The 143,395-nt window shown below is 36.5% G+C and overlaps 6 protein-coding genes and 8 long non-coding RNA genes across 30 annotated transcripts; 11 read left to right on the top strand and 3 right to left on the bottom strand.

The window, feature by feature from the left end:
* The first annotated feature begins 1,120 nt into the window (after positions 1 to 1,120).
* On the top strand, positions 1,121 to 2,897 carry LOC145234747 (uncharacterized). Of its 3 annotated transcripts, none has more exons than XR_013861335.1 (5): positions 1,121 to 1,580; positions 1,922 to 2,032; positions 2,151 to 2,211; positions 2,295 to 2,420; positions 2,540 to 2,897. It is a non-coding gene; the product is annotated as an uncharacterized LOC145234747 (long non-coding RNA). The 3 variants fall into 3 exon arrangements; XR_013861337.1 differs by having other exon boundaries at positions 2,151 to 2,215; XR_013861336.1 differs by lacking the exon at positions 1,121 to 1,580 and adding an exon at positions 1,587 to 1,829.
* A 19,214-nt stretch (positions 2,898 to 22,111) lies between these two features.
* On the bottom strand, positions 22,112 to 35,291 carry LOC145234573 (sodium-coupled monocarboxylate transporter 1-like). Its single transcript, XM_080099285.1, has 15 exons — positions 34,882 to 35,291; positions 27,808 to 27,854; positions 27,260 to 27,419; positions 26,626 to 26,736; positions 26,469 to 26,559; positions 26,006 to 26,123; positions 25,885 to 25,952; positions 25,673 to 25,827; positions 24,665 to 24,805; positions 24,324 to 24,453; positions 23,884 to 23,972; positions 23,479 to 23,582; positions 23,246 to 23,406; positions 22,576 to 22,882; positions 22,112 to 22,363 (listed from the first exon to the last, which is right to left on the bottom strand). Exons 1-15 carry the CDS (start codon positions 35,289 to 35,291, stop codon positions 22,158 to 22,160), a joined length of 2,298 nt encoding a protein of 765 aa, XP_079955411.1. The 3' UTR covers positions 22,112 to 22,157.
* Positions 35,292 to 36,373: 1,082 nt separating this feature from the next.
* LOC145233382 (NACHT, LRR and PYD domains-containing protein 13-like) lies at positions 36,374 to 48,703 on the top strand. 6 transcript variants are annotated; one of them, XM_080098102.1, is made up of 14 exons: positions 36,374 to 36,532; positions 36,739 to 37,063; positions 37,500 to 37,574; positions 38,935 to 38,985; positions 39,702 to 41,518; positions 42,321 to 42,506; positions 42,647 to 42,808; positions 42,978 to 43,139; positions 43,258 to 43,419; positions 46,557 to 46,718; positions 46,808 to 46,969; positions 47,101 to 47,250; positions 47,580 to 47,686; positions 47,917 to 48,703. In XM_080098102.1, exons 1-13 carry the CDS (start codon positions 36,479 to 36,481, stop codon positions 47,613 to 47,615), a joined length of 3,504 nt encoding a protein of 1,167 aa, XP_079954228.1. In that variant the 5' UTR covers positions 36,374 to 36,478; the 3' UTR covers positions 47,616 to 47,686; positions 47,917 to 48,703. The 6 variants fall into 6 exon arrangements, with proteins under 6 accessions (XP_079954228.1, XP_079954232.1, XP_079954231.1 ...); XM_080098106.1 differs by lacking the exons at positions 46,808 to 46,969; positions 47,101 to 47,250; positions 47,580 to 47,686; positions 47,917 to 48,703 and adding exons at positions 43,489 to 43,641; positions 43,714 to 43,857; positions 44,134 to 44,171; positions 44,546 to 44,655 and having other exon boundaries at positions 46,557 to 46,621; XM_080098105.1 differs by lacking the exons at positions 46,808 to 46,969; positions 47,101 to 47,250; positions 47,580 to 47,686; positions 47,917 to 48,703 and adding exons at positions 43,489 to 43,641; positions 43,714 to 43,857; positions 44,546 to 44,645 and having other exon boundaries at positions 46,557 to 46,621.
* Positions 48,704 to 49,198: 495 nt separating this feature from the next.
* On the top strand, positions 49,199 to 61,236 carry LOC145233154 (uncharacterized). Of its 6 annotated transcripts, none has more exons than XR_013861032.1 (17): positions 49,199 to 49,342; positions 49,669 to 49,797; positions 50,038 to 50,137; positions 50,409 to 50,581; positions 52,927 to 53,026; positions 53,258 to 53,389; positions 54,288 to 54,470; positions 54,887 to 54,930; positions 55,040 to 55,190; positions 56,060 to 56,164; positions 56,594 to 56,641; positions 57,252 to 59,080; positions 59,411 to 59,572; positions 59,710 to 59,871; positions 59,936 to 60,092; positions 60,157 to 60,356; positions 60,614 to 60,677. XR_013861032.1 is itself a non-coding variant. In XM_080097824.1 (16 exons), exons 1-16 carry the CDS (start codon positions 49,301 to 49,303, stop codon positions 60,653 to 60,655), a joined length of 3,558 nt encoding a protein of 1,185 aa, XP_079953950.1. In that variant the 5' UTR covers positions 49,199 to 49,300; the 3' UTR covers positions 60,656 to 61,236. The 6 variants fall into 6 exon arrangements, 1 of the variants encoding a protein (XP_079953950.1); XR_013861033.1 differs by having other exon boundaries at positions 54,884 to 54,930; positions 59,936 to 60,088; XR_013861030.1 differs by having other exon boundaries at positions 54,884 to 54,930.
* Positions 61,237 to 61,345: 109 nt separating this feature from the next.
* On the top strand, positions 61,346 to 63,258 carry LOC145233155 (uncharacterized). The gene is made up of 3 exons (XR_013861035.1): positions 61,346 to 61,587; positions 62,058 to 62,125; positions 62,511 to 63,258. It is a non-coding gene; the product is annotated as an uncharacterized LOC145233155 (long non-coding RNA).
* Positions 63,259 to 65,265: 2,007 nt separating this feature from the next.
* Positions 65,266 to 65,680, top strand: LOC145231918 (uncharacterized). Its single transcript, XR_013860791.1, has 2 exons — positions 65,266 to 65,355; positions 65,529 to 65,680. It is a non-coding gene; the product is annotated as an uncharacterized LOC145231918 (long non-coding RNA).
* Positions 65,681 to 66,997: 1,317 nt separating this feature from the next.
* Positions 66,998 to 68,132, top strand: LOC145234587 (uncharacterized). Its single transcript, XR_013861300.1, has 3 exons — positions 66,998 to 67,126; positions 67,600 to 67,667; positions 68,018 to 68,132. It is a non-coding gene; the product is annotated as an uncharacterized LOC145234587 (long non-coding RNA).
* Positions 68,133 to 68,700: 568 nt separating this feature from the next.
* LOC145233970 (uncharacterized) lies at positions 68,701 to 75,035 on the top strand. 4 transcript variants are annotated; one of them, XR_013861228.1, is made up of 7 exons: positions 68,701 to 68,859; positions 69,413 to 69,501; positions 69,797 to 71,551; positions 71,659 to 71,747; positions 72,584 to 73,207; positions 74,073 to 74,161; positions 74,339 to 75,035. It is a non-coding gene; the product is annotated as an uncharacterized LOC145233970 (long non-coding RNA). The 4 variants fall into 4 exon arrangements; XR_013861229.1 differs by lacking the exon at positions 68,701 to 68,859 and adding an exon at positions 68,879 to 69,032; XR_013861226.1 differs by lacking the exon at positions 68,701 to 68,859 and adding an exon at positions 69,039 to 69,297.
* A 1,329-nt stretch (positions 75,036 to 76,364) lies between these two features.
* On the top strand, positions 76,365 to 77,775 carry LOC145234048 (uncharacterized). Its single transcript, XR_013861258.1, has 3 exons — positions 76,365 to 76,534; positions 77,211 to 77,296; positions 77,645 to 77,775. It is a non-coding gene; the product is annotated as an uncharacterized LOC145234048 (long non-coding RNA).
* On the bottom strand, positions 77,752 to 85,641 carry LOC145234049 (uncharacterized). Its single transcript, XR_013861259.1, has 4 exons — positions 85,569 to 85,641; positions 85,333 to 85,454; positions 81,768 to 81,898; positions 77,752 to 78,485 (listed from the first exon to the last, which is right to left on the bottom strand). It is a non-coding gene; the product is annotated as an uncharacterized LOC145234049 (long non-coding RNA).
* Positions 80,125 to 81,181, top strand: LOC145234037 (uncharacterized). Its single transcript, XR_013861255.1, has 3 exons — positions 80,125 to 80,260; positions 80,623 to 80,705; positions 81,065 to 81,181. It is a non-coding gene; the product is annotated as an uncharacterized LOC145234037 (long non-coding RNA).
* A 7-nt stretch (positions 85,642 to 85,648) lies between the features above and the next one.
* On the top strand, positions 85,649 to 89,385 carry LOC145234050 (collagen alpha-6(VI) chain-like). The gene is made up of 6 exons (XM_080098820.1): positions 85,649 to 85,723; positions 86,786 to 86,898; positions 87,747 to 87,901; positions 88,140 to 88,315; positions 88,769 to 88,861; positions 88,923 to 89,385. Exons 1-6 carry the CDS (start codon positions 85,664 to 85,666, stop codon positions 89,010 to 89,012), a joined length of 687 nt encoding a protein of 228 aa, XP_079954946.1. The 5' UTR covers positions 85,649 to 85,663; the 3' UTR covers positions 89,013 to 89,385.
* Positions 89,386 to 94,932: 5,547 nt separating this feature from the next.
* On the top strand, positions 94,933 to 109,966 carry LOC145232882 (uncharacterized). Of its 2 annotated transcripts, none has more exons than XM_080097560.1 (26): positions 94,933 to 95,058; positions 95,328 to 95,420; positions 95,692 to 95,856; positions 96,110 to 96,214; positions 96,722 to 96,865; positions 97,342 to 97,435; positions 97,916 to 98,023; positions 98,586 to 98,725; positions 99,052 to 99,136; positions 99,293 to 99,394; positions 99,870 to 100,048; positions 100,434 to 100,602; positions 100,983 to 101,141; positions 101,813 to 101,946; positions 102,190 to 102,702; positions 102,918 to 103,100; positions 103,309 to 103,411; positions 103,859 to 104,017; positions 104,727 to 104,865; positions 105,371 to 105,764; positions 106,055 to 106,232; positions 106,587 to 106,736; positions 106,873 to 106,977; positions 107,446 to 107,798; positions 108,145 to 108,331; positions 109,253 to 109,966. In XM_080097560.1, exons 1-26 carry the CDS (start codon positions 95,011 to 95,013, stop codon positions 109,360 to 109,362), a joined length of 4,299 nt encoding a protein of 1,432 aa, XP_079953686.1. In that variant the 5' UTR covers positions 94,933 to 95,010; the 3' UTR covers positions 109,363 to 109,966. The 2 variants fall into 2 exon arrangements, with proteins under 2 accessions (XP_079953686.1, XP_079953685.1); XM_080097559.1 differs by having other exon boundaries at positions 94,933 to 95,067.
* A 4,663-nt stretch (positions 109,967 to 114,629) lies between these two features.
* On the bottom strand, positions 114,630 to 117,840 carry LOC145234572 (uncharacterized). The gene is made up of 5 exons (XM_080099284.1): positions 117,780 to 117,840; positions 116,993 to 117,111; positions 116,699 to 116,921; positions 116,173 to 116,265; positions 114,630 to 115,864 (listed from the first exon to the last, which is right to left on the bottom strand). Exons 1-5 carry the CDS (start codon positions 117,838 to 117,840, stop codon positions 115,341 to 115,343), a joined length of 1,020 nt encoding a protein of 339 aa, XP_079955410.1. The 3' UTR covers positions 114,630 to 115,340.
* Positions 117,841 to 143,395: the final 25,555 nt, after the last annotated feature.

Raw genomic sequence — 143,395 nt, 5'->3', positions numbered from 1 at the left:
ATTTTGAACCAACAGATCGACTAATTCTCATTTCTCTATAACTATTCATAATATAGTATAATTCTTACTCAAGTTAAAGTATTTAACACAGAGGCTCGACACTTAAGTCTCACTACAACGTAGTTATATTTGCAGTCACAACAACAACCGGAATGTGTTCGACAGACAAAACTTGCAATATGCTCTGCAACAATTTCACGTGAGTAAATTTCGTAACTTTAAAATATTTTAGTTTGTGATCGACAAAGATTATTCAAAAAAAATTGAAAAAGATTGGATGGTTTGCTAAATGAGATCACAAATTTTCTTCTGTTCAGAAATTGTGTATCGGCATGTTGCCATGATGCGGATGAGTGCAACGTTCGACCAGTTAGTGACATAAACAACATTGTGCGCTGTGGGACCGATTTCAGTTTTCATAAAATCAGCACTTGTGCTCCAGGCTATCGGTGTGGAACTTCCACAGTGGAAGAATAGAAGATGGGAACCAAAAAAGTTGGTTCTAAACTTAAACAATAAGATATAAATTAAATAACTGAAAAAACAATTAAATAATTGTTGATCGTGGTTTGTAAAAGTTGGATTGAAACGAGAAACAATGATTTGTTTGTGAGTTGTCTGAAATGAGATTGAAAGACGTTTGCTTTAAAACTAAAACTTCTTTCTGTTTCAGCAACCGAGGTTTCGTGTCAGACAGCGGCTGCCTGCGATGCTGGACTTTGTGGAAACAGAACGTAAGTTATTTTTAAGTTTAGACTGGTCAAGAACTCACAGTAGCGACCTGAAGATAATTAAATAAACTTAAACTGATGATAGCGACCAATAATTGATTTTACAAAAATATTTTTTTAGTTTAAGATATCTATAATGAGTAATATACACGTGTTTTTACAGAAACTGTGTGGCTGCCTGTTGCCAAAACGACGTTTGTAGCATCCTGAGTGTGGCTGAACTCAATGTAGGGGTAATCAGAACAGCAACAACAACTACGACATCAACTATACCACCTACAACCACAACAGCAACAACAACAATCACTACAGGAACAACACCTACAACCGCTACAGAAACAACAACACCTACAACAGCCACAACAGCAATAACTACAAAAACAACACCTACAACACTACAAAAACCAGTGTGTTGTTTCAACACGCCGGTGTGTTTCAACCACACTAACGGTGTGTTCCAAGAACACGGCAGGTGTGTTGTTACCGCGATAATCGATGTGTATTCGCTAAACGACACGCCGCACAGTACGGACAGCACACCAGGTGTGTCGTTTCAAGGTCAAGGTGATGGGTTTCAAGTCCAGAAGCACAGAACAACACGCCGCCGTGTTGTTTTGTTGCTTTCCTTCTTTCCTTTGGCTTTGGAAGTCACTCAACCGTAACGGCGGGAACGCACGAAACGGCTTTTCAGGTTCTTTTTTCTTTTGATTGACTAAAACTTAGTAACTTGATGAGTAAGAGACTCAATATCAAGGCTAATAGGAGTTATTTGAGTATTAATTGACAAGTTTCAATGTATTCAAGACTTTTGGACAATGTGAACAAGATGGTGTTGCAAATCTAATAAAGGTTGGTATATTTACAATTTTACATATATTTGTGCATGTATAAAACATATGTTTGTGCTTTGTGCATGTTGTAATGGCTTGTTGTTTTTTGTATTAGAATAGACTGTTACCAAATGACTGAGCGAAGTGGTTTTTATATCAACTTGGTATCACTGTCAAGTAGAACACATACAAAACATGCATTGAAGTGACCTCTATTTGCATTTTTTTGCCAAATTATTACAGTTCTGTTGGCAAGTGCTTGAAAGTGGTAAAGAATTTAACTTTCAACAATATCAATTCCTTTATACCCGAACTTTCTGCCTAATGATTGCGTATTTCAAGTGGTTTAATTTGTTGCAGAGTCCTGTACAAAACCTAATGATGCAACTGGCCTTACTGTGCATAACATGGATTATTGAACAACCAAGGGAATTCTATGAAGGAACCAATTTTGTTACAAGGCGACACATGGCAGGCATTAAACCCAATGTTTATGGCTGAGTTGCAAACAAGTAAACATGTTTGAGATAGTTACATTTGAGAAAATACATTACTTATACATTGCCTCATATACATTACTTGTTTTTAGACAATCAACATTAAGGGACACTCAATATCACTTGCTACCAGAAATCTTGAAGGGACATTTGGTATGTGAGTTTAAATGGCTTTTAAGTAATCGGCCTCTTTCTCCAGCATATTTTAAATATATGTGGTGTTTACTGATTTGCAGATGGTAAACGTAACTGATGTTCTCAAAAGTGCCATGGGGGAACCTTTAGATAATCATATGCTGGCTGATTGTTTGTGAAAGGAAATTGCTACAAAAAAAAGAAATGTTGTCATCTTCGAAACACAGGTATTTTGATTAGATCCATTAGTAACTCCAACAAACTTTGATTTCATGTAACCTTAACCATTACAATCACATTAACTGGCAGTAAAACCTTGTTTAATAACTGGTTATTTACTTTACAGGACCAGTTTGCAACATCGCCTGGTTATCCAAGTGTTGTTGTCAATAAGAATGAAATGAACAGGTTTTCTTCTGGTTTCGATTTTTCATTGTAATACTTGTTATTTTTATTGTAGTGATATTGAACATGCCATGACTGTGCATATGCAATATGCCTTGTTGAGCACATTATAATTATATAGCATCGGACATGCAGTTGAACTTTTGTTTTTGCGTGTATTTTTTACCTGTGTTTCCCCCACCGTTACATTCATGCCATAACTTTGTTTTGTTTGTTCTGTTAAACGTTATGTTCTGTTTCTTCGATATGTGCGCTATTTCGTTGGTACGGTACTGTTTACAATAAAATAAAAAACGGTATTGGGTGTGTCATGCTTTATAGCTCTAAGCAACACGCAACACGCGTGTTGTATGAGTGTGTTCAAACAACACACCAGGTGTGTCGCGAAACTGCAGCTTCAAACAACACGGCAGGCGTGTCGTTGAACAACACACCTCCAAACAACACACCGCCTCACAACACGGCTCGGTGTGTCGTGTGTTGTATACGGCTTCAAAATTGGCGTGTTGTTACAACACACCGGTTTTTCTAGTGAACCGCTACAGCAACAACAACACCTACAACCTCAACAGCAACAACAACACCTACAACCGCTACAGCAATAACAACACCTACAAACACAACAGCAACAACAACACCTACAACCACAACAGCAACAACAACTCCTACAATCACTACAGCAACAACAACCACATCTGGTGCTGAGCACGCAGCACAAATTAATATTTTAATGACGCTGGCTCTTGTGGTTCTCGATTGGTTCGTCGTTTAACTAATGACATTCTTGGTTGGTGTCTTTGTTGCAACTAAACTGCGCTTCCATTTGTAACTCGAACGGAGAAAAGATTAGTTTGAATTGCAACAATAATTGTAAATACTTAACCTATATAATGACGTTTTATCAAATTACAAATATTCATTGAAATTATAACTGGCAGATAGATTGTGTATATAGAATACATATTAGTGCAGTTGTTTGAACAATCACTGTTGTCACCATGAGTACAGGTTGTAAACGAAGTTTGAGTTGAATATTCAGATTTACAACACGGATGATGTATAATTATAGTTGGATTGCTTTGTGCAAGAAAAGGAGTTACCAGCAGTAAAAAGTCCAATCACAAATATACATGACTCTAGCTAAAACATAGCAATGCTTTACATGTTATTGAGAATATAATTAATTTTGTACTTCTTGTTTCAAGTGGAAGCAGAGGGGTCTTGTTCAACACAGGCTGTGTGTGACACACTTTGCCAAGGGACAGAGTAAGTACTTCCAGGCAAAAGGAAAGGGCCTCCAAACCACAGATCTGCCTTCCAATACAAAACAGCTCTGGTTTGTTGATGTTGTTTAATATTTGTGAGGAACCACAAACAATTGACACGACCAACTTCCAGCACTTCCACCGCATGATGTTCCGCAAACTTTCGGTAGGTGTCTACTTTCCTTATATCTCTAAATCCACTATAGGTTGCACTATAGGTTTGCTGCTGATATTTAGGGCCTACATTTCAGTCTAAGTCTCTCTATTCGGCTTTCACATGAAAAGATTACATTCAACATAAATGTTCTTGTATATCTGTGATGCATATTTACGTAAACTTCAAACACGTTTTTGTTTTGTTTTATGGCTTTATTAAATTCAGCAATCGTTGTTCAAATATGTTTACATTGCAGCACAGCGTACAATTAACCGCACATAAATAATTTTATTAAGTTTCCAAAATAGGTGTCACATCAGAATAAAGGCAACTTCGGTATTTTCAGTTTATCCTTTCATTCTGTCTTCTTCAATCAGTTCATCTTTGAAATCTGCAAGAAATAAAATATTTGTTTAATTCTATGCCATCGGTTTTGTAATCGTGGAGTTATGGGTTCGATTTCCTGACAAAAGTATTTAAGAGGAAATTTAATATCACTGGGAAGATTTATAGTTTGTTGTTTAAACCACAGCATTGCGGATATATTTACTTAATATGGGAAAAATTACAAACTGCAAACGCCTCAAGTGAGATCTTGTAAGCAACACTTGTTACCTCTAAGAAGATCTTCGAACATTTCAAGATCTTCGTTGTTTTCGAAATCCCAGGGAATAGAAACCCTGCGGAAAAGTTTTAAGCAAAATATTTGGATCACCTATAACATGGTTGTACATTTCCTGACAGTTGCAAGCAAATTCAATTCTTGTAATTTGTGTTTACAAACCATCTTACCCTCCATTGACGCTCACCAATATAGGGGATTTCTTCATGCTGTGTCCCGGATCAACCAACATTGCAACCAACAAACAAACGGCAAGCAACAAACTTAACTTTGTCATCTCTTCTGTCTCGCTGCTAACACTAAAAACAATGAAATACCTTTTTCATAATTTGAGCTGGTTTAGAAGTAATTTATGTGTTTAAGCTGGGGTAGCGCTGTTTTTGTTTCCTCAATGCTATTTGAAATCGGCTTACTTATTTGTCGTGGTTTAATGCAACAAGTTAGCAGGAAACCCGTTATTGGAAGCTAAAGAATTTTTTTAATACATCGTCTATTTCTCAACAAGCAACCAACTTTGTAAACAACTGTTGTTGATATTAACAACCCAACATTTGTTCACGCAGTTACACACAAGACAAGAACTAACAAACAAAATGTACTGCCTTGTAATAGAAAACAACTCTGTTTTGGTGATGTTGTTTGATACTTGGTGATTCACACCGACAACTCACTGCAATGTTGCAAACCATTTCTGCGGACTAACAGATTAAACTTGATCACTTGCTTTTCATCCCGAACCAACATATGTCACAATGTATTGTTGGAAGTTTGCACCGAAGCGAACTCAACTTATATACAGGAAGTGGTGATGTGAAATCCACATGAAAGTTTGATAAACATCCCGTTTCCAACTCATGTTTGTGTTTTCATGGGATGTGACAATGTGGACTTTGTCAAATACTGCTGTAAAGTTTTAACTGTATTACCATCTCAATCTGCGCAGTTATTTCCGTCTCGATAAAGCCACCAGATACAAACATACTTTTTTTGCGTAAGCCACATATTTTGAGCAGTCGTCGTTAGACTCGTCAGACCCATTTTCAGAATTATTTCACTCAACAACAATCTCACATTGTGCTGATTTTATTTTTTATTTTTTGGGACATTTCAAAATGCGCGCCCTTGAATCTGATTGGTCAGATAGTGACTTCACAATGCTCCTCCGGGTGTCTCTGCTTAGTTCTTTTTGATTTGGCTTCGAATGTCTGGAAAACGCGATGAAATAAAAATTATTGTGCTTAGATGTTTTGATTGATGCAACTTACTTTTGGTTCAAACGAAGATAACTTTTTGCCACATGCTAAGAATATAATTTCCAACCTTGTTGCGATTATCCAGAATGTAATATTAACCGATATGCAACTAACTGAACTCTCTTGTATTTTGGTTCAGATTTACTCAGTGACGTTTACCTCGTTTTTCTCGAGCGTCTTCTTTTTCCAGTTGATCTGAATCACCACTACAAAATACAAGTTGGTGTCAAAAGTAAATTTCATTCTGCACATCGCTACCGGAAATACACCGTTTTAATTTTCGGTTTGGGTCAGATATTTCAATCACAGATCTCCAACACTTGTACAAACAGTTTGAGACTGTGGAGTAGACGGCTGGCCCGAAAAAGTCCAAACCAAAACCCTTCCCGAATTTGAATTCATATAAGCCCGAAATTTACGAAGTTTGGCAAAGTCAAGTCAGTTTTATTTAAAATTGTCGTCTTCACAAACCCGGTCCGTCTTACAAATATGTGTGCGGGACTAAAACATTTTTGTGGTGAAATCTAATCGGTAGCATCACATGACAGAATACTCTTGATTTACCACAATAACTTATAGCTCAGACGAAATTACAACAAGTCCCATAAATCCCGAACACGAAAATGTTTAAAAATCCTTGTTTACAAACCATCTCACCCTCCGTAGCTGCTTCCCAATATAGGAGATATACCCGTGGCTTTCTTTCTGTTTTTCTTCTTGCTGTGTCCTGGATCAACCAACATTGCAACTAACAAACAAACGACAAGCAACAAACTTAACTTTGTCATCTCTTCTGTCTCGCTGCTAATATTAAAAACAATGAAATACCTTTTTCATAATTTTGAGCGGATTTGAAAGTAATCTATGTGCTTAAGGTGTTTTTTGTTTCCTCAATGCTATTTGAAATCGACTTAATTAATGTTTATCATTGTTTCCGACGAGTAAAAATTAAACAAAGACTTTTTTAACTGCAACTATTCCTTAAAACATACGGCAAACAGTTTCCCCAAACAATCACTTTATTGAAACCTTTGGAAACAATAAAAAACATTTGCGTTGACGTTTAAAGTTTTCATCGAAACTATTCGTCAGCAAAATCTAAAACAACCGCTTCAAACTGACGGGTTAAAACTAAACAAAGACTTTTTTACTGCCACTTTCCTTAAAACATACGACAGAGAGTTTTCCTCTAACAATTACTTTTTTCTAAAACTTTGGGAACAATAAAAAACATTTGCGTTGACGTGTTAAGTTTTCATCAAAACTGCTCATCAGCAAAATTTAAAACGTCCGGAATTTTTGCAAACAATGCAATTGCACATAAAGCAAGATAGAAAAGTCTACTTGTACATTTATTATACAGTTGAGTTGAATCCTGCACAATGCATAAGTTACTTGCTACAGCGGTTTTGCATCCCGTTCCTTGTTTGCTGTGCAACCCTGTTCTTAACTGTCTAGCCATAGGTTTTAAGTTGCGTTAAGAAAAAGCGTGTTTTTTTACTACCACCACACACATGTATTAGCATTTGCTGGTAAACTGATAATACTGGGCCTAAATCGATACAATGTACAAACAATATTTACATGATTCTGTATTTATTTTCGTTTAGTAAATGCAAACATTCTTGCACTTGTTACATTTAAAGAAAACGACAACAATATCCAAAATTCCACCGACAACCTTCAAAGTTTCTTTAATCCATTTGTAATCCCGTTTCATTTAGAAAATCCAAATCCAGCTCTTCGACATCTGACAAACAATTTTTATTTACTTTAAACAGGAATAACACTGGCCAACACAATTTTTGGTGTCTTTAATGTTTAAATTGATATTGACTAATTTTGGGGTGCTGATTTCAAAAATCATTACGGTTTTCTTTAACCAGGTCAACTTTTTAAGTTATTTACAAAATCTAAATTTATGACCATATTGATTTAATGACTTTTAAATCATGCTTTTATGTGCTTGTTAAAGTTTTGTTACATTAAACACATTAATTTCCTACAGTGCAGTCAGTTTCATAGCATGAATATGCGTTCTATGCTTATGCTCTGTCTAAAAATGGTTGGTGCAGGCTAGCGGTAACTTTAAACTATACATGTTTTATGGAGTGATTTTCAGACTAGTAAAGCAAGGTGGTAAAACTAAAATTAATAGTGGCTAGGTCATCTAAAGGTGTTGCATGAATTACCAAGATGGTTTATGCTACATTACTGGTGAATACCCATACAACACAACTAAAAAGAAAAAAGAGATCCGTATCAAATGTGCATATCTTGCACACTTCGATGTGGCTTTAGGGGTTTAGGACAAGCAATGGGCTCCACTTACCTAATGTTGATTGGAATATTGCAGTAATGGACAAAAACAGTAGAAAGGGACTGAAATTAATAGAAAGAGTACATAACTAAGTTGTTAAGCGGTCTGAAAAATTGAGTACGAAAATAAGTATAAAGCTACACTTCCCTTATAACGTAGGGGATATAAATGATGAGAATTAAGCTGAAAGATTCCAACAGGATATCAGTAAAACGAAACGTGTCAGGGAAGATGGAATAATGTGGTCCTAGCTAACTGCTGTTGGTCAATTAAACGGGACGATATTGCTGCCACTCAGTTTCGAAAGTTACCAAAGTACATGTGTAGGCCTATACCTAATAACTTACAAACTTGAAACATTTTTTTGTTTTTTTGTGTTGAATTTTGTTTGTTAGGAGTGTCCACCTGTTACATTTAAAATTAATTTCGAAATATTGTTCTTGAAATAATGTTAATTCTGCATCAAATCACGTGTTCAAATCACGTGGTCTCTCCGGATTAATCAGCAAACATCTGTTCTTTTCTCGAGATTGCTTTTTGTAATTTATATTTTTCCCTTTTCGTCGACCCTATTAACCTTGAGTCGATCAAGCGTAATGACTTTGGTACATTGATTTCTAATCCCCGTGTGTCCAATTTCTTATCTCTCGTATCGTATCGTCGTATCGATTCTAATCTTGATTAAGTAAAATATCGGACTTATAAATACCACGCCACAAACATTGAGATTCATTCCATTCCAATTCTGATTCTATCTTTCAACCGTTAAAATTCTGGTCAAAGTGCGAATATTATATTCTGTCTTTATTCGCTTAATGTACTAATCGCTCGTCAACTTGATGTTACGTTGAACTTGTAAAAGTAAGTTATCTGTGTTCGTCTGTTTGTTATGTTGCTTGTAATAAAACTCGTGAAGTAGATACTTAAGTCTGTGCTATGCTCAGTTATTAACCGGAGTCAGCTTTGCACACGCTGCAATTCCAAATAAAATACTCAAAACCAGTTTCACTAGTGTATACACGTTTTTCAAACGTGGATGTACCATAACAGGAAAACTAGACGTGATACAGATAAACCGATTGCATTTTTGAAATCAGGGCACTAGAATTAGTCAAAATCACTTAAAACATTACAGACACCAGTAAAAAAATATTTTTTTGTTGCCCAGTGTAATTAACATATCATTTCGAACAAATCGATTATGGCATCAATGGAGCTTTATATACTTTATTGTTTACATAAAGTTATTTGATTCATTTTTGAACTTCACAAATTCATATTTCAGGACCAAGCTGTTTTGAGTTTGTGCCAATCTCACATCTCACCTCTGGTCAACTGATCCAAGTTTTCCTCCGAAAGTTGTTCCGAATCTTCATCTCCGTCCTCATCCCAAGGTACGGAAGATCTGTGCGCAAAGTTTCTGATCAGGTTTGCAAATATGTTGGATTTGTTTTGACTTGTTTTAAACATAAGGATACAGATCATCAATAAGGAAAATGAGCAAACTGCGTAGCCTACATCAGTATGATATAAAATGTAAGCAGTATTTCAAGACAAAGTGCTAATTTTTTTAAGTAGTGACACGGCTGGAGATTTGTCACATTTTCCGTTGTTTTGTTCTCGGGTGGCAAAGTTTTGTCATACCTCATAATAAAACATCGTAATGAACCACCAAAGGTTTAAATCAACTATACCAACCCTCCATTATGCGAAGTTAATGACGAGGTATGTCCAACAATGGAAATGAACATCAAACAAAACACGAACAACAAAGTCAGCTTGTACATCTTTTATGTTTATCAGATTTAAACCTGCAAAAAGCACAATTTTTTTTATACTTTTGTAAGCTTCAAACATGCCTAATTTCCAAATTAAATTGGAGTCGTGAAGTTATCAGACAAAAAAGCTAAACCCCATCAAAAAACTTGGGCTTTTTCCCTGCCAAATACCCATCGTTGGAAATGCACAACAAACTTCTTCCTGTTTAAACAAATGCAATCTTGAAAGTTTAACTTTTAACTGAAAGTTTTTGCAGTGTAGCTGCAAGATCCGTATTGTGACATGCGCGTTTTGCACTTTATATCGTTCAAATACTACACAACTATACTGGTTTGGTGACAATTATGCCGCTGCAACTTTTTACCAACCAAAATAAACTTATCATTAGTTTGTTTAAAGTTTTCAAATCGGCAAAGTTAGTAAAACTGCCAACTGGATTAGCACCAAGCAACCGCTTCAAACTGACGAGTTAAAATTAAACAAAGACTTTTTAACTGCCACTTTTCTTAAAACATACGGCAAACAGTTTCCTCCTAACAATTACTTTTTTCGCAACCTTTGGAAACAATGAAGCAAAATTATACGTATGGTATTTTTTGCAACCAATGCAATTGCACATGAATAGAAAAGTCAACTTGTACATTTATTATACAGTTGAATCCTGTACAAGGCATAAGTTACTTAATACAGTGTATTTACATCATGTTCCTTGTTTTGCTGTGTGACCCTGTTCTTAAGCGTCTAGCCATAGGTTTCAAAGATGCGTTAAGAAAAATCGTGTTTTTGACTACCACGCCACACATGCAGAAACGTAAGCTGGTAAACTGATAATACTCGCCCTAAATCGATACAATGTGCTAAGAATATTTACACGATTCTGTATTTATTTTCCTTTAGTAAATACCAACATTCTTACACTGATTGCATTCAAAGTCATTGACAACAATATTTAAAATTCCAGCGACAAATCCATTCTTCAATCTATTTACAATCCCAATTCATTTAGAAAATCCAATTCCAGCTCTTCGACATCTGACAAATGAATTATTTTTCACTTATACCAGAAAACTAAGAAGAATTTGTTACGGATCAAACAAACATTCGTATGATTTCAATTTTAGTCGTTTAAAACGAAATTTAAACTTTGCCAATTTATAACTTATTTCAGGACTAAACTGTTGAAGTTTGCGCCTATTTTACCTCTGGTCAACTGATCCAAGCTTTCCTTCGAAAGTTGTTCCGAATTATTATCTCCGTCCTCATCCCAAGGTACGGAAGCTCTGCGCAAAGTTGCTGATCAGGTTTGCCAATATTTTTGGATTTTTTTCAACTTGCAAAATTTAGATAATCAAGAACAGTTTAACATAAAACATACACATTGTTCCAAGGCCAGCCTTTACAGCAGTAACACGAGCTATACATTTCCCATGTTATATAAAACAACTTCATCACCAAATGTTTAAATCAACTACACCAACCCTCCATTGTTTGAAGTATGCGGTCCAACAATGCAAGTGAACATCAAACAAAACACGAACAACAAAGTCAGCTTGTACATCTTTTTTGTTTATGTGATTTAAACCTGCAAAAAGCACAGACTTTTTAAAACTTTTTTATGCTTTAAATCTGACTAATTTCCAAATCAAATGCTAGTCGTAAAGTTATCAGACAAAAAGGGGAATTCCTCGCCAATAAAACTGAGGCTTTTTTTCGGCCAAATGCCCAAGTTAGAAATGTACCACAAACTTTCGCAACATATGCTTTCAAGGCAAGTTTGTGTAAAACAACGTCTATATACAAATGGGTGGAAGTCTACACAACGACTGAGGATATATAGGCTATATACAGGAAGTTGTTGGTGTAGAATAGACAGGAAAGACAAAACACCAACTAATATGATTATTTCAGTTTTCATGTGGTGTTTAATTGTGGTATTATCATCTAAGGTTTGTGAAATTGTATATACCTTCGTAGTCATTTGTGTGACAATGCACACAATGCAAAAAAGTTTATGCTTCAGTTTCTATAGGGTAATTGTGCTGTTTAACTTGATGCAACAACTAAACACTTATTTTCCAGTTTCATGAATTTGATTTTTTTCTACCCTTTCTTTAAGTGAACTCATCAAACAAGATGTTGTTCATTGTTTTATCCAGTCCGTAAAGGTTAAGACAATCAACATAACTCAAAAATTAACGAGTTGATGGAAGTAAAGAGCTAACTAGGCTTATGCGTTTCAGCAAATCTGACGTCCGCTCTTGTGTCAGCTACGACCTTTTTCTCATTTATTCGCTTCACAGGATAGAAAATAAAACGTGTAGCAATATGTATTTTATATTTTTGTGTGTTTTGTATCTTACCGTCACATCAGACACGTCAAGGCAGTTTTGTCTTTCCTTTAAAGTCTCGCGGCCTTAGATGTTGCGTTTTCTAAAACTACACGGCCTAGCACTTACGTAATCGTAAAAATGTTTGTTGTAGCTGCCTTCGTTGTGCAATAATTGTTTCTATTGTTTCGGTGCGACACGCACTTTGCCCTGAGCTACAATAACGCGTTGTCTTTAGGCTATATATTTTAGTTTGCTAATTCAAGAACTTACTTGTACTTACTTAGATACCCACTTTAGACTAAACGAAGTTATCCCCAACGTACCTGTACGTTTATTATCGTTTATATATTTTGTTTAATAAACCTTGTTTTACGTGCTAGTTAGTATTAGTCAGGTGACGTTCAGAGTTCTTTATTTTGGAGTCAGATCGCGCGTTTCCCTTTTTTTATCTAAACGTTGCATAACACCGCAGCAATCGGGCAAACACCTTTTTGTTTGTTGCAATAAACGATTTCATTGGAAGTTAGTTTGTCAAAGTGGTACGCTTTATTAAACTTGTTAAAATACCAAGTAACGATGCGCACCATTTTTTCCACACAGTGCACTGACTAGATAAAGTGCTTGACTGAAACCAGAAGAATTTCAAAACATTTTGTGTTGATTTTAGTCCAGTAAAAAGCAGCACGAAGGCGTCTGAAATCCTTTGTTTGTTACAATTAAAAAGAAAGCATGGAAAATCCATCAATTTTAGTTTTCATTCTTCAATCTATTTTACAATTAGAAACATATATTACAGATGAAACTATACTGGCTTATGACATTTAGCGGTGACTTATTTTTATGTGATGCATCACTATCATGATATTTCATCTTTATTTGAAACTTTTACTAATTCAAATTTCAGGACCAAACTGTCTGAGTTTGCGCCTAATTCACCTCTGTTCAACTGATCCAAATTTTCCTCCGAATGTTGTTCCGAATCTTCATCTCCGTCCTTATCCCAACGTTTCAAAATTGTGCGCGTAAAATTTGTCATTTCCAAAGAGGTTTACAAAATATTTGGATTTGTTTAAACGTTCAACAATTTAAACAATTGAGAACAGTTCAAAAACATAAACATAAACATTGTTTCAAGATGAGCTTTTACAGCGGTATCACGAGCTACCCATTTGCCATGTTTTGATTTTCTGTGTAATATTTTCGTCAAAACTATTAAAACAACAACTTTACTAGTAAAAGTTTGCGTAAACTAACTAACCCTCCATTGACTGAAGTGTAGCCTAAGGTCCAACAATGCAAGTGAACATCAAACAAAACACCAACAGCAAAGACAGAACCAAAACAGATTAAACTTGATCTCTTGCTTTTTATCCCGAACCAACATATGTCACAATGTATTGCTGGAAGTTTGCACCGAAGCGAACTCAACTTATACACAGGAAGTTGTGATGTGAAATCCACATGAAAGTTTTATAAACATCCCGTTTCCAACTCATGTTGGATGTTTGTGTTTTCATGGGATGTAAAATTGTCGTCTTACCAAATCCGATCCGTCTTACAACTGTGTGTGCGGGATTAAAACTATTTTTGTGGTGAAACCTAATCAGTAGCATCACATGACAGAACACTTTTGATTGACCACAATCATTTATAGCTCAGTATAAAACTGGCAGACGAAATTACAACTAAGTCCCATAAATTGAATTATTTACTTGATCGCTCTTGGTATTCCCGATTTGACGAAGAAAGTCGACCTCGCAGGGTTTGTGACGACACAAACGATGAGCAGAAGAAACAACGCATGTTTATTCATCTTTGCAGCAGATTAATATTAACTGATGATTTGACAACTTTTATTTTCATTTAAAACCTTAAGTGAAGTTGATGCGACTAAACGTAAAAATTATCACCATTTTTTTCTTGTTGTTTACACTAATGTAATCTTGTACGTTTAACTACAACTTTTTGCAGTGTAGCTTCAATGATCCATTATTGTGATCTACGCATTTTGCACTTTATGTCGTTCTAATACTACACAATTATACTGGTTTGGTGACAATTATGCCGCTACAACTTTTTACCACCTGTTCAAAGTTTTCAAATCGGCAAATTTAGTAAAACTGCCAACTGCATCAGCACCAAGCAACCGCTTTGAACTGACGAGTTAAAATTAAACAAAGACTTTTTCAACTGCAACTATCCTTAAAACATACGGCAGACAGTTTTTCCCCTGACAATCACTTTTCTGAAAACTTTGGAAACAATAAAAAAATGCGTTGACGTTTTTATCAAAACTATTCATCAGCAAAATTTAAACGCCTGGTATTTTTGCAACCAATGCAATTGCACATAAAACAAGACGCAGTGAAAAAAGTTTGGTGACCCCTGACTTAGACCAATACAAAACAGCAGTAAAATTTCGATTTGCATTTTTTACTCCGGTGAAAAGCAAACATTCTTGCACGATGTAATTAAAAAAATCCATTGCTGGTTACATTTCAACACAACGATAACAATATTCAAAATGCCACCGAAAACCTTTTATCCGTTCATCAATCTATTTACAATCCCAATTCATTTAGAAAATCCAAATCAAGCTCTTCGACATCTGACAAATAAAGGTCTTTTTCACTTTAAATAATTAACATCATCTCATTTCGATTAAACAAACTGGCTGATGACATCAATGTAGCATTACATGCTTTATTGTTCATGCAAAGATGCTTTTTAAACTTCACAAATTCATATTTCAGGACCAAACTGTTTGAGTTTGTGCACATCTCACATCTCACCTCTGGTCAACTGATCCAAGTTTTCCGCCGAAAGTTGTTCCGAATCTTCACCTCCGTCCACATCCCAAAGTACTGAAGCTCTGCGCAAAGTTTCTGATCAGGTTTGCAAATATTTTGGATTTGTTTAAACTTGCAAAATTTAGACCAGGGGTCAACAACCTTTTTTCTACTGCGGACCGGTTTTAAAACTGAAATTTTTTCGCGGACCGGCCTTCAAAAAACTAGAAATATTTAGGAATGAAGACACATAAATTAGTTTATCATTCCATGGATACATGGGCAAAACGTCTTAGAGCATTTTTTAGAGCGCATAGTACACGATAATGACCAAACATTCACTAGTTGCGCCAATGTTCGAAGTTACTGATATTTTTCTGCTTAAGTTTAACGAGAGCCCTGATTGACAATTGAATTGTACAACAATCAGTTCCTGCTCACAGTGCTTTGGGTAAAATCGCTTCCTGTACTTCTAAAATGAATACATTCATAACTGGGATCAGCCCTGAACCGTCAATGCAGTCCAGCGATCACGGCATCTCAAATTATAAATCATAATTAAAGCATAGTATACTCATATGGTAGTCCAGCTCCTATTTTCCTCTCGTTTCATTTATTATCCTGCGTATTTCGGTTACGCATGACTAAAACTGCACGTCGCCTGAAGTTGAAGTCTAAGGCAACCCCCCTGATGCCATGATGATATCATTTTCCCAATAATGTAGTGTGATCTATAGTATCAAATGCCTTTGATAGGTCCAAAAATATTTCAAGTGCCTGTTGATTGTTGTGAAAGGCATCTGTGATACTGGATATCAATAAGGAAGCAGGATGGTGTGTAGAATGACCTTTTCGAAACCCAAATTGTTTTGGATTAAAAAAATGTTTGTTGTTTAAGAACGTATAAAGTCTATTGTACACAATTTTTTCCAGAATTTTAGATAGGTTTGACAATAAACTTATAGGCCTGTAGTTACTAGCTGATTTCATATCCCCCTTTTTATGAATAGGTACTACTTTTGCTGTTTTAAATGCCTTGATAAAAACTCCATTTTCCAAACAGAGGTTAAATATATGGCTCAGGCTATTAATTATTCCTAGTGGTAAACTTTTTATGACATTTGAGGGTAATCCATGTATTCCGCAGCTTAATTTACTTTGTATTTTGTCAATAATTATCTTAATTTCACCAGGGCAAGTTGGGAAGAGAAAAATAGAGGATTTGGATGTGGGTCCTAAATACATCTGATAAGAGGTTTTGGGCTTATCCAACTGGCTAACCAACTTTTCTGCAACAGTAGAGAAATACTTATTAAAGTGATCAGCTATGTCTATTTGGTTTGTGATCAATTTTCCATCTACTTTAAGGTTTAACATGTGGTTCGTGGTCTTGTTGGCATTATTTTCCATGTTTGTTTGGCATTATTCCTGTGTTTACCAAATAGCTTTTGATAATAAATTTTCTTCTTGGAATTAATCATTCGATAATATTGGTTGCGTACTTGGTGATAATCAAGTTTTCTAGTTGTCGTTTTCTTTCTAATATATTTTTTGTATGCGTTTTGTTTAGCTTTATTGAGATCATTCAATTCTTTATCATACCATTCGTTTTTCCAATTTTACCATTACTTTTTAAAAGAGGGAAATGCTTTTTCAAAACTAGTTTGTAAATGTGCTAGTAAAATGTCAAATGCTTCATTTGGTTCTGTTTTATTAGTTATTAGGTCACAATCAAGCAGACTTAGTTGAATCCTGCACAATGCATAAGTTACTTGCTACAGCGGCTTTGCATCCCGTTCCTTGTTTGCTGTGCAACCCTGTTCTTAAGCGTCTAGCTCAGGGGTGGGCAAACTTTTCAGTGCAAGGGCCGCATTCAAAAGTTTATAAACTTATCGGGCCGCATGGTATTTCACCAACGGCCGCCAATTGCTTGCTTGTTGTTTTGTTTTAAAACAACTGATGTAAAGAATAAGGTTTGTATCATATATATACCATTTAAAGTCGCCTAAGATGCTCAGATTAACAATTTCTAACTTGTGCACAAGTTTAGCTGAACAGAGCTAACTGTTTATGACATCATAAACTGTATTGTGACGATTGCAGTGCCCGTTTTTTCGCATTGTTTGCACATAATAAGCGGATAAAAAGCCTGGCGCATATGGTTACTAGATTGGTAATCTTTTTCCAGTCCCACGAAATCTGTTTTAGCAGTTTGAAAATCAAAATATTTAGCAAAATAGATTGCGGCCGCAGGTTGTGCACCCCTGCGCAAAATTATTACATAGTATATTTTCAGCTTTATGCAAATACGTTTGTTCATGATTGTACAAACAGTGGTTGAAACGCTACAATTGTAATTGTTTTTTTTTAAAACAAGCGTTTGTTGCAACAAAGGCTGAATTTTTTAAGATGTTTAATTTCTCCAGCGGTTTCCCAAAATTTGGAAATGACTATTTTTTGGTATTTAAATGAAACACTTGCGGTCTCTTAATACTTAGCGGTCACCCAAACCAAACCTTAAAAAAAACTGATCGTGCGGGTACAGATACTGCACATGGTATTGGTATCGGCAAGTCACACCCCCGGTATTTTTAAAACTCTGCGCCTGTGCTCATAGTACTATTCAGCGTTACTCGGAAACATGAACTCCTTTGCCGGGCCGTATGCGGCCCGCGGGCCGTAGTTTGCCCACCCCTGGTCTAGCTGTAGGTTTTAAAGTTGCGTTAAGAAACAGCGTGTTTTTTTTTACTATCACCCCACACATGCATTAACTTATGCTGGTAAACTGATAATACTGAGCCTAAATCGATACAATGCACCAACAATATTTACACGATTCTGTATTTATTTTCCTTCACTAAATATCAAACATTCTTTCACCGGTTACATAAGTCATTTACAACAACGTTCAAAGCACTAAGGCGTTTGAAATCCTCCGTTTGTTACAATTAAAAACACATGCAAAATCCATTTTTTCCATTTATCAATCTATTTAAAATCCCAGCTCGTTCAGAAAAACCAAATCCAGCTCTTCGACATCTGTACAACAAATTTATTCACTGTAAACAAGAGTAATCAGAAACATATATTAGAGATGAAGCTATAACTGGCTTATTTCTGGTTGATTTCTATTTCGTGATATTTAAATCTTTGTTCGAAACTTTACAAATTTATATTTCAGGACCAAACTTTTAAAGTTTGTGGCAACCTCACCTCTGGTCAACTGATCCAAATTTTCATTTGAATGTTGTTCCAAATCTTCTTCTCCGTCCTCATCCCAAGGTACTGAAGCTCTGTGCAAAGTTTCTGAACAGGTTTTTAAACTGTTTGTTTTAACTTGCAAAATTTAGATAATTGAGAACAGTTTAACATAAAGCAGTAAGCCAACGTTAAAAACATAGACAGTGTTTTAAGACCAGCCTTTACAGCGGAAACACGAGCTAGAGGTTTGCAAAAGTTTACGTAACCTAACTAACCCTCCATTGACTGAGGTAAAAGGTCCAACAATGCAAGTGAACATCAAACAAAACACGAACAGCAAAGTTAGCTTGTACATCTTTTATGTTTATCAGATTTAAACCTGCAAAAAGAGCATAGAATGTTAGGCGTGAAGATACCTGCCAATAAAGGCTAAACGCTCAGAAATAAAACAAAGGCTTTTTCTCCGCTAAATACCGAAGTTAGAAATGCACAACAAACTTTCGCAACATATGCTTTTAACGCAACTTTGTGTTATACAACGTCTATGCAAATGGTTGGAAGTCTACACAACCGCTAACAAAATATTATCACGGGAAGTTTTCTGTCGCAGTAAGCCTGACGTTTTTATGTAATCTTCACTTCTTGTTTCAATAAGTCCCTTTACAAGATGGAAATTGTCGTAAAGATTTCTCTGGAAGTTCAGTTTATCTCTTTATTAAACTTAAACTTGTTGAAAGACCTGCAGTAATACTGAGAACCTTTTTAGACACACAATACCTTAAAACCCAAGTTAGAAATGCACAACAAACTTTCGCAACGTATGCTTGTAATGCAACTTTGTGTTACACAACATCTATACAAATGGGTGGAAGTCTATAAAACGGCTAACAAAATATCTATAACTTAAGGGAAGTAATTGATGTAAAACCTACGGGAAAGTTTGCCTCAAAACAACATGCAACCAATTTTGGTGTTCCTGTTCTCGTGTGATGTTTAAAAGCGGGAAGTTGTGGTGTGAAATCCATATGAAAGTTTTATTAACATTGTGTAAAAACGAGTATTGCTCTTCCAGCAGTTTCTATTGCAAACAATCGACGTTTCGACGTCCCATAAAAGACGCTGTCAACAGGGACGTTGAAACGTTGATTATATGTAATGAAACTGTTGGAAGCAACACTCGTTTATACATTATGCCTGGCAGCAATAGCTTATTTAAAAATCCTGTAAATTTGTTATTTGTGTTTTCATGGGATGTGACAACATTGATTTGCCCTCATAACTTTTTTAATACTGCTACTTAAGTTTTAACTGCATAAGTTCAAAATTTGCACATTATTATTGATCACTCCACATCAAAATCATAAAGTTTTTCTGATCAACAAAATATTAACGGAAATTAAAAAATGTACATTCAAAAATTTCTGGTGTACCACAAAAAGTGTTTTCATTTAATTTATTATCTGAGGAAATTCGGAAATCAATAATCGAAGGTTTCTTCAATGAGATCTGCCAAACAAATGTAAAAAAATAAATAGAATTCATGGACATAGATTTATTTGTGTTGAACCAATGCCCACCTTGTATCAATTTGTCCAGATTTTTCTCCGAAATATGTTCAAACTCCTGATGGTCTTCATCCCAAGGGATAGTGGTTCTGTGCACAAGATATTAAATCAGGTTTGCAAACACGTTTCTCTATCAATGGTTTTGACTTTTAACTTTTAACAACGGCTCATAAAGACATCAGCAGACAAAATCATGAGATGCAAGCACCGGCGCAGCACACATACAAGCGCTCCTTGACACAACAGACACAGTAACATATTATGGAATTGTGGTACGAAAAACACAGGACAGTAAAGTGATTGAGAAAAATGGTGACATGTTGATCTATCCTGTCTTAACATGCGCAGTGGCTAAAACAACGCTCGGATTTATCGTTGGAGACTCGATCGGTTAAGATCATTAAATTATCAACTAAATACAATGTTGCAAACACTTAATGAGGACAATCAGATTAAACTTGATCTCTTGCTTTTCATCCCGAACCAACATATGTCACAATGTATTGCTGGAAGTTTGCACCGAAGCGAACTCAACTTATATACAGGAAGTTGTGATGTGAAATCCACATGAAAGTTTGATAAACATCCTGTTTCCAACTCATGTTGGATGTTTGTGTTTTCATGGGATGTGACAACGTGGACTTTGTCAAATACTGCTGTAAGGTTTCAACCACATACCATCTTAATCTGCGCAGCTATTTCCTACTCGACGATTAAAATTCTAATTTTGTTTGCATTGTCACTTCATCATCACAGTTCCATTGTTGAACGGATAAGTAAACAGCAAGGACACTGAAAAAAACATAGGTTATCGAGTCAAGTGTCTTGTTATTTGTATGGTGGTTGAATTCCGTTTTCTGGATATGTGCTGCCGTAGGATCGCAACCGACCGCACGTCCGGTTGCAGGAGACTGTGGTTTGAGAACCACTGTGCTAGGCAAATGCAACCCGCCTAAACGGAAACACTAGCTCGGTTCCTCGGAGCGTTTCCTGTGATCCCGTTTTTTTTGTTCCTTTGTATGTATGTGACCAAGTTATCTAGTCAAATGGTTTATTACCAAAGGATAAAAAGAGTAAAAAAGTAAGCACACTAGATAAAACTAGAACACACACAAAGAAAACACAAAAGAAAAATAAGTGAAAACTTTGGTAATTTTGTTATGGGAGAACAAGCTGTATTATATGAATTCTGGTAGGAGCGAAGGCACGGAGGTGTTTTAGTTGTTGAGGGGTCATATTACATAGCTTTAATAAATGCAAGCGAAATTGGTTTTTGAAGTAGGACAAGCGTACTTGATTAAGCCTATTTCCACCAGATACAAACATGCGTTTTCTTGCGTAAGTCACATACTTTGAAGCAGCCGCCGTCACACAGGCTTTTTTAGAATTATTTCACTCAACAACAATCTCACATTGTGCTGATCTGATTATTATTTATTTTAGTTTTGGCGACAATTCAAAATTGGCGCCCTTGAAGCCGATTGGTCAGACAGCGGTGACTTCACCACGATGATTGGAACGTCTTGTTGATTTGGTTTTGAATGTCTGGAAAACGCGATGAAATACAAATAATTGTGCTTAGATGTTTTGATTGGTCGATCTAAATACGGTATTTTTTATGTAACAGATTTTAGGTTGAAACTAAGCAGGTTTATCATAAATCCTTTTATACCATTACCCGACTGTTAAACAAACAATTCAGCTCTTTTCGCCACCTATCGAAAATTAGCTAAATGTTTGGACTGACGTGAGTTATAGTGTAAGCAGCTCTACTGAAAATGGGCCTGGGCTGTAGTTTTTAAAACTGAAGAACAGACACATAGTGGCGCCAATGTTTGCCGTTACTGATATTTTTCTGCTTAAATTTGACGAGAACCCTGGTTGACAATTAAATGTACAACAATCAGTTGCTGCTCAAAATGCTTTGATTAAAATTGCTTCTTGTAGTTCTAAAATGAATACATTCGTACTGGGATCAGCCCTGAAGCCTTCATGTAGACCAGCGATCACGGAATACAAATTTTTAAATCATAGGTAAAGGCGTTATGCTGAATCAAGTCGGTCTCTCAAGCATTCCCATATCGCAAGGCGTAGGCTAGACAAATCTAGCATGCGGTGTTATTCGAACCTACGACTGTTCTAATGATTGCACCTTCTTAATAGATAAATCAAGTTTCTATAACACCGCGATATAATAACAAATAATTCAGCAGCCAGTTAGGATGTCTTTATTTTTCGAAGTATGTGCGTCCATCTTTCTGCTTTGGGTTTTGGCGTTTCAGTATTCGCTTGGTCGTAGATATAGGTGGTGTGACGGACGTTCAACGTCCCTCTCATCCGGTTTATGCGGCTTTTCTTTATCTTCCTGTGTCACTCCGCATCTACAAGCTTTGCGCGCACCAATAGGAAGCCAGCAAAATATCACGTGATCGAAGAAGGGGTGAATTAGTTTTGGATCTACTTTCTTTCGATTTCTGTGCCCGCCTAGCAACGAAGAACAAATGACGTCACTCATAGCAACAGTGCTTAGTATATTACAGAAATTTACAGAAATGTAAATTAGTTTAGGGGTAGAATTGTTATTAAACTAGTAGGATTCGAAAATAAAGGTTTAAGCCGATTGGAACAAGAATTTAGTCCTAAAACTCTCCAGCACCCACAACTTAATACACAACCACCTCAAATCCTCAACTCACACGTTGCAAGACTGACAATGATCCCAGCCACAACCGTCACCAACCATCCAAGCGGAGTAGAATAGAGATACGACATTGCGTACAAATCCGCCACTGGAGGACGGTCGTCAGCAGCAACAGGAAGGGGAGTGACGTCATGGGTTGTTGTGGCGACGGGTGAAGTAACAGTTGTGGTTGTGACGTTGGGGCAGAATGTCGTGGCGACCGCGAGGAGTTGATAGAATTGAGGAGGTGGAGGAAAAGATTTGGATCCGATCAGAATCCAGATGTTGATGGCGAGGCCGGTTGACGAACCTAACAATGCTCCCTGAGTGTAAAGTGGGTTATAAAGAAGCAAATACTTATGACTTAAAATCACTTAACAAGAAGTTGTTTAAATATTCTTATACAGGCATCGTCGGTCTCTAGCATCAGCAAACAGCGTAGGTTAAACATGATGTGAAACGCATTTATTTGAGTGTAAAGCAGATTATGTGTGGGCCAGTAAAAGGGGATCATGATATAAAACCACGGATTAGGTTTGCATGAGATGTAGCCACAATCTTGACCCGGGTTTCAGCTTTCTACATTTTATGGCTAAAACTTTTAGTTCGTTTGAAATGTTACCATACATTCTCTGCTTTGGGAATCATTCAGTTTACACGTAATTTTCTATTAAACTTAAACTCACCAACGAGTTTGCGAAGGGGAACAACATTCCAAGCGAGTAAATTCCCACTAGAGGGCCTCCGACAAGCCCGAGCACATTAATTACGGCTTGGAAAAGCGCGCCTAACTGTGATGTCAGATACGCGAAGAGAATACAGATTAGGCCGTAAAAGATAATGAGTCCTGAAAAGGCACAAGCATAAGGTATAGTTTGCTTTGCTAAAAACAATGACATTCTAACTGTGAAATACTAACCTTTTGATATCCAGCAATAAACCGATTCTTTCCAGTTAGACCAAGGTCTGATGTAATCTTGTACAGTGACAGTTGACAAGCCTGTGATCGCGGTTGAAACAGTGCTGGAAAACATAAATTGTTGTTGACTGGATTTTGGAAAGAAAATTAATCCACAAAACTTTTGGGGTAGGTCTGAGACCTGTTTTTTGCACAACAGAGATTGTTAAAACGTTTTCAGTAAAATGTGAAAGTACATGCAGATTTTATGGTGATAAAAAATTGCAAAAAGTGCAGGCTTTATTGCACAACCAAGGCGTTTTCAGTAAAATGTGGAAGTCATGTTTTCATGGAGATGTTTGAATCCCTACAAAGCTTAATAAACTGTTTGTTTGTTTCATTTTATCAAAAGTTTCTGATGATTACCTCAAACATCCCGAGTAAACACATGCGAGGAAAACTCCTGACATTCCTGGATTGTTCTGGAAAATGTCGAGAACCAGAAACGGGAGAAGCTGAACAAAGTTGCAGGTTTATTGCAGCATGTTTGGATGCTCTCGGTTACTTATTTAAATAGAATTTTACCGACATTATTTCTAACTTCAGTTTTAATACACGAGTGTGGGAGTAAAACCAGTTTGACACTCCACAGCTAACAAACATATTTGCACAGATTTCTAAAAGCATGTAATACAATGCGAATGAAACTTGTGTATTATCACACACCAGAGAATTTTTATCGTTTCAATAGTCCTGATTCGTTTGGCCAGCAGAGACTGTTCGCGGAATTATGAAAACGGTAATGAAACCAGTACACCGGTCAAATATTGACTGTTAGCTCGAACGACCTGCGGAAAAAAATGTACCTGATCAGGGCTCCTAACCAAACCTAGAGACAGTGGGTCACAGTTGTGGTAGTAAGCGTACATGACCATCCCGACCATGATTGCAAACCCGTTGAAGAACAATAATCCAACCATGTTTAAACCAATCGCTCTGGAAAATATGAGATTGGTTGTGCAAATAGCTGAAAATATGGGTCTTCATAAACACACTGTGTAGCACCGTTCACAGATTTACAAGACAGGTACAGATTTTTCACCAACTTTTTGGCATTGTTTACAGATTTACAAGACAGATGGAGTCTGTTTGGAAACTTTTTAGCAACATCACACATTAACAAGACAGGTACAGTTTCGATACTTACTTTTTAGCATGATTAACAGATTTACAAGACAGATATCGTTGAACTTGCCCTTGGTTGACGGCATAAAGGGAAAGTCCTAAAAACGTCACTCCAACCGATAATGACCAAACCGAATAGCGGACTCGTGGATCCGGATCAAAACTAAACGAAAATTAAAAACATAAAAAATACGACATTCAGTATAGTTTAAATTTCGAGAAACAATGAAAATATAACCGAGTGAAACTAATAAAGCTACCATGGTCTACCGAAGAAAAACCGGCGTCACTTTAAATAGAATCGCCTCCAACAAGGCAAACACCTTGAACCGGTTTTCACTTAAACTAAATCCTCCACAATAAGGTAAACAAACCAAACCGGTTCCAACATAACTTAAATCAATAAGAACAAATTAAATACTCTGAACTGGTTCTTACTTCAACCACATCAACTAAAATAAGTTAAATACTCTAACCCGGTTCCTACTTAAACCAAATCAATTAGAACAAGTTAAATACCCTGAACCGGTTCTTACTTAAACTAAATCAATTAGAACAAGTTAAATACTCTGAACCGGTTCCCACTTAAACCAAATTAATTACAAAAATTTAAATACTCTGAACCGGTTCCCTCTTAAACCATACGAATTAGAACAATTTAAATACTCTGAACCGGTTCCCACATAAACCAAATTAAGTGAAACAATTTCAATTCTCTAAACCGGTTCCAACTTAAACCAAATCAATTAAAACAACTTAAAATCGCTGAACCGGTTCCTATTGAAAATAAATCAGTTAGAACAAGTTAAACTCTTTGAACCGGTTACAACTTAAACTAAATGAATTAAAACAAGTTAACACCTCGGACCGGTCCTTACTTAAACCAAATCAAATAGAACAAGTTAAATATACTCGGACCGGTTCTTACTTGAACCAAATCAAATGGAACAAGTTAAATATAGTCGGAACCGGTTCTTACTTGAACCAAATCAAATAGAACAAGTTAAATATAGTCGGAACCGGTTCTTACTTGAACAGAATCACTCTCCCTCCTTCCTCGCATCTTCTGTAAACGTTTCCGAATCCACCTAACTTGATGCTTCCCTGTATAATGATGGAAACGAATCCGGTCAACATGAAAATCGCCTGAATCGCGTCGGTCCATATCACAGCTTTCAAACCGCCCTGGAAGGCAAAATATGTTTCGACGAATTATTGTTGCAAAATATGCTGAAGTGTTACCAGTGAGCTGTACACGATGCAGATTGCCCCGGTCGATAAAACTCCTCCCCACAAGTTGAATCCGGTCACTGCAACAGACTCTACGTCAGTTTCAAATTTTTCAACATTACGAGAAACCAACCTGCATTGAGCGCCAGTGCTGGGGCGTATATGACAATTCCGGAATAGAGAACAGTTTGTGTCAAGTAGAGCAAAGTTCCCAGGTAACGCACGGGACGGTTGAAGCGTAGTTCAAGGTACTAAACAATGCCAAAATGGAGTCTTATACCCGCCTAATTGCTTTTATGTTTAACTTTTATGATATGATATTGTTAAATGGCTAATATAAACATACACACGTAGTGGGATCAGGCCAAAAGCGTTTATGCCGACCAGCCATCACGGCATACTCATGTATAAATCACAGTACGCCAGGCCTATTTAAGGCGTTTTACCCAATCAAGCCGGTCTCCTAAGCATTCCCATGTGGCAATGGGATGGTTTTTGAAGTTAGTCCCCTTTAATTTACAAGCTTAAGTTGTAGTTTTTCCGACATCACAAAACACTCGTGGCATTGTGAAATCAAAGGCAAAGTCTAACCTCACCTCATAAACACTTGTGAGTCTCAACTTAAAAAATATCGGGATGAAAGCTTCGGCTGTGACGACCGTTGCGACGAAGAACCCGAAAATAAACCTGAAAGAATAAATGTAATAGGGTGGTAGTGGTGGGACTCGAACCCACAAGCTTTGTGTTACTCACCATGTGTACATTGTGCCGAATCTGTAGATATCCGCTGTTACTCCGATTACCAGAACTGACGACATAAAACCCACAGAAAGTGAAAACGCCACGGGATAAGGACTCATTGACCTGTAGGAAAGTATGGGAGTAATGATGAAAAATTAAGCTAAGGAAAACTATACACGGACTTAAAGGTTAATTTAATCAACAAGACAACAGAGTTGAAACGTCTGCATGATGTATTCAAGATACACTAGATCTTTCGGCAGTTATTTATAATGATGAAAAATTAGGCTGCTACGAAAAACTCCAAAAAATGTTCGCAAAAAAATTATTTCGCATACAGTTGCAATGGCAGGTCGGCAAACATTGTAAAAAACAGTAATTAAAAAACTTTAAACAACTACAACCTCGCTTAATCCGAAAAAATGTCCGGATTCGGCGAAGATCCCGATTAACCGATGTGGATTAGTTCAAACTTACCACATTACAAATCATTTGTACCTCTAGTTTTGTCCGAATATCCGGATTAACCGAATCCGGTTTAACCCAGGTTTACTGTGCCAATATTCAATCGTACACAAGCTATATATGGCGTCACAATTTTACTCCGTTATCAAACCAACAAAACTCAACAATAAAGATTTCCAACCTTCCACCAACCAAATACTCCTCGGTGTTTTGCTTCTTTCTGTCTTTGATTGCGAAATAAAACCCAACCACTGTGGATGTTGCCAACATGAGAGCGAAAATCGCATAGTCGGGTGCCGAGAAACTTTTCGGGCTTAGATCCATTGCACCACAGTACAACACTTAAATAACACAAATGTTACAAAAAAAATCTTTAATTGTACAACTAGAAAGCAAAGGACGATTTGTTTCCTGTGTGTAACGCAATTTTGGTGAGAATTCAACCACAACAAACACCTCTTTGGTCTTGGATCAATTACAACAGTGGTCGGCAACCGCCGGTCCGCGAGGAGTTCGTTTATTTTTCAGATTAAATGCTATAAAACATTTTGCCTATGTATCCCGAGGATGATAAACTATATAGTTCATTGCTAAATATTTGTAGTTTTTTTGTAAGCTGGTCCGCGATAAAATTTCAATTTCAAAAACGTTCCGCACCGCAAAAAGGGTTGCCGACCACTGCATTACAACACTTCTAAACGTAAACTGAAAAACGAAACCGCAACAAACCTTGTTTCTTCTGATAAAGTTTAACAAAGTTTGACTTTATAAACAACCTATAGGCAAAAAGTAAGCATTTATTATCTTACAAACTCTTACCGCCAACTCAATATGAGAGCGTTCTTTTTATCATGCTGTTAAACTGTTGGGCGTAAAACACTAACTATTCTAAAGTATACTAACACTACACCACCGTTTTGCGAAACTGAATCATTTCCTTTGCTTTTCTCCGGTTTATTTAGGGATTACCATCACACCTTCCACCTCGTTGTTGTTTCAACTAATTACGACCGTCAGAATTACACAACAGTATGTAAAGTCAGTGGTCGGCACAGACTTGCAAGTCGGGCCGGGCTTTTCGGGCCGGGTTCGGGTTCGGGCCGGGTTCGGGCCGGGTTCGGGCTTAGGTATTTGTGAGAAAACGGGCTTAAAACGGGCCTGACTTTGCGTTTCGTGACCGCCATTTTTTTTAAATAAAATCACTCAGGTAAGTAACAGTCTGTGGCTTTGACCTCATGCTCACCCTACTTTCAAAGGTTATGTTTACGCCATTGTCCACTATTGTTCATGGTGTTTGTTGTGTTTCCCTTATTTCTTTCTCACCCTTTGTTGCAAGGCTTTCGTGGATAGGCCTGTCAATCAAAATTTCGGGCCTAAACGGGCTTCTCAAAAACGTTTCGGGTTCGGGCCGGGTTTCGGGCTTGTGCTTTCGGGTTCGGGCCGGGTTCGGGCTCAGATTTCGGGCCCGCTTGCAACTCTGGGTCGGCAACCGCCGGTCCGCGACGAGTTCGTTACCGGGCCGTATAATTTTTCAGGTTAAATACTTTTTGAAGGCAGGTCCGCTATAAACTTTCAGTTTTTAAAACGTTCCGCAGTGCAATAAAGGTTGCCGACTCCTGCATTACAACACTTCTAAACGTAAACTGAAAAAAAAAGCAACAAAAACTTGTTTCTTCTGAAAAAAAATTCAACAAAGTTTGACTTTATAAATAACCTTTAGACAAAAAAGTAAGGATTTAATATCTTTCAAACTCCTACCGCCAACACAATCGGAGAGCGTCCTTTTTATCATGCTGTTAAACTTTTTTCGTAAAACACCAACTAACTTGATTGTAATGTAAACTAACACTAATTATCGTTTTGCGAAACTGTTTGCGTTAAAACAGGATGGTGAAATCATTTCCTTTGCTTTTCTTCTGTGTATTGAGGGTTTACCATCGAACCTTCCACTTCGTTACTGTTTCATCTAATTACGACCGCCATAATTCAGCGGATAGTATGCTCAACCATCACACTCTGTTTATATACAGACACCTGCTCAAAGACTGCAGGCCCAATCATTCGTTGTCGCGCAGTGTTTTCGCTGCGTTGTGACGTGCTTGCGTTTAATTCTTTTTCCCTTTGTTTAACGTGTACTGTACTACTCGCATTCAGTGTTATTAACCCTGATAAAGGCAACCTGCATAGGACGTCGAAACGTCGGAATAAAATTACATTTGCCAGAAGAACTCTATAACCTTGACGTTATGCCTGGCAGCAATAGCATATATATATATATATACAGTAGGCCGCCTTCATCAGTGTAAATAACACTCAAAGTCCTGATGAAGGCGCTGTATAGGACGTCGATACGTAGGAATAAAAATACATTTGCCAGAAGAGCTCTATAAACTTGATACTATGCCTGGCAGCAATAGCTTATATGAACTCTTATTATGTTTCACAAAACTTGCCATCAGAGCAGAAGAGATTTTACACACAACGTTCGTTCTATTTTCACACGTGTAAAAACTACTTAAATATATTCATGCAAATAATTACAATCAAAGGTAAATGTCAAGTCGGGTTCGTGGCTATGCAGCCAACCATAAAAGCGGTGCAAAGGACCCATAAACCCCGTGTGGTGAATGATTTGTTTTCTTTACGCCTGACTGGCACCGTTGCAGGGTAGAATAATATTCTGCGGTTAAGAAAACTTTGCATGCAAGTCACTCAACATTATAGTAGCACAAATTGTTAGTAACGGTGCAGCTGCAGCACATTTACCATCTTTCCACCAATTGTGCCTATACCTTTGTCGCGCTTCCCAACGTTGCGCAGCTATATTTCCGGCTTGGTGAATATTTAACCGAAATTGTGCTGCTACGATTTGTATTACCGGCGAAATAAACTCAACTCAACTCAATTCAAATCCACGTTTCGTCATCAAACACCTTGGTAGCGCATTTATTAAATTTTTATGCAACGTAATGACCAAAATCAACATCGGGACAAATATTTTTACGTTAAACTGAAATACCCAAGCTCGTTGGTTGGTGGATGAAGTCTATGATCAACCATTCCAAGGATAAATGACTTCTATTTCAGAAACTCGGGACCAGCATGAACTACAACCAGTTATGGGATTCCATCGGTTTGCACCGGTTCTATACAACGGTCTTACAAAATTTAATGAGAAAGAATATGTGTTCTATAGAACCGTCTCACGAAATTTTATGAGATCAGCGAACCGGTTACCATTACTGGTAACTGTCAGTAGACTTTTTGTAACAGAACCAGCTGAAAAAATATGACTTTTGTAACAGAACCAGCTGAAAAATAAGACTTTTGTGATAGAACCGGCTGACAAAAAATTGAATCCCACCACTGACTACAACTGACGCTAACTTGTACGTAGCCTTTTGAATATAGTTGGCACAACACACTTAAAGCTTTCATTTGTAGCCGCCTAAGCTTTATTGTAACACAACATATAAAAAATTCTAGGTCCGAAGCATTTACGAACTGCGAACTGTGCTCAGTTCTACGTCATCGCTACAATAACCAGTTTCCATAAACAATACAAATACAAACTCGGCATCACAGTAAGCATTGAGTTTAAAAAGATGAACATAAATAAATAACTGGGATCAGCCCTGAAGTGTCAATGCGGACCAGCGATCACGGCACACTTATATGTAAATCACGTAGCCCTTAGCCTTGGATTACAATTGTCTAAAATGCGTTTAAACATTGGCAACGTCTAACAGATTGCTCATGTACAGTGCTTTGCCGTAGAATTTTTTCGTTGTTTGGACAATATGCTTTCTTGGTATTTAGGATTAAAACAACGAACGCACACCGCACTTTTAAAAACTGTCCTTGCCGTAGGTGGTAAAATTTTCGTTGTTTGAATCTGAAACGAGGCCCACACACTTTAAACTGCCTGGAAGAAAATTTGCCTGGAAGACCGCATACCACCAAGCTATATCTTGAAGAAGAAAAAGGTAAAACTTCAGAGTCATAACATCTTGTTGGGAAAGCAAGGTCAAATCGTTTTGTCGACTTTTAAAGGGCAAGAAAGCGTTGTAAGGTGTTGGCAGATTTGGTTCACGAGATGCTTTAAAATGTGCTGACTTGGTTAATATACAGGACAAAATTGGGAAACATATTCTACCAAACACGATTTCAAGAACAAGTTTGCAAAGTTCGGGATAAAAGTTAGCGTTTGTGTAGTTTTTGGTCTTGTGACACTTATGCGCTTGATCTGTTTGTTTCTAAATCTGTTTTAAAAAGGAAAAGGTGCTCTTGTGATTCATCGGGGGGATTTGCACTAACATTTAAATGATCTTTGTCGGTATAAGTCAGTTAGTTGGTAAGTACGGATTAAAACTTAAGATAGCTCGCTAGAACTAGTGATGCACCGAACACACCGCAAAAGGTTTGGGTTGGATCAGGCCGAACTGAAAATCCACTTTCTGGTTGATATTGTCAACTGAACCTTGTGTTGTTTATGCGGATGAACTTAACGACCTGGTCCAAACCCGAATCGTTTTTGAGAAGCCCGTTTAGGCCCTACAGTTTGATTGACTGGCCTATACTGAACATTGAAGCCGCAGGAAAGACCAAGACAACAAACACAATAAACAATTGGTTTTGAACAATGCGTTTTAGGACTCTGCCACGACGTGGCTCGTATTTTGCAGATTTAACAATTGGTTAATTATGATGTTTCGGAAATTTTACTAATAATTGTACGCAATCAAACGTACAAATGGTTGAAAATTTTAGAACATTGTGAAACGGCATATTCGGCCGAAACGTTTCAGAATTTCAAACATAAATTCACGGATGCAATTATTTCTTTTTTTGCGATTTTGTGTCACAATAAGGAATTGATTACTTTAGCAAGAAAAAATTACCAGCATTGTAGAATAAAACGTAGACATTTTTTTCAGCAAACGTTTCGAAAAAACAATTGTCATCAGTAAAATGACGGACAAAAGTTGAAACAAGCGCGTTTATATGCACAGAAAAAGGAAATGAGATTTATTCTACATCGCTGGCAATTTTGCACTATTCGAGTCCGTGTCTTGTGTAGCCTACCTAGGATGATTACGTCACAATGCTTTTGAGACCAACGTATAAGTTCATGAGGTCTTTTATTTCCTAAATCTTTGACCACATCAAACACATTTGGTAATAAGTTAATCAAACTCTAGGAAAGATTAAACAACATTTTGACGACCTAAAAACAAACGTATTTGACGGCCAACGAATCACGCGTATTGATAACTTCGTAATTAAAAAATTTTACGAGTCACTTTAAGTTTTGTTAAATATGTTTTGCGATTCGGATGTGCAATCCCATAGAAAAAAGGCAAATCTCCCGAAACCAAAATTATTACCTCAGTTGTTGAATTTAAGTTTAAAAAGAAAATGAAATGGTAACAATTTTTGTTCATAAACAAACAAGCTATTGTCGACTTCCACTGTAGATTTTTACCAATTTACATGGCATCGAATCTCCTTCAACCGTACTTCGATTTTCGACACGGCTCTTACAATACAACACCCTGTTGTCAGTCATTGTCGTGGTTAGACTTGTTGTGCATCAGCTTTAACCTAAAATGCTGACAACTACAATTCTTCACTCGGTTAGTATTTACAATAAAATATTAGGCGCGTGTAGCAGCACCTGCCTCGATGACGACTTGTTAAAGGCGGCTACAATGTAAACTATGATGTTCATTGCAAATTGTTTGGTGAGTCTGATCTTTGCATCTCAATAACAGCTGACTGATTAACAGCCACACATATGTCTCTTCTTTCTTTGTATTCTTGAATAACGTTAAAGGCGAACGTTCAAATCAGCTACACATCCACATGGGATAAAACTAGAAGACTCAAAAATAGTCTAAGAATAGACCAAAAATAGACCCAGAAAAGAGCCAGAATTCACCCACGAAAGACCCCGGCGACAAAGTCGAAAATAAGCTATATATAGTAGAGCAAAATATTGGCTATTGCGTGAAACCTTTTTTCCTTTAAGTTATAGAATTCATTTTATGGCAAATGTGCAATTTATAAAGTCATAGCGCTCTCTAACCGAGCTGCTATGCTTCTTCTCAAGTACGAGCGGCTGTGTTCTACTTTAAACTTGAAACGGAAACGACACAATGATGAACAAACACCTTATGTTTGTGCAGAACATTCTAGAATAACAAAATGACTCAAAACATCTTATGACTTGCATGAGAACGGAAATACCAACACTTGCATCCAGTTAAAAAGAGGTTAAACACTTCCCCTACATGCTGTGCAACATTATATTGCAAACAACATGCTAACGTTAAACATAAACTTTGTGCACATTAATATCATGACCGCTACAAAAGCTCCCCCCCAAAAGGGTGTTAAATGTGTTTGAATGAAAAACACATTTCAAAATCCTACAAAATTTGCGTGCGACACTTTGCAAGCGGCAAAAAAAAACACTAAAAACGCTGGGTGACGATGGAATGAAACAATTACTTTGCGTTGCAATGATAAATAATGTCATAAATTCTTGTCAAATATGGGTATTGACTCTGCAATTCTTGTAGTAGATATGGTAGCATGAACGAAAACAGCAATCAATATAACCGTTAATATGTCGACAATCATAACATATGCAAATATAAACTATAGAAAAAATGGTATAATAAGTATGATGCGATATATATATATATATATTGGGTAGCGAGACAACAGGGAAAAGAATGTGATGGTTTCATGCAAACAGTTAATGACATTCAATAAGATATATATTGACTGTTCCCTAACATTTTGGAAGCTAATCTTAACAGAAACGATGTATGAAGTTAAGTGAAAGAGTATATGTGATTGAACAAGGGTAATGTCGGCGTTATAATCTATTTACGAGTAAAGGGCTGGCTAAAATGTTAACGCCGTGTGAAAAGCTCAGTTTGCTGATTGTCGGCGAATTGCTTCCCGTTGATCTTGTAGTTGTTTGACGTCTGAATTCATCTGTTTCTGTACCGTCACGTGTGTGATGACGTGGCCGGTAAAAAAGGTGGTTAATAGCACTGCAAAACTGGTCATGGATATGACGATTGCAAATAATTAAGTTGGTGCCAATTGTTGCACGTTGGTACCCACTTGAGAGAAAGTATCGTTCGCTCGTGCTGGCTCATAATTTTGTAGGCTTGTGAATAGTAGGAGCTCGTGGCTCGAAATGTCTGTTTGTAGACTTGTGAATAGTTGGAGCTCGTGGCTCGAAATGTCTGTTTGTAGACTTGTGAACAGATGGAGCTCGATGCTCAAAGTGGTATGCACCATGCAGACAAATATGGCGTAGAACGACGTCGTGTTTCGGTTAGGATGCTTGTTTTCTTGGGTTTGGGCAATTGTCCCCAGCGTAACTGAGCTCACTTGTTTTTGACAGGTTGGTCGTTTACATGTAATATTTGAGTGTGGAAAATGTGTGATCTTATTAAACAGCTCAAGCCAGGGAGTCAATACATATCATGCAGCGTGAGTAGCAAAACAAGAACGTTTCCGGCTTGACAAAACCGTTGACATGTAACGTGAAACATAAATTGACGGTGATACACACCGAAGCACACGTTTACATTTTGACACTAGCAAAAAAATATATCCATTTTTACTGAATTATAAGTTATATACACGCACACAGCTTAACATACAACATACATCGATGAATAAACATAACTAATTTATCTTGAAAAGTGTTATTAAGCGAATAAAATATATATTTTACAACACAGAAAATTGTCAAGTGCAGATTTCACACGCACTTACTTAACAGAGGAAAATATGTCAGTCGGCGCGATCGCGTGAATGCCATTTCCGTGATCTTGGTAGTCGAGTTGTTCCTCCTCTTTTGTTTCTGATTCCATTGGGATGTCGGTGGCGTTGCACATAACTAAAATGTCTGGTTGTGCTCGAAAAGTCTCTGGTAAGTTCGGTCGAGCGTCAGGGCAATCTGTGAGTAACCCTTGTCCAAATGACGACTTGTTCGAACCGTTCGGGGCATCACTTTGTACGTGCTGTCCGAACCTTGCTCGTAAGGTACCAATTTGAAGCGACATCTGCCTGCGCTGGAAGCGAGTTCGGAAGGTCTGTAGCAACTCGTGGGCACCACTTTGTGGCAATGCCTGCTTCGATGACGGCCTGTGAAGGACCGCTACGGTGTGAACTATGATTTTCATTGCAAATTGTTTGGTGAGTCTGATCTTTGCATCTCAATAACAGCTGACTGATTAACAGCCACACATATGTCTCTTCTTTCTTTGTATTCTTGAATAACGTTAAAGGCGAACGTTCAAATCAGCTACACATCCACATGGGATAAAACTAGAAGACTCAAAAATAGTCTAAGAATAGACCAAAAATAGACCCAGAAAAGAGCCAGAATTCACCCACGAAAGACCCCGGCGACAAAGTCGAAAATAAGCTATATATAGTAGAGCAAAATATTGGCTATTGCGTGAAACCTTTTTTCCTTTAAGTTATAGAATTCATTTTATGGCAAAGGTGCAATTTATAAAGTCATAGCGCTCTCTAACCGAGCTGCTATGCTTCTTCTCAAGTACGAGCGGCTGTGTTCTACTTTAAACTTGAAACGGAAACGACAGTATAAACAAGAGGAAGTATGCGTAATGATGAACAAACACCTTATGTCTGTGCAGAACATTCTAGAATAACAAAATGACTCAAAACATCTTATGACTTGCATGAGAACGGAAATACCAACACTTGCATCCAGTTAAAAAGAGGTTAAACACTTCCCCTACATGCTGTGCAACATTATATTGCAAACAACATGCTAACGTTAAACATAAACTTTGTGCACATTAATATCATGACCGCTACACGCGAAATGTTTTTTATTACCAAAATATGCTATGCATGCATTGACGTGTGAGCGAAAATGTTAACAGGCATTAATATAAGTCATTTCGTTTGGAAATTAAACATTTTTCTATTACATTTTCCTTTTTAGACATAAACTCGCTGTCAGCTAGAAACCTCAGGCTGTTCAGTGACCCGTGAAGGTCAACTTTACGCGGTTCGTGATTTCACCGCATGGGAAATCACCGGAAATTTTTCATGAAGTAACATAGGATTTCTTTTCATGATTTTAGTTCCTGTTTTTGAGATTATGCGCAAACAGTTTAGTTGTGGAGTCAGTTATCAAGTCAAATGTTTCGATTTTTTTCATTACAGAAAATCTGCACTGAAAAAAATCTTTAGTTGTCAATAACTGTTGTTTATTTTTACTTGCAGCTTAATTTCTGTCAGATTTTACTTAACTGTTCAGTTTTACCAACTTGTGACTTTTACATTGTAAAGTGGCAGTTTTGAGGCACGTGCCAAGTGGATTGTTTTGTGTACAATGGAGCGAAAAGACACAGAAAGTGGTGTTCAACATGGTGATGATCAAAACCAGGTTAAAATTTTGCATTGATTTAATCAAAAGAATATTAGTTGTTTATTTAGGTGGTGCAACCTGAAATGAAACATCTAAAACATATAATGCATTTATCTACCAAATTGTGGTACAAATTTATTTTGTTTATTTGACAGCTAAATTTTTACAAACAGCACAAACAAAATAAAATATCACTCATGTTAAACCCATCTATGTTATTTCAGATTGCTTCAACTTCAACAAGTAAACAACACTTGCCATCTACCACCAATCTCAACCAACCATTCAATCCAATCCAACAGCCAGAAACTTCATTAAACTTTCACCAACATCAAAACCCAAACATCTTTCATTATCCCAACCAAGCTGTTCCTCCACCCCAACAAACAGGTGCAAGGAATCAGTTTGATGCTGCAGCTGTGAGAGGAAATGTTTCACATTCTCAGCAATTTCAACATCAGTCATCATGGAACACTCGTCCCACCTGCTCTTATACAAACCAGCAACATTATGCTGCAGTGAATCCAGCTAATATGGGAGCACAGCAAGGTATTGGTGCCGCATTTTAGTGAAAATTAAATAAACAAGGGCCTTGTACCCGATGTACAACCAACAATGTATTGTGAAAAGTTGCACTATGACACACACAGTTATATTTTTGAATGAATAGAAAATATTTATTCTACAATCATTTGGACTTTTGATTAAAAAAAAAAATTAAAAGAACTGTTGGACTTTTAATTATCGAATGTTAGTTGTGATATTACTCTGTCTTAACAGAAAAAGTTAAAAACATAATTATATATGGTTAACAACAATAAATTTTATCTATGGGTCCCCATCTCTAAATGATACACATATTGTTTTTATTTATTTTTCCGTTTGAGATGGTTTTGTCTCACATGTTTGGTCAATGTCAACCTTAGCATGAGGATTGACTTGTAGAAATAAAACGTGTTTGTAACTATTGATTATTTTCATCCAGGGCCTTTAGTTCAGTTACAGTCCAGTGGAAATGTCTACAATCAATGCAACATTAACACAGCTGGACAGGACATTAGTAGGTTTTGTTTAAGTGTGTTTTGTTAGGGTTGGGCATTTCAAATATTTCAAAGACCGGTCAAATAAAATCTGGTCAATTGACCAGTCAAATTGTTGTCAAATAAGTCAAATATCGGTCAAATACTATTCACATTATTTTACTATTCACAATTACAATTTTAGTTAAAAGTTGGAACTTAAATCTTCTTCTAAACCATAAGTAATGGACATGAAGGTTTCAACTCATGTAAACTTGATTGTGAAATAGGAAATGTTCAGTTTATATTATATTACAGACTTTTCCTGCTACATTGCATGCTTCATTTCATCAATTGCCCCACCTGTGTGCCTGTAATTTTCATTCAGTAATCACATTTGTGAACTGGATTCTCATTATATTCCATATACATCATATTAAAGTCTAATTTTGACTGAGATTTAACTGCAAAACTCGCTTATCCTGCTTAAAATTGTAATTTATGCTGTTACGCTGTTGTCACATCTCCATTAATGACAAAAAAGGAATATACGAAAGCTTGATATGTACGTACTTTATCCCAATAAGTACTGACCTGTAATTAATCCACAAAAATTTATTCAAGGCAATTATAAGCTAAATATATAGCTACAAACAATTTTTGGATCAACTATAGAAGAAGGTCTGTAGACCTACAAGTTTACACAGATGCTATAAATTACTTAGATTTTTTATCTGTCAGTAAAAATGTGCGACAAGTCAATTCTAATGAACTAACTTCCCCTCATTGACATATCATACTCGATTTTTATTAACATAAATCAGATCTTAATTTTAAAAGAAAAATATCTCCTAATTGTTTTGGCATTTATTTCAAATGAACAGAACGCATCTATATTGGCTTGAAAAGCACTTATTAATACAAGAGTATGCCCTAAACTGTTCTATCTGAGGGTTATTAAACAATAATTTACCCTTTCCAACAATCAAAAAGCAAGTCCAAGAAAATTTACCACATTTGAATTTTAAAATTAAAAAATAGTATTTGACCGGTCAAATAAAGTGCTGTCAATTGACCGTATTTGACCGGCTTGTCAACCCTAGTTTTTGTCGTTTTTACTTCTTCTACTTATAAATCTTACTGAGTAACCAAACACCACAAAACATCGCATTTTTTCACCACATGCACATTCAATAACGTTCTTGTATCAGATCAAAAATTATGATGAGTTTAAAACACAGATAAAGATGATTATGGGATAACACATTTTTTCAAAAAAAATCTGTGTTAGTACAAACAGGATGGATTTTTTGACATTTGTTTTGGATTTGGTTTAGGTTCCATATAAATGGATTGTTTGTAGAAAGTAAATGTCATTCAATAAACATAATTTGTGTTTAGATGTGACTGGAACAACCTCACAACCTCCAACAACTGACAGATCTAACATTGGTGAGTTAAAAGTACAAATTTTTTTGGAACAACCTATTTGCAATAACTTATCATCAGTTATACTGATAACAAACTACATCAAGCAATACATGATTTGCCACCGCACTATTTCACCATTTGTTCATCCTTTTGCCATTTATTTATTGAATGAAAAGATCCTTCACATTATTTATTGAATGAAAAGATCCTTCCCAACCTTTTTACGATCTCGTACCACTTGGACGCTATGTACTGCCACGCGTACCACTTCTTGCAGAACAACTAATTTGACCGAATCAAACGCTATTTAGCTTAAGCTATAAAACAGTAAATGATATGTATCAAGAGCAATCATTTTACATAATTAACGCCCACTGTCCCACAGCGTTGTACGACTTTTCAAAGCAACTGTGTTTCTTATTGACATGACCTGTATTTTGAAGATCGCAACGATACGAAACAACAGGAATAGTTACGTAACAATGACAATAGGCCTGGAGACTGTTTTTTTTTTGTAAACAAAACCAGACAAACAAAATATAAAGTTGCAAATCCAGCTTTTTGTGAAAAAACGGAAGCTGCTCGCGTACCACCTGAAAAACCTTCGCATACCACTAGTGGTACGCGTACCACAGGTTGGGAACCCCTGCTTTACATCTATATAAACCGCATTGGTATCTAGTGTATTTTTGACATTTGCTGCAAAGTAACATTTTATTCTCTTTATCGTTTTGTAGATTTACCAGCAGTTAAGAAGTATTTGAAAACCTCAGCTAAAAATCGATGCTCATCAAAAAACTTTCTGAAGTTAACAAGACAGAAAATTAAGATTTGTCCGATGGAAATAACAGACAAACCCAGCAGAAAAATTCAACCAGCAGAATATGAGACACCTCAGAAGCAAAGAAAGCTTGCAGGGACATCAAAAAACTGGGAAGAGGAGGGACATTACAACAGAAGAAGAGATTATGAGTGGATTAATTTGAGAGAAAACAATAATGTTGAAGTTGAAAGTTTATTTCAATTAGCTGAACAGCAAGCAAGTGAAAATGGTGAACCTGAATGCCCAGGAAATGTGGTTGCCCTGATTGGACAGCCAGGAATCGGAAAAACAACACTTTCCAAAGTTATCACTGAGAATATACTGCAGGATAAGATGGAAAACATAACAAATATGGATTGGATTTTTTACATTTCTGTAAAAAAAATAGATTTTCAAAAACCTGTAACACTGGTTAATTTTTTGTTGAAGTATTCAATGGATGTTACCAAATACAACAAGTTAAATGGTGAAGGATTCTCTTCTTTACAAGAAGCAATACTTAGTGAGATTTTAGAATCTAAAAATGTGTTCATTGCCTTTGATGGCCTTGATGAAGCTTCAACAGAATGGGATATAGAGTATAAAGGTGGTTTAAACTTGCGTGAAAAAAACAACCCTTTGCTCTACATATTTGGTCTTATGAATGGTGACATACTACCTGAGGCAAAAAAGCTTGTTACATCTCGACAAAACCATTTTTTCTCTATTAATGCAAATCGTCGACCCCAATTTGTGGCTGAAGTTTTAGGTTTAAACACAGAATCTCAAGAGAGTTTGTGTAGACAGATTTGCCCTGACCATAAAGATCAAGTGTGGAAAATCATCGAAAGCAACCCAAACTTATCTTACTCATGTTATGTGCCAGCTAAATGTGTGTTTATTACATTTGCTGTTTGGAAAAGCCTTAAGGAGGATTCGAGTGAAAGATTTCACTCCCTAACTCATATTTTTGCCCAAGGATTTAAGTATTATTTTGCTGATGGATTTATAAAGGGAAAAGTAAAACATGAAAAATACATGGATAAAATTGCCAAGTTGGCATGGAATGGATTTATGAAGAACCAAACTGTTTTTAAAAAAGTAGATCTGGACAATGTGGGGATTGACATTAAAACATTTACTGACATACTTTCAGCTTTCGTAACTGAAGAAAATTGGGGAATGAAAATTCTTGACTGTGACAGAAAGAGCAACTTTTCACATTTAATTTGGCAAGAGTATTTTGCTGCTTGTTACCTCGTTTACTTCTCAAGTGTTGATGAGTTTTGTGAATTGATTCCTCAGTTTAAAAGTGGCAGATGGGAGGTGGTTACCAAGTTTGTGTTTGGTCTTTTCAACTCAAAAGTACACGAAGTTGCTGAAACTTGTTTTTTGACACCAAACAAAAACAAAGAAGAATTCCTGGCCAAAAAGGCAAAAGTATTGGAACTTGCCTGTGATGAGATGAAAGTGAGGGAAACAAAAGGAACTGTAGGTCTAGGGTCAAAGAAGCTAATACAAGTCTGCTCATGGTTGCAAGAAATTGACGACAAAGAAATTTATCAGAAAGTTGTCCCATTTTTACCACAGCTCATACAATTAAGTGGCCACATACTTTTGACGGATGTCTCAAGCATTACAGAAGTGTTGAGTCATTCCAAAACAAAGCATGACGTCATATTATGGGGAAGTAAATTTGTTAATTGCAGTTTGAAAGATTTTTTAGAAAACCTGATGGAGCGCAACATACAGGTTAGTTGTTTAGACCAGTGGTTCCCAACCTTTCGTAGACCATGGCCCCCTTAAAGTAACTTTTTGGCCTCGTGGCCCCCTTCAAGTTACCATGTAGGACCTGTGGCCCCCTTAAAATGTAGATAGCAATCTCGCGTTGGAATGCGGTATTAATTTTGGCCTTAAACAGGTCAATAAGAGTAAATGAGCATGACAAACCTCACTATAAACAAATAGTACGTGAAATAGTTGATTAAATTCGGGAATAAAGTTAAAGTGAAAATGACTTTTAGTGAGTGTTTCTTGTAAATCTACGCCTGTGGGCCCCCCGGAACACAGCTCGTGGTCCCCCTGGGGGGGCATGGGCCCTGGTTGGGAACCACTGGTTTAGACCAATAATACCAGAAATTACTGCAGGTTATAAGCAAGGGTAGCTGCCAACAATATGAAACAGGTTTGGTGTTCCTCAGAAAATCACTCATCAAATCATGTGCATTTTTAACTTGGGTTTCATACCTTAACAAGCTTTCATACAATACTGTTCAGTTATAAACTTGTTGAATAATCATTAGGTTTCATATAAGTCAGCCTAAAAGTTGTAGATGAACAAAAGGAATAAAAAATAAACTGCCTGTCTCTGAAAACCTTGTTAAGTCAATAAACACTCATTGTCACCTTGGCTCGTTGTACACTGAGTGGTTTACTGTTGATCAACTAATAGGTATTGATTTGCGAGAGAATGGAGGGATTAATTGGAAGTTCAGAAGTATTTTTCAACAATATTATTGTCACACATTTACCACATTTGTCAATTGTTTTACAGATTAAATCTTTAGCCCCTGGAACATATAGAAGGGTATCCGCTTCTTCCATGGGCCTAACTCGTGAAAGTGCATCTGCAATAGCTTCCTACATTCCTTATATTGAGGAACTATGTCTGTTAAATTGTAGACTACAAAGTGATCGGATTCATAAAATTACAGAAGCCATTTCCAAGCTTTCACAACCAGTAAGTTTAAATATGGTGCAAATGTTTCACAATCAAATTGAATGCATGAAAATTTGCCTGTTGAATAATCCTGGATGTACAATGTTTTTGAAACTTCACTATTGCTACTAATTTATGTCAATCATATTCTAAATTTACAGATCAAATTTTTGAACCTTGGTGCGAACCAAGTCACTGATGAAAGTGCATCTGCAATAGCTTCTTGTATTCATAATATTGAGAAACTGGGGCTGAAAAATTGTCAACTGACAAGTGTTGGAATTTGTAAAATCGCAGAAGCTATTTCCAACCTTTCACAACCAGTAAGTTTTTAGTGGATGATTCAAATATCTTTTTAAACTTAAACTTGATGTTTTTAACTTTGTGATCACACTTGTCTCTTTAGGTTTTTTAGAAAATTGTGTTGGTAAAGTGTTTAAAAATATGATCATTGTTACCAATTTATCACTTTTATATTATGTCTTTTTACAGATTAAATTTTTGAACCTTGGTGCGAACCAAGTCACTGATGAAAGCGCATCTGCTATAGCTTCCTGTATTCATAATATTGAGAAATTGGATCTGGAGAATTGTAAACTGACAAGTGTTGGAATTTGTAAAATCGCAGATGCCATTTCCAAACTTTCAAAACCAGTAAGTTTAAAATATGGTGATAGTCACAAAACAACTTCACGTTGAACTGAATTAATGTTTGTGAAAAAAATAATTCACCATTGTGGCAAATTGATCACTTTTATTTTATGTTTCACAGATTAAATCATTGGATCTCAGTGAAAACAAAGTCACTGATGAAAGTGCATCTGCAATAGCTTCCTGTATTTATAATATTGAGAAACTGAATCTATGGAATTGTGAACTGACAAGTGTTGGAATTTGTAAACTTGCAGAAGCTATTTCCAACCTTTCACAACCAGTAAGTATTTATTAAAACATTCAAATGTACACAAGTTGGGGCAAGGTTAAACGATTTCTTTGCATTAAGATAAAAGTATTTAACATCTTTCAAAACACACTTGATGAGAAAGCAGAAAATTGTTTGCTGGGTTGTTTGCACAACATACAAGATGAACTTTGGGTGTCAAAATCACTCACAAGTGCGGACTTTGAATCAAAATACTCAAGATTACCTGAACCTGTAAGTGAAACATTATCATAATATTTGTTTGCTATTCACATTAGTTTACATCGCAAATTTATTTTCATCCAGAAACCCAAACTGGTGTGGTTGTAAACTGCAATGGATACCAGCTTATTGCTTCAGTCAAAGGAAAAAAACATGCTGCTACAAAAGAAACCCAAACTGATAAACTTAAATAACCTTCTTGTGTGATGGATGCCTGCATTACTGAAGGTAAAACATTATGTTCTACTACAGGACAAAATAATAATTACTCCAATAATAAATATATGGAGAGGGAGGGAAATATTGCTTGCTTGTTTCTGCAACTAACTTGTTGTGTGTGAAAAAGACACAATTGCAGTCTTTAGATTTAAGTGCTGAAAACTCCTGGACCAGTAAATGATATGTAATTTATTCTGTTTCCAACTGGCAATCTCTCATTTTAGTGCTGACCACTAAATCTTTGGTTCATCACATTCTGTTTTTTTTTACAAATCCAATCTCCAGGAAAGTAAACTGAACTGCTGAATTCTTGTAATCCTTAGGTTAGTTACAATGTTTTCCTTTTTGTTCTCAGACACTTTTAGTGCCATTCAACTGCCTTTGACATTAATTACTGTCAATGCCATATTTAGTGCCTTTTGATAATTTTCACATCATCTGTATTTCTTTGTGTAGTAAAACTAGATTTACGTTTTGTCTTTGTCGTAAACCTATTGTTTTCACATATGTAATTTGCATTAAAACAAATGTATTCGACCTAAATTAGACTTTTAGAAAATGACTCTTGCAGTCTTATTATGGACATTGTTTAGACTAGAGGGTATTTTTTTGTCATTTTAAGATAGAAATTATTGTCCAGTGTAGTTTTGTAACGTAAATTTATTGTCAATGATTTTTAACAAAACTTGTTTTGCAGCTCCACTCTCCCTTACGTTGCGCACAGGAAGACGCCTTCTACATATGACTGACAATTCCTCTGTTAACTTTAGCTTGGACATTTTCGATCTCCTGGAAAGGTGAAACTTGGTAATCAACATGTTTCACCGATTTCGGTTTTGTGTAATAATAGAGTTGGTGTTATGAGCATATCATGCTTTGATTAGGTTTGATTATATTTGGACTTTCAATGGTAAATGTTACGCACCTCTGTGTATTTGTACATTAAAATATAACACAAAAAAGTGTTTACAGAACACCCTGGCATTGCAACTAAAACCTGAGTTTTGTTCTGTGGATATCCCCACACCAGTGGTTCTTTTTCTGCAATCCTTTACAAAAAAAAATAAGAGAATTAAATCTGATTACACAATGCCACTAACTACCCTAATTTTTAAAATGTTGCTGACATATAAACACTATTTAGACCATTTAAATGTATCTGATGTAATACTGCTTTTTCTGTGTGTAGCCTTACTGCAAGTTTGACCACAGGTTCTCTGTAAATAATAAATGTGGAAGCACCAAAGATAGCAAATGGGAATAATAATAATTATGGGTCCCCTTCCATGAAGGAATACATGTTGATTTTACTCAATTTGTTTGTTTTTTTGTGTGTTTTTTCTTCCCTAAAGTTTGTCCACCCCACTTTGCCATGAAATGTTTAATGGATTTCGTAACTTTCAGAGATTGTAAATGTGGTTATGTAGATGTGCCATCTACTTCGTTTGACTTAATGTTGAACCCCATCAGTTACCCTGCTAGTCCCCTAAATTGAGTGAAGTTTTTAAACAATATCTAAATTGGATGACATTTGGACAGTTTATTGCAGGGGTCACCAAACTTTTAATGCCATCTTTCTTAACTTAGTCAATTTTATAGGGGCGCCAAGATATTGTCTTTTCACAATCGCATTTAAAATCTGTGGATGCAACTGTTAAACTGTATGGCTAAGTGACAAAAGTAGACAATTGTTTATAACACTTGTGGTATGGTCTGTGACATATAACAAACTGGCTTTGAATCAATCCTGGCCGTTGTAATCATATGAAAGTAGGAAATATCAATTCCACAAATCGTGATAGGAAAACTTTCATGAGGAGTAGATTCATTTTTAAATGTTACAAAGTTATCAATTTGTCTTGGCGAACCAAAGAATGTGGTCGTATGCAAGAAGAAATGACCCTCTGGTGTAGTTTAGTGACCCTTGGTTTGTAGAATACACTAGTGATGCACCGAAGTTTCAGTTGTTTATGTGTCCGATTGTTGTGTTTTAACCCTGTAGCCTCACCATTTACCTCTTTAACCCTTAAAAGTTTATAAACAATGTTGAAATTGGATGAAATTTAAACAATTTATAGAATATGTCATTTTTAGGTGTTGGTTGTTAAGTTATGTCCTGGAGTCCCACCATTTACCTCACTGAACCCTAAAATGGCTGAATTTAGCAAACAATGGCCAGATTTAATGAGATCGAGATAGTTTGTAGCCTTCATCGTACAGAATGATTATTTAAGCAGAATATGCACTGATATGTTTTTGTCTCAGGGACACAAATATAAAATAGGTTTTGTAAATACAGTAACATTTTAAAAAAGGTTGTAGTGCAGGGTTGGGCAACCTGCGGCCCGCGGGCTGCATGCGGCCCTTCTTTAAAGGTTGTGCGGCTCACAGAGACGCTTGGATTTCAAAAGTACTGGCAAACGAGTCCAATTATTACATATTTTTGAGATGATTAATGCGCCTGATGCTAGTTTTCTGCGACCTGGAAAAGTGTGGCTAGCATCAAATACGCATTATACTTGTAGTTGAGCATATTTGGTAAGAAACAAAGTAAAATCACTTTGTGTTATACACAGGTGCGGCCCACGGTCCAACTTTGACATTTGTTATTGGCCCCACAGTAACAAAGGTTACCCACCCCTGTTATAGTGTATGTGCAAAAGCAAAATGAGCTAAACCACTATTCTAGCTTATGTTATAAATTACAGATTAAATTATTGGACCTTGGTGGGAACAAAGTCACTGATGAAAGTGCATCTGCAATAGCTTTCTGTATTCATAACATTGAGGAACTGTATCTCGGGGCTTGTCAACTGACAAGCATTGGAATTTGTAAACTAGCTGAAGCCATTTCCAACCTTACACAACCAGTAAGTTTAAAAATAAAGCAAATGTTAAAACCAATTGTGAGACAAACTTCAGTTGCGAAATTATCACATTTATTTTACGTGTTTCCTAGATTAAATTGTTGGACCTTGGTGAGACCAAAGTCAATGATGAAAGTGCATCTGCAATGGCTTCCTGTATCCATAATATTGAGCGTCTTTATCTGAGGCATTGTGAACTGACAAGTGTTGGAATTTGTAAAATTGCAGAAGCTATTTTCAACCTTTCAAAACCAGTAAGTTTTTAGCGGATCATTCAAATGTGCAAGTTGTACTCAGCAAAGTTAAATTCCATTATGGACCCTTGTATATTTATTGAAATATGCATAAGTTGTACTTAGTAAAGTTAATTATTCCTTGCATAAAGATAAAAGTACTTGACATCAGTAGAAACACACTTGATGAGGAAGCAGAAAAATGTTTATTTGGTTGTTTGCACAACATACAAGACACAATTAAAGTGAATATGTTCAATAGTGCAGAATTTAACTCAAAATACTCAAGACTACCTGAACCAGTAAGTTGAACAATTTTCATTTTCCCTGCTTTATTAAACACAAAACTGCCGGCGTTGTAGAATGAAACAGAGACATTTTAGGAAGCAAACGTTACGACAAAAGCAATGATCATTTTATGCTGCCAGTCCCCTTTTAGCAGTGTGACGGAACTGATTGGGCCTTTTCTCCTTTCCCTTTCTGTCGATACAAGCAAATTTGTTTCAAATAGTGCTTTATTTCACTGATGATGATAATTGTTTTTGTCAAAATGTCTAAGTAATAAAATATCTACACTTTATTCTACATGGCAATTTTGTTCTTGTTACATTGCAAATTCATTTTTACCTAGAAACCCAAACTGATTTATCATCAGCATTGGATTTGAGCTTGAAAATTGAAACAAATAAATGTTACATTCATCATATACCACTTCAAGAGAAAGCATCAACTGTGACAGTAAGTCAGTTGTATTGAAGCAGAAAATATGGGATAATGCCTGTTTCATAGAAGGGTTGCAGAAAAAATATCATGATATTCATGATAAACTTGTTGTGGCTGAAAACAACTTTGAATCCAAACATTATGTACTTAAACCAAGAAAGTGAAATAGAGTGTTTTTTTTGCAAGGCAATCTGTTATGGTAGTTTGTGTACTTTGTAAATTACCTATACTTTCTGTCTATTTAGGAGCATAAGGATGCCAGCTTCACTCAACTTATTGAAAACGAAAGCATCGATTGCTGCCACTTTATGTTTCCTTTTGTCTCTATACATTCTGCTCCTTTAAGTGCAGTGAAACTGTTGGCTCCTTGGCCATGGACAGTTGGAGTTGATGTCCAAACTATTACTGGATCATTTGTGATTTCTGCCTGAATAAAAAAGTGAAAAAAGTCTCATGCTTAGATGAAGAATATGTAAAAAATTTGGATGAATTTGCACTTGTTACACCCTGTTACGTGACTATTGTCTATTTCTCACACTTAATTTCTAGTGACTCATGGTTTTACTACACACAGTTTATTGATGCTTAGTAGTGGAATCTATTGTTTTTCCAGTTTGTTGGATTTTAATGAGCAGAAATTTCGCCAATGTTTGTTGATTTTGTTTTCACTGTCTGTTATATTATGTAATATGACTGTGTTTCTTTGCTTTGTGTAGTTGTACTTAATGCCCAAGCTGTGCTTTCTGTTTCCATGTGTTTTGTCATATTATGGACATTTTTATCTCCATTCATTATTTGCACTGAGCAGGCAGAAGTTGATTTTGCAGCTCTATGTTGTAATGCACTTTATACAGTATCACTGTTGTAGTTAAAACATGTTCAGTGCAACACCAATGCTGATTTAGCACTGGAATAATTTTATCGCAAAATTTATTTACCAATTGGGCAATGTTCAATCAAACATGTTTAAAATCGAAACTGGTACTGGATGCTTTTTTTAAACAAAGAAGAAATAAAATGTTTTTGACATGATCTGAATAATTTGTTTCTTTAAACTACATCATTACGAAACTTATCCGTCTGATGTCACCATCAACTCTCGTTTTATTTCCTCCCTGCGCGACAAGTTTAGGCTAAAATCTAAAGAAGATTTTCCTTATACGTATTTATCTAAAAAAAGTATTATTGTGATTACTTTGTATACGCAAAGTTTATCAAATTTGGGAAAATCTGTCGTTTGATTTTTCGTTTGGGTTTACAACAGGAAATAGGACTTGCCTGTATTGTGCATTTTTATTTGCGCGGTTTGAGATTTCACCACAAGGGGAACCACCGGAAAAATTTTCATGACGTAACACAGGATTTCTTTTCATCAGTTTGGTTCCTCTTTTCAAGATTATGCGCAAACAGTTTAGTTGTGGAGTTAGTTATCAAGTCAAATATGCGATGTTTTTCATTACAGTTCGTTTTCTATTCAGTCTGAAAAGCTACAATGAAAAAATCGTTAGTTGTCAATAAATTGTTGTTATTTTCACTTGTAGACTAATTTCTGTCAGATTTTGTTAATTGTTCAGTTTTGCCCTTTGTTCACTTCTACGTTATAAAGCGGATTGTTTTGCATACAATACAATGGAACGAAAAGACACAGAAAGTGGTGATAATAAAAACCAGGTAAAAAGTTTTTATAAATAGTTTGTACAACTTGTTGCAAAATTAGTTTATCATTTCTTGTTTCTTTATTACTTTGGTGACCAATGGCACCAGCCAGATGAGTGTACATGTGTGTAGGACCAGTTTGTTTCTGGTTGCAGAAACAATTATGTTGTTAAATGCTGTGTTTATGTTGTTAAAAGAAAAAACAATTATGTTGTTAAAAGTTCAAAATTAATTTGTATAGTTTTATGGCAACAACAGAATTTTCCACTGTCGTGTACCTGTTGCTTGGTGTGTATGGTATGTTTTCTTACAGTTTTAATGTCAGTCATATATATGTGTAGCCTGGTGGACTTGAAAAGTGGAACATCGCCCAGCCCAGCAGCACAAGCCCAAAGGAAGTTGACCAAGAGAAGCGAAAAACAATCCAGCATCACTTATACCTGCTGCTGCATGCAGACACCTGCTCAAAAGTGGGTGGCCTCCAAAACTTGTTTTGTTTCAAAACGCGTAGGTAGTGTTTAACCAAGTTTGACTCATCACGGTTTAATGGTATATAATTTGTGAAGAATTTTAATAGACCACTGCTTTGCAAAATTAGGTGCTTTTAAGGTATAAAAATTTTGGAAAGATTTGTATTTGGATATTGATAGTGTTTTGTTGATCTGAAAAACCCTATTGTTGATAGTTTTTGAAAATTATTGCTTTTTCAGTCTAGTGATGAAAATTTAGTGTGTAATGTTCCACACTGTAACACGATGAAAAATCTCCTGACACATATTCCTAGCTGCACAGAGGGAAAGCATTGCAAGGGTACAAGCAGGCTTTTTGTTTTATGATTTGGACCAAAAATGGTTTATAACTTTAATGTATGGGTCTTGCTCATGTACATTTTGCTGTTAATTTTGATTGAATTAAGCCATTTGAATAACTGTGTTTGAAAAAATGAAAGGCACATGGTTATGACAAACTGTACAATAAAATCAAAAATGATTAAATGTGCTAAACAAATGCTGTAAACAAAATAACCTTTTATGTTCTACCACTTAAATACTTAAGTTAATGTGGAATTTTATAATCTCAGTTGCTCATTGTGCTTCATCGCAACCTATCATAAACCATTGGGTACAATGCAAGTGTTGTGATTGCATTGCTTGCTATCCTCAGAGACAAAGGGAACTCATAAATTTTGAAAACTGGAAATTGATCCAGTATCAATTATACCTACTTCTTCATGCTAATAAGTGCTTGAAAGAAGTAAGTTACAATTTTTTTTTGTGATGCATGCTTTAGTTGTTGCATGTTGTAACTGTAAGGTCATAAGGCATTGGCTAAAACGTAGAAAGAGTACTACAGACGAATCCGGTTAATCGCATCATCGATTTGCCAAGGGTATTTGATGGGGTTAACCCGATTATGCGATAATCCGGTTGCTATGTAAACAGTACACGCCGTTAACAAAAGTGCTCATTTTCACTTCCCCAGCTGAAACAAAGTTGCAGTGAGGCTCAACTGTGGCAACGGAGCAGTATTTTCTCTCTTTTGTTGCAGAGAATTGAAAAAATTGCTGCTCTCAGCGCAAGAACTGTCGTGGCTATGGTGCAATCGCCTAAGTGTGTTAAAGAAACAGTAGAAACGCACACACGCTCACACTCTTAATTGGCGCACACGCCACAGTTTGCTTGATTTGTGCTTTCTCTTGCAGTCAGGTTTATTTGAAAAGATATGTTACATCGCATCGTAGCTAAGCGGCCCATCATTTAACTTTGGGAACTTCCCTATGAAGACGGTTTATGACGTTTTAGTCTTGTTTTGGGTAGTTTTCTATATAAATGTGCCAGGTCTCGCGCCTAATATACACGTAAAATGGCCTGTTGTTTCTAACCTATTTCGTTTTCTAGTTCAAACCAACGCATTAAGCGGCAAAGTGCTAGGTGCATATTTGTAAACAAGCCCAAACCCGCAAGTACACGACCGAAACCTAGTTCAACTTAAAACTTTGGCACATTCTACAGCGCAAGGGTACTAAGGCGAGCTGCATCAGTTTCTATTATAACCCATTATCCAATTGACAAAAAGAATATTTGATTTTAGCAAAACTTTAACGACTCAGATTGTGGCGCTACTTTCTAGCTTACTCAGCAAACTGCAGCTGCAAGATTAGCGTGACTGTCACGTGATCAACGTGTGATCGCTGCTTCAAAAATTTAAAGCAGCATCAAATACTACAGGAATAAATGCCTCTCTTAATCGGTGTTTTACCTGATAAGTTGCGCAAGGTCACGAACAGAAGACAAAATATGGCAATCATTGGCATGTTACCAACTACGTGAATCTAAACAACATGGTGTGATTACTTGCGATCTAACATTTTTTACAACCATTACATGTTTGGCGGTTCATGAACAATATAACAAAAAACATTTTTAAACATTTGTTTTACATTTAACCTTGTTTAAATTTCAATACATTTTAACACTTCGAATTTGGTGCAGTTCGCACTTAGTAAGAAATTACAATCAGCGTCTTTGCCGGAACACCAGTTTCGTAATTTTAACACGTTGAACTCTTTATTTAAAGGCTTGATTTAAACTATTGGCGATTACTTAGGAACACTATACACGGACTTGAAAAGTAGTTTAATCACAAACATTACTGCCAAGGTAGTGGTGTATATAGAATACATCGTTCAGACGTTTCGACAATCTCTGTTGTCATCATCAGTGCATGCGTCGAAACGTCTGAACGATGTATTCTATATACACCACTACCTTGGCAGTAATGTTTGTGATTAAACTATTGGCGATTAGATAAGTCAATAAAAAAGGATCAATGTGCACGGCTGTGAGATAACGACTCCTTGTTATCGCACAGCGGTACACTCAACGCCGATTTAATCTTCTAATAACTTTTCCAAAATATTTTATGGTCGAGACGTGTCATTTTCAACGTTAGATGCGTTATTTGGTGTGGAATGCAAAAATGCATCTACGTCTTTTTCGCGTACATTACCTCCGGAGGATTTTACTATCATATCGTCGCTTTTTATTCCAAATACTCGGGCTGTTCGACTTTCACATAGAGATCATCAATCCAGTTAATCGCATATTTCGTGGAAAATCGATGCGAATATCCGGTTTATGCGATTAACCGGACGATTTTCTTAACAAACGATGGGCGACGGTTTGGGATTTTTAATTGTGATGCAATTAAACGGATTATGCGATTAACCGGTATGCGATTAACCGGATTCGTCTGTATAGAAAATTAACAGTGTCCAATAGTTCCACAAATCATGATGAAATTTGGTGTATTTTTTATTGATGTTATTTTATTAAAATCTGAAGTTAAAATCACTGCTAAAACTGTTATCTTAAGTGGTGCGATTCAGTCCAGTCGCACTGGTTCTATAGAACTGTCTCACGAAATTTTATTCTATCAGCGAACCTGTTAGCATTACTGGTTACTGTAAACCGACTTTTTGTAACAGAATCAGCTGAAAAATATGACTTTTGTAATAGAACCGGCTGACAAAAACTTGTAATCCCACACTAGTTATCACCATGTAGGTAAGCTATGATTCTTGTTTGTAATATTTTCAGTCTAATGGAGAAAATCCATTATGTGCCGTTCCACACTGTCGCACAATGCAGATTGTCCTGAAACACATGCATAACTGCACAGAGGGAAAAAAGTGCCTGGGTAAGAAAAAAGTTCTACATTACCTGTTTTGTACAAGTTAATATGTTTTCAAAAACTAGTGTAAATGTAAATGTCACATTCTGTTTCTACTGGTGCACAAAAAGTGGGAAAATGAGTCACAGACTATCACATCTGGCTGATCTAACATGTTGGTGACAGTAACAAAAATGTGTATGATGGTGTACTTTCTTGTCTTTTTCTTTGAGGTAATATTGATTCTTTTCATTCCAGTGGATCATTGCGCTTCATCACGACAAATCATTGCACACTGGAAGCAATGCAAAAATATATTGTGCACTATCTGTATGCCCTTAAGAAAGACCAAGGCAACATCTCAATCCATTGAGCCAAAACCCACACCATGTATGTCTGACATTTTGATGTAATTTGTGCACAAGGCATGCATGTGTTCTTTGATCTAGTGAACTTTTGTTTTAGAAGGGTGTTCTTCCCTGAGGGGGACACATATTGATTTGTTGGGTAAAACTCATTGAGCAATTATTAGGTTTTAATATGTGAGACAAACTTTGGTTGATAATTCTAAAGATAAAAAGATAAATTATATTTCTCCAGAAACCTTTTTAAGTGGCCAACAAAGGTTAGTTGTCATGCGACAGTGGGTTACTGTTGGTCAACGTATCGGTACTGCAAAAACACACCTGTAAAACTGATTTGTTAAGATCATATATATTGGAGGTTTAGGAGTGTATTTTTTAAAATTTTTGTTTAGGATTGGGTGTTTAACCAGCGAAATAAATTCTGGCCAATTAACCAGTCAGCCAACTTCTTGTCAACTTTTATTACTCTGCTACCTATTAAAAATGCAATTTCAATTAAAAGTTGAAAAGGAAAAAAAACTTTCATTAAGAACCAGGGGCAATAGAAATAACAGCTTTCAATGTAAATTTGTTTTGTAAATAAGAAATGTGTGGCCTATATTATATCACAACCCTTTCCGACTGCTTTAGAGGTTTTTATTCCATTAATGGCTACCAATGTGTCTATATTTTTGTTACAATCCACCATTATAAATCAAATTTGTTACATAGTGTTCTTCATAGTCCAGACTGACATTGAGCTTTGACCACAATTTATCTGCAAAACTCAATCACAAAACGGATGTGTTGTTAAATGTAAAAATAGATTGATGTTGGTCATTATTTATTTCACAGATTGTTAACAACTTTTTAGTGTAAAAATATTCAGTTTAAACTCAACTTGCTAGACCATACACCACATATCACTGGCAATTTTTGTTCAGATTCAAGTGGACAAAGCAGCCAACAAAGCACATTCAATGAGGCTACAGACATGCCAATACATGATATTATGACCGACGATTTTTCACCATCACTGCATGACACATGGATACCACTTGACCCTGACATAGTACAGGAGGTTTTGGGCCAGATTAGCTCCTGGAAACCCATGCCAACACAAACAGGTAGACCCATATTTTAATTCCGGTCACACAAAGACCAAACAGCAAACAATAAAATAAATTAGGTTTTATACAGATGACATAAAATTGTTTAGAATATAGATAGACACATATGGTACTTAGCTTTATATAATCCAGTCTAAACTAGGTTTTGTTGTTTGGGGGAATGTTGAATTTCAATGTCTTTATCAAGTTATCAACTGCAAACGGCTAAAAAATTAATTATGTATCCCTTGTATTTGGCCATATAGTATAAATAAAATAACAACAAAATAGGAAATTATGGCAGTTAAACTATCAGAAACTGTAGTTTGTGTTTTAATTTTTACTCTAGATGTCTAAAGCCTGCCCGTATAAAGTGGTAATCATGATATTACGTATGTTGAATTAATATTATTTGCTTGCTTTATATCAAGCAGAAAAAAAAATGGAGCAGCCTAAGTCAAGCAGTGAACTTGCTGAGGTATGTACAAAAATCATTTTCAATTTTGCCAATCTTTTAAGTTTAGAGATTTTTTTTGAAGTTGGCTTTAACAGACACTTTAAACAACAGCATGTATTTTTGTTCTCAGCACAACAACGATTCCATGGCACATAAGCAGCCTCATAACCAAGCTACAACTAGTAAACATCAATATGAAATTCCACATACTCATCTTGATCAACAACCTCAAACTTGTGTTACTGTCCAGTCGACACAATCAACGCAGGATTACCAAGCAGGTAAGATCATATATGCATGAGAAACCGTGATAGACAGATAATTTATCCAGAATTTTTCATCGCTGTGTTTAATCGTGGGTACGGGCTTAGGGTTCATTAAAAAACGGGCCTGCGTCGGCCTGACTTTACACTCTGTATCGCAGACCCAATGTCAAACAGCCCCCAAAACGCCTTGTTCAATACCAATTGTTTATTGTGTTTGTTGTCTGGGTCTTTATCTGTAGGCCTATCAATCAAACGTTTGGGTCTAAACGGGATCTTAAAAACGATACGTGTTTGGGCTTGTAATTTCGGATTGAGCTTGTAATTTCGAGTACCAATTTCATGGCCGTTAACAATATTGCCGCATACCATCCAGGCTCTCCATAGTTGATTAATGCGATGGCGGCATTTAGCACAATATTCAATTCATAACTCATGTTTTAGCATTGACATTGTAAGAATTTAAAATTTAACGCATTCAATGCATTTTTGCACTTGCACTCAAGAATCCCTAGAAACAAGTTTAATGGTGAGAGCATATAATTTTTGTTACAGTTATGACGAATTAATTCAAGACAAAACATTTTGTTTACAAACAGTTACTTGTGTCCCATTTTTGCACCGATATAGCAAGTGGTACACCACCCGGTGTTTTAAGTAACAAACGTTTTATGTCACTATTAGCCATTTGTGTGCAAAATACGGAATAAATAAAAAACCTAAAGGTGTTTGTGTACCAGCAGGAATGCCGTCATGTAATCACTAGCAGTACATGTTAATTGTTAATAAACAAATACATTTGCCAGAAGAGCGCTATTAACATAAAATTAATCCTGGCAGCAATAGCTTCTATATTAAAATGTTAATTGTTAAAATTGTCAACACAGAAACAACAGTTCAGCATCAGCCACCAGAAACGAAACAGGTGACCAACATCTTCATTCAAAGCAATTTTAGCAGTTCCACTTTAAACATGTCAGGAGGTAACACAAGTAAGTTTAACTGTGGTAGTCACAAGGTTACTTCAAACTAAGGCATAGGCTGTTTAAATGAAATTAACTATTCCAATAAGAGAGAAGCTTCTTTCGTGCTAAGAGGTATTCATGTTTAACCAACCTCTGTTTTAAGACAATTTACACTTTCTGTAAGAAAGCATTTGTTCACCAAGTAATTCTTACAATACACATGACAATATGCACTCATGGCCTGGCTTCATTTACTTTTGTCCAGCTTACAACCTGCTTTAATAACAATGGTTGTAGTGATATTATGCACTAGATTTTATCCTCAAACAGAAAGGGATGAGCTCGCCTATTTTATGTTTATGAAACACAATTGTGTCTAAAGACAGCATTCTATTGTTTAGTTTCGCCACAATAATTTGGTGCAAACCATTCAAAAACAAAAATGCTTTTGTTTAGACTATGGAAATACTGATTCATTTACTAATATCAACAATTTCACCAATGGTAAGTTTGTAATTTGGAGTAATTTTTGTAGCTAAAGCAGTGGTTCCCAACCTGGGGTTTTACCGTTTTTACAATCCTATACCGTAAGTGCAAACTGTTTATGAAACCCTTGGATCAAGAAAACTTGTGATTCTTACCTCCATTGTGACATCACAACACACATTAACAATATAATTGTTTGTGTTTTGTTTTAATTATTGCACACTAGAAAATTTATCTCTTTTAGTGCATTGACAGCTACAGTACAGAACTTTATTGAGATTAAAAGACTGTGAAGGTTGATAAAACTTTTGCCCCCCCAAAACAAAGGTATAATAATGTACTGTATATATATATAATGCAGGAAACGAAAAAAGACTAAATTACGTTGGAAGTCCGAGGTCCGATAAAATTTATAAAAGCGGTCCGTGACTACAAAAAGGTTGGGAACCACTGAGCTAAAGTAAAATGAATGTTACCGCAAAGTGTGAGTTTCTTTAAATTTTCGGGCCCCAATTTTAAAATAAGTTTGTAGCTGTGTGTCCAACCTCTGTGTTTTTATAATTGTTAATTTATTTAATTTTATGCAATCTTATGATAACATTTAATTTTAATTTTATATATTTTTCAGATATGCAAACAGTTAAAGACGATTTGAAAACCTCAGCTGAAACACAATGCTTAACAAAAAACTGTTTCAAATTGACAAAACAGAAAGTTGAGATTTGTCCGATGGAAATAACAGACAAACCGGGCAAAAAAATTCAGCCAGCAGAATATGAGACACCAAGGAAACAGAGAAAACTTGTTGAATCATCAAAAAACTGGGAAGAGGAGGGACATTACAACAGAAGAAAGGATTATGAGGAAATTGATTTTAGAGAGAAAAAGAAAGTTTCAGTTGAAAGTTTATTTCAATTAGCTGAACAGCAAGCAAGTGAAAATGGTGAACCTGAATGCCAAGGAAATGTGGTTGCCCTGATTGGACAGCCAGGAATTGGAAAAACAACACTTTCAAAAGTTATTACTGATAATATACTCCAGGATAAGATGGAAAACATAACAAATATGGATTGGATTTTTTACATTTCTGTCAAGGGTATCAAATTTCAAGAATCTGCAACTTTTGTAGACTTTCTTTTAAAATATTCACTAGAAAACACCCAATACAATAAGCTTAAAAGCAGATGTAAAGGTAAAGGGTTAAAAAAAATTAAAAATGCAATGCTTGCAGAGATTTTAGAATCCAAAAATGTGTTTATTGCTTTTGATGGCCTTGACGAAGCTTCAACAGAATGGGACTTGAAGTATAAGGGTGGTTTAGACTTGCACCAAAAAAACAACCCTTTGGTATATTTATTTGGCCTTATGAAAGGAGACATACTACCTAATGCAAAAAAGCTTTTTACATCTCGACAAAACCATTTTTTCTCCATCAATTCAAATCATCGACCCCAATTTGTGGCTGAAGTTTTGGGTTTAAACACAAAATCTCAAGAGAGTTTGTGTAAACAGATTTGCCCTGACCATAAAGATGAAGTGTGGAAAATCATCGAAAGCAACCCAAACTTATCTTACTCATGTTATGTACCAGCTAAATGTGTGTTTATTACATTTGCTGTTTGGAAAAGTCTTAAAGAAGATTCCAGTGAACGATTCCATTCTCTCACTTACATTTTTGCACGTGGTTTTAAGTATTATTTTGCTGATGGATTTATAAAGGGAATGGCAAAAGATAAAAAATACATGAATAAAATTGCCAAGTTAGCATGGAATGGATTTAGGAAAAAACAGTCTGTCTTTGAGAAAGAAGATCTGGATAATGTAGGGATTGACATTAAAACATTTACTGACATACTTTCAGCTTTTGTAACAGAAGAAAATTGGGGAATGGAAATTGTTGACTGTGACAGAAAGTGCAACTTTTCACATTTAATTTGGCAAGAATATTTTGCTGCTTGTTACCTCGTTTACTTCTCAAGTGTTGATGAGTTTTGTATATTGATTCCTCAATTGAAAAGTGACAGATGGGAGGTAGTTACCAAGTTTGTGTTTGGTCTTTTCAACTCTGATGTCAGCAAAGTTGGTAAAAGTTGTTTTTCGACAAAATGTAGAAGCAACCAAAAATTATTGGTTAAAAAAGCGAAGTTGCTGGAACTTGTCGGTAACGAGATTGAATTAAGAAGTAACGGAAACAAAAGTCTAAATATACCACAGTTTGTGCGAATTTGCTCGTGGTTGCAAGAAATTAATGACAAAGAATTTTATCGACAAGTTGTCCCATTTCTGCCTCCATACATAAATTTAAGTGGCAACATACTTTTGACTGACCTTTCCAGCATTGCAGAAGTGTTGAGTCAGTCTGAAACCAAGCATGACATCAGTATTTTGAAATATTGTAAATTTCCTCAGGGCAACCTCAAAATTGTTGTACAAAGCTTAACGAAACCCAACATACAGGTCAGTTAGTAGCTTAAAACAGAATATTATGTTGTGTTTGCAAATGGCAAATTAGTAAGATTTTTATGTTTTTAAGTCAACAGAATTTTGAACAAAAAATAATCAATACAATTTTCGTTGGGGTTAGGTTTTGTGCCTATTAAAAACCCTCAACGACATGAGTCATTTTTCGGCACTACACCATTATTAGTTTTTAAACTATTACTTAAGATATGGCATAATAAGTAAAACAGCAATTGCAAAAGACACAAAAATGTAAAAGGTAATACTTCCCAAATATATAAACTTTTTGGGGGCTTGTAATGTTGTCACATTTTGTGATTGTTGCAGATTGGAACACTGCATCTAGGTTATAACAACATCACTGATGAAATTGCATCTGCAATAGCTTCGTGTGTTCAAATTAACATGAAACTTTTTCTGAATGATTGTCAAATGTCAAGTTATGGAATTTGTAAAATTGCAGAATCTATTTCCAAACTTTCACAACCAGTAAGTTGCAAAGCCTATAACTGCAAAAATGTTTAAATAACAAACCTCAAATGGTTTGCTTTCAAATTGTGACCAATAAATGTCTATGAATTTTCATCATCATTACAGATTTGCCATATTTAATATCTCTTTCATAGATGCAAGTATTTGACCTTCATTTCAACCAAGTCACTGATGAAAGTGCATCTGCAATAGCCTCCTGTATTCAGTATATCAAAATACTGGATATGGGATGGTGTCAACTGACAAGTGTTGGAATTTGTAAAATTGCAGAAGCTATTTTCAAACTTTCACAACCAGTAAGTTATTCCTGAATCATTAAAATATACATGACTTGTAGTTGCATTGATTTTTTGAATTTAGATAAATGAACTAAAAATTGTTGGAAACTCAATTGATGAGGAAGCAGAAAATAGTTTACTTGGTTGTTTGCACAACATACAAGACAGACTTTGGGTGTCAAAATCTTCCATGAGTGCAGACTTTGAATCCAAATTCTCAAAACTGTCTGGACCAGTAAGTGAGATATTGTGTGTCAATTTAACATGTCTTTGGGTATTTGCAATGCAAACATGCTTTTTTAGAAACCCATACTTATTCTGTAATGGAAGAGTTGCAAAAGGCAGCAGCTATATTACACTCCCAAACAACTTGATTTGCTGACATAAGGTTTAATGTACCTGCAAAAAGTATTGAGTTTTTGGATCTAATGCAGCTTCAAGCAGTTGCATGCCTACAGCAAGCATAAGCTACAGCATCTTCAAATTTAGCTAAATAGCTTCAGGTTTGTTTATTGTAGCCAAGCAACAACCTATTAAAACTATGGCCTGGGGCTGGAGATGCTTGATTTTGTTAATATTTTTGTCTTTTTTGCCAGGTTTATAAATGTTTAAGTAATTTATCTTGCAAGGACAAGCGTTTTAGGTTGAATAAAGGGTTAAACTGTTTATTTTAAGGGACAAACTTCAAAAGAATACTGGTGGTAATGGGCTACATAGGAATTTTTATATGACACTGATTATAAGTGGTACAACTTTACAGAATATGAATGGAAAGACTATTTCATGCACCAAGGACAAGTAAACGTGTTTACTGGACCACTCACTGTATTACTGCAACCCTATAAATCTCTGGCTGTTGTTTTGGCAGTATTTTATAGCAATACTGAGGCCAGATGCAATTATTTTACGTTTCAAAGATCAAAGTGATTTGTTGTTCATTTACAAAAAAATGTACAGGTCAATGCTGTAAGAGGATGAATTTATGCATCAGCGAATTTTTATTTAATTTTGGACATCTATTACAACTCAAATATCAAATACAAGTAATATACACTCAACTCATTTACATAGTCCAACCGGCAAAAACATGGAAGCGGTTAAGTTAATTGGCTGAACTTCCGCCAGCATAAGCATATGCCACATTCATATCATGTCACAAACTTGTACACAGTTGTTGTTGAGGATTATGGCAACCTGTTGTTTCAACTTGTAAGTTTATGCAGTTCTGTTTACATGCTGGCTGTACCGCTGTGTTTATAAGTGAAATTTGTGCCGGTGATGCACAGCTTTGTACTGCTGAAGTGTTCTTTTTGCAGTGAACCGCGTCGTTGTTTGTATTTGCATCTTCGTTGGCGGCTTTTTCAACAAGATTTGTGCAGTGAATCGTATCGCTTGTATATTGTACAGCGGTAAAGCTGCCAATAGCAGATTTTTGACAAGCTTGCTTCAAATTGTAAGTAGGACAGCTTTTAAGACAGGTTGCCACTGGCAAATTAATCACGTTTGACTTCACAAACCTGAGGAATTTTCTCTATTCCTTCGGGTTAAAGCGTTTGCTAAACAAAGAGTCAAAGAACTTAGAAGCGTTTTCTGGTCGGCAGCAGGTATTATGGCAAATCGTAGATTGTTTGTTTTTTACCTGGTCTTGAGCGGAATTCTGCAATATGGAAACTGCGACATCAAATTCCCCCCCTTGCCTTTCGGAAAACATCTGACGACCTCAGTAAACGGAGGGTGGGTGTTTCTATTTGTCGTTGGATTTCTTTGTAAAGTTTTTTAGTTAAAAAAGACTTTTGCAGAAGTCACAAACTAAAGCATCGAGCCTATACATGTTAAGCTGTAGACAATGCACACTGTTGAGACCTATAAGATCTCATCACTGCAGCTGGTGACAAGACATCGGCCGTATTGGCTAATGTAGCCCCTTGGCCCTTACGGTCCTTAAGTCTCAAAATGTCTTCGAAAATTTACAAAACATTATTGAGTCTTTGTGAAAGCATCAAGCCAGTAAATGATAAGCTACAGACAGTGCACACTGTTACCTTATTGGTCAAAACAGTGCGCACTGTCTGCTACTTATTATTGACTCTTTATTGTTAAAATACTGTTGAACAATCAAATATAACAACTCAAGCACTTCCGAAAAGACGCTGGCTTTCAGACTCTAGAACGCCTTGGTAAAACACAAAAATTTGCCATTGCAGTATCAGAATTGGATGGGATTTGTTTGTCGACGCGTTTGAAGCGCAAATGTTGAAGATACTGGCTCAAGGTTAATTTTAGTTTTGGTCACAAAAACATAAAACTACTTCTTGAAAAGAATATTAGGAATAAAACACCCTGGACCACAATCACATTGATTGTGATAACGAAAACGGACGATTTGTAGAAAAATACTCGTTTTAAAGAGATTGATTTTAAAACATTAATATAGTTATGGCCTGATCTAACACACCTGTGACCACAATAACAGCGGTTTTAAACAATTTTAAATAAAATGTAAGCAGTACATAGGTCTACATCTACAATATAACTTTAAAATTTTTCAGTAGATTCAGAACAAGCCATTACACGTTATATTTCTGTCTCTTTTCTTGTTGGTCGGAATTAGCCTCAAATCCAAAGTTCTTCCAAAAAACAAGGTTGTTATATTTTAGAAATGAGCGACCTTGGAAGCAGGAATGAGCAAGATGCGGAGGATGAAACTGGTTGATAGAAGTTTCACGTTAAATCGAATAAAAGCTTGAAAGCTCGTGTGTATTTGAGTTGTTGGTAGGAAATAGTCGCAAGGCAACGAGTTGGCTGATTTTTTCAGACTTGAGCAATGAACAGGCTAGTCCATGGTGGGATTCGAACCATCTACCTCAGACATGCTCAGTAATTGGCGAAGATTTTTATATGAATCAGGTAAAGGTTTTCAGAATGTAATTTGGCAGAGGAAAGCTGATTTGTTGTGTTTCCTTTCTACTTCTTTCACAGAAGTTTTGATTCATTATAGTCAGTAATTACAATGTAGGGTTTACTTGTTGTTTTATTCCAAAATGGCCGTGAAACGAAACATGATTTATTCTAGGATGTTTTGGTAAATACTCAAACCGTCACCAGTGATATGAGACTACATTAGTTACAACTGTCATTTTTTTGTTACGTCGAGTAAAAGAAATACTAAAAAGGTTTAAAAGCAAAACGTGACGATATTGACAAAGTTGACCCCAAAATTTAAAATTGTGAATCTTTTTCAGAATAAAATGTTGGGGCAACAGAACGAAGCTACTTGGGGAATCTTTTTGTATTGGCGCACCAGGTCGCACAATAAACATAACATGTCTTAAAACAACAAAAGACGTACCACAAGGGGTTGATAGCGGATAAACAAAGAATAGGTTAAGGAACAAAAAACATGTTCATAACGGGACGAAGAACACGATGGCAAAAATGTTGCAAATTGCTATAATATTTGTTTGTTTGTTTTTGCATTGGGCGTAAAGGTTAATGTAGACAGATTACGGCACTTCAGTTTGTTGGAAGTTAGAGGCTGAAAAGCTTGTTTTTAAACGTGTATGTATCTGTACACAGATTGAAAATCAGCAACCACAACAGAACAGGCAATACTTGAAACGTTGTGAAAACTTTTTCAGTATAGTGTGCATGTTGATCAGTTTGCGTGTGGATGAAGGCAGTGCATAATAACCACTCAGTTGCACAAATACAAGGTTTTCGGATGTTGATGTGTGAAAGAGCAAGAGGGGTAACATTAAACCCGCAAAAACTTTTTGAACATACCGAATTGGACGGCGCGGGATTTGAACCACCAACCTCAGACTTTTTAGTTCAGCGTACCACTGATTGTGTTTGTACAGTTGTAACAAAGGTGATGCTATCCAGTCGTTTTCGGTTAACCTCACACTTTATCATAGAAGTATATTTTTTTATATGGTTACTCGGTCACTGTGGTTGAAAAGTGTAAAGTTGTAACGAAACGTGGTGGTTGCGTTTTTTAGGTTTTCAAGTAAATAAAAACTTGAATAAACAAACGATGCATCAAAATTTCTGGTGAAGTTTTAAACAGAGGAAGTTGATTGTTGTGGTTTGAAGCCACAGGCGAGTTCACCGGTTGCTGGGGTTAGATCATTACTTAAAGTTTTGCCCTCTGAATTTGTTAACATGCACTGTTAGTTGTGACATTTCTGTGTGAAAACAGTTTTGTGAAATCAGTATTTCACTTTTTGCAGCTTTGCTATACTTTAGTGAGAGTTAAAGACAAACAAACAATTCGTGATGAGCAATTTAATTATCTTGGCTCTGTTGATCTCTTGTGTCGCCACAAACGTAAAAGGATTTTTGACAACCGTCAACGGGCCGTAAGTATTAGAACAAGAAAACAATAGCAGTGTTGTGATGCAATAGTTATTCGAGCTGTTTCTATATAAATGCCTAAATTTAAAGTGTATGTTGTTGTGCAAATATGTAACAGCTTTTTAAAACAGTATGAACTATATGGTAACAAAAATAGTCAGAAAGCCTTGGTTTGACCATTAATTTTGATTTAAATTTTTTGCACGATAAAAACCAACTGTTACCTTACTTTAGAATTTCTATACAATACGAATCCCAAAGAGTGAAAATAAAAGTCATGGACTTCATGGAACGTTTAATGCGAGGTAGGCGCTGGTTTATACAACTTGCCACTTTTAGTATGTTTCACAACCTCAATTTGCAGTGGGGTTCGAACCAAAAACCCCAAACAAACTGACAACCATATTTTAAATAAATCAATTGTTGAATTTCAGAAATGAGCGACGTGGAAAGGCCATTCTCCGTACGTGCTGGTTCAAGAGATGCTTGGTAGAGTTTTACAATTGATCAAATAAATTCCTTGCTAAAATATCTTGTTCGTTTGTGTTAAAAGCTATAGTGTAAGCGTACGAATATAAAATCCTCTTGAGGCCAAGTTGCTACTAAATATGTAGCATAATTACTCAGTAAAAATGAGCCTCAGATAGAAACCAAATATATGGTCACTTGTGGCAGTAGAGGACCGAACGGTCTTTTATTTGTGGTCACTTTGTGCGCTAGAGGGCAGGGCTATGTTTTTTTCGTGGGAAAATTTGCGCCAACAACTTGAGGAAGCCGCAAAAATGCGCTGCCAAAGTTCTGCAACAGTTGAACGGAAGTCGTCTATAGCTGATGTTGATGATGAAGGTACTAGTTATTGATATTACAGTACTATACAGATTAAACTGCGATGATTTTAAAGTTAGTTGGTGCATAAAATGATTCCTAATGTCATTCTGATTATTCTCGTTGTTTTGTTGATGTTTCCTGCGACCATTCTTGGCCCCACTCGTATTCGTGCGTAAGTATAAAGTGCAGAAGGTCGTGGGTTCGATTCCCACCCGTTCAAACGTTGTTTTTATATTGCAGTATGCCCCTCGTGGGATGACAAGGAATATATTGCCTACTTGGATGGTTTGACGAAACAAGCTTTCATAAACAATAAAGGTAAACCCAAGTTAATTAAATAACTGTTAGATCTGATACTGGTCAGTTGAAAACACATTTTCAGTTCAAATCAATTAAACAAGCAGAGCTGAAAAATCATTTTGCTCAGTAACTTCCCAAAACATTGACCAACATATATAGTGCCCATTTTTTCTTATTGTTGTTGTGTTCAGGTTGGGATGAGGAAGGATGAAGTTATCACAGACGAAGGCGTTTCAAGGCTGCGCCGTTCGGTTTTGTCCACTTGTCCTTATGCTTTTGCTTTGTTTTGATTCTTGTCGCGAAATAGGGCGTGATGTTTTACAATAAAATGTGCACTTCGTAAGGCATTGTTAGTCAATAAAAAACGAGCAGCAATAAAGATTTTCGTTTAAGCTGGAAGTAAAAACTTTGCATTCTCTGAAAGGTGAACAAGTGGCATCATCACTATTCCAACACTTTTGTGTAATTCTCGAGAATAAATGTGCCTAATTAGAACGAAAAGTAGAAATGGTCTCAACTTAAAATTCAGCACCAAGTATCAGTTAGCAGCCCCTAAACATTTATAACCCAATGTTACAGAGACTAAAACGTTATCAACAACAGACGCCTGTAGCGACAACAATGCAAAGGAAGCAATAGAATGTGTGCTGTAAACCATTAAGTACTGATAGCAAGATTGCAAATTGTGAAAGTGTTTGGTGATTGGTTTGACAGGCAACCAATCAAAAGCGTTAGAAGTGTCACGTGACACATAGCTCAAAATAATAGATGCAAGCCAAGTAATAGAATGTATTAATAAGTTTGCAAAAACAGCTTTAAATAAAGTTTAGGAATAGAACCAGAACCTAAAGCGTTGAGAACCTGCACAATTCAAATGTTAACAACTACAACATCGACACCTATGAACAATGTTAGTGCCTTTTCAAGAGGAAACGTACTGATAGCATATGGCAAACAGCACGTTGTAGGCAAATTACTACCGTGGCAGTTTAGCTGGCAGCTTTACGAGGGACAGGCCGGAGCTTATTGCATCGTAAACATCCTAAATTTCCTGCCAAAACACTGGAAGTAATTCTCATCCCAGAGTTAATTGACAAGTATTAAAGGGAAGAGACGACAAAAACCAAAACAAGCCTGTAAAACAAACAAACAAGCTCTGATAACAACAGGCTTAGGTAGTTTATAACAATCAGACATTTAAAGCATTAGGCAGAATTCAAGCTAGTCAAGCCTACCTCCGTCAAGATAATAAAACAACTTTTCCAGTTGAAATTGTTGTTAAAAATCACTGGATTAAAGCGCTGAAATATAAAGTTCGATTTCACAGTTCATTGTTCTAAATATTCTAAGCAAGAAGATACAAAGTAACATCTGAGTGTGAAACCTTATAACGTTTCGACGGTTTCTATTGTCATCTTTAGGTAAGAAGTAAAATGAAAGCAACAGAAGAGGCGCAAGTTGGCGCCGAACAACAAATGTTCATTGGTTGCAGCAAACCATTTATTCTGTTATTTCTGTCGGTTTTACTCAAAACCTTCGAAGGATTGAAATGTTTGAACGTGGATATTTGCCTCATATATTCCTTTAAACATTATGTACAACCGTGTTAATGTGTATTTGCATTTACAAAACCTTGTTTCTTATTTCTAACCTTAGACGTGTGTGTTGTATTTTTACATCATAATCAGCCTTATACCCCAACAATGCTTTTCGTCACAATACTGATTGTTAGCCTTATCACGTCATCAACGTGCTTTTCGGTGACCGATAAACCAGATCGAACGTTCAGGTTGGTTGGTTTATTTGATATTTGCTTGTTTTTATTTTATATTTTCCAACGAAGCGATTTTAGTGGTGTTTTCCTTGATAATATTTCTTAATGATACAGTTATCTCAAGTAAACGCGTTTCCATTTGCACCCCTCTTACTGCTGGTATAGAGAAACTTGAAATATAATTATTATTACAAGACAGTAGCTATCAACCCAAGTGTGTAGCCGTTTGACTTGGTCCTCTGTATTACAGTATTTCATTAAGCCGTTTATTTACCGCAATTACTACTAACAAGTTACTACTGGACGAACATGACGTTTCGGGCTTAAATAGAAATGTCGTGTGAAACGATTTAAATTGTGCCACAGCTTTGTCATATATTTACGCTAAATATTTAGTTTGCCACAAAACAGAATTCAGCAGCACTGGATTAGAGGTTTAGATTTCTATACTCGCTTCACAAAACACTCTTACTTGTAATTTTCTCTAGGTATACGGTTGGTTGGGATAATGACGAATTGATGGACGCCATAGAAGAAGTCGAGTTTGAATTCGCAGGTAAAAGCTGGAACTAAAAAACAAGGATGGTTTATTAATCGAGAGGTTAAGGGTTCGAACCCCGTCTCGGAATATTAAATCTGAGAGCGAAATTCGTCGAAATCCGGTGGAAGCAAATTTAAGAAAAACAAACGTCTGTAGAATCGAAATATTACAACCCAGCAGTTTGTTAAATAAACTGTAATCGCAATAAGATATTACAATGTTTTAATACATTAAACTGTGAAAGATAATAGATGTAGTAAATCTGCAACAGGGATTATACTTTTTTTTTAAAACTGTCACAAAGGTGTATTCAAGTTTTACCAAAACAACTGATTTATTTTCTGTGTATTATTTTTTTGTTGCAGGAAGCGAAGTGGATTAATGGATGAGAGCAAGACCACGGATACGGAATATTTTTTTGCAAAACAATTCAGACCAGGTCGCAAATAAACACGTATTTGTGAGGATTTTGTTTCAGAACCAGAATCTAAACGACAGAAACATTTAACCAGAATTCAAAAAAACAGTGTCAGATTAGATTGATCATGTAAACAAAAGCGCTGGGGTAAAATTGATGCCTTTCCTTTTGAAAAAAAGGTAAGCATTTCTTAATGCTTTGTTTGGTTCGAATAGCAAAGCTAAATCTACGTTAGCAACAAGAGCACTTGTCGTAAAATTTACTTGCATCGGAAATGCATTAAACGAGGTATAATCTAAAGTTACGTAGCAAAAGCATTGCGTCTACCACAAGCCAAGTTGGATAAGTTTGCTGTGTCTTAAAGGCTCGAAAAATTGTACAAAAAATCACAATTGTTTAGTTAATTTTATATCAACGAAAGTGGGTAAATTTTAAAATAGGTCAAGGTTGTACATCAATACAGTGGTTTCCAACCTATATCGACGATTCCCCCTTAACAATGTAAATCATTTCCTTTCCTATCCAATAGACTACACTATAACTACAAAGTAGATGCTAAACCATACAAAGAGCTTTTAAAATCGGGTCTTTTATCAACTTTACAGGATCATATTCCCAGAGCTTTATTGTTACATCAACCGTATCACTGCCTAAGATACTGGAAATATTTCCTTATCGAGTTTGACAAAATGTCGGCAAGTCACGGAATCGGAAGCAACGCAGGATAATAGGCGCGCTCAGCTGAGCCCACCAAGACTTTTACAACGTAAAGTCGGATACAACAACGAGGTAACAACATAAGGCTCCATTAACTTGACAAAAAAATGGTAGCTGTAAGATACACTGCCTAGGGGAGAAGGAAATATTTAGTTCGAGGTGTACGCAATATTAAACAGTTGTTATCGGATCTGGCATCAACAATAACCCAGTAACAAATTGAAAAACGCTAAAATGGTCAAAAGGTAAAAGATTCGAGTTGGCGTGTGGTTTTATGGCAAACAGTTTCATTTGGTTTCAAAAATGTTTTGATTTTTTTGACGTTACTAGATTTTTTGTGATCGCCCTTAAAAGCAATCTTTTGTTCACACTAAAAAAATACGGATCTAGGTAGTGTTAAGGGCAATCTTAATAGCTTAATATAATGAAAGGCTTAGCTTTCATTTTCTGTGTTTGTATGCTGGCAAGTTTCACAACCAGTCGTAGACTCGGATATAACAGAGTTATTTAGTAAGTTGTTTTTACTTGAATAAAAAAATGTAGTAAAAAATTAATACATTTTTTTCTGTAAATTATGTAAAAGATAAACAAGCAATTGGCCCTGAAAAAAGATATTCTGTTTCAGTAGAAAGATATTCTGGGATAGAGCTAGGAAAAGTCCTGAATACTTTGAGGAAGCGAATGATCAACTTTTCGACATGCAGTCTTCAATTGGTAAGCTTTCCGTAGCTGTTCTCAGATCGATTTAGGTTTTAGGCAAGTTGGAGTGAACTTTGTGCAGCCAACCAATAAAACAGTGTATTTTTTACCTAAAACGGACTGTTTAATCATTTTTTGTATTCGGCTGGTGGTCTATAGCCTAAACTGAGTTTAGAACCACTGTGTTAAAGCGCCTTGTGTTTTTATGTTTTACAAAGCTTCTGGATTTCGCAACAACATTGTCCATGATGGCGTCGATTTCTTACTTAAGGGTTTAATTAAATTCAAGTTAAATCTTGTTTTGTTTCAGACGCGGTGAATCTGCAGATTCATGACGACGAAGACAGGATGCACTTCAATCAATAACTCATGTGCCTCTCGTTAGATTATTCCATAGTAATGTTTGTGACGTTGAGCTGAAAACGCGTATAACAGTAAACAACACACCGGTTCATGTTGTCCTGTTAAAGTTTTACGTCTCAAGTCACGACATCGGAAGCAGAAGAGGATAATAATTGTTTAGGACGCGTCTGAGTTGAATGCAGCCACAAGTTAGCCTTCAATATAAAGTTGATACAAGTTAGGAACTCATGTAAAAAAACTGAAAACAGAAAATAAAACTTTATGCGTAAATGCGACCAAAGTATGAAGTTAATTGTCGCAAGTGTTTTCGCTACTAAAATAAAGCGAAATAAAACTTTGAGCCAAGTCGCGGTGATAAAAATGTCAACAGCACCTCAGTGTAATTCTGTCATAGCCAAATACCACAGTTTATATATCACAACGCAATCCCGCAATGCATACTCACGTCAAATGTACAAAGTTTGGGGTCAACTCATACGCAAACGTGCCAGCAATCAAAGGTGCCACCGAGCTTGTATTGTTCAGTTCACGTTAGTCCTGTAGTCGTGGGTTCGGATCCCACCGCAAACTACTTTTTCGAATTTATTTTATGAGGCAGAAAACGACTACACCAGTGGTTCCCAACAGGAGTAATTTTAAAACTTGAGGGGTGTAATTCACTTTCCCTCTTAACAATTCAAAACATTTTCATATCTCCCAAGTAGACTATACGACAACTACAAAGTAGATGCTAAACCATACAAAGAGCTTTCAAAATCGGGTCTTTTATCAACTTTACAGGATCATATTCCCAGAGCTTTAGTGTCTATTTACAAACCACACGTAAAACTAAAAGTAAATTCCTCCCCTAAGGTTAAATTTCTCTTGGAAGGCATTTCTTCCCGGTTGGGAACCACCGAGTTAGTGTATTGTTACATCAACCGTATCACTGCCTAAGATGCTGGAAATATTTCCTTATCGAGTTTGACAAAATGTCGTCAAGTCACGGAATAGGAAGCAACGCAGGATAATAGGCGCGCTCAGTTGGGTCTGCCAAGATTTTAAGACGTAGAGTTGGATACAACCACGAGATAACAGCATAAGGCTTCATTGACTCGATAAGAAAGTGGTGGCTGTAAAAAGGAAATATTTAGTTCGGTGTTCGCAATATTAAACCGTTGTTATTATTGTTCCTGGCCTTAACAATAACCCAGTAACAAATTGCAGAACGAGAAAAACGGTCAGATTGTAAATATTCGAGTTGGTTTTGTGGCAGACAGTTTCAAGTGGTTTCAAAAATGTTTTGATTTTTGGAGGTTAATAGATTTGTTGTCAGTCTCTGTAGAGATAACATAACATAAGAAATACTACAGAAGTGTCAATGACTGCCATTGGTGGGAGAATTAATAGAAGCCTATGAACTGCAATAAATCAACATGAATTATGAGTTGCAATGAAATTGCATGCCAATGCTTTTGTTAAATTATAAAATGTTTAGTTTAAAACGACATTTGGCGCTAAAAATTTGCCAATCTCTGCGATCGCCCTCACGCTTGTAACAATCTTTTGTTTAAACTAAAATAAACTGATCTTGGTAGTGTTAAGGACCACCTTAATAGCTTAGCATAATGAGAGGCTTAGCTTGCATTTTCTGTGTTTGTATGCTGGCAAGTTTCACAGCAGTGCGTGCTTTTAAGCCCGCATTAAACAGAGTCGGAGGGGGGTAAGTGAAAGTTAATTTTACCTTTAAAAAATAATAATTTTAAGTTTTACAAATTTTGCAAAACAAAAAAAATCAATTGGTCCTGAGAAAAATATATTTTGTTTCAGTACAGAGATTTACTGGGACAGAGCAAGAAAAAGTCTTAAATACTTTGAGGAACCGAATGACCAACTATTTGATATACAATCTTTGATTGGTGAGACATAACCGCTGGTATCTAATCGCTTTAGGTTTGAGCTAGTTGAAAATGAACTTTGTGCAGCCAGCTAACAAGGCTGTATTGTTTTATTTAAAAACGAAGTGGTTTAAAAAAATTGAGAGACTAGTGATCCATGGCCCTAACAGAGTCCAGAACCATTGCGATAACGAGCCTTATATATTTAGCTACAAAAATGTTTGTATTTCGTTTCACAACATTCAGTTGAGAAATAACACGCTTCATAGGTCCATCCCCTCAAATGGCGTCGGTTTCTCATACCTTAGGGCAGTGGTCCCTAACCGGGGCGAAATGCTTCCAAAGAAAAAAATGTTAAGTTGCAAATTTGATTTGTTAAGTGAGGAATTCGTCGGTAATGGTTGGGAACTACTGATCTATTTTTTTTTTTTTTTTTTTTTATTATTATTTTACGACAATCAGACGACAGTCCGGAAACTGAAAACTGTCCTTTGTCGTGTCACCATACGAGAAATAAACGTATTTTCAGATAAAGGGTAGTCGATAATAATAGTAAACAAAAGATGAAAAGCGAACGAAAGAGGTTAAAATGTCAATAAAATCGGCAGCAGAAATCAAAATCTATTACACGCATGCAGATATTTGTGAACGGCATGGAATAATGACAGTGTATGGGCGTCTGTTAAATCAGGATGACCAAATAGTATGAAACGAATAATTGCACCAGGAGAAAGATTGGAAAGAAATGAAGCGTTAAACTTAGCGTTTTCTGTCAGAATATTCGAAACAGTAGAAAACAAAATTGTGCTGATCTATTAGAGTCCAATTCAGGTTTAACTTTTTTGTGTATGTTTCAGACGCAGTGAATCTACAGATTGATGATGAAGAAGACCGGATGTACTTCAAGCCATAACTTAAAAGCCTTTCGTTTTACTATTCCATAGAGATGTTTGTGATTTTGAGGTATAAACGCGTATACAAGTAAACAACACACACTGGTTCATGTTGTCCTGTTAAAGTTTTACGTCTCAAGTCACGATTTCGGAAGCAAAACAGGATAATAATTGTTGACGACGCAGCTGAGATGAACGCAGCAACAAGTTAGCCTTCAACATAGGGTTGCCGAAAGGATATAATGGAAAAAAAATGAGGATCAAAAATAAAAACTTTATAATAAGCTGACGGAAATATAAAGGCGATGATTGTTGCAACAAATCGTTTTTGGTGAAAAAAACGAGCTGCTTAAAGTTAGATATGCAGGCCTCTGGTTAAGACGTTAAGGTAGCTTTTTGGTAAAATGGGTGTTGTTTATATTGGAAGGGTGGAGTACAAGTTTAAATCGTTTTAAGTTCACTGCAGGTTCGTCACCTTAGCATTATGAAAGGGGTAGTTTACTTCTTATGCGTCTCTATGTTGGCGAGCTTTGCGCTTACAACGGTTGATGCTGTATCATATGGATACAAGACACGTATCGGAGGAGGGTGAGTGAATGGTTCTGACCTTTTACAACCACAATAAGAAATTTGCGGATTAAATAAGTGCATTTTTTGTTTGGCCTTGCTGTACACACAAACAAACAGCACAGTAACGATTTCTCAAACCAACTTACTGATTTAAAAAAAATGTGGTCTGATAATAAAGCATAGCCTGTTAAGATTTAAACCCAGGACCTTTTCCTGTTTTGTCATTTAAGCGACACAGGTTTAGTTTCATTTTTACCGTGAACAAACTCGACTGAACGCAAGCATGTAGAAATATTTTCAAAAAAAACAAACAATTTAACAATGCGTATACTATGCCGAATTCTAGGTATTCCCTAACTCAGGGGTGCACAACCTTTTTGGAAAGACGGCCGCATCGCAGATCTTTATTTCACCAACGGCCGCCAATTACCTGCTTGTTTTTGTTTTTAAATTTATTATGTGAAAATAGGGCTTGTCCCACATACATAAACCATCTAATGGCGTCCAAAAAGCCCTGAACTTGATCCACAGATTGAGCTAAACAGTCTGAGCTGTTTATGACGTCATAATCTATATTGTGACGCAAGAGGTGACTGTTTATTTGCATTGTTTGCATACAATATGCGGATATAAAGTGTGATGCACGGGGTTTCTAGGCTGGTAATGTCTTTTTCAGTCTTACAAAATCTATTTAGTGCAGTTTGAATGTCAAAATATTTAGCAAAAGAGTTGTTTTTACGTCACGGCCGCCAGTGCATATATTTTAATAAACATGTTCACGGCCGCACAAAATCGTCTATTCGGTCGCATGCGGCCGTACGGCCGCAGGTTGTGCACCCCAGCCCTAACTTTATAATTTTCATGCAATTTTTTAATGTTTTAGAGTCAATGTTCCGTGGGACGAAGGAAAGGAAACATTGGACTTATTTGATGATCAGAATGAGCAAATATTTGACGCTAAATCGTTTTACGGTGGGTTATACTGCTATTACCAGAAGTTTAAAGACGGTTTAAAACAAGTCTTGTGCAGTCTACCGTCCAAAACAAGAGCACAGTTGGAAACAAACATAAGAGCCATAAATAGATGCGAAAAACTATTTTTTTAACTGTTGGGTTCAATTCAGGTCAACATGATTATTGTTTTTTCAGATGCAGTGAATCTACCAATAGACGATGAGGACCGAATGTATTTTATGCATCAATAACCTGTACGAGTCATAAATCTGTGTTACATTTAGTAGCCTTGAATTTTTGTGCTTGGCTATAGACACGCCAACTATTAAACAACAACGCAACGGTTCATGTTGTCGTGTTAAGTCGTGTTATTTGACACCTTGTGCTTTAGCAAATTTTGCAGACCAACTACGTTCGGGCACTGCGCAGTGCGTGATTCCCATTTTATTTGTAAAATGCACTCGTTTGCAACGAGATTTTCTACTTCTAAGCACAAAACTGGCAAGTAATAGTCACATCTGGAGAAACCAGTGTTTTATGGCAGCTGAAGTCCGGTTCAGACATGGCACTGGAGAAAAATACACCACCTCTGTACATTTAATCCCGTGTCAGTGATGCGTGACGAGAACAATGAGTCGGCCTTCCTGGTTATAGTGTTCTTTGATAATAGTTATTAAAAGCGACAAGTTGGCTGCAGCATTAAGTTGCAGTATGGTAGTGCTAGGCAACCGAGTGTTGCACAACCAGCCATTGGCCAAAGAGCAAATGGGCCGTGGAGCAAAGTAAGTCATCGACTTATCCTTTGATCAGAATTGAAAGGCTAAAAAATGCTTGATTGTCTTCAATAAGAATTTTTTGAGTAAAACAGTTCGGTGTTTTATTAATAAAAAGTTTAAACTATGTTTAACTTAGTTATTACAGCTCTGAAATCTTAAGATTATGAATAGCGTTGTTCATATTTTTTGGGTGTCTGCGTTTGCGAGTTTTGCGCTCACAACGGTTCATGCTTTTCCGCATGGTGTCCAATCGAGAAACAAGGACAAGTAAGTAAAAGACAAGTTTTCATCAAATTACTTAACACAAATAACCAAGATTCGGTTAAAGCTGGATAAACAGTAAAGCGGCGAAGGGGTCAACTTGTGGGCAATTCTAAACCCTTTTAAACTATGCTGTCGACTTTTATGTTTAGATACCCATTTATAGCCGGGGATGAAGAAAAATAAAGCGTCAACTACTTTATTGAACCTGGTGATCAACTATACGACATACAATCGTTTTTCGATGATGTATTACACTTACAGTAATATTCTGGCTCACAGAATCAGCGCCTACAAACTTTTACAAAACATTCAAATTGGTTTACAAAAAAAAAAGACCTAGTGAATCTTCAGATAGACGACGAAGACAGGATGTACCTTCAATAACTCATATCCCATAAGTACATATTGGTTGCTGACTTAAACAATAAACAAACCAACATATCCAGGAATTATTTTTGTGTATTAATGGTTCTCACTAAGGTCTGCACAGCCTAAGAAGCATGTGGGCTTTAGGTGGCGCCCAAGACGCAAAAAAACTAAAAAATCTCCAACAAAATTTATTAACAACTACAAAATAATTCTAAAATTTTTGGTTCGCACCTAATTTGCTGCCCTTGTGTTGTAATAGTCACCAAGAATCGCAAATGTATAGTTTCTGACAACAACTATAGTTTGTTACAACAACAAGTTTGACGACCACCGCGGGCCTGCTAACATAAGTTCCACGTCTCACATCACGAATTCGGAAAGACAACAGGATATTAATTGTTAAAGGAGGCAAAACTTTGGTGCAACGTGTACAACATAAGGTTTAGACGCCAGCATATCACGTTGAAAATAAACCGAAGCCAGAAAATATAGCTTTTAAGAATTAGAACCCGTTCTGTATTGAAAGTGTTACGACAAACGCCTCAAAAAACTTTAGAAGTGTAACTTGGTGAAACTATACGAGTTTTAACTCACGATAATTTCTTCGGGACTTAGTCGGTTTCAACGAATAACAGCAAACAGATATTGATAAAAAGTATATATATTGTTATTTCAAAAAGTAAAAAAGTGTAGTTTTAAGTATAAAAAAGTGAAAAAATGATATTTTATAATGATAAAAAGTAAAAAAGTATATTTTTCTGCTAAAAACTTTTTATTTTTGTGGTTTTTGATGTTATTATGTTCAAGTCATCAATTTTAAATTTTGTTATAGGTTACAACAGTTTTTACAGAAAAACATAATGAAGGTCTTAGCGCGAACGATCTGTGTTGCAGCGCTGGCGGTTTTTATGCTCACAACGGTTCGCGCGTTCAGATTAGGGGGACGAGTCAAAAAAACAAGAGTGGGTGGACATGGACACGAGTGAGTAAACGGTTTTAAACTTTTGTTACAAGTTACATATATTCATCCTAGCTGGTACGAACAATCTGGCGATCCCCTACTACGAAGCTGACATGTACAGCATACGAGGCAGGCAACGGTGCTTGTGATTCGACTTTCGGCGGATTCTCCACTGAGCCTGTGTAGCTCAGTTGGTAGAGCGCGAGTCCCGGAAAAGACTCCTGTCGTGGGTTCTAATCCCACCACAGACTAGATTTTTCTAAACTGTGCCTTGCCATATGGTGGTGCTTGGGAGACCAGTTGATTCGGTATGACGCCTTTAATAGACCTGGCGTGCTGTGATTTGTTACATTTGAAAACAAATGAGGTTTAAAACCGTTTTCTTATTGTTTGTACTGCTCGCGGTACAGATCTGGACATGAGAAAACATTACATCCATCCAATTCAGTCACCTAAACGCCATGTTATCATATGAAATACATAGACAAAATAGACTGAAGCGGTGGGATTTGAACTCCAAACCTCGGGCGTTCGGTGTTTAGCGACACAAGTTTGCTTATTATTCAGGAATTGGGAATTTATGCAAATTTGTGTCAAAACCATTTCATCACAATGGAAACTTTCGAGACGAAAAAGAAACTATTAAATGGTTATTTTTATTCTTTATAAACCTTATACACACATATTAACGTTTCAGAAACCACCGTATTTGGTGGGATGGAGCAGGAAATGATTACAACTACGAACTGGATCATCAACAGTTTGAAACAAAATCGTTTCATGGTAAGATAGTGTGTTGTTAATGGACGTTGATGCCACCAACCTTAAAGAATCTTAAATTTCGTCAAAAACAAAGCCATGTCTCCGTGTTAGTTTAAAGTTTGAACAGGACAAACATTACCGCACAGTTTTACTTCAAAACAGGAATACTAATGCAATGTTTGGCGGTAACATGCTACTATTAGATAAAAGGGTGTGGCTACACAACATCTTGCATTACTCTGATTAGAAATAAACGTGAAATCTTACTCTGAAAGTCGTTTGGAAACGAGTTTGGTAAAAGGGCGAAAGTGGCACAGTTCGTCTGCAAACCGACGTCAAATTTTTACGACTATTTTTGCTATTTTGCAGATGCGGAGAATCTAGCGATAGACGACGAAGACTTGCTGCACGATTAACATACGTAGAGTACTTAATTGTTGGTTTGGGATTCGATGTTAAGCTCGAAACGAAAATAAACAAGCAAAATATTATGATACAAACGTCTCGTGTAGAGCTGCAAAGCGTTAATGAAATGGTGGGAAAAAAACTAAAATGCAAACTTTGTTACTTTGCCGGTTGTTCAGCACAAAGTTGTAAACGGGCCTGAAATTGGAGCCTGAACCCGAAAGTAAAAGCTCGAAACCCGAACCGTTTTTGTGAAGCCCGTTTTAGGTCCGAAAGTTTGATTGACAGGCCCATACATTAAAATAATGAAAATACTAAGACAACAAATACAAGAGACAATTGGTCTTAAACAATGTGTTTTAGCCCGGCCCGACTTACAACTTTGGTTCAGCAAATACAAATAAACACTTCAGAAATATCAAAAGATTACATCAGGGCTTATTTACAACGAATTCGCATTGAGTTTTAGGTTCAAGCCCAGTAGTATACTTTACCTGGTAAAACACTAGAAAACGTAAAATCATTTTTTTTAGGTTTTACCGCATTTGATAAAAAAGTTTAAAAAAAAACAGCGTACGGCAATTTGAAACAAAAACAACACACTAGCAACTACTGAACCTGTGTTAGAAAATAATAAATCAAACAATAAAAAGTTTTAAATACTGCAACATTGACTTCTTACATGACGATGCAAATTTGCATGTTGTAGCATTTCGTGACGTCACGTTTGCAAACACGAGGTCGCATCGGATTTGACCTTCAGATGACATTCACAATCTTCCGGTCGTGATCTACACTGTAGATTCTACAGAAATAGAAAGTCGATCGCATGAGATTTGGACAAAACACAACAGACGGCTAACTGCAAGAAAATTGATTTTACAGAAAAACACATTTCCGCGAGATCACGATCAACGCATGTCTGGGCCACATGGAGTTTAAACAACTGCGTAAAAAAATTGTATTTGTTTGCGACAAGTGTCATGTAAGGAGGGAGAATTTCAAGCACAAGTATTAGCCGCATAGTTTAAAACACCAGACTGGGACATGAAAACTAGATTATTCAAAACATTAACCGAAACCGTGTATTTAGCCCATACATCTTTATTGTACACGGTTTAATATTCGCTGTTTTGCACTAAAGAAGTCAACCGAGTTTTCAAAACGTTATGCATTAAAATGTGTTCGCTTTATACATGTTATTAGATCAAGCTGTTGTTGGTATTTTGTGCAATTTCTTGCCAGAAACAATCTGTTCAAGCCACTCCTTGTTGGTAGAAAATACTTTGTGCATCTCACGGCAGCTAAGGTTTAGATTTACTTTTACTCGTAGCAGGAATTTGACTTGTAATTGTTGAAAATAAGACAAACTAAGGACTCAAATCAAAGACAAGGACTTTTTTTAGAAATAAGGACAATAAATTTTAGACATTGCCCTTTAAAATAAGGACAAATCTTACAAATAAGGACGGTGTGGCAGCCCTGGGTATTACACTAATATTCTGGCTTAGAACGAGAATCAGCACCAACAAACGCCAACTTCATAACTTTGATTTATTTAAACCTTACAAATTTATTTCTTGCAGATGCAATGAATCTTCAGATAGGCGACGAAGACGGGATGTACGTTCAATAAATTATATCCCGTATGTAAATATTGGTTTCTGATTGAAACAATAAACAAACCAATGTATCCAGGAATTATTTTTGTGCATTATTGGTTCTCACTGAAGTCCGCACAGTCCAAGTAGTGCGTGCGAGCTAGGTGGGGCTCAAGACGCAAAAAAATCAAACTCCAAAAAATCTACCAATAAACTTTATTAACAAACTATCAATCCTAACATCTTTGGTTCGCACGTAATCTGTTTAAAGCCCTTGTCTTGTAAAAGTCACCACGATTTTTACTGCAAGAATCGCAAATTTAGTTTCTGGCGAGTATAGAAAAGTTTTGTAACAACAATAAGTTTGACGACTAATGCGGGCCTGCTTACATAAGTTTCACGACTCACATCACGAATTCGGAAGCAGAACAGGATGTCAATTGTTAACGGACGCAAAGTTTCGGGCAACGTATACAACGTGAGGTTTTCAGTGGCCAGGATATCACGTTGAAAATAAACCGAAGACAGAAAATAGAGCTTTAGTGTATAAGAGATTAGAACCTGTTGAAGAGTGTTACGACAAACGCTTTAAAAAAAATTCGAAGTGTAATTAGTGAAACAATAACGAAAACGGGTTTTGACTCACGATAATTTCTTTGCAACAAAGTCGTTTTTGACGGTTAACATTAGTCAGATGTTTAAAAAAGTAAAAAAGTATATTTTTATGTTAAAATAGTAAAAAATATATTTGTCTGTTAAAAAAGTACACTTTCATGGTTTTTAATGTTAAATTTTGATGCTATTATGTTCAAGTTATAAGTTTAAAATTGTGTTATAGGTTACAACACCTTTCACAGCAAAACATTATGAAGGTTTTAGCGCGCACGATCTGTGTTGCTGCGCTAGCGTTTTTTATGCTCACAACGGTTCGCGCGTTTAGAGCAAGACGAATCTATAAAACAAGAGTGGGTGGAAACGAGTAAGTAAACGGTTCTAAGTGCCGAAAAGACTCCAGTCGTGGGTTCGAATCCCACCGCAGGCTAGATTTTTCTAGCCTCGCCATGGAAATGCTTGGGAGATCGGCTGATTCGCTACAACAAGGCCTGGCGTACTATGATTTGTTACATGTGAAAACAAATTGGTTTAAAACATGTTTTTATTCTTTGTACGGCTCGCGGTAGAGATACGCTGTGATAAAAACACTAGATCTATCCAATTCAGCCACCTAAAAATTTGTGAATCGAAACGATTTTTTTCACAATGGAAACGAGATGGAGTAGAAACTATTAAATATTTAGTCTTGTCCGTTATAAACCACAGACACGCATATTATTGTTCCAGAAACCATATTGGCTGGGATGGAAGTAAAAATAATTACAACTACGAACTGGACTATCAACTGTTTGAAACAAAATTGTTTCATGGTGAGATAGTTTGCTGCTTATAGACGTTGCAAACTTAATGCAACCAACCTTAAAGACGCTTAAACTTTGTCAAAAAGCCATGTCTTCAACTCTATGTTAATTTAAAGTTTGAACAGGACAAACATTACCGCACAGTTTTACTTCAAAACAGGAATACTAATGCAATGTTTGGCGGTAACATGCTACTATTAGTTAAAAGGGTGTGGCTACACAACATCTTGCATTACTCTGATTAGAAATAAACGTGAAATCTTACTCTAAAAGTCGTTTGGATAACGAGTTTGGTAAAAGGGCAAAAGTGGGATAGGTCGATCCGCAAAACGAGGCCAATTTTTTCGACTACTTTTGTTGTTTTGCAGATGCGGAGAATCTAGCGATCGACGACGAAGACTTGATGTACGATTAACATACGTAGAGTACTTAATTGTTGGTTTGGGATTCGATGTTAAGCTCGAAACGAAAATAAACAAGCAAAATATTATGGCAAAGCGTTAATGAAATGGTGGAAAAAAACTAAAATGCAAACTTTGGTACTTTGCCTGTTGTTCAGCACAAAGTTGTAAACGGGCCTGAAATTGGAGCCTGAACCCGAAAGTAAAAGCTCGAAACCCGAACCGTTTTTGAAAAGCCCGTTTAGGCCCGAAAGTTTGATTGACAGGCCCATACATTAAAATAAATGAAATACTGAGACAACAAATACAAGAGACAATTGGTCTTGAACAATGTGTTTTAGCCGGGCCCGACTTGCAACTCTGGTTCAGCAAATACAAATAAACACTTCGAAATAGTAAAATATTACATCAGGGCTTATTTACAACAAATTCGCATTGAGTTTTAGGTTTAAGCCCAGTAGTACTTTACCTGGTAAAAACACCAGGAAACGTAAAATCATTAGTTTAAGTAACCTAAGGTTTTACCGCATTTGATAAAAATGTTTTTTTCAAAGATGCTACCAACCAGCTAAAAAACAGCGTACTGCAATTTGAAACAAAAACAACACACTAGCAACTACCGAACCTGTGTTAGAAAATAATAAATAAAACAATAAAAAGTTTTAAATACCTCTGCAATATCAACTTCTTACATGACGATGCAAATTTGCATTTTGCAGCATTTCGTGACGTCACGTTTGCAAACACGAGGTCGCATCGGATTTGACCTTTAGATGACATTTACCATCTTCCGGTCGTGATCTACAGAAATAGAAAGTCGATCGCATGAGATTTGGAAAACACAACAGACGGCTGCGAGAAAATTGATTTTACAGAAAAACACATTTTGCGAGATCACGATCAACGCATGTCTGGGCCACATAGAGTTTAAACAACTGCGTAAAAAAGTTGTATTTGTTTGCGACAAGTGTCATGTAAGGAGGGAGAATTTCAAGCACAAGTATTAGCCGCATAGTTTAAAACACCAGACTGGGACGTAAAAACTAGATTATTCAAAACATTTACCGAAACCGTGTATTTAGCCTATTAATCGTTATTGCACACGGTTTAACATTCGCTGTTTTGCACTAAAGAAGTCAACCTCATTCTCAAAACGTTATGCAATAAAATGTGTTCGCTTTATACATGTTATTAGGTCAAGCTGTTGTTGGTATTTTGTGCAATTTTATGACAACCACTTATTGTTCTGCGCTTCTGCACTATAATAATATGGTCTTAGATTCTAAGAATATCTATTCGGCAAACACGTTTATTGGGCAAAATTTCGCCGAAATGTTTTGTGTATGCCATTACAGAGTAAAGTTATTTTCTCGCTGTTAAGTTAAACAACTATTTTCCGACCCGACTTAGTTCACCCCAAGGCTTCCGTCTCTCGATTTTATCAAACCACCTTCTCTCCTTGTTATCGCGTTTTTACGTCAATCGTGACATTCGTGGACGTTTATAGCCACATCGGTTCACGACTGGTGCAAAATTCCTCGTTTAAATCCGCAATTCACGTCTGAAACGTCGAGAAGAAAAAAACGTACCAAAAGAAAGCGTTTTTCGCGTTAAATTTAAAGAAAAACTCATTTCAACCTTTGACGGTCTACATTCTAACAATAGGAAGTCTGTGTATCAAAGCAACGTTAATGTTAACTTTTAAACTGATTAGAATTTAGTTAAGGCGAGCCTTTAAAGTGTGAAACAAAAAGGTATTAGGCATATGTAAGTTAAATTTTATTGCGATGTGTGCCGTTAATTGGCCATTACGTGGTAGTTCATCGAATTTGCATAGAACGGTTTGAAACGACAAAATTAAAACTTTGATGAGGTAAATTCACGATCAAAAATGGCTTTGTAGGTTTTCGTGATACGCCACTGGTAGCTGATCGTGTTGAAAATTGAAAGTTCGTAGCATGCTGGAGCTAATTTGTTTATTGCAGAAATGTTACAGCGTCGTGCACAACTATTAGCGCAGAGTTTTGCACAACTATTAGCGCAGACAACAAACAATTTCTTGAAAATTATATTTGACACAAAAAATCTACGTTCTCAATGCGTTTAGTTAGATTTGTCAGTTTTTGTAGAGATTTACGAAAAAGATTTGAAACAGTGGTTCTCAACTCAAGCCATGGACCACCAGCAGCAGTATATTGGTCAGTAAGGACAAGAAAGTATCCACAAATAACATATTGGTCCATGGACCACCAGTTGAGAACCACTGATTTAAACTTTAGCGAATCTCGACTGACAAAAGCATCACAATGATTTCAGCGTTGTTTTAACTGTTAAGAGGAATAAAAAATGTCTGCGCGCAACTTCGTGAAAGTTAAGCCCATTTTATCGCCCGCATAACTTCCTTTTTTCCGGGAAAATAAATAACCACAATCCAGAAATTCGCAATTTGCCCGCAACATTGATTCGTGCCCTGGCAAATCACCCAATTACACATGGATTTTACCGTTTTTGTTTGTTTAAATGTTCTTTATGCTAGATTCTGGCAAATCAGACTAAGTCAGTTCAAAAGCAAATTTGCATCCGCAATTATGACGCAACTGCAAGCGATTATAATCCTTCTACTCATTGGGCTTTGTTACGTCACAGTGAAAGGTAAGAAGCATGTTGGTGTAGCTGAGTGCTTGCGGTGAGATAAGGATCTAGAAATAAACTTGGTTAACATTGAGAAGAGCCTGAAGGTAAAAACAATCAGGTTTTTGATAAGGCGCCTAATGTTGATCTTATAAACGGGATGGGCCCTGCTTGTGTTTGCATAAACTACTGCATGCCATTTAGTAATAAGGTTGTTCCCAATTTAGAATGAAAACAATAAGTGTATATAAAGTGGTAAAACGTTTTTTTTTTTTGCTTGAAATCAGCAAATCTACGAGGCATTAAAGTTGTCGTTTAAAAGTTCAAAACGCTTTAGGTTGCGCAAGTATTTCAGGCTTAATGATTATCTAGAGCAGGGGTCACCAAACTACGGCCCGCGACCACATTTTTTGGTTTGCCAAATCGTATTGATAACTTTGCAACATTTAAAAATTAATCTACTTCTTACGAAAGTTTTCCTGTCGCGATATGTAGAATTGATATTGCCTTGTTTTATGGGATTATAACGCCCGGGATTGACCCAAATCCAGTTTGTTACGTCACAAACAAGACTACAAGTGTTAATTGTGCGCAAACAATTGCTTTCTTTGGTCACTTGTGACGTAATATTCAAGCATTGCTTGTAAGATGAGACTAACTTTTGAATTTAACAGTCGCACCACCAGATTTTTAATGGGATTATAGAAAGACCATATCCTGGCGCCCCTATCAAAATCGCCTTGCGGGCTAAGTTCGGAAAGACGGCGCTAGGGCATGTAAACTATCCGGCCCGCGCGAATTATTATTAAACTTATCCGGCCCGCAATGAAAAAAGTTTGGTGACCCCTGATCTAGAGCAATCATGTCGCTATGTTTCTTTTACCAATTAAAATAAACTCTCAAATCAACCTAGTGCTATAAGGTTGCAAAAATATGCCCAAAAATTAAAATGGTTTACCTCAGAAAACTTTTCCGGTTTGCAAACAAACTTTTCCCGCGGGGAAACTAAACTTCGTTTTCCGCACATTTTAGGACTGACTTGTTACGAATGCGTGAACGCAGCTTCCAACGAAGAATGCCAGAGAGTTGGAAGTTTGAGAAGATGCCAAGAAAACGAGGTGAAAATTTATCTCGAAAATGTGCTTGTGTTTGCAATTACTCTCTACATGAGGTTTTAATAGATTCCACAGTATTAAAACAAATACTTATTAACTTGATAAATACTTGTCTGTGTGTGCCGAGCGATTTTAAGTTTAACTGGCAACAATCCCGCATTAATTTTTATTTTAAATCCCAACTTTAAATCATTTTAATACTTCAACTGTTCTAAAAAAAACTCGAGTGCTTTCTGTTCCAAAAAAACAAAATTATTCAAATGTTTCAATTAACTATTCAATTATTGGGTTATAATAGCTTTAGCTTTTTGTGAATACAATGAGAAACTTTGCATTACTTAAAACTTTAACACTCAGAAACTTTGCATCACTGAGATACGGAAACAAGTAGGAACAACGAAAACTAAAATCACGAAACGATGCAAGCAGGCGAAGGCTTGTATGAACCTTTACCGGCAGAACTCAATAGGTCGATACCCTGGTACTTACCGTCAGTGTGCATGGGAGCAGGGAAGCAACTATTCAAGCACTGTGTGTCGCTGTTGCTGCGCAAGTAATCAATGCAATTCTGGTCTCTACGACGCGTGCCGAGGTAGGTGGGGGAAAGTGTCCTGGAAAAAGGGTTCATGCACTACAGTCCAGTTCTTCTTTAGGTCATGTAGTAAACGTAATGGTTTACGTTCACTTTTCTGCCCAAATACAAAACTGGGAAATAAACCACCAACCTTTTTTCTTCAGCCGAAACGAGAGCGCTTGCCCCAGAAGAGAACGAGGTCCGGTGCTTTCCCATCACGGGATTCCCCGTCAACGGCAAGCAGAAATGCAGCAGAAAAAATTTGCCCAGTTCACATTGTCACTTCACTTGCGACGAAAATTACATCTTGCACGGAGAAAAAGACATCAGTTGTCAGAAAAGATCAGCAGAGATAGCTCTGTGGAGCGGCGAAGTCCCTTGTTGCGCGAGTAAGTTGCACCGCTGATGGGGTTTTAATTCTAGCATAAAATTTTTGTGGTGTAAAACTTTTTTGTACAACTAGACAAATGGTAGAGCTACTAACATAAGAAATCACAACTGCAAAGTATGCTACCAATCGGTGGTGTAAAACGCACAATTATTTAATTAACAGCGAGACTGGCATAGAGATGCCAGTTGCAAGTCGTATTATTGTTTACTTTTGCAGTTTGGTTTTAATTTACAACAGCTAAATAACATTTGTTGTCTGTCTTATTGAAAAGAATTATCCTTTCTCTTTTCTCAAATTGCACCCATTCTCTATTAATTGTATTATTCTGATTAGCAATTTATTTAAAGCAGGGGTGTGCAACCCGCGGCCCGCGGGCCACAATCCGGCCCGCCAAGCCATTTGGTGTGGCCCTCAACAACACTCTGATTAGTTTTCGGTAAAACTCCTAATTTGCTATACGTAACAAGAATAAGCTAAACCAGCGCATGGAACTTAATTCACCCAGACCTATGGTCTTCTATTCGCACTAGGTGCTTGTTGCGTACTATACCGAATGTGACGTAATATACCTCTATGTCTAGTAAACAATTACTTTGTTGTGAAAGACAGTGTTGCGACGATACTTACTTGCACCCAACATTTTAAAGTTGATTTTAAAAGCAAAATAAAACAAAACGCAGGGGTGTGGAAATAATATCGACCTGATATTATAATGCAAGCCGCACAAACAGTAGTGAAAAAAAGTGTAAATACGGTACATGAAAAAAAATGTGTGGCCCTCGCTTGATGTCCGAAATTGGTTATATGGCCCACCGCCGAAAAAGGTTGCACACCCCTGATTTAAAGCATATATTCAATTAATAATCATTAATCACCCTCAAAAGGTGCAACACAACCAACACTTGACTGTAAAGCTTACTATGTTATGGAGCATTGCATAAAAATGACTTAGTGCAAGTTAAAAACCATCTTACTTACCAGGTGTTTGTCCTCCGTATGAAACAATTGACCTGATTATTGCAATCCAATCTTCTGGTTATGCAGAGGAAGAATATTCAATTGTCAAAACATTTCTTGTTGACCTTATCAAGTAAGTGATAAACATAAATCCGCAAATATATGTATGCAATGATAATGGATTAGCATTGAGCATGTTATTCGATTTTGATTCAAACACCATTGGTACCCAGTCTGCAGTACATGGCAGTTCCCGCCGAGATCTCGTGCGTGCAGGAACCACAAATCCTGCGTGCGCGCGTGCACGACCCGTAAGTTCGCGTGCAACGCCAATTTCAGCGAGTAAAAGAGGTCAAGGCAGTACAATTAAATGGCTTTCGTGCGAAATTTCCGCGTGCAACCCCCCCAAATGGGCGTGCAAATTTAAAAAAAATAATCACGCTTGCAGCTGCCAGACTTTGCCGACTGGATTGGTACAACCAAAATTATTAAAAAACGTACATACACAGTCTTCAAATAATTGTGGGTTAGGTTGAAACTAGAAATGTCAAGCTTTAAATAAATTGATGTTTTGTGCAAACTTTTTTCTTTAAAAAAACTGTACCAGCTTCACTGCTTACCACCTGTTGCTTCAAGTTGAGCAGTTTTAATAAAAAAACAGACACCTGAAATACTTTTTGTCTCATTCAAAAATAATGCGTTTAGAGCTCTCTCCCAAACAAACATAAATACCAAAACAAAAGTACCTAAATCAGCAGTGCATTCATCTACAATGCAAGAAAAACAATCGGAAAACAACTACTTTAAATAAACCTTCTGCGGCACAACAAGCAATAATGTTCTGTTGCTATTGAGCAAACGAAATAGTTTTTGCGTCATCCGATCAGCTGTTGGCGTTTCCCGCCTTTTTGTATGATATCCGCACAATGTATTAAACAAACATTTTTTTGTAAGTTTTTTTACGATGTTGATGTTTTTTAGAGAGATGGTTCAATTGACTTCTTCGGACACCAGAGTAAAACTGTTTTCCTTTCAAGAGAAGCCCGACCCATTCGGAAGGTCGCCTAAAATCGGTTTCAAATCGCCGTATGCCGTTATCGAAAAAGTTGAGGAGTTAAAAATGTCGAAGGGAAAAGGTATTTCTAAAAAGCACTTTCAAATTATTTTCCATATTTTTGTCTCCTAAAAATCTTCTAAATTATGTTTTATTTATCAAGATATTTGCAAATTCCCATACATATGGTGTATTTTACTTTTTAACACAAAACTGTTCTAAACCAAATTTCAAGCATGACTTGCCTCCAAACACATCCAATAAAACAGTTCAGTTAAAGTACTTTACTAATGCTTAAAACAAGTTACAACCGTTCGCAGGTTCCAGTTGGTTCTGGACGCTTAATCTGATTCAGAAGATGGTTTTTGCCCCGAACTTTGGTAACCGCGAAGATGCGAAAGACTTTATTGTGTTGATTGTGAAAGATCTTCCAACAGACGATTCTCTGTATGACGCAACAATACCAGCGCGTCAACTTCGCGACGAAGGAGTCAAGGTCAGTATTCTTCTATTCTAATGCTTCGCAAGCTTTCAGAACATTTGTATTGTATAGCATATAAGGAATAGATATAGATTTCTCTACTAAGTTTATAAAGCTCTTCTGCAGCTGAAAGCGCGCAGTACAGGGTCTAATCATTCGTTATCGCGCAGTGTTTTCGTTGGTTGTTACGTGCTTGCGTTTAATTCTTTTTTTCCTTTGTTTATCGTGCACTGTACTACGCGCTTTCAGTGTTGTTTACCCTGATGAAGACGACCTATGTAGGACGTCGAAACGTTGGAATAAAAATACAATTACCTGAAGAGCTCTAAACACTTGATATTATGCCTGACAGGAACAGTTTTTGATATTACGCCTGGCAGGAACATAAATTGCTCTATTAAGTTACACCATCCAGGAACATTGTCCACAGAAAACCAATTCTAAAACCTTTTGACATGTTTTGCACAGATTATTGTGATCGGAATTTTGCCGCACGACAGCACCACCACGCGGGAGTTATTCATCAGCAAACTTTTCCAAATTACCGGGTCACGTGACAAGGTGACGTCAATCGGTGGTTCCCCGTTTATCCCCTCCCGACTAATTTCGTTTTATTCTGCAGATTATCATCGCCGACGGTGGAGCTGAATCGTTCAACGACAAGTTACCGTCGCTCCCTCAAGCACTGTGCGGCCAACCGTGCAGCGACTAGTGTGTGACGTCATAATGTAGATGTTCTAAATGTTTGTTTCGTTTGTTGACGCTGGCCGTTTCTTACTTTCTGTGGTTTGCTGAAGTTTGCTTGCTGTTGCGTTTGTTTGTAAAAGTCGCTAAAATCCTTGTTGCCACTAACGATTTTCGCTAAACTGTACAAATGTCATCTATGTTAACATGTACAAACAACAAATATAAATAAAGCCAAGACATGGATCAGTTGGTAGAGCGCGAGTCTCGAAAAACTCCTGTCGCTGGTTCGAATCCCACCGCAGGATAGATTTTTCTAGCCTACGCCTAGCCATGTGGTGGTGAATGCTTGTGGTGACCGACTGAAAGCCTACAATAGGCCTGGCGTAATATGATTGAAATATGAATAAAATTCGATTCCAGGTTAACCATTACTGTTCTTGCACAAACTATACAAAGCGTTTTTACCATCTTTATAAATCAATGCTTCAAATGCTCTAAATCAGGGGCGGGCAACATACGGCCCGCGACGGGATTTTGAGCGGCCCGCAGACAGTTTCTGGTCTTACATGATAATGTGGCCCGCGGCCACAGTCTGCTACAATCCCCCACTACTTGCTTACTACGTCAAATTATAGTTGTAATAGACAGTAACGCTCCCCAATAGCAAAAAAAACTTTCCCGTCGTTGTTACCATTGCACCATACATCCATTGTGACGACATAACTGCCAACCATGTGTGTGGCCTGCTTTCACGGTTTCCTTTGTTTCCACACGTGTAGCCTAGTTAGTGTTTCAGCAGTATCTAAGTCTGTGGTGTATGCATTAAAATTGCTGTGGTGAATACTTTTATGTTATATCAGTTAGATTGTTTGGACTGTATTGTAATTGCGGCGTTCTTGATTGTATTTAGATTAGGTGGTCAAAAATCCGTTTTATCACCGGATAAATACGCGATTAATGTATCGATTCAGGAATCCGGCCCGCCAAGCATTTCATTTTCCCATATCAGGCCCGCCGACTGAAGAAGTTGCCCGCCCCTGCCGAACGGTGTTTCGTCAAATTCTCAGTGTTAAGTGTTGACATCGGTTCGCGTGGTAAGTTGCCTAATTACTTGACACGCGAACATAATCACTATTATTTGCGAAGCTCATAAAAAAAACTTGAATTCCTCGTATCGCGTCAATGTGAAGCGTCTCAGAATACGCGCGCAGCAGAAAAAAATTCCCTTCAATTACGTCGACCTGAGCGAATCACTTTAAGTTCGTTTGAGTTTTGACGACTGCTCGTGAGTTACCTGTTTCATCACAATGCAACTTGTATTGCTGGGAATTGTTACCATTGTGACATCATACTCGTTAGTTGAAGGCAAGTTTATTTTTATGGTTCAGTTAAGATGCATGCAAAAAAGCGTTAAGAAAGAAGCTTTCTTCAATGTATTTCATTCGTTTCGTTTCACGTGTGTATGAGATTTCAAGGAAAATCAACAGATTGAATTTTAGTTAAGTACAATAATGCACATAAACCTGTGCAAAATTTCAAAACAGCAAGACAAAACCTAATTATGGTTCGAAAACTCTTCCCACTTTTCTGGGAAAATGTCACCGACTACAAGCAATCAACGAGTCTATATCACATCAGTAACGTTTGGACTTGTTAGCACCGTAATTGCATGTTTCTATTTTATGAACCTATAAACTTGAAATCTACTTCAATCAATTTATCTTTCCAGGTTTGGTTTGCCTGGTGTGCGAGGACGCAGCTACACATAATGAATGTTTAAAGAAAGGAAGGCAAGTTTTGTGTCACGAAAATCAGGTGGGTTTGAAGTATTTGGTGTCAAATTTTCGGGAAATAAGTACCAAGGACAAACTTTCGTCTATGTTATATTTTGAAGAGTTAGGACAATTCTGTAAATAGCAGAATTTTCGCATTTTTGATTAGCTTAATGATCGAGACAATCTTGGACAAAATTATTCTGTAATTTCTATTTTTATTCACATTTTAAAAATAAAAATACATGCAAACTTCCTTTTTGTGGCTGTAAAATAAATAACTTACAATATGAACGCTAAACGCTTAAACCACCTTAACTTCGACAATTTTCTCAAAACTGACATCATAATCGTTACGTAGCAACGCCCACAATTTTAACGACGGGTCAATTTTGAAATAGTTGCCAATCTGCCTGCGGACTATTCGCTGTGAACGCCGCGCGCTCAGCTATACCATCGGTATTTAGGAATGCACCTCAATTACGAAGCCTCAAATGCAAATTGTCGTTACATACTGCATTGTTTTCCTATTTTACAAACTTATAAATAGGTATTTTTAATTCGCCAACAAATGTTGTGGTTTTTTTTCTTATTCGAACCTTAATGTGGCCATATTATCGTTACGAATCTATAAGCTGCAGACAATGCACACTGTTTAGACCTATAAAGTCTTAAATTATCAGTGCAGCTGGTGACAAGAGATATATATATTGGCTAGAGTAGCCATCCAATGGCACTCTTGTTTGTTGGGAGTAATTGCCATGCCTCACCAAACTTGTTTGTTTTCACAACCAGGCATTAACAACAGAAGAACATATTGTTTACCTAATTCATCGGCAAATGTTGCGGTCTTTTTTCTTTTTATCCAGTTAGCTTGCCAAACTGAGATTCGCTATCTTCCCAACTCTCGGAAGCGAATCAACAAGCGATGCAAACAAGTGAACGCTTGCTTCAACGATGTGCCCAAGATCTTCACCCACAAACCCACATCACTTGACTGCGAGGCGGGAAAACCTGGGGAAGTGTGTCGCTGCTGTTGCTATAACGACGGGTGCAGCAACGACGAACTGACGTCATGTCCGGAAGGTGACGTCATACTGAAGCATTTTCCTCTTAGCTAGAACCTTATCATCACGCCAGGCCCATTGAAGGCGTTATACCGTTTCATGCAGCCGGTCACCAAGCACTTGCCATGTGTCAAGGCTTTGTGAGACATATCTAGTCAACAAAATTTCATTTGATCCAAGTTACTTAGAAACGGTTTTGAGAAAGAACACTTCGACATAATTCAAGGTTGACCTCAGGTTCAAGTGCATTTACCGACTTCAACAGTAAACGCTTTGATTTGCCGAGACAGTTTGACCTTGCGTGACCTCTATCGCTATACCAGCTGCCACGTGACCTTCTTCAGGTCACCTTTTGAGCCGAATGCTTCGTTTTAAATCCGAAACTTTCAAGACAGGCCATTTAAACTTAAAATAGAAGCGCAAGTTCATTGCTTGACGAATAAAGACTAATTGACCTAAAACATTTAAATTGGAACAGGATAATGTATGTTGTTAAAACGAATCATATATTTATCCCAAAATCCAAAAGCCCTTAAGCTTTTCCAACAACTTACCTAATCTATAAGATTTTAATATGAGGTTGTGCTAAGAAAAGACTAAGTAGGTCGTTACTTGAAGTTATAGCAAACTTTATGTCGTGTGATTAGAGTTTACAACACCAGCTACGACTACATCAGCATCGTACAAGGAACCCACATGCCCAACTTTTAACCTTGGAATTCCAAACATAAAGTGGTCAAGGTGAAAAATTTTACATTTCTTTTTGCTACGTTTAAAAACATTAACCTCTACAATCTTCGAAAGTTCTGCAAAATATTTCTGAAACCGTTGCTTATTTAGAGTTTTTATCTTTGGAAGTTTATTAACATTACAGACTAACATTACAAAGAGTAATTTTACAGCTAAAGATTTAAAATCACATCTTTATTCAGGTACTGCACGCAAGGAAATCAGGCTGGTTCGGCTTGCAGATTGCGATGTCCCTTTCCTTATCAGATCAAAGGAAATTCTTACATCAGTTGTCAGAAAGTGAACGTCCACGTGGCAAGATGGACAACCAGCCCGCCCTGTTGCACAAGTAAGTAAAGCGAAAACTGAGGTGGAAGCGAAAACTGAGGTGGTAGACTATTTCCTTTGACGGCATCTTTGCTGTTTGTCAATATTTGATTATTCCCTTTCCTTTAGTTATAATTTAATTACGTATAACGAGTTTATGAAAAAATTCACAACATAATTTTTGTTCATGATTGTACAGAGTTCTGCCCGCCCTTTGGCAATATGGAGCTTGTGATTGGCTTAGACTCGTCACACATGAACGACCGTGGTAACTGGAACAGCGGGAAAGGATTTGTTCGTGGAATAATCAGGTTGGTAAAGTATTTGAAAGTTCTGACTGAAGCAAAGATGATATGCTTTTTTTAATTTTAGAAAGTTCACATTTTCTGACACGAGATTTGGATTTTTTCGCTTCAACGACAAACCTGAAGTCGCTACAGCGATTTCCGTTGGCCAGTTTAAAAGTCACAGAGACTTGTTCGGAAGACTGAGTGAGATTCAACCTATCACAAAAAGTAAGCAGATGATTTAGGTGCCTCGTGCTGGTTTAAAATATGTTCTGAAAACTGCCAATATTGTTTAAATGAATCTTCTGTCATTGATTTTTTCGTACCGACGTTTCTCACAAGTTTTTCGTTTCGAAAGGGTAAAAAAACCTTCTTCGGATTCAATTTGAATAAGGAACTAAAGATACCAAATAATTTCGTTACTAGGAGATTTCGATCCATCTTGGTTCATTCTTCCGATCCTGAAAATAGTTGTGCCGTCAAAATCTCCACAACAATTGCCTTTCTCATTTTAGAATCTCGAGGCGTCCGATGTGCTCCAGCTCTTCAGTTTGTTCTCAGAAGAGCGAGAGACAACTTGAAACGAATCAGAAACAGGCGTCATATCTTCCTTATAGTGATTACTGGGACATGTGATGACATCCTAGAGTCGGTTATTTATTCGAAGTGGCTCAAAGACGCCGGCGTCAAGGTACAGTAAACTCGCTTGAGAGCTGAATTGAGTTTACATTGGCCCGTGTCAACATCAGTAAAAACAGAACTAAAAACAACAAGAAACAAACATAAAACCGAAAACAAATCAAATGCCCGACAACTGTAACTCTCATCCGTTATAATAAGTAGAGTTGTGTTTATTTCACAGCATAATAAATATTCACAAAGCCGGAAATAGCTGCGCAACGTACAGACGCGACAAAGTTGAGGGTACAATTGGTGGATAGATGGTAAACGCGCTGCAGCTACGCCGTTACTAATAGTGTTAAACACAGTAATGGCCTAAAACGCAAAAAGGCAAAAAAACACTCCTTTAAATTGTTGAAAGATTGAACAAATCAAGGTTGACTGTTCAATTATTGTCCCCTAAATTATACAAAGGAACGGCGACTTTTGTGAAATCAACTGAGGGCAACCTATCTATCATTTCTCGCGCAGGTGATGGGGTTGGGGGTTTCTACCCGTCGCCAAGATTTCCAACCCATGCAGCGTCAATTGAAGGTCATCACACATGGAGATCATATGGTAAGAAAAATACTAAAACCCACCACAACTTTGCTTATCCCACGATTCGCCTGCTATGATATGAAAAAGCACTGAACAAAATGGTCTTTTTGTTATTTTACAGTTTGTGTGAAGATTTGTTATCAAAAACTTTATTTGCTTTTGTTTTCAGGTTTTTCAAGCGCAAGTTGGCCAAATAACCTCATATACCTCATCTGCTGTGCGAATGTTGTGTTCAAACTCATGCAGCGCCAGAAACTAGAAATGAAAAAACATTGCAGCTCCAAAAAGTTGCCATTTTGCGTGTTGTTTGTTTTTCCGCTGATATGTACAATAAACTCTGTTACTACCTCATAAACAACCTTGGTGTTTTGTTACAATGATGATTAATTGCGTAATTTGTTTCCTGAATTAAAAACGGTACATTTAGCAGCACTACAACAACTTCCAACTTTATTTTTCGACTTTTGGTTGCACGATTTTTTGCGCTCATCCGTTATCGTGAGGTAATGGATTTTTCTGCAAATAAAAATTCCCCGATTTTGGAGTCTCGTGAAAAACTTTTAATGCGAGTAAAATAAAACTTTCGAACACCAGTTCAAGGCGATTGTTAGTTTAAACAAATGGAAACAAACGAATCTTTGCCGAATGGACCCAGTTCAGAGCAAGTGGTAGGCAATGTAATGTTTGTAAAATTTTTAGTTTTTTAAATTATCGTTATGTTTTTAAAATATTTCTTTAATTCTAACATGTTATTGCATTTTCATACCCTGGATACTTTGCATATAAGATTTAGTAAATATAGGGTTACCAACCAAGTATGGGCAATTCTTGTGTAAAATAGTTATTGAACAACAATCAGTGAAAATTTTGTGTTACTGATGTAAAAATTAACAACAATGTTTTAGTTTTGGAGATGGACTTTTTTGTTTGCTTGTAGAATGGAATAAGTTCAAACGACTGGGAACACTCATGGAGTTTTAGTGAAATTCGGAAACATGCCGATCACTGGTCACTAGCTGCTGATGTTGGGGTAGAGTTTGTTTTATGTTTTGTATAAACATCTATTTAAATTAAATGTAGATTTGGGTATATGTAATGTATGTCAAGTTAAAAACACAATCTGTTTGTACCTGGTGTTAATTTCTAAGTTATTAAATTTCCACTTTAAATATGTTTTACTGCGTAATAGTTAAACAGTTTATGTGTTGCTTTTGTGAAAAATTCTAAAATTTCAAATAGTTCTACTACTGTGTATAACACAATATTTGAATAGTATTTTTAATCTTTTCTGTGTTTTTCAGCTTCTGCAGCATTTACAGGAGTTTGCCGTTCGTCTGACGACCAAAGCTCAGGAAACATCTCGTCAACTATCAGAGCTCACTTATGAAACCCACCTCACTGATGCAACAATTCAAAGTGTCACCGACCACTTTCTTACTCTCAGCGACAGCCAGTTTATAGAAAATGTAAGTAGAAAAGCTGTGTAAATAAATATTTGTTACCGGGCATATAATTACTGTTACTGTAATTTAATGAGATTTGTTTTCACTTTGTACTGGTCTTTATGAGGGTAATAGCATACCGCATGTTGGTATATCATATATATATATAACATCTAGTGCTTTACCCTTTTTAAAGAAAGAAGGTTGATACTTTGAGTATCAAGTTTTTTATAACTAAACAACAATTATTTGGTTGGTAATTTTGTGATTGTTGCAGCGAGTTTATGACGAAGATGACTCTGTGGCAAACAAAAATGCTGAAAAGGAGAAGGAAACAAAACCAAAAACTAAAGAAGAAAGAGAAGCTGAACTTATACCAAAGGTATATATGACTTTTAATGCTCTGCTTGCTTGTCAGTTTTTTGTAAACAGAAAAAATATGGTACTTTTACACTAACCTGTACACTTTTACATATATAGCTTCACTGCTTCACATATATTGCCTATTGTTTCTTTTGTATTTTGCTACTCCTAAGTCTTTAGTTTTAACAAGTTGTGGTAATATTAGGCATCATTATTCAGCCTGTAAGCCTCAACATTAGGGGTTGCAGTAACTTGGCAATAATATCCTTTAAGGCCAATAACTTGTCAGTAGCTGCACTGGTGTTGAAACAGTTTTCTGCAGTTAACTCTTATGTTGTTGCCATGGATGTAATCCAACCATGGCTGTCTACAACAGCCAACACCTTCAGTCAAAATGTAAAAAAAATGTAAAAACTTTAATATCTGTTAACCTACTTACATATTAATATTAAGATGTCTATAGTCCTGTTTTTGCAATTATAAATTGCAGCTGATATTGTTTTGTGATAAAGTTGTTTGTTTGCAGTTGAAAGAAGCTGTGAAGTTTGGATTAACGGTATTGGAAGACTCTTATGATGTTCTTGATATAAAAGCTGGAGATTCTGACATCGATTCGGATGATGAAGAAGACAGTCAACTGAATCCGGATGAAGTGTTACTTGAACCAACGGTAAACTTTATATTGTGCCTTATAACTAACTAAGTGACAATATTACTGTAGTAGTTAATTAAGGTAAGGTAATATTTTATCTTGCAACATGCAAAGGTGTCTAGGTTACTTTTGCAAAACTCAGAACTGTTAAACTTTTTAGACTCTTTTAGTTGATCACCTACTTAATTTGCTGAGATTGTTTAAATCACTGAGTAGACTTGTGTGTAAAACAACAAGCATCATTTACAAACATTGTGACATTCTTTTATTTAATTATTTTCTCCTTTGTTTATCGTGCACTGCACTACGCACATTCGGTGTTATTTACCCTGATGAAGACGACCTGTATAGGACGTAGAAGCGTCAATCGAATAAAATACATTTGCCAGAAGCTCTATAAACTTGATATTATGCCTGGCAGCAATAGCTTATATATCATCTACAAGCACTAAACTATTCCTGTTTGTTTTTTATCACTCTACATTTTTGTGTAGGACCCATATGTGAATCGACCTCTCCCATATTTGATCGGAAGTCGATCTTTCCATCAAGAAGACGATGTTGGAGTTGGTGACTTGCCCAGTTCAGGTAATACTTACAATGGAACATAAACTGATCAAGTTAAATGACTGGTTGTTTCGCACGCTAGCAACAGGCTGTTGCCTTTTTTGTTGTGGCTGTCATGGCATTTTGTAACGGGATTTTTTTGTAATAAGTTAGAACCTTTATAAAAAACAACTTTTTGAAAATTGGTAAATCTGGGATTTTTAGCTAAAATGTTAAGAAAACACACATGTAACAAGTTTATAGAGCTCTTCTGGCAAGTATTTTTATTCCGCTGTTTTGACGTCCTTGCGCGCATTCAGTGTTATTTACCGTCCGTGACTGAAGGCGACCTGTATAGAACGTCGAAATGTCGGAATAAAAATACATTTTGCCAGAAGAGCTCTATAAACTTGATATTATGCCTGGCAGCAATATCTTATATAAACACACATTTAACTGGCATTTTTTAATGTTCTTTTATTTGGTGTTTCACATTGGTTGACATGATGTGTTATTTCTCAGATGAAGGTGAAAGCGTGGGATCTTTGAGTGAATCAGAGGATGAGGTTGAAAAACCTCCAACTGTTTCTGACCTCTCTTCATCAGAAAGTGATGATGATGATTTATCAGGTAATCTGATCTGTGTTTGCAATGCTTAGTGACCTCTGGCTAAATTTAAAAACCTTTCATTGTGCACATAACAAAAAGTGCCTTTAAAGTCAGTAACTGCAGATTGTTCTTGCCTGAAAGCATTCATGTTGGAAATGGCAACCATGTGTAAAATAAACAAGTAGCGATAATCAATTTAATAAACCAGTTTGCAACATGATAATTTTTTACATGTGCTTTACTGGCATATACGATTGTGAGGAACCATTTGTTTCTGATGTAGAAACAGTTATGTTGTTAAAAACTGGGTAAAGACCGAAACCCAATTTTAGACAACAAATGTACATCAGTAGTAAGTAAAGATGAACATAAATTCATAACTGGGATCAGCCCTGAAGCGTCTATGCAGACCAGCGATCACGGCACACTCATACATAAATCACAGTACGCCAGGCCCATTGAAGGCGCCTTCAATGGGCCTGGCGTACTGTGATCAGTAGTAAGTATGGCAAAATAGGATAGTGTTGCCAAAGGAAAGCCACTGTACTAGTTTTTGCATCTTACAATATTGTGCTTGTTGCAGATGATGATGGGGATGATGAAAGTGTCGAAGATGTTCCAATTAATCGGAAGAAAAGTGTTGATTCGAGCAGCGACTACACGTCGTCAGATAATGATGATATGTTTGCGAATAAAGAAAGCAGTTCAGAACCAGATGAGGTGGTGAGTACGACAATTATTTAGTGTTTTATTAATTTTACTGCAGGGCTGGTAACCTATGGCCTTTAACCTTGTTAAAAGTTGACCTATTTTTTCATGATTTAAAGCCCACACCTATTGGCCTGATGAAAATCATAGTCAATGCCTCTGTTAGAAAGATTGAATTATTAGGTGGCCTTCATAAGCAAAAAGGTATTCCCAGCTCTGGTCCAGTGTATCTGTGTACACTGTGTCAAGCATTGTTTATTGCAATTTGTTTTGTACCATTTGAAGTTGCTTGTTTCGATTAAGCAAATTTGCCACAAATGTAAACAATTGAATTACTTCAGCCTAAGCCAAAGAGTCGTGCTGAAAGTGAGGTTTCCAAGAAGAAGGTGAAAGCACAAAAGAAGAAAAAAGCCAAACCGGAACCTGGTAAAACTTTTGTCATTTGCTGGAATTCACTGAATGTCCACAGTATTTGAAATACAAACATTAAAACTAATAGATACAGTAGTACAGAGACCAGCAATACATAATGGAACTTGCGTACTTTTTTTATAAAAGATTTTAACCTGACATAAATTTCAGATATGTTCGGTGACGAGGACGACGAAGATGACTTGTTTGCGTCATCCGGTGGAATGTTTAGTAGCCGTGGAAAGAGTTTGTTTGGTCCCCTGAAGGATGGAGGTATGTGGTTTGTTTCTTAACCAGCTAGATACAATTATTATGTACAGTAATCCTCGGTTAAACTGGATTCGCTTGATCTGGATCTTCACCTAATTCTGACAAAACTCGAGGTACAAATTATTTGTGATCTGGTAAGGATTTTACTAATCAACATTGATTAATCCAGATCTTCGCCTAATGTGGATAATTATTTGGTTCAACAGGGTCTGTATTATCCGAGGTGTACTGTGTTTATGTGCACAGACCAAAGACTTCAAAAGTATAAGGCCGGTCGGTCATTATTTATAACATTGATTTTCTTAAAAGAAAGTATTCATATATTTATACCACTATGTGCTGTGCTACTTAATTGACAATTCTTGTACAGCTTCACTAATCAAGTTTATAGAGCTCTTCTGGCAATTGTAATTATTTTTTTCATGTATGTTTACATTTTATAATTTTTTTTCATGCCGACATCGAATGTTTTGTACAGGTTTGTTCGAAGGAGTGGAAGGATCGTTTGATGACGAATCCTCGTCTGAAGAAGAAGAGGAAGTTGCACAGAAAGTTGAAAAAACTCCTCCACAAAGCAAGAAGAAGAAAAACACCAAGAAACCTCCAACTGGTGGAATCTCCTTGTTTGGTGGAGCTATCAGGAAGGGTTTCTTCAATGTGAGTTGGCTTGTAACTAACTAACTATAGACATAGTTAAAAGTTTTTTTAGACATTTTTACTATCAAATTACGTGATACACTTGTTCTACCCTGCATTTAAGTAACCAAGCTATGGCAAAGATCTGGTGTTATGCTGCTAAACTGTGTATACATATGTCAAAAACATTTTTTGCACTGATATTGAAATGCAGTTTAACATCAGAAAAATATTTTCCATTTTATTTCCATTGACTTTTTATTCAGAATTTGTTTTGTTTTTAAATTTTGAAAGGTTAAAACTTTGTATGCAACAATCAACTTATTTTGTCCTTTCTGATCAGTTTTAAACTGAAACTTCAATTATATTCATTTGTTGTTTGCAAAATTTAATTCATTCCATTTAGGGTGAAGAGGAACATTCCAGTCATTCGGAAGCAAGTGAAGATGTTGAAGAAAAAGAAGAAGAAGTTCCTCCTCAAACAACAGCAAAGTCAAAACCAACAGGAGGTGGATTATTTGATGAAAGTGGGAGTGATGAGGATTTGTTCGAAGATGCACAACCGCAAAAGAAAGGTGGGAAATATGTGCACACTTGAAATGTATTAGAACGCTCTCAAAGTTGCCATCATGGGTGTATATTATCAGGATACACCTTGCAGTTTGGTTTGCCTACAAGCACGTTGACAAGTTGTTAAATGATAATTTAAAATGTTGGATATGTGTTGTAAATGCTAAGGATTGGTATTACATGTTGTGAATCATCACAAAGTATCCAGTTTATTGAACTTTTTGTGAACAAACTTTAATAAAAAAAGTTGGCCAAGTAATCTTCCAGCAAGAAAGAAATGTTTCACAAGCCTTTTTGTACATAATCTACAACATGGTTGCCTGAACATGGGACATGGTTGCCATCTGACATGCAGGTTATAAATAAAAAAAACTGTTTTTGGCAGAAACTAAAGCAGCCACTCCTCCAACAAAGTCGAAATCTTCATCAAAAGCCAAACAAGCATCAAAACCAGAACCAGAGAAAGCATCGAGGAGTGGAGGATTGTTTGATGAAAGTGAAGAAGATGATGAAGATTTGTTTGATGCAAAACCGGAACCAAAAGGTGAGAAAAGTAACAAGAACACATAAAGTAACAACTTTGTGACTTTGCACGGCTGCACTGTTTACCAAACTATTTTGTGGGGATGGGCCAAAACTGCCAATGTTCTGGTGGGTTGAACACCGAGCATCTTACATTAATGCTTGGTGCATTGTACATTCCCAATTCTATGCTAGTTTTGTAGCTTTCAAAAGCCCCTTCACATCACCTGCGCGTATTAAGTTGTACAGGTACCAGAAGTATACGTTTTTCCACCATCTAATTGTGACGCATTTGTAAAAAAGCTGATTTTGTTCTTAGACACCCTTTCGAACACTACTTTCATATGTAAGCAGGGCATGAATATGCATGTTTAATGCTTGGGTCATGTTGTATAACTGCTCCGAGCACCAACATCAAAAACAGTGATGCTCGGTACCAAGTACTTGGGTTCTGGCTCGACTCGGTTCAATCCTAATATTTTTGCAACTTATTAAGTTGGAACTAAACTTTTTAAAGCACATTTTAGGATATCTAAAACTTGGTATTGAATTTAATTTGTGATTTTAATTTCTTGGTTTGTGGGTTGGACACATGATCTGTTCTACAAACAACACAAAAGTTTGTGATAAATGATGATTGTGCTGAAAAGTGTTGTAATGCTAAGGTTACAAGTTATCTTCTTTTTATAACAGTTGAAGAACCCAATTCAAAACGGCCAGTAGGTGGGGTTTCTATGTTCGGAGCTGGTGGAAATAACTTGCTGCAAGATGCGCTGAACAAATCAACAAACAAAAGAAAAGAATCTTTGTCCAGTTTGAGTAGTGACGTAAGTATTTCGAGTTGGAGATTCATTGGTGTTACAACAATTTGGATTGTATTAATTCTCAACCAATTATTCATGTCTAATTCCTTTGGAGTCGCCAGATGATGTAAATTTGAAACTAATAATTCGACAAACAGTCTCCAAAGCATAATCTAAGTAACTTTGAAAATGTACCATAGTAAATCCTGCAATTAAAAAAATCATGTTGCAATTATTCATCAAATTGGACCTAATAATTTTTTCCAGACGTCTCACGCCAAACAATCAAGCAGACAAAGTCAAAATTCTGTTGCAAAATCATCGCATTCTGCCAAGTCATTGTTTTCAGCCAGTGATAGTGACGACGGTTTATTTACTTCGAGCAAGAAAACTCCTGTTGCTAGGGTTACTAGTAACAAACAGCCCGACTCAAAATCAGGAAGTTTATTCGGCGAGTCAGACAGCAGCAGTGGAGATGAGGGATTATTCTCAAAACCCAAACCTGCAACAGACAAAAAGTTGTCTTTGAAAACTTCGAGAGAGAAATTGGGTTCAAGTGGATCACTTGCTTCACAAAAATCCAAATCGAGTATTTCAAAACAATCTACAAAACCGACTAACAGTTTGTTTTGTAAAGATGATGACTTGTTTAAGAAACCCCAGGAAAAACCAAAGCAACCTGATTCCATAAGGAAAAACAAATCAAGTTTATTTGATAATTCATCCGCAGCTAAAAAGCAATCATCGAAAACTGTGGGAAAATTTGACCTCTCTGATTCGGTACTTTTATTTGTAAAATTGTAATTATCAGCATTTTCATTAATTCTGGTATTATAGAGGTGTATTTTAAACATAGTGGTGCTAATTTTCTGTTTTTCAGTAATTTTTTTAAAACTCTAGAAAAAAGCGGCTGGAATTTTGTGCGAACAGCAAATTAAAAAATACAAACATCATCTACTTTTACTCAATTCAACTCCTTTTCATTTAAATTCCAGAGTGACGACGATGGTTTGTTTTCCTCTAAACCTCCTCCGTTGCCTAGCGATGATAGCAGCGAATCATCTCTTGACTTTGGACCACCTTCCAGGGTTACTACAGGTCGTGGGGGGTTATTCGGGGGCAGTGACAGTGAAGAAGATGATTTGTTTGCAAGTAAACCAAAGCCAAAAGCAAGCAAGGTAATGGCAAAAACTTGGTAACTAAATTTTTGTGTTGTGCATATGGATGTAGTTGTCTTGAGTTGCACAACGCAATTTCGAATCTAATTTGACCCATGACTGTGTTTACAACATAAAAGTTATCATATAAGATTTATTGTGACTATTTTGTAGATTTAGTTCTGAATTCATTACATTGTTAGTAACTTTTTTGTTTTTGTATGTTTAGGCTGAAGAAAAGAAACCACCTGCATCAAAGAAGACAGAGCCACCAAAAATTTCAAAGAAGACTGAATCACCTAAACCAGCTTCGAAGAAAACTGATGCTAAAAGTAATGTGTAGGATATTTTAAGACAACTTCTCTGGAGACAATCACTTTAATAAACAACAAATTATAGTAAACTTAAAAGTGTTTTTTTGGATAAAATAGTGATAAAAAATGGAGACCTTAAAAACTGTTCATGTCTCTGATAGATATGCTCACCTAGTTTAGACTCATCGTGCCGTCACTTAAGTTTGAAATAAAAATCACAGTTGTAAATGGGTGTAACTGATGTTGCCCCTTGTCCTTGATGATTGTAGAACATTTGCCAAAGTGTTTGAATAATAAAGCATGTCACTTTTCAAATCTAGTTGGGTCGGTATTTTCCATATGAAATTCAAAGTTCTCATTCACAAATAACAATCGCTGAGTTAATATTTTCTGTTCATAGAGTTCTGTCACTTGTGGAAAATTAAGCATCCACAGTTGAACTAAGTAAAATGTCTTTCATCTCAGAAATTAGTATATTTGACGATGACAGTTCTGACAACGCAGAGGAAGATCTTTTTTCAACAAAGCCTCCAAAGAAACAACAAGTGCAAAAGAAACAGGAACCGCTGGAAAAACCTGCAGAGAAAACAGATGGATTGTTAGACAGTGAACCTGAATTAATAGGTGATTAAATTTTGTTTTTCGTAAGAGAACAATCAAATACTGCTAACATGCTTATATATATATATATATATATATAGGAAACATAATGCCTTTTTGTTCCTCATGTCATTTGGGTTCTTTATTTCTTGGAATAAATTGTTTTGTCTTAAAAACAAAAACTCATTGTACAGTAAAATTGTAGAATCTTTTTTTATTGTATGATTTAGTAAATAAGTACATACCAAGCTTTTACCATGTCAATCTTTTGAAGGTATGGAGTTTTATGTATAACCACCCCAAATAGACTTTTTTTTCCTTTTTTGTGCAAAGTGTGTGGGTGTTTTGCAGCATTGCTCAATCAAAATATTAAAGGGGTTTAAATCAGGGCTTCTCAAAATTGTCTTGCTCTGCAACCCCATTTTACAAAAGAAATTTCTATGTGTCCCCGCAATGGGTATAGCCTATACACATAAATGATGTGTAAACAATTAACTGATGCATGTATACCATGTATTGTGACAATATAGGCTATACACATGAATTATATGTAAACAATTAACTGATGCATGTATACCATTTATTGTGACATAATAAAGCATGATATTTCACAACCTCAATTTTGGTCGTGACCCACAGTTTGAGAAGCCCTGATTTAATGACATTTGAAACTGTCAGAACAAATATGTTTTATTTTCACGTAATTCGATTTAAATTTAATATCAATGCTCAGTTGATGGTCCTCCTCCTGATGATAAGGAGGATGTTAGTGAGGAAGAAGAAGAGATTGCTCCTAAGAAGAAACTTGCAGGAGCAGTTTCAATGTTTGGGGCTGGTGGAGCAAATTTACTTGCAGCAATTCAAAAACAAAGGTCGGCAATTTTCTTAAGTATATTATGCAAATTGGGGGAATTTATTATTTGAATCTTGCATATAAGTCTACACAGGAGGGATTTTAGTGCTTCATTTTAGGGATGGGTCAAGCCGAGCCCAAGTACTAGGTACCGAGCATTGCTGACTTTGATGCTGTTGCACAAACTGACTTAAGCATTAAATTTGCATATTCATTCCCTGCTAACATACGAAACTAGTGTTCAGAAGGGAATCCAAGCACAAAACTGACTGTTAAATTGGTCAGATAGTGGAATAACACATACTTCTGGGGTCTGTACAGCTTGAAATATCGCTGGTGAAGTAAGGGACCTGAGAAAGCTACAAACGAGCATTGAATTTGGAATATTGGTGACATCACAATGCATGACTGTACCGGGCTGAGCATTAGCATGAGATGCTTGGTGCCTGACCAAACAGAACATTTGCAGTTTTGGCCCATCCAACTTTATGTCACAGTTAATTTTTTGTTTTTCTATTGTTTAGATCTGCTTCACAAAGATCAAATAAACAAGGTTCTGAAAGTGAAAGTAAATCTGAAGACAACACTGGCTCAACTCAACCTCACAAAGATCCATTGTTTGGTGACAGTGACAGTGATGGTGACATCACAGAGAAAAAAGTTCAACCTAATGTTGCCCCAAAACCAACAAAGTTTGAACCTAAAATGACAAAAACTGTCGCTAAACCTGTTAAATTTGAACCAAAATCATCGAAAAAATCTGTATTTGATCCCAAACCGACTTCTTCAGTTGATAAAAATGTAGATCAAGATGGAAAAGATGCAAAATCAAAACCTTCATTGTTTGGTGAAGAACAAAAACACACCCCTGTTTCAAAATTTACCCCATATGCAAAATCAAGCATTGGAAAACTACAGGTACAGTTCGTTACATTAGCTTCTAAGTGATAACAAGTGTGTCACTATTACTATAAACTCACAGAAACTTGGAAATTAGTTTTTTGATCTAAACTTTTATTCAACAACCAAATCTTACTTAGTATTTTGCATCGAAGTTTTTGCAAACAATAGTTACATTTTCCAAACACTGCTAAAACTTCTGTTGTGATCTTTTTTCCAATCACTAAATGTCACATTTAAAACATGTTCATCCAATCTTTTTTCCAAACACTGAATCTTAGCATTTGAAACATGTTCATCTTCTTCAGGCCAACCTTTCCATCAACCCAGCAGCATTACTACCTGGAGCTGCCCCAGTCATCAAATCATCAGTGGACGTTGATGCACCACTCGAAAGTGCCACCAAGACAAGGTCGAAGGGTCAAGCTGGACGCCGACCTCCGACCCGAAGAGCTCGAAGGAAGATCGCAGAGGAAGCTTCACAAGGTTGTAGACCTGCAAGAGATAATGCTTTGTGTTTTATGTTAACATGTAGTTTTAGTTTTAAATATTTAGTCCACGAGTTAACTATGGTTTGACGAAACCTGAAACTTTTCTGTCTTATTTTTTACTATTAATCCACTATGCAGTGTATTTTTTAATGTTATATTTTATATGCATACAATTTTCTTACATACTTCTGTGATATTTTTAGAACAAATATTTTTAACATTTTTTTAGTTTGTTTGCCTGACAATGAAAACAGAAAATGCTGTTTCGCGTTTCACCCAGCCCTTAAATGCAATAATTGTTTAAAATGCAATAATTCTCTTCATAATTGCAACCATATTTTGCTTCCAGATTTGCCGAGCTCATCTCCATTTGACAATGATGTGTTAACAACACCAGACATTGTTAGCAATGCAAGTTCAATGCCTGTCAGTGATGCTAAAACTACCAAACAAAATAAAACGGAATCTGGTGCAAAAAGCAATGATGATGATTTTCTTGGTAAGTCTTATTCATGTTTATTGAATTTTTACAGAACTTTAGGTTATTTTAACATCTTAACGTTTTCTTTGTATAAATCAAGGCTTTAAGCTTAAAAAATTAATGTATTTTTACCAAACCACAAACGTTTCTTTAGACTCACTTTTGTCCACAAACATAACCACTACCAGCAGCAAATCCTCTTCAACTACAAAGAAACCTTCATCAAAGACCTCTGCTAAAGGCCTTCCCAGTATATTTGGTGGGTATGAAATAAACCAATCTATGAAATTACACATGAGAAATAATTAGTATCAATAAGTTTGTGTTCCTGTGAATGACAGGAAACGTTAGTGTTGTGAGTTCAAATCTCGCCATTTGCTGCTGTTTTTGCACTACTTGCTTTTGTAGGAAGAGCATATGATTAAGTTTATCACTTACTGAAAAAAAATTTTAGAAGTTTTTTTTTTGCTATCTGGTAATTATCTTGCACAAGGGCAGTTTATTGCATTTAATGTACTGACAGGAGTAATTTTATCAGGACATTTCGGTTCTGTTACAAAAAGTGAATTGACAGTAACCAGTAATGCTAACCGGTTTGCTGTTTTCATATAATTTTGTGAGACAATTCTATAGAACCGGTGCGAACCGGCTGAATCCCACCACTGTTCAGGACGGAACCCATTCATGGATACTTGTTCCAAGTTCAACTGTATATTTTAACTTGCAGATGATACTGATGACTTGTTTTCTTCATCACCCTCCACCAAAAAGAAACCGAAACCAAAAGATGACAAGGATATATTTGGAAGCCACGATAACATTGATGCAGATGATTTGTTAGAAATTACATCAAAACCAAAGACTAAGAAATCATCCAAAGCACCTCAGCTTGAAGATGATTTATTTGCGGATGTTCTTGAGGCTAAACCCACCTCTGCTGATTTGTTTAAGTCGGAATCTTCAAAGAAAAAAGAGAAACCAAAACACGGATCATTTTCCGATGATTTGTTTTCGGATGACTTTGAGGTGGAGAAGAAACCAACCAAGAAAAAAGCTCCATTGGCTCAAGCTCCGCCTGATGTAAGTTTAAATGATCAGTTTGATCCTTTCAATTTTGTTGCTGCTGCAAGCGCCCAGGGGAGCTAATTTTACCACCATGTGTCAGTGAATGCCATTTTCAAAGTCCTAATATGAGCTGTTGTGTTGCATAAGCAGAAACACTAAGGTGCTTTGTTGCTTTCCTATGCCAAGTAGAAATGTGATAAGCTGTGTTTTGCTTACATTTGCTGATTAAAATTGGATAATGTGAAGTGAAGTAAGAAGCATCCAACTTACAGTGAGTTAAAGCAGGGAAAAATTTTGTCAACTAAGCATAACTTGTGTACTATCATTGCTTAAAGAAAAAAAATCGTTTTTTTCATTTCAGGCTGATTTTGATGATTTGTTTGGAGATTCCTCACCTAAGTTGAGTTCCAAAAAAAGCAAAAAGTCCAGCGATAAGAAAGTTGTGGATTTGTTTGATGATGACGCTGATATTTTTGGTGACTCTGTTCCATCGAAACCCAAAGTGAAAAAGTCGAAGAAAAAGGTTGATGACTTGTTTGATGATGAAGGTATTGCTTGAATTGCTTTTAGGACTTGCTTTGTAAGTTAAAGTATGTTTTATTTGTTTGTTAAACTAAGTGATGTTTAAGAAATGATTCAATTCTGAAACAAGGAGTTTTGTGTTTTAAAGCAGGCATTGTTACATGTGTCCTTTGTATGTTGCTAATCCAATAACAGATTTTTTTAGCTTAGTTAACTTTTCCTTGGCTGTATTATCAAAGTAGAAACATTGAAAAATGTTTACAGGACAAATTTGAGTAGCAAACTCGTCTAAACAGCTCAAACACATGTACAACGTTTTTTTATATACCAGCGAGTTTAAAAGATAGTGCAACATACAGTAAGTACAGACTTGTCCACTATGTGCCTTGTAATGTCCGAAGCAATTTGGCGGGTTCTTTGTGATGGTTTCGTTTGATCAACTTTTTTTTAAAAAGAAATTTTATTGCTTCATGGAAAGAGTCAGTCTTTATCACATAACATAAAACCTAAGGTGCTTGTAGGAATAGTTTGAAAAAGTTGCTGCATATTGCTGCAGAAGATTGAATAGTCAAGTTGAGTTGATTTGTTGATAGAAAAACCTAGTAGCAAAGTTGTAGTAAAACGACCATTAAGCCGGAAATAGCTGCGTGTTAGCCCCAACTTTAGTAATTTGAAACATAGGATTTAAAACTAACTGCAAGAAATCAAGAAGTTTCAGTGGAAGCATCAAAGACCGAAAAATAGACATAACAAAGCAAAAAGACCAACAGACCAACAGAAAGATTAAAGACAGTTACCAAGCAAGTTAATTGAAGGTTAGCACATATTTTACTGCTTTAATGTTTAATGTTACTTAAACTTGTCATAATGTTTTACAAGTAAAATTTTTAAACAGGTCTTTGTCAATGCAACTGTGTCCACTTGTATTAATCATATTTATTGTTCAGATATATTTTCATCGAGTGCAACAACTGCAACAAAAAAGTCTGCAAAAAGTAAATCCAAACCCGATGTGGATGATCCTTTTGATGACCCCTTAAGTGCACTGATGTCTTAATTGTTTTTTGCAGCAGCAGTTTGATTCTCGAAAATCTTCATATCTTCATCATTTACAAATATATATACCTTCTTTAAATTCATTTTTTATATTTATGTTATTAATTGCACCTCTGTATTTTATGCAGGAATATTCTGCTAAACATTATTTGTGAAGCATACATAGATTATATCATTGAAAACTATTGTTTCCCTTGCTTCTCTGTCTCTGCAGGGTGCTCTGATTTACACTTTTATGTGCAATATGCCAATTTTTTGTTTCAGCATTTTTGTTTTTTTAATACAACAAAGATAATTTTGCAAAAATGAACTTCACAATTAAAATACATCATTTAAAATTCAACGTACACAAACACATGCCAATCCCCTATACATCATATATAAGTCAATTACAAACCATACAAAATACCACTTATTCAACCATGTGGTTCTGGATAGACCAAAAACTGTTGACAAGTTCACTCAGATTTTGAATCAATGCAATAAGTATAAGAAGCCATATGTTAATTTCCATTCGGATATATGTGTCGATTTCACCATTGTGTTGTGCAGTGTGCATTGATTCATTGCGGCAAGTTACAATAAATCATTTCTCCTAACCGCTACTACTACTGATTGTTCGGGAAATGACGGAGCGCTCTGATTGGACATCCGGATTGTCACGTCACGCTTTGTTGACTGTGCAGCATTGAGGAAACAAGGTCTTTATGCATTTGTATTGTCACTTCATCAGAAATTTCATGTTCAACAGTTTGGTAAACCAGCAAGGACACCGTGGAAAACACGAGTTTACGAGTTCGGTTTTCTTTACGTTGAATTATTATTGAATGATGCCTCGAAATTATTGAATGATGCCTCGAGTGTACTGGGTGTGTTTTGTCGTACGATTGTAACCGATCGCACGAACCTGGCAGAGTACAGCCGGTTACATATGACGGTGGTGACAACGCAATATGTGCTTCACATTCCATCACACGAATATAGTCGGCTTGTACAGTAACTTGATTCTGGAAAATGTATTAATGGGTTTTGTGCACTTTAACCTGTTCGGGTAAGACGTTGCAGTATTACATTTATTGACTAATATGCAACGAACAACGGCCAAACATTGTGGTAAAAATGCGCCCATATAATAACATAGGATTGGTAGTTATCATAGGCGCAGCAATACCAACCAGCGATTTAAACGTTGTGTAGATGTTTCGACTTATTCAATTGACCGTTTTGACCCTGGGCCGACGGCAATGCTTAAACAATTGTGTTGGTGGAAGTAACAGAAGGGGTTTGGACTATAAACAATCGTTACCACTGAAGTCCATTATATACTGGTCACTTTATATGATATACATCGTTTCACGGAATTTGGCCAAATGGTCTGGCGCGCCTGACCAACATCTGGACATACAAAACCCTGATCAGGATTCGTCCCTGGATCGTCCTGGGTTTTACCCAGTGTGCGGAGAAAAAACCTCTTTTGTTGCTTAAAAACCTATGAGAAGTGAGAAGTTATGATCATTCAGTCAAATCGTAAGCAGCCGCTACTGATTGGCATTGCAGTTGATTGTATCCAGTATCTTGTCCGTCCTGTCTTTCTATATTAAGCGACGAGTAGCCATCAGAATGCCCGGTGACCACCTCGTAATTATTTACATTCGCATTTTCATCCACGACATTTGTTGGCACGTCGTATTCCGCCTCATTACTTTGGTTGGTTTGCCCGATTCCATTGTTGTTGAGTTGTAACCGTGTCTTATGACTAGTTGTATCGTATTCTCCATTTTCAAGAGTTGTTGTAGCATGCAAACTGTCATATGTGTTACTGTGTTCAACGGTAGTGGCTTGATCGTAGTGAGCTTCTACGTCAGTGTAACCACTGGAGTGCGATGTCATCTTTTGATTGACGTGATCAGTTGTGTCGCACTCTGAGTCGATTGTTGGGACTTTGTTGTTCAACTGGTCATAAGCATTGTCCTCTACGGCCTCTACACTGCTTACTTTAGGAGACATTTTGACTTGTGGCTTTATATGAACTGGTGTATCATATCCCACCGTGTTTGGTGTGTTACCGTTTTGTATGTGGTCGTACGCGTTTTCAGGACTGGGTGAATAGATAATAGAGTCCACCATTACAGGTTGTGTGTCTTGGTTGTTATTTGTTGCGTTAGTAGTTCCCTTGTTAATTGGTGTCGTTGGTGTGTTATGGTCTTGTATGTGGTCGTACGCGTTCTCAGGGCTGGGCGTGTAGATAATGGAGTCCACCATTACAGGTTGTAGGTCTTGGTTGTTATTCGTTGCGTCAGTTGTTTTCTTGTCCGCTGATGTCGTTGGTGTGTTACGGTCTTGTATGTGGTCGTACGCGTTCTCAGGGCTGGGCGTGTAGATAATGGAGTCCACCATTACAGGTTGTAGGTCTTGGTTGTTATTCGTTGCGTCAGTTGTTTTCTTGTCCGCTGATGTCGTTAGTGAACTTCCGTTAGTTTGTACATAAGCTTCTTCGATCAGTTCATCAGGGCGGTCAGCTTCAGGCCCGGCTTCGTTTACTTGGCCTCCCTCTGCAATCCAAATAGACTTAAAATCTTTGTTCATAGCATGGACGATATTGATACTAACTGTTAAACTGGTTTTGTACCACAAAATTGGCCCGTTGTTTTTTTAAATTTATCAACCAACGGTTTTAGCCCCCGTTTTCAAGTTTTTACTTGAAATGTAAACAAACACTTACCTGGTTGTGACTTTGCTTTGTTAGCCTTTTTCCTGCAAACAGAGTACAAAAATGAAACAGTCAAATACAAACACGCATTTGTTAACAATGAAAAAATATTTTGCTATTATGAACTTATTTAATTAACACGTGAAAAATTTCCCGTTGCAACAATGTTTCGGAACAGATTTGTCTTACCTTCTGTAAACTAAACAAGCTACGATAGTGAGAAGTAGAAGCAATAGAAATCCGACAGTAGCTCCAACTGCTATCCACGTGGTTGCATCGCCACCGTTGATGATAGTTGTGGTGGTTACTGTTTATAAAGGTGAAAGAACGTGCGCTTATTACGTATGATTGTCAAGTTGTTGTGTATGAAGATTAAGTCAAATTGAGTCACGAAACAGCAGCGAATATCTTGTTACCACGCAGATGAACGGCGGCTATGAAGCGACATTCTCGAAACCTTACATCATCAATACATTTATTTGCTACTTTTTTGCTTATACAGAAGCACCAAGGCATGCCATAAAGATATTTTCGGATTTGCAGAGTCACAAAAGCCCGGTATGAATTTACATGACAAAGAAAAAGGCTTTTTATGATGACTTAACTTTCGTTGTGCTTTATCAATCGTTTCGACCTTAAACAGCAATTTGTTTGTTTTGTGACTCTGTGTAATGAAGTAGCTTTAATATCGTAAAAACAGATCAGTGTTTAGTGGTCAGATATTTTTGTCATTTAAACCTAAATTACTGTTTTTTTACCGGTTAGTGTTGCTTGATGCGTTGTGCCTGCAGTGGAAGCACAAGATCCGATACAGGGGAAATATGTAGGCGTTGCACAACTTTTGTTTAATGGTTTCGTAAGATCCAAACAATATCTTTCTCGTTTCAACCATCCACTGTTGTTACAAGTTGCATTACAAGTTGTTTCTCTCAATGCCGTTATGTTTTTATCGCAAGCTTGAGTGTTGCATGGTTCAACCTGAAAGGTATAAATTCTTGCGTTTAAATGGCTGTGCTACAAAATCAAAGAGAATCAATTCAGCTTCCAACTAACTTGTAAGGGTTTGCAGTTTTTACTAGCACATGGACGATATCGATATCGTATTCCCGGGTGGCAAGATTCATTGCATGTTGTCCACGGCGTTGTGGAGTTGTTACCTGTAAAAACGTTGGTTGGCTATTTGCTCTGAAATTGCCAGATTTAAGTTACACATTTTCAAATCTGGACGTTTCACGCCATGTGTTGCATCGACTTTTTTGAATTTGGTGTTCCATCTTATTCCGACACATTAAAGATTAAAGAAATGTATAAAACTAAACAAAACAATAAATATTCCCAGTGTGTTATTTTAGGCACTTTAATCAATACAGTTTGTTGGTACTTATCTTAATGTTTGAAACGGCTTTAAATAAACTCTTTTTTGACATCTGTCTCTGGGTCATTATAAATCAATACTTTCTTATTGTTATAAGAGTAAATGCAACTGACAAATTCCTCATACTTAAACCAAAACAGCGCAAGAGTGCAGTTTAAAGCTTTGGGCTTAAAAATTATTGCTAGAAAAACGTTACAAAGTCACATACTTTAGCTTGTTTGTTACTTACCTGCTGCCATGGAAATACTCGTTATGATGCAAATTACAGCACTTTGTATAGGAGAAGTTCTATTCGTAAGATTATTTTGCAATTGAACTTTTTAACCTTTTCTACTCTGTCATTTAAGACTTGTTAACTGTTTTTCATTTCTAACTTTTCAAATATTCCTCCTTTATCATACACAAGAATCTATTTAAGAAGTGTTGTGTGTTTAACTCTGCATCCAGGTATATGATTTACATCACTTTTGCAACCCATCAGCGGCTTATTTACTTTGTCCCCACACTACTGTAGGTCCTTCACTAATTTCCGTTTTTTGACGGATTACTTGAGTATTTTGCGCTGGTCGCTCTATGACTCACTTTCTACTGATTGCCCACACATAACCTCGTATGGCTTGCCTTAATAGCGAAACAATAATGACGTCGAAAAGCTTTTAGGAAATAGACGCTACTATACTGTGAAATGCGTGTATTGATAAGGCATAAACTGTATGACCTGCTTGTTCCTGCTAAGATCGGAGTTAAGCCCACATTCGAAATCTTATTTTATCATGCCTTACACAAATGTACTGAGTCGTCTGTATCTCATAATAACGTAACTGAAAGTAATGTGTTATATCACTATTTCCAATTTTTTGTTTGAATGAAAAGCTTAACAATGGAGTAGGTCTATCTTTCTGAAGTTGAACAGATTCCATTCAACGCAAATTTAAATTAAATGTTTTGCGATAAAACAAATGTAGACACAAACTTTAGGACGTATTTTAACTGAAAAATGAAAAATAACGTTTATTGTATCAAGACAAGACGTCAGCAATTTTTCGGAACTCAAAGGCGTGTAGTCCTGACGTGACTGATAACTGCAACACTGGTTTAAACTATAGCTGGTTTAGTAACTGCTGAACTAAAATAAAAGTTTGCGTATGCATGTATACTAAAATGAAACATGTAACGTGCGCTTCGTCAAATGTGAGACGGTTTCGAAGGCGAAGATGTAATATTTTCAAAAATTTACAAACAAGAATAAAAATTCATAAAAAAATGATATTTGCGCAAATAATACTTCATCTCTGGAGGCATTTTTTCACCGTATAATGTGATGTAGAGTCAACCAAAGCAGGTATTGTAAGTTTGTGCCTTGTGTTTTGTACCTGTAGTCTACTTTTTTTCGTCTTAGTTACTCGTAAATTGGTATGGGTATTTGACAGAGCAATTCAATTGGTCTCTATAATAATTTAAATATTGTGGTAAGGGTTTGGCGATGATGCTGTTATAGAAACAAGACCACGTTAGCTTCGAATTTGGTGCTGTCACGAACTTTCATTTGAGGTGGCTGATGTCATTGGGTTTAGTGTTAGTTCACGTTCTTCACACAAACATGCATGAGCATTTGGTTGATTGCTTTTCGTAGATCTTTTAAGTAAGCAAGTCTATAAAATGGTCAATTCCGTTTCTTTTGTGCACAATATCCTATTACAAAAGTTTGGGTTAGATATAAATCAAACACAAAAGGGTTCAAAACATGCAAATCGGGCCCCATTAAACTCCGGGACAAACATACATCACATTTCTCAGTTCCTTGGTTTGTAACATAAATATTCTTCAAGTTTCGGGGCTACTATTTTAGATTAGCCTAAACTGTTTATACACAGCCTATTCTCCCGAGTTCAATTTACTCTGTTATATCGTATGCCACAGCCACAGTTGGGTGTTGGAGTCGATTGTACTCAGACTCATTTCCATCTTCTCCATCCGTCTCAAGTGACGAATATGCAGTCACTTGTCCAGCCATGATCTCGTATTCATTCTCGTCACTGACTTGTCCCGAGTTCTCAGCAGGGTAGTTCCTCTCGTCTATCTCATTGTAAGCTGCCTCACTGGTGAAAGTTGGGGGCGACGGTGGCAAAGTTTGGTTGAAATGATCAGTTGTGTCATATTCCTGTGCCTTTACTGAGCTTTTCCCGTGGAGTTCGTTGTAAGCATCTTCATTTTTCTCCTTCCTAATGATCCTGGGCTTTTTCGGCCTTGCGTATAAATCCTGCTCATTATGTTGTGTTGTGTTTGTTACTGGTGGTTGAGTTGTGAATGTTGTTATCTCTGTGGCTTGACATGTTTCCCCATAAGCTTCTTCTATCATTGCAGGTTCTTCTTCGCGGTTTAAAGTTTTCAAATTTGTCTCGTTTTCATATTGTTTATCTGCATTAAAAGTGACAGCTCTGGCATTATTACTCAGGGTTTGTTGTACGTTAGTGCCTAATGGGTCTGTAAAAGGTTTTCTAACATTACGCCAAAAAACATTTTAGACTTTAAACTGTTTACATTGATGTCCTTTTGTAACAATTCAGCTCAAAGTTACACCGAGACAAAAAAACAGGTTGAGAAACTCTGTACTATTGCATAATTATGTTCTTTTCGTAGCAGATATTACAGCTTCTTTATTCAGACTTATTGTTTTTGTGCTAAACGCGAGCCATGCCCAAAGGATTAAAAAAACATCTAATTACCTTCTTTTGGCGACTCTTTGCTTTGTTTTCTGAAAGCAAAATGAATGTTTGCCCTGAGCATTTCAGCATGAAACATTTGTCGCTCTATCTCACCTTTTGTAACAGACACAAGCCACTATAACAGCGATAAGCAATACAACGAAAGCTGCTGAAGCTCCAACAGCTGTCCACGTGGTCATACGGCCATCGTTATCCGGTCCGGCTGTTGTAGTAACTAAACGTAAACAAAACAAACGTATAAACGAATCGTGTCATTTGGTTGATATCCCTAAGACGTTCATAGCGATGGGAAAGCATTTAAGTCGTTAAGCTCAGCAAAGGATAAAGTCTACAATTTATGGGTGAATATTATACTTAGTCAGTATAACCTAACAAACAAAATGCTACGGTTTTTGCAAACGTCATGGGATCACAAGTAAGAAATATTTAAAAACATAGTAAGTTTGTAATTATAAGTAAATCAAGAAAATGGTAATTAAGCCCCAAAAAAACATTTTTTTATTGCAACCGATATTATATTTCTTACTAATATCGGTTGTTGCTGTTTGTGTTGAAACCGAAGTGACGTTGCAAGACTCAGTACATTTGTAATATGTCGCCTGGTCGCAACTTCCGTTTAACGGCTTCGTAGGATCCAAACAATATCTTTCTCGTATAAACCATCCAGTGCTGTCACAAGTTGCATTGCAAGTTGTGTCTCTGAATGCTGTGTTGGTGAGTAGACAAGCATTTGTATTGCATGGTTCACTCTACAAGGGACATAATTTGTTTTGTTATATTTCAACACAACCGAAAAAAATCAATTCAGGGTGAAACTAACTTGTATGATCTGGCAGCTTCTATCCGAACGAGCACAAGTACGACTTCGAATTCGTGTTCCGTGGTAACAAGATTCACTGCATGTCCCCCATGTTGTCCACTCTGTTGTAACGTTGTTGCCTGTTTGTGATAAAAGGATACAAACACTGTCAGGTGATATTTTCACACAATTATGCGAGCAACGTTTATGATCGTACGTTTTTGCCTATTCACATAACTACCAAGAAGCCCTGTTTGGGCCAATAGTTTTATCTAAATGGTTCGAGGCGTCGGATCCTAAAGTCCTTTTTGACGGGTAATGTTACATTGGGTAACAACATAAAAATGTTAAGATAAAATATGTAAAGATGGAGACAACAGTCACAAATAATAACAGACTAAAACTTTGCTATGTCTTTTGACTCTGTTCGCGGTAAGTCTAATTCAAACTTATGTTAGCAGGTTTTTTTCAACTCTTGACGGTGCTTTAAGGTTTAATTAACACTGTTTAATGTTTTCAGATACGGATGATACCTATTACCTAAGTGGAAAGTATATCTAAACATAAAAAAACGATGGATGACTTCAAAATTGTTGTTTAGTCTGTCATGAACAGGTTTATGTTATTTTGACACAATTTTAGAACACTTTATACTTTATGTTGCAGTTATTATCAACTAGCGTTTATTTATTAAATGTTTATTTTGTTGTGTTTTACTTTGATACCACAAACCAAAGTATCCTGATGCATTATCGTAACTACAGTTTTGCTGTCCATGTGCTTAAACCAACTACGCTATTTCTCTCACCTTCAATTAAAGAGATCAACGCCAAAATGTAGACAATCATTGCGAGTTGCCTAGCAACCATCCTTTCAACCAATGCCGTTGTTCCAATTCCAAAACTTTGACTAAAATCGCTAATCGATTGTGCAACTTGTTGACCTGAAGTCTTGTTCCCAACACAACAGTTACACCTGTTTGTCTCCTTAAGTAAAGTTGTAAATGTTGAACAACCATTTGGGCTTCATTGCAATCAGGTGTTGACTCATACATTATGACGCGTTCTTAACCCGTCGCGTGTATCCCTTTAATCACTACTTGTGACATCACGTTAATTATCCAATGTGACGTCACATGGCAGGGTGTCTATGACGTCATCACTTGTAACACGTAAAGTAGTTGGACGGATTGAGGTTAAAAAAAGATTTCTAACATTGGAACTTAAAATTTAAAAAATCGTACTAGCATCACTCTCGTTAAAATACCGCGAACTTGTTTCAACGTCTTCATCATCAATGTGCAAAATACACTGAGGCCACGTGAGGGTTACGATGACGTGTAGCACTTTAAATTCACGGTGATCAATGTATTTTAACTTATTTGAACCACAGTTTTACAGAAAGTCGCAATGTGATGCGGGTCGGCTTGTCATCTTACTGTACTAACCCGTGTCGTGGGGGTTTTAAGAATATTGAAAATAATTTATTACTGATGACGATGCGAACATTTGTTAAAATCTTTCGAAATGAAGCGTTGCGCATTTTCGTTCTTTTATGCCATTATTTGTTCATAACATTTAGGAAAACGGTTGTGGATTGTTTTTTATAATGTTTTAAACTTGCTTAACATCGACAATACTGGGTTATTAAGTTGTAGCTGCTCAAATGTAAGTTAGTCTTTTCTTATTTGTGTCAGATTTTGCAGTTAAGTGAACAAACTTTTGAAAATAAGTTGTTTATGTTTGTCCGGTCGACTTTCAGGCAAAAACTGTTTTAAACTTCCTGTATCGTCTTTGTCGCCATTTCAGTGCGCAGAGCGTGTCCGCTTGATATTGTTTAGTAACGATCCTGTTGTTTTATCCTTAACATTTGAATGTTTCGATTGGTTTCCTTGTATGGTTTGGTGTTATCTATTCCACTTTGCACGGTTGCTTCAACCTGAAATAGTCACCATCTATTTGTGTGCGTCTGGGATCGCGTCTTTCGATAAACGTCATTTCCTTATGACTGTTCATTTAGCCAAAAGATTGTTGTAGCAAGCGGTTTATACTTGGTGTGTTGCGGTCCTTTATATCAACTGTAGGATGCCTTTATTGACATGCACAAAGGGGAATTACCGAACCAGTTTAACTTTGTTAAATCCGTTTTTTTTTTTCAAGCAGAGTGGATTCGCGTTGAAGTGATTTTGCCAAATAAACTGACTTCTCACCTGAATTAAATAAACAAACTTCTACTGCAAAGCATTTCTAACAAAGTTGCAGCGAATGCATTTTCTGGTTTCCTTTATGTCTGTACGTGAGATACATAAGACCAGATAGTGTTATTTCAATTCCTAACCCTCACCCTGAATAGCTCTTAACGCCAACGCTTTCAAAAGTTTCCAAAATTATGATTTTCGCGTAGGTTATATTTCTGTCCATTGAAACTGCTTACTACGGTTTCAGAGTCCGATCGTTGAGTCAATATTTTTCCTGGCAAAGAGCACCTTAAAACAGAGTTAGGAATGTAACATTTAATTTTTTTCAAAAATTCAAGACGTTGAACGAGTAATAATTTGCGGGAAACCGGGCCGCGTGTTGGTAAAACCCGAAGACGATTTCATGCTTAAAGGCTGCCTGGCTCCAGACGTACTTTAGTATGCTAACTTCTCCAATCATATGAATAAGTGCGGTTGTGCAGTAAAATACTTTATTATTGCATGTAAATTATCGTGTAGCAAATAGTTGCGCACAAATACAATAGGAACAATAACTTTGAACTCGCGTTATTTGAGATTATATGACAAAACAAAAACTTATTGGTAATATCAACAAAGTTCATGAAAAACCAACAGCTAACGGTTTAGTTCAACATAATCATCTTTGCTGTATGACATAATTCCCAGCTTGACTTGTTGTTTATTTGTCATCGGAACTTCATATGTGGACTTGCTTCCCATTGGTTGTTTGTCTTCATTCTTGCTTCTGATTGGTCGGTTTTGATCATCGTTGCTTCTGATTGGCTGCTTGTTTGCTAAAGAACTAAAATCTTCGTACTCGGGCGATTCCACACGAACTTTGTATAAACAGTAATTTAAATTCTTTCATTAGTGTAAAATTTTAAAACCTCACCTGCATTTGAAACTTGGTTTGTATTTTCGTTTCTCTCAGAAGCTTGATTGAATTGCTGTTTCCTACAATAATTATGTATACCCTTTTATTCGTTTAAATGACCATTTAGTTTATAACATACCTTTTATAAATCACGAGCCCAAGGTTTAAGAGTAGAACAACAAACAACAAAGCCCACCCAGTAACCGCGATGGCAATCCATTGATTATATTGACTTGGCAAATCTGTCAATCAAATGCACAACACATTTAGTTTAAAGGTTCGTTGTTGCAACACAAAACATGGGAGTCCAGTGTAATAAAGGTCACTAGTGATTCTGACGAAATATGTATATTTCACTTATCAAGGTTCTTACAGCAAACAAAGGGATTCAATTTTACATTGATCTAAACGGTGCTTGTTATGTGTTCTGTAGTTTTTTACAGAAATAACAATGACGTCTACAGCATTGCAATAGTTTCATGCTACTAATTATTACCCTTCAATAATACCTTTTGTTGACTGCTGGTTTGTCGGAATTGTGACAGAAGAATTTGCTTGTTGGGTTGATTGCGTTGAACCTGAACTGGAAGCACAAGATCCGTTACAGGGAAAATGTGTCGTTTGGTCACAACTTCCATTTAATGGCTTCGTAGGATCCAAACAATATCTTGTTCGTTTCAACCATCCAGTGTTGTTACAAGTTGCATTGCAAGCTGTGTCCTTAACTGTCAAGTTCATTCTATTGCAAGCGTTTGTGTTGCATAGTTCAGTCTAAAAGACGCAATTTGTTTAATTTTTACCAGAGTCAATCTGTGTGAAGACTTACTTGTGAGCTTGTGCAGATTTTATCTGATCTATTGCAGATACGAATTCGAAATCGTGTTCCCTGGAAACAAGATACACTGCATGAAGACCATGTTATCCACTCTGTTGTGACGTTGTTACCTGTTTGTAAAGTGATAAAAACATTGCCAAGTGATATTTAATTAGGCAAGAAACGTTTTTCATCGTTTATTTTTGCCCAATTTACAAAACTACTGAGATGCCCTGTTTGGGCTAATGGTTTTATCTGATTGGTTCGAGCCGTCGGAACCTGAAGTACGCGTATTGTCACAATGGGTCACAACTTACACGATACAAAATTGTAAACAGGTTATAAACTATGTGTAATGTTTATTGTAAGTCAGGAGTTGGCAGAGACTCAATAGGAGAGATGTAGACATCATTCGCATATAGTAACAGATTGAAAACTTTTGCCGTGTATTTTAACTGCGTTATAGCAGTAGGTATAATTCAAACTTACTGCCGGCAAGTATATATATATAGATTAAAAGACGGTGGATGACTTCAGACTTGTTTAATTTGTCAAGGGAACAGGTTTATGTTATTTGGGCACAATTTCAAACACATTATGGTTTGTGTTGTAATCTTTATCAACTTGCGTTTATTTATTAAATGTTTATTTTGTTTTGTTTTACTTACATTTTGGTGCGTTATCGTAACTACAGTTTTGCTGTTCATGTGCCTAAACCGAATATTTTATTGTTTTACCTTCTATTAACGAGATCAACGCCAAAATGCAGATTATTGCTGCGAGTTGCCTAGCAACCATCCTTCCAACCAATGCCGTTGCTCAAAATTCGAAACTTTGACAAAAATCACTGTTCGATTGCGCAACTTGTTGACCTGAGGTTTTTCACAACACACCAGTTACACCTGTTCGTCTTGTTGTAAATATTGCCCACTGGCATCACTCCCGATGAAAATAACGCCAACTTTTTTCCACGTCCTTATCATCAATGTGCAAAATAGCTACACTGAGGTCATGTGAAGGTTACGATGACGTGGCACTTTGAACTCATGCTGATCCATGTATTGTAATTTGTTTGAACCACAAAGTTTTATGGAAAGTTGTAATGTGAGGCGGGTTGACTTGTTATTACTGTACTAACCCGTGTCGTAGTAATTTACTGAATATATCACTGATGATGGTATGAGCACTGGGGAAAACCTTTCGCAACAAAGCATGTCGCTTTGGGGGTCCATTGTGCCATTATATTGTTCTTAAACTGTAAGAAAACTTTTTTTTGATTGTTTTCTCATAATGTTTGGTTTCCTTGTATGGTTTGATGTTATCTATTCCAACTTTGCACGGTTGCTTTAACCTCGGATGATCACCATCTATTTGTGTGCGTCTGGGATCGCGTCCTTCGATAAACGCCATTTCCTTATGACTATTGGAGCAAGCGGTTTATTCTTGCTGTGTTCCTGACTAGTATGTCAATCTTGTGATATCATTTATTTAAATTTACACACAAAATTACTAAACAGGTTTGATTTTGTTAAATCTGTTTTAAAAGTCGTGTCGATTCGCGTCAACTTAATTTGCAAATTAATTTTTGATCTGAATTGAATTGAAATACAACTTTACTGTATAGCATTGCTAACATTGCAGCCAATACATTTTCTGGTTCTTTAATGTCTGTTCGTGAGTTCGTACTAAATACCCCCTATGGTCTGTGGAAAGGTGAGAAAGTAAGTCTCAGCAAGGATAATTGACACCAGATTATAGCATTGTTTAAATTACGATCCCTCGTTCAAACCCGAACAGCTATAAGCGTCAGCGCTTTTAAACCCGAAGCCAATTTCATGCTTAAGGCTGCCTGACTCGAAGTGTACGTTGGGATGCAATTCTGTAATCATTATAGCAAGTCGTTGTGAGGTAAAATATTTTATTATTACACGTAAATTATCATAAAGCAAATTGTTGCACACTAATGCAATAACAGCAACTTTTTAAAGCATCGAATTACTGATAATTACGCTTATAAAAAAACAGCAGCTAACGGTTTAATTCAACATAATCATCTTTGCTGTATGACATAATTCCCAGCTTAAATTGTTGTTTGTTTGTCATCGGAACTTCATATGTAAACTTGCTTCCCATTGGTTGTTTGTCTTCATTCTTGCTTCTGATTGGTCGGTTTTGATCATCGTTGCTTCTGATTGGCTGCTTGTTTGCTAAAGAACTAAATTCTTCGTACTCGATTCCGATTTCCACACGAGCTTTGAATAAACAGTAATTTGATTTTTTTTTCACTGCCTCATGAGTGTAAAATATTAAAACGCACCTGAATTTGAAACATGATTTTCATTTTTGTTTCTCTCAGAAGTTTGACTGATTTATTTCCTGCAAATATTATGTGTGTTGCGATTTTATTTTGGATAATGACCATTCAGTGTTTAGTTTATTTACAAACCTTTTATAAAACACGAACCCAAATATCAGAAGAAGAACAACAAACAAGTCTGTGAATCAAAAACACAACACATTTAGTTTGTTTTTTGTCGCATTTAAATTTTGAGAGTCCAGGATAATAAAGGTCACTAATTTTTGACGATATGTATTTTACTTATCAAGGTTATTGCAGACAACGGGATATTACTTTGACCTAAAGTCCCGGCACTTGCTGTATGTTCTGTAGTTTTTCACTGAAATAACAATGACGTCTATAGCAATGCTACTGGTTTTGCTTCAAGAAAACCTTGTGTTGACTGTTGGTTTGTCAGAATTGTGACAAAATTTGCTTGATGGGTTGATTGTGTTGTTCCTGCGGTGGAAGTACAAGTTCCGTCACAGGGTAAATATGAAGGCGTTGCACAACTTTCGTTTAATGGCTTCGTAGGATCCAAACAATATCTTGCTCGTTTCAACCATCCTGCGTTGTTACAAGTTGCATTGCAAGTTGTGTCTCTATGTGCTGTGTTGGTTCTTAAGCAGGCTTGTGTGTTGCATGGTTCAACCTAAAAGGTTTAATTGGTTTAATTTCAGTTGCGGTTGATTTAAACAATACCAGAGTAAATCTGTGTTCAAACTTGTGAGTTTGTGCAGTTATTATCCAAACTTTTGCAGATACGAAGTCGATATCGTGTTCCCTGGTAACAAGATTCACTGCATAAAGTCCATGTTATCCATGCTGTTGTGACGTTGTTACCTGTTTGTTTTAAAATGATAAAAATATTGTCAAGTGCTATTTTCACTCAATTATGCAAGCAACATTTATAATCTTTTGTTTTTGCCCATTTATAAAACTCATGATAAACCCCGTTTGGGGCAAGTTTTTTTATTGACAGGACAGTCGGGGGCGCCCGACCCTTAAACCTTTTTTTGCGCAAAATGTAACGTTAGTTAACAACATACATGATATACTTCGCACACATGCAGGTGGCTTACACCTCGCTTCTGCGCACCTTTTTTCTATCGTGTTTATGCAACGCTTGTAACTAATGTGACCTTCATATCACTGATGATAGTATGAGCATTTGCCGAAATGTTTTAGACCAGTGGTCGGCAACCGCCGGTCCGCGGCCCGGTACCGGTCCGCGACGAGTTGGTTACCGGGCCGTATAATTTTTCAGGTTAAATGCTTCAAAACATTTTGCCCATGTATCCCGCGATGATAAACTAATTTAAGCGTTTTGATTGCTAAATAATTGTAATTTTTTGAAGACCGGTCCGTGATAAAATTTCACTTTCTAAAGCGGTCCGCAGTGCAAAAAAAGGTTGCCGACCCCTGTTTTAGAAAATAAAGCATGTCCCGTTTTACGTCTTTTTGGGCCGTTTTTTTCACCATTATACATGACATAGTAGTAGAAAAAATGTGTAAGTAGTTTAATGTTATGTTTTGCATAATTGCAGAAAGCATTCGTATCATATCTTACTTCCCCGTATGATCATTATTAATTAGCGTTCATTTAATAAACTGATGCATTTCTGTTACTTATTTAATTTTTAATCAAGTATAAACACAAGCGTTCTTGTGAGGTATAGTTACCCAAGTTTTGCGAACCGGGCGCTTATAAGTTAAGTCCTACACTTTCTGACTTAATCCAACTACGTTATTTCTCTCACCTTCTGCAAAAGAGATCGACTCCAAAATGCAGATGATTATTGCGAGTTCCATAGCAACCATCCTTCCAGCCAATGCCGTTGTTCCAATTCCAACACTTTGAATAAAATCGCATTTCGATTGTGCACCTTGTAGACCTGAAGTACTGTTTCACACAACAGTTACACCTGTTCGTCTTCCCAAGGAAAGTTGTAAATGTCGTACAACTGTTTGCGTCTGCAATGTAATCATCACTCACATTACAATAACCCGTACTTAACCTGTTGCACGTCTAGCTTTAATCACTCCAATGTGACATGACAGTAAATATCCATTGTGACGTCACACGTAAAGGTGTGCCCCTATGACGTCACGTCATCACTTGTAGCACCTGAGAGAAGTCAGGGAGGCATAATTTCCCTAAAACAAACACGAAGTCGTGTATATCTGCCCAGCAGAGTTAGTACGCTATAGAGCAGTGGTCTTCAACCTTTTTTATAGGCGACCCCAATTTAAGGGAAAATGAAATCAGAATTTGCATGCGACCCCATTTTTATCAACACTGAGAAAAATGTTTTAAGTAATGCTGAAACGAAAGAACAAGTACACAAACTATACATAATTACAAACAAATATGGCGATACAAAAGTATTCCGAAAAAAGTTTTTAAAGCGTTTCATTTAAGACATAAACCCAATTTTCGGAACAAAAACTTGTCAATTTTATCAACATTTAGTTTGCACTGTTGGTGAGATGGTTGCGCCTGTATACTGTCCACAAGTTTTTGAAGCCGCGGCTTGACTTTGCACAAGCTTAACCGCATGTCATGCTCCATTTCCAATCGATTACGATGTTTCGTTTCTAATACACTCGTTGCACTAAATCCTGCTTCACACAGCCACGTGGTTGAAAACGGGATTAGAAAAATTTGAAACAGTTGGGTACGTCACACAAAAAACTATTCACTCGTACTGGTGTCCCCTTAAATAATACAAACTTATAGTGTTGAGTCATAATACATGTTGTCCAAACCCATTATTACGCGATAAGGCATTTTGTGTGTTTTCAATACCACGATTTAATTGCAACATGAGGTAGCAAGCTGTACCACAAAACAAGAGCAAAAGTTGCGATGTAAAAGAACATAATATTAGTTTTATTTTCTGTAATCAATTTTAAAATGCAATAACTTAAAACGACTTATTGCGACCCCAGAAAAAGTTTAAGCGACCCATAGGTTGACGACCACTGCTATAAAGTGCCAAGAGATATAAAACATAAACAGGGGTTTAGAAAATACAGTGGTGTGGTTCATAGTACACATACAATACGTGGTTCAGGGTTAAACGCTCTGCAGTTGCGCTGTTTTTACCGTATTTGCTCGATTGTAAGCCGCACAACGGGTAAAAATATATTATCAGCTGAGACATACAATTGATTAAATACTACAAAACTGTCTATTGTTGTACAGTTGGAAGTTTTACCTATCTCCCAGTGGCATCATTCACGTTGAAACAACTTAACCTTGTTTTAACGTTTTCATCAATAATGTAAAAATATCAACACTGAGGTCACGTGAAGGTTACGATGACGTGTGGCACTTTAAACTCATGCTGATCAATGTAATTTAACTTATTTAAACCACAAACTTTTATGGAATGTCGTAAGGCAATGCAGGTTGATTTTTCGTCGTACTGTACTAACCCGTGTTGTAGGGGTTTGATAATATTGAAAATAATTCACTGAATTTATCACTGATGATGATATGATCAATCGGGAAAACCGTTCGTAACAAAGCATGTCACGTTGGGGGTCCATTGTGGCACTATATTGTTCTTAAACTGTAGGCCTTGCTTAACATCGACAATATTAGGTAATTATGTTGTAGATGCTCAAATGACAATAGCTACTGTCTCTAAAGCTACTGCATACGAAAATTTGTCGCCATTTCAGTGCACAGAGCTTTAGGTGAGCCCGCTTGCTCTTGCTTAGTAACGATCCGTTGTTATATCCTTAACATTTGAACGTTTCGATTGGTTTCCTTGTATGACTGGATGTTATCTATTTCACTTTGTACGGTTACTTTAACCGGGGATAGTCACCATCTATTTGTGTGCGTCTGGGGTCGCGTCCTTCGATAAACGTCATTTCCTTACGACTGTTCATGTAACAAGCGGTTTATAGTTGCGGTCCATTATATTATAGGATTCCTTTATTGATAAAAGTGAATTACCAAAGCGTTTTAATTTTGTTACGTCGTTTTTCAAGCAGAGTTGATTCGCGTCAAAGTGATTTTTCTAATTAAATTGTCTTCTGATCAGAATTGAATGGAAATATAAACTTTACTGCATAGCATTGCTAACATTGTAACGGATATATTTTCTGGTTTCTTTAATGTCTGTTCTTGAGCCTGGGTGGTACTAAATACCACATGTTACCTCATGCCATACATCATGGTTTGTGGAACGTAACAATGTAAGCCCCAATAAGGGCAAATGACACCAGTTTGTAGTGTTGTTTTATTTACCATCCTTTACCCAACCTAAATAGCTTTAACCGTCAGCGCTTTCAAAGTTTATAATTTTTGCATTGGGTATATTTATGTGCATTAAAACAGCTTACCATGGCAATAACATGCAGTATTTAGTACCACCACATGGGTACGACCATTAGCCTTAGTGTTTCCGTGCAAGGAGTAACAAATGGGGAAAATGCGGTCAGGTGTTTGAAAAACCCGAAGCCGATTCTATGCTTAAAGGCTGCCTGGTTCCTGAAGCGTTTATATCATAGCTTGCAACTAAAAAGTCCTGACGCTTTCTTTTTGTTTTGTAATTTTTACAGAAACAACAATCACGTTTATAGCAATGCAATGGTTTCATTCTGCTGACTACCCTTTAAAACCACCTTTTGTTGACTGTTGAGTTATCGGAGTTGTGATAGAAGTTGCTTGATGGGTTGATTGCGATGTTCCAGCAGTGGAAGTGGAAGCACAAGGCCCGTTGCAGGGTAAATATGTAGGCGTTGCACAGTTTCCGTTTAATGGCGTCGTAGGATCCAAATAATATCTTTCTTGTTTCAGCCATCCAGTGTTGTTACAAGTTACATTGCAAGCTGTGTCTCTGAATGCTGTGTTGGTGCTCTCGCAAGCGTTTGTGTTGCATGGTTCATTCTAAAACAGTGCTTTTCAACCGGGTGTATCGTACACCCGAGGGTGACCATAATTTTTAAAGGGTGTACCACTTTGATGGGGTGTACCAGGTTCAATAGTGCAATACACCTATTACCAGGTATCACAATAGGCAGGTTTACGTTTTAGACCAGGCTGACTGCCCATAAAATAAACGTTAAAGTATTTACATTGTACCCATCCTTATTCTTGGTAGAACCTCAGACTCAGTGTATTACAAGGGTGAATGCATTTTTGACTGGGGTGTACGACAACGTTAAAAGGGTGTACCATTTCAAAAAGGTTGACAAGCACTGATCTAAAAGATATAATTCGTTTATTCCTACTTGTGTTTGCTTAAAACAAACATACATAATCAACTACTGTTACCACTCACTTGTGAGCTTGTGCAGTTTTCATCCGACTGTGCACAAGTACGGACTCGAAACCGTGTTCCCTGGTAACAAGATTGATCACATGAAGTCCATGATGTCCACTGTGATGCGGGGTTTTGCCCTGTAAACATTAAACGCTGGTGGGCATTTTGTACCAAATTTTGTTTTGACATAATTCTACAACAACAAAGATTTAACTTACATTTTTTAATCTGGTTAGTTTTACGTTTAAACTTAAAATAGGCCGAAAACTTATTGTGTGTAATTATTTTATCCAAACTTCGCTTTTTCACTAACTTAAGTTTTTCCCAACTTTTCCCAAAACATAGGAATCGACATTCTAATTGCATCAAGTCAAACAAGGAGATACTCCGCAAATGTTTCACAGAAATGCTGTTTTAGGCACTATATTGAATACGGTACAGCAGTTTGTTGCGACTTGACTGAAACGACTTTTAACGCGTTTTTGTCTACATTTATCTTGGGTTCTAGTTATGGCCTACCTGTCGTTCGTAAGTGTAAGGATTACTGACAAAGCCTTTTGTTGTATTCTCGATCAGTTACAACTTACAAATTAGCGTTTTGTGCAGTAATTTGAATCTAATAAAATCACAAACTATTGCTTGTTTGTTACTTACCTGCTGCAATTGAAATGCTCGTTATGATGCAAATTACAGCACTTTGTATCGGAGACATCTTTGTATTTTGCACTTGAAGTATTTAAACCTTATCTACTCTGTCATCTACGCCTTGTTAACTGTTTTTTTATTTCTAATTTTTAACCATTCGCCTTCTTTATCATTCATCCAAAAATATTTTAAACTAATTAGGAAGGATCCCATAAATCGATACTCAAGAATCTATATCAGAAGTGTTTTCTTTTTTTAGTTCTGCCTCCAGGTATATCCTTTACATCACTTTGCAAACCATCAGCGGCTTATTTACTTTGCACCCACACTGCTGTAGATCCTACACTAATTTCCGTTTTTTGACGGATTACTGAAGTAATTTGCGCGGATCGCTCCATGACTCACTTTCTACTGATTGTGCCCACATATAATCTCGTATGGCTCGCCTTAATAGTAATAATGCGAGTCAAGTATTCGTTTTCACGAATTGTTGACCAAAAACAACAACGTGTAATTCGAATAAACCCCAACCGTGTATTCGTATTCATGAATACTAAGTACTTTTTGAGATGTAACAATTCGAATTGTATTCGAACTAATAGTTCTAGTAATTTGTATAACGTCTTAACGTTGCGCAGCTATTTCCGGCTTGGTGGTTGTTTCAGTGCATTTTTGTCGCTATGTGAACTCAACTTAACCTATAGGTCTGCATGTAGTCTTGTCTACCAGATAGGTTCAATTAGCAAATAAACATTTGTGCCTGCTGCCATTGGAACTGCTTAGGTTTGGGCCCAAGAGTCTGATAATAATTATGATTATTCTTTGGCCAAAATATGAAAACATAGCAATCTAATCATTGAAATGTTTCTTGTTAAAGTTTCACGGCTGCTATGCCAGATTAAGCTGTCCATATACAGACGTATGTTCCGAGTTCAATTCACTCTCTTATATCGTATGCCACAGCCACAGTTGGGTGTTGGAGTCGATTATACTCAGACTCATTTCCATTTTCTCCATCCGTCTCAAGCGACGAATAAGCAGTAGCTTGTCCAGCCATGATCTCGTATTCATTCTCATCACTGACTTGTCCAGAGTTCTCAACGTAGTTCCTCTCATCTATCTCATTGTAAGCTACTTCACTAGTGAAAGTTGGGGGCGGCGGTGGCATGGTTTGGTTAAAATGATCAGTTGTGTCGTAATTCTGTGCCTTTACTGAGCTTTTCCCGTGGAGTTCGTTGTAAGCGTCTTCATTTTTCTCCTTCCTAATGGTCCTGGGCTCTTTCGGTCTTGCGTATAAATCCTGTTCATTATGTTGTGTTGTGTTTGTTACTTGTGGTTCATTGGTGAATGTTGTTGTCTCTATGGCTTGATATGTTTCCCCATAAGCTTCTTCTATCATGTCAGACTCTTCTCCGCGCTCTAAAGTTTGCATATTCGTCCCGTTTTCATATTGTGTATCTGCAATAAAAGTGATAGCTATGACATTATTTTGTAATTTGTTGTACTATAACTCAAACTGGCACGTGCAAGGTTTTTATTCATTGATGTCCTTTTTAATAAGTTGGCTCACAGTTACACTAAGGGAAAAATAGACAAGTCCCCGAAACTCTGTACTAACTTATAGCATTTTACTATATTTTTATTGCAGCGAATATTACAGCCTCTTGAAAAGCTATGTTTGGACAAACGCTATTTTTAAAGTGCAGGTAAACAATAAATTACCTTCTTTTGGCGGATCTTTTCTTTGTTTTCTGAAAAGCAAAATGTGTTAACTCCCAATACTTTAGCATGCTATATTTGTCGCACTGTCTCACCTTTTATAACATACACAAGCCACTATAACAATGATAAGCAATACAACGAAGCCTGCTGATGCTCCAACAGCGATCCACGTGGTCATGCTGCTATCGTAACCCGGTCCGGTTGTCATGGTAACTAAACGTAAACAAAACAAACGTAAAAAAGGACCCTTGGCATTTGGTTGATAGTTCACAGGGCGATTAGTAAAACACCGAACCAAAATAAACTAACGTTGCGCGATTTTTTTACGCTGCATCACCTTTTTGGCCTGGGCCTTGTTTGCACCTTAAGACTTTATTAATTTAAGGTCGGAAACTTGTCAATTATTTTATGTTTGTTCCTAGCGATGAGAAAGAAGCGTTTGGGTCGTCAATGCTATCTACGGATAAAGTCTACAGTTTTTGTGTGAATATTATACTCAGCCAGTATAACCTAACAAAGGAAATGCGACGGTTTTTACAAACGTCATGAGATCACAAGTAGAAGTATTTAAAAGCGTAGTAAGTTTGTATTCATAAGCAAGAAAAGAAATTGGTAATTAACGCGTAAGAGGACATTTTTGCATTGCATCCCAAATCATATATTCCTTACTAATATCGGTTGTTGCTGTTTGCGCTGAAGCTGAAGTGACGTCGCAAGAACCGGTACAGTTTTCGTACGTAATCGTTTGTTCACAACTTCCATTCAATGGTTTGGTAGGATCCAAACAATATCTGATTCGTTCCAACCACCCAGTGTTGTCACAAGTTGCATTGCAAGCTGTGTCTATGAATACTGTGTTGGTTCTTAAGCAAGCGTTTGTGTTGCATTGGTCAACCTATATTTCATTGTTCAAAACATTGAACTGTTACATTTGAACAAAATCGATCTCATTTTGTTCAATCTGTATTGTATTATTTTGAAGCATTGCATTTCTCTGTTGCATTACTGTACGCTTTTTTTTTCAAACATAATCAAAAAAATCAATTTAGGTTGATACTTACTTCTGACTTTGTGCAATTTTTATCCGAATTAACACATAAACGAATTCGATTCCGTGTACCTTGGAAGCAAGATTCGCTGCAAGAAGACCATGCTAACCACTGTGCAGTGAAGTTTTGCCCTGTAAGCAGTAAATTAGTTACAAAATTTGTTACCAACTTTTGTTGTAAAATTGTCATAATTCGACGTTATTAGCTGTTTGTGGTAAAGGATCAGACCAACCTACAAAACTCTCGAGAAGCCTTTTTGGGTCGATTTAGCCCAATTGTGCGATGCACTTGACATTGAAATCTTTTGTGTTACACATGAGTTTACTTTAGTTAACAACACGACCACTTATATACAGAGTGTAGTAGAAAAAATAAGTGAAAAGTTTATGTTATTTTTTACACAATTCCAGAACGCAATTATTACATCTTACTTCTTGTCATTACCATTATTAAGTAACATTTAAAATTTATTGCATTTTAATTGGGGCCTCGAACCCACGTTTTCTGAGGCATTACAACTTAGCAACCACAGTTCAAAATTCCTTTACTTTCCTGTCTTATAAAATGCTTATACCTTCTTGTCTTAAAACAACTACGTTATTTTCTCACCTTTTATTATCGAGATCGACGCCAAAATGCAGATGATTGTTGCTTGTTGCCTAGCAACCATCCTTCCAACCAATGGTGTTGCTCCAAAATCCGAAACTTTGACAAAATCGCTTTTTGATTGTGCAACTTGCAGACCTGGTCTGGTTTCACAACACAGCAGTTACACCTGTTTGTTTTCCCAAGTAAAGTTGTAAATGTTGAATAACTACCTGTCTCTGCATTGCAATCAGGTGTTGACTCATACATTGTGACGCGTTCTTAACCAGTCGCGTGTCGCCATTTAATCACTCCTTGTGACATCATATTAATTATCCAATGTGACGTCACATGTCAGGGTTTCTATGACGCCATCATCTGTAACATCTGACGTAGTTGGGTGGATTGGGATTTGAAAACAATTCCTAACATTGGCGCTTAAAAATAAAGTAACTATAAATCCAAAGTTTTTTTCGGCCGTGATTTTTTGTTTAGTGAGAGAATTCCATGAGACCTAATTGCGCTAAAACAATTACCAAATCGGATATTGCACCAATAGGATGCAATGAAGTGTAAATAGGCATTGCATGTGGATCAAACGTGTAAAAACATGTTCAGAGAATACAGAAGTTTAGTTCTACGTACAAGTACAAAAAGTCTTCCAAGATTAAACGCGCTGCAGTTGCGCTGTTGTTCTGTCGTTACGGTATTTACTCGATTGTAAGCCGCACAAACAGAAGGTTGTGACTTACAATCTATTTAATACGTTGGTTGCAGATTATGTTGAAACAAATCTGTTGTAGTAAAGTCAGGAATTTTAGGGCTAAGGAAAAATTAAGCTGAAGTAACGCGAACTCGTTTCAGCGTTTTTGTCATCAATGTGCAAAATAGATGCATGACGTGTAGAACTTTAAACTCATGCTGATCAATGTATTTGAACTTGTTTGTACTACAAAGTTTATAGAAAGTTGTAATGTAAGGCGGGTTGGCTTGTCATCTTGCTGTACTAACCCGTGTCATAGAGTTGAAATATATCACTGACGATGGTATAAGCACTTGGGAAAACCTTTTGTAACAAAGCATGTCGCGTTGGGGGTCCATTGTGTCATTATATTGTTCTTCAAATGTTGAAAAACGCTCCTTAAATGTTTTTTCATAATGTTTGAACTGGTTTAACATCGGCAATACTGGTCTGGTCAAATGGCAAATTAGTATTTTCTTATTGGAGTCAGAACAAACTTTTGGGTATAATTTGATTTTGGTTGTTTGGTAGATTTTCAGGCAAAAGCTGTTTTGAACTTTCTGTATCAAATAAGCTCCTGAATACGAAACCCTATCGACATTTCAGTGCGCAGAGCGTTAAGTGAGCAAGCTTGATCTTGCTTAGTAACGTGTCCAATGTTTCATCCTTAACATTTGAACGTTTCGATTGGTTTCCTTGTATGACTTGATGTATATATTCAACTTTGTAAGCTTGATTAAACCTGGAATAGTCACCATCTATTTGTGAGCGTCTGGGATCGCGTCCGATTAACGTCATTTCCTTATGACTGTTGTAGCCAGAGGTTTATATTTGCTGTGTAGCTGACTACGATGCCAATACCCCTGCATTCACCATTACCGATCCGGTTTGAATTTGTTAAGTCCGTTTTTCAAACAGAGTTGATTTGCATCAAAGTGATTTTTCCCAAATAAATTAACTTATTACCAGGATAAAATGGACATGCAAACTTTGCTGCGACGCTTTGCTAACATTGCAGCAAATATGTTTTCTGGTATTTCGTGTCTGTACGCGAGTCCGGGTGGTACTAAATACTGCATGTTACGCATGAATTGTGGAATGTAAGAATGTAAACCCCAACAAGGGTAAATGAGACAAGTTTGTAGTGTTGTTTAAATTACGATCTCTCAACCCAACCCGAACAGCTGTAACCGTCAATGCTTTCAAAAGTTCACAGAATTGTAATTTTCGCAAGGGTATATTTATGTGCATTAAAACTACTTAACATGGTAAAAACATGCAGTATTTAGTACCACCACGTGGGTCGACCATTGGGCTGAGGAAAACAATGACGATCCGTCATACGCTGAATAAAAACAAAACAAAGGAGAAAAATGCCGTTTTTTTGTTCATATCCTAAGATGCAACCTTCTCCAAATTATTATAGCAAGCCGTTGTGCGGAAAAATACTTTACTATTGCGCGTAAATTATCATGTTGCACACAAATGTAATAGGAGCAATAACCACAAAAAGTTAGACGGCAAATATTGTTGATTCCTATTTGCATGAAGCACAATACATGCTGCTCAATATACAGCACATATTTGTTACAAAGGTTTAATATTAGGCATGGTGGGTCACTTACTAGGTTAAGAGAACTTAGGCATCAGTTTTGTTATGTTATTGCACGTTAGAAAATAAGTGGCATTTTTTCACACTTACACAAATCTACAAGACAAACTCTACCCCCTTTGTAGAACACTAGGCACGTTCAGATGGGCCCTAATGTGTGTCAAAAATAGTGTAGCCTACTCGGCAAAACTTTAGAATTTCATCGGGTTTGTTTCAAGGGGCTTGAACCGAGCACACTTCCGAGGGATGAATTCGGATCTTTTTTATGTCTGTATATGGGTCAGGCGCGCCGGAACATTTACTGGTTATTATGATAAACGTTTGAGGAAAAACAACTAACGGTTTAGTTCAACATAATCATCTTTGCTGTATGACATAATTCCAAGCTTGACTTGTTGTTTATTTGTCATTGGGACTTCATATGTGGACTTGCTTCCTATTGGTTGCTCATCTTCATTCTTGCTTCTGATTGGTCGGTTTTGATCATCGTTGCTTCTGATTGTCTGCTTGTTTGCTAAAGTACTGAATTCTTCGTACTCGGGCGATTCCACACGAACTTTGAATAAAAAGTAATTTATTTATTTTACTGCCTCATTAATGTAAAATTTAAAAACCATACCTGAATTGGAAACTTGGTGTTTATTTTCGTTTCTGTCAGCAGCTTGATTACATTTTTTCCTGCTAAAATACGTATTTTAAATATGCGATTTTACTTCGTTTGAATGGCCATTTAGTGTTCATTAACATACCTTTTATAAATCACGAACCCAAAGTTTAAAAGTAGAACAACAAACAACAAAGCCCACCCAGTAACTGCAATGGCAATCCATTGATTGTGTTGGCATGATAAGTCTGTGAATCAAAAACACAATACATTTATTTTAAGCGAAAACAAAGGTAACTATTGATTTTAACGAAATACATATATTTTGCTTATCAGGGTTATCGCAGCAAACAACGGGATTCAATATTACAATGAGTTATAGTCCCGACGCTTGCTGTGGGTTTTGTAATTTTTTACAGAAATAATCATGACATCAATTACTATGCAATGGTTTCATGTTACTGATTATAATTATCTTTCTAAAATACCTGTTGATTGCTGCCGGTTTGTCGGAATTGTGACAAAATTTGCTTGATGGGTTGATTGTGTTGAACCTGAAGTGGAAGTGGCGTGGCAAGATCCGGTACATTGGTAGTAATCAGACTGTTCACAACTTCCGTTTAATGGCTTCGTAGGATCCAAACAATATCTAGACAGTTTCAACCATCCAGTGTTGTTACAAGTTGCATTGCAAGCTGTGTCTATGAACTCTATGTTCGTTCTATTGCAAGCGTTTGTGTTGCATGGTTCAGTCTGAAAAATACAATATGTTTAATTTTAGTTGTGTGATTGATTTAAACATTGCCAGAGTCAATTTGTGTGAAGACTTACTTGTGAGCTTGTGCAGTTTTTATCCGAACTTTTGCAGACACGAATCCGATAACGTGTTCCCTGGTAACAAGATTCGCTGCATGAAGACCAAGTTGTCCACTCTGTTGTGACGTTGTTACCTGTTTGTGATAAAGTATTAAAAACATTGTCAGGTAAATTTTTGACATAATTATGCAAGCAACATTTCTAATGGTTCTTTTTTGCCCAATTACAAAACTCCTGTAAATTCTAGTTTGAGTCGATAGGTTTTTGTAACTGAACGGTCGGGAGCGCCCTCCCCTTAAACCGCTTGTTTTACGCAAAATGTAACGTTAGTTAACAACAGTTACGCGGCATGATAGTAGAAAAAATGTGTAAAAAGGTTATTGATATTTTTTTCGTAATTGCAGAAATCACTCGTATCACATCGTACTTCCACATAACTTGTCTATACACACGCGTTCTTGTGAGCCATAGTTACCCAAGTTTTGCGAACCAGACGCTTATAAGTTAAGTCCTAAACCTTCTTGTCTAAAACCAACTATGTCATTTCTCTCACCTTCTATTAAAGAGATCGACGCCAAAATGCAAAAAAATGTTGCGAGTTGCCTAGCAACCATCCTTCCAACCAATGCCGTTGCTCCAAATTCCGAAACTTTGACAAAAATCGCTATTCGATTGTGCAACTTTTAGACCTCTTCTTTCCAAACACAACTGTTACACCTGTTTGTTTTCCCAAGTATAAAGTTGTAAATGTTGAACAACTATTTGCGTCTGCATTGCAATCATCACTCACATTACAATAACTCGTCCTTAACCCGTTGCACGTCTAGCTTTAATCACTCCTTGTGACATCACATTACATATCCATTGTAACGCCACACGTGAAGGTGTGCCCCTATGACGTCATCGTCATCACTTCCAGCACCTGAGAGAAGGCTGGGAGGCATAATTAAACAAACGCCTAGTCGTTTCTATCTATCCAAAGTTAGCACGCTATAGATGGCCAGGAGGTATATGACAGTGGTTCCCAACCTTTTTTTGACGCGACCCAATTACATCCAAAAATTTTGTTTTATGGTTTCTCGCAACCCATGGACATACATTACTTTTTTTTGGGGGGGGGGGGGGTACTTTCTTCTAGTAAGTAAATCAGGAAAGAAAATTACTCCGCCAGATTAAAAAATCAAACAAATCTTATTCGTTTATTCGGCCAAACATTTCCGTATCTGCCAAACTATAAAGCTGGTTCAACGCATAACAGTGAGCTAACATATGAGTTATGACGTCACAAACAAATTTAACCATTATCACACCAAGTCGTCAGGAAATTATTAATGGGCAACAAAAGCCGTGGGAAATAAAATATAACACTACGAATCAAAACCGAAAAGTAGATGCTCTTATTGTAACAAAATAGGCGACCCCACAGAGTTTTCACCCAAAGTTGGGTCGCGACCCATAGGTTGGGTAACGCTGGTATTTGACATATAAACGCGCATTTAGAACATATAGGAGTGCGGTTCTTAGCACACATACAATAGGTATTTCAAGGTTAAACGCGCTGCAGTTGCACTGAGTTTGCCGAATTTACTCGATTGTTAGCCACACAAAGTGTAAGGAAAAATATATTATCAGCCAAGACTTACAATTGATTAAATACTGCAAAAATGTTTGAACAAATGTATTGTTATACAGTTAGGAATTTTACCTAATTCCACTCGGACCACTTACGTTGAAATAATTTAAACTCGTTTCAACATCATCATCATCAACTCGCAAAATAGATACACTGAGGTCACGTGAAGGTTATGATGACGTGTAACACTTAAAACTCATGCTGATCAATGTATTTTAACTTGTTTGAACCACAAAGTTTATAGAAAGTTGTAATGTGAGGCGGGTTGATATGTCATCTTACTGTACTGACCCGTGTTGTGAGGGTTTTGAGAATATTGAAAATAATTTAACACTGATGAAATATGTTAATTCGGTCGGATTTCAGACGATAACTTTTTTGCTTTTATCTCTTTCTTATAAACTACCTTATACTACTTTGAACAAAACTTTGTCACAGTTTTATTGCACAAAGCATTAGGTAAGCCCCCTTGATCTTGATTAGCAATAATTCCAATATTTCATTTGTAACTTTTGAACGTTTCGATTGGTTTCTTTATGTGGTTTGATGTTATCTATTCCACTTTGCATTGTTGCTTCAACCTGGGGTAGTCACCATCTATTTGTGTGCGTCTGGGATCGCGTCCTTCGATAAACGTCATTTCCTTATGACTGTTCATTCAGCTAGCGGTTTATACTTGCTGTGTAGCTGACTAGTGAGCCGATTATGTGGCATCATTTATTTATATCCACACAAAAAACAATTACTTAAAAGATTGATTGAATTAAATATGTTTTTCAAGCAGATTTGATTTGCTGAAAAAATGACTTCTGATAAGAAGCATTGCTAACATTGCAGCAAATACACTTTCTGGTTCTTTAGTATCTGTACGTGGGTCTGGATGGTACTAAATACCGCATGATGTACTTAATGATAATTGAGATGTTGTTTAAATTACTATTCCTTACCTCAACCCGAATAGCTGTAACCGTCAGCGCTGTCAAAAGTTTACAGAAGTATAACTTTCGCAAGGGTATATTTATGCCGATTGAAACTGCTTTCCATAGTAATAACCTGCAATATTTAGTACCATCACATAGGTCCTACCATTAGGCTGAGTGTTTTCACCTCAAGTAACAATTAAAAACAGAGTTAGACATACAATAGCAACGTGCCATACGCTGAACAAGAAGTGACAATGGGGAAATAGAGGCGTTTGTTTGTAAAAACTGGTTTCTGAAGTGTTCATGTTTTAACATGCAGTCTTCTCACATCATTTTATCAAGCTATCGTGTGGTAAAATCCTTTAATATTACACTTTATCATGTAGAAAATTGTTGCACACAAATATAATATGAGTAATAACATTACCTTCCTTAAAGGCAACCAGTTCATATTTATTTTATACTCACGTTATTTGAAACAACAACTTTAATTATTGGTAATATCGACAAAGTTCATGAAAAACCAGTTCCCAGCTTGATATAATTCCCAGCTTGACTTGTTGTTTGTTTGTCATTGGAACTTCATATGCAGACTTGCTTCTCATTGGTTGTTCGTATCCATCGTTGCTTTTGATTGGTCGGTCTGGTTTTTCGTTGCTTGTGATTGACTGCTTGTTTTCTGAAGTGTTGAACTCTTCGTAGTCAGGCGATTCCACTCGAACTTTGACAAAAACTTAGTTTAGGTCTTCTACTGACAAACTGACATGGTAATTAAAAAACCATACCTGATTTTGAAACTTGTTTTGTAGTTTCGTTTCTGTCAGAAACATGTTTAATTTTCATTTCAAAATTATAAAGTCATCGCGTTTTATTTTGTTTATTAAAAAAAGTAGTTTATTAACATACCTTCTATACAATATGCCCAATGTGTTTACGCCATCATTTATTTGTCTGCCATATTGCACTAAATCTTCGGCTCAAACAAACCTGCCTGACAACTCATAGTTATAACTTTATGCTTTAAGCTTGATTGTTGGTTTGCTGAAGTACTCTAAATACTTCATACTCTGGGTGTTCTGGAAGGGTTTTCACAGAAATGCTTTTACTGTGTACACAAATCACGTTTTTAATCGAACAAAAAAGACAAAACGTTTCCTTGTATGGTTCGATGTTACTTATTCAACTTTCCATGGCAGTTTCAACCTGGGATAATCACCATCTATTTTCGTGCGTCTGGGATCGCGTCCTTCGATAAGCGTCATCCCCTTATGATTGTGCATGTAGCCAGAGGTTTATAGTTGCTGCGTTGCGGTCCATCATGTTGTAGGATTCCTTGTTGGCGTGCACGAAGGGGAACTACCGAATTTGTTTGATTTTGAAATCTGTTTTTAAAGCAAAGTCAATTCTCGTTGAGGTAATTTGCTAAATAAACTTCTCACCTGAATTGAATTAAAATACAACCATTTTTGCAAACTACTGCAAAGCATTGCTAACAAACTTGCAGCGAATGCATTTTCTTTTATGTCTGTGCGTGAGATACATGAGACCAAATTATAGGGTATTTGAGACAAGATAGTGTTATTTCATTTACTTACCCCTGCTCTGAATAGTTTTAACCATCAACGCTTTCAAAAGTTCCCAAAATTTTAATTTTTGCATCGGGTACTATATATTTATGTCCATTGCAACTGCCTACTACGGACTTGGAGTGAGTCCGATCATTGGTTCAATATTTTTCCGGGCAAGGAGCAACTTAGGTTTTAGGAAAAGACCAGACTTCGGAAAAACAATAGTAACCTGTCACAAGCTGAACAAGGAACCGAAGCAGATGTCATGCTTAAAGGCTGCCTGGCTCCTAGCGTATTTTAGGATGTTTCCTTCTCCAATTATTTTAGCAAGTGGTTATGCGGTAAAATACTTTATTATTGCACATAAATGATTATGCAAATTGTTGCACACAAATGCAATAGCAGCAATAACAGCAACTTTTTAAACATTGAATTACTGATAATTACGCTTATAAAAAAACCAGCCATTGGTTTATTTCAACATAATCATCTTTGCTGTATGAGATAATTCCCAGCTTAACTTGTTGTTTATTTGTCATTGGAACTTCATATGCAGTCTTGCTTCCTATTGGTCGTTCGTCTACATTCTCGCTTCTGATTGGTCGATTTTGATCATCGTTGCTTCTAATTGGCTGCTTGTTTGCTGAAGTACTGAATTCTTCGTACTCGGGCGATTCCACACCAACTTCGATTAAAAAAAGTAAATTCTTTTTTATTTCACTGCCTCATTAACGTACAATTTTAAACCATACCTGAATTTGAAACTTGGTTTGTATTTTTGTTTCTGTCAGAGGTTTCATTGAATTTATTTCTGCAAACATTATGTAATAAGATTTTGTTTCGTTTAAATGATCATTTAGTGTTTAGTTTATTAACATACCTTTTATAAATCAAAAGGCCAAGGTTTAAGAGTAGAACAACAAACAATAAAGCCCCAGCAGTAACCGCGATGGCAATCCATGGATTATATTGATTTGGTAAGTCTGTAAATCAAACACACAATACATCTAGTTTGGAGGTTTGTTGTTGCACTCAAACACGTTAATAAGGAAATCTACTCAAGTAGTGAAAGTAAGGTAGCTTTTGATTTTAATGGAAATATGTATTTCGGTTATCAGCGTTTTGAGTTCCTGAGGCAAGCAACCTGCACTTTTACAGAAATTGAAATAGCGTTTATTGCAATGCCACAGTTATATGCTACTGATTATTATCGCCCAGAAATGCCTGGTGTTGACTGTTGATTTATCGAAATTGTTACAAACGATGCTTGATAAGTTGATTGCGATGTTCCAGCAGTGGAAGTAGAAGCACAAGGCCCGCTGCAGGGGAAATATTTATACGTTGCACAACTTCCGTTTAATGGCTTCGTAGGATCCAAACAATATCTTGTTCGTTTAAACCGTCCAGTGTTGTTACAAGTTGCATTGCAAGCTGTGTCTCTGAATGCTGTGTTGGTGCTCTCGCAAGCGTTTGTGTTGCATGGTTCATTCTAAAACAGTGCTTTTCAACCGGGTGTATCGTACACCCGAGGGTAACCATAACTTTTAAGGGTGTAGCCTACCACTTTGATGGGGTGCACCAGGTTCAATAGTACAATACGCCTATGACCAGGTATCACAATTGGGAGGTTTACGTTTTAGACCAGAGTGACTGCCCATAAGATAAACGTTAAAGTATTTACATTGTACCCATCCTTATGCTTGTTAGAACCTCAGACTCAGTGTAATACAAGGGTGAATGTGTTTTTGACTGGGGTGTACGAAAACGTTAAAAGGGTGTACCATTTCAAAAAACGTTGACAAGCACTGATCTAAAAGATATAATTCGTTTATTCCTACTTGTGTTTACTTAAAACAAACATACATAATCAACTACTGTTACCACTCACTTGTAAGCTTGTGCAGTTTTTATCCGAATTTGTGCAGGTACGAGCTCGAAACCGTGCTCCCTGGTAACAAGATTGATCACATGATGTCCACTGTGATGCGGGGTTTTGCCCTGTAAACATTAAACGCTGGTGGGCATTTTGTACCAAATTTTGTTTTGACATAATTCTACAACAACAACAACGATTTAACTTACATTTTTTAATCTGGTTAGTTTTACGTTTTAAACTTAAAATAGGCCGAAAACTTAATGTGTGTGATTATTTTATCCAAACTTCGCTTTTTCGCTAACTTAAGTTTTTCCCAACTTTTCCCAAAACATAGGCATCGACATTCTACTTTCATAAAGTCAAACAAGGAGATACTCCGCAAATGTTTCACAGAAATGCTGTTTTAGGCACTATATTCAATATGGTACAGCAGTTTGTTGCGACTTGACTGAAACGGCTCGCGTTTTTGTCTACATTTATCTTGGGTTCTAGTTATGGCCTACCTGTCGTTCGTAAGTGTAAGGATTACTGACAAAGCCTTTTGTTGTATTCTCGATCAGTTACCACTTACAAATTAGCGTTTTGTGCAGTAATTTGAATCTAATAAAATCACAAACAAACTATTGCTTGTTTGTTACTTACCTGCTGCAATTGAAATGCTCGTTATGATGCAAATTACAGCACTTTGTATCGGATACATCTCCTTTGTATTTTGCACTTGAAGTATTTAAACCTTATCTACTCTGTCATCTACGCCTTGTTAACTGTTTTTTTATTTCTAATTTTTAACCATTCTCCTTCTTTATCATTCATCTAAAAATATTTTAAACTAATTAGGAAGGATCCCATAAATCGATACTCAAGAATCTATGTCAGAAGTGTTTTCTTTTTTCAGTTCTGCATCCAGGTATATCCTTTACATCACTTTGCAACCCATCAGCGGTTTATTTACTTTGCACCCACACTACTGCAGGTCTTTCACCAATTTCCGTTTTTTGACGGATTACTGAAGTATTTTGCGCGGGTCGCTCCATGACTCACTTTCTACTGATTGTGCCCACATATAATCTCGTATGGCTCGCCTTAATAGTAACAATGCGAGTCAAGTATTCGTTTTTACGAA

Source organism: Phallusia mammillata, chromosome 6, assembly GCF_965637545.1.
Source record: "Phallusia mammillata chromosome 6, kaPhaMamm4.hap1.1, whole genome shotgun sequence".
NCBI lineage: Eukaryota > Metazoa > Chordata > Ascidiacea > Phlebobranchia > Ascidiidae > Phallusia > Phallusia mammillata.
The sequence above is the reverse complement of the archived record's forward strand: the minus strand, read 5'-3'. Positions and strand labels throughout refer to the sequence as shown.

Coding starts and splice junctions, on each gene's coding strand:
- LOC145234573 (XM_080099285.1), bottom strand. CDS start 35,291: ATGAAAATCATAGTTCACACCGTAGCGGTCCTTCACAGGCCGTCATCG. Junction 26,560..26,625: donor TTCGGCACAATGTACACATG/GTGAGTAACACA, acceptor TTATTCTTTCAG/GTTTATTTTCGGGTTCTTCG. Junction 25,953..26,005: donor AGCACTGGCGCTCAATGCAG/GTTGGTTTCTCG, acceptor AGTCTGTTGCAG/TGACCGGATTCAACTTGTGG.
- LOC145233382 (XM_080098102.1), top strand. CDS start 36,479: ATGGAGCGAAAAGACACAGAAAGTGGTGTTCAACATGGTGATGATCAA. Junction 42,507..42,646: donor TTTCCAAGCTTTCACAACCA/GTAAGTTTAAAT, acceptor CTAAATTTACAG/ATCAAATTTTTGAACCTTGG. Junction 46,719..46,807: donor TTTCCAACCTTACACAACCA/GTAAGTTTAAAA, acceptor CGTGTTTCCTAG/ATTAAATTGTTGGACCTTGG.
- LOC145233154 (XM_080097824.1), top strand. CDS start 49,301: ATGGAACGAAAAGACACAGAAAGTGGTGATAATAAAAACCAG. Junction 50,138..50,408: donor AGAGGGAAAGCATTGCAAGG/GTACAAGCAGGC, acceptor TTATAATCTCAG/TTGCTCATTGTGCTTCATCG. Junction 53,027..53,257: donor AGAGGGAAAAAAGTGCCTGG/GTAAGAAAAAAG, acceptor TTTTCATTCCAG/TGGATCATTGCGCTTCATCA.
- LOC145234050 (XM_080098820.1), top strand. CDS start 85,664: ATGCAGCAGAAAAAATTTGCCCAGTTCACATTGTCACTTCACTTGCGA. Junction 88,316..88,768: donor TTCGCGACGAAGGAGTCAAG/GTCAGTATTCTT, acceptor TGTTTTGCACAG/ATTATTGTGATCGGAATTTT. Junction 88,862..88,922: donor TTACCGGGTCACGTGACAAG/GTGACGTCAATC, acceptor TTTATTCTGCAG/ATTATCATCGCCGACGGTGG.
- LOC145232882 (XM_080097559.1), top strand. CDS start 95,011: ATGGAAACAAACGAATCTTTGCCGAATGGACCCAGTTCAGAGCAAGTG. Junction 97,436..97,915: donor TGGTGACTTGCCCAGTTCAG/GTAATACTTACA, acceptor GTTATTTCTCAG/ATGAAGGTGAAAGCGTGGGA. Junction 99,395..99,869: donor TGGTCCCCTGAAGGATGGAG/GTATGTGGTTTG, acceptor TGTTTTGTACAG/GTTTGTTCGAAGGAGTGGAA.
- LOC145234572 (XM_080099284.1), bottom strand. CDS start 117,840: ATGGTTGCTAGGCAACTCGCAATGATTGTCTACATTTTGGCGTTGATC. Junction 117,112..117,779: donor GTTGATCTCTTTAATTGAAG/GTGAGAGAAATA, acceptor TATCACAAACAG/GCAACAACGTTACAACAGAG. Junction 115,865..116,172: donor CAAAGAGTCGCCAAAAGAAG/GTAATTAGATGT, acceptor CTTTTAATGCAG/ATAAACAATATGAAAACGAG.